This window comes from Medicago truncatula, chromosome 4 (assembly GCF_003473485.1).
Source record: "Medicago truncatula cultivar Jemalong A17 chromosome 4, MtrunA17r5.0-ANR, whole genome shotgun sequence".
Lineage (NCBI taxonomy): Eukaryota > Viridiplantae > Streptophyta > Magnoliopsida > Fabales > Fabaceae > Medicago > Medicago truncatula.
In genome coordinates, this window is record NC_053045.1 from 48,042,508 (window position 1) to 48,186,686 (window position 144,179).

The 144,179-nt window shown below is 32.4% G+C and overlaps 12 protein-coding genes, 1 long non-coding RNA gene and 1 pseudogene across 21 annotated transcripts in view; 9 read left to right on the forward strand and 5 right to left on the reverse strand.

Annotated features, from left to right (window-relative positions):
* Positions 1 to 2,409: 2,409 nt before the first annotated feature.
* On the reverse strand, positions 2,410 to 2,778 carry LOC120579982 (uncharacterized mitochondrial protein AtMg00820-like). The gene has a single exon (XM_039832791.1). The coding sequence runs from the start codon at positions 2,776 to 2,778 to the stop codon at positions 2,410 to 2,412; it is 369 nt and encodes a 122-aa protein (XP_039688725.1).
* Positions 2,779 to 9,764: 6,986 nt separating this feature from the next.
* Positions 9,765 to 10,632, forward strand: LOC11413406 (uncharacterized). Its single transcript, XM_003608500.4, has one exon. It carries the CDS (start codon positions 9,833 to 9,835, stop codon positions 10,406 to 10,408), a length of 576 nt encoding a protein of 191 aa, XP_003608548.1. The 5' UTR covers positions 9,765 to 9,832; the 3' UTR covers positions 10,409 to 10,632.
* A 2,774-nt stretch (positions 10,633 to 13,406) lies between these two features.
* Positions 13,407 to 14,290, forward strand: LOC11415449 (VQ motif-containing protein 29-like; annotated as a pseudogene).
* A 78-nt stretch (positions 14,291 to 14,368) lies between these two features.
* LOC11416468 (ACT domain-containing protein ACR1) lies at positions 14,369 to 17,746 on the reverse strand. 8 transcript variants are annotated; one of them, XM_039833710.1, is made up of 8 exons: positions 17,609 to 17,746; positions 17,028 to 17,159; positions 16,830 to 16,875; positions 16,612 to 16,726; positions 16,464 to 16,531; positions 15,650 to 16,297; positions 15,013 to 15,117; positions 14,369 to 14,852 (listed from the first exon to the last, which is right to left on the reverse strand). In XM_039833710.1, exons 1-8 carry the CDS (start codon positions 17,611 to 17,613, stop codon positions 14,490 to 14,492), a joined length of 1,482 nt encoding a protein of 493 aa, XP_039689644.1. In that variant the 5' UTR covers positions 17,614 to 17,746; the 3' UTR covers positions 14,369 to 14,489. The 8 variants fall into 8 exon arrangements, with proteins under 8 accessions (XP_039689644.1, XP_039689643.1, XP_039689642.1 ...); XM_039833709.1 differs by having other exon boundaries at positions 17,600 to 17,628; XM_039833708.1 differs by lacking the exon at positions 17,609 to 17,746 and adding an exon at positions 17,339 to 17,524.
* A 21,640-nt stretch (positions 17,747 to 39,386) lies between these two features.
* Positions 39,387 to 40,274, forward strand: LOC11407274 (basic leucine zipper 4). Its single transcript, XM_003608509.4, has one exon. The coding sequence runs from the start codon at positions 39,440 to 39,442 to the stop codon at positions 39,962 to 39,964; it is 525 nt and encodes a 174-aa protein (XP_003608557.1). The 5' UTR covers positions 39,387 to 39,439; the 3' UTR covers positions 39,965 to 40,274.
* An 11,369-nt stretch (positions 40,275 to 51,643) lies between these two features.
* On the forward strand, positions 51,644 to 52,990 carry LOC11405741 (uncharacterized). The gene is made up of 3 exons (XR_003011113.2): positions 51,644 to 51,968; positions 52,053 to 52,105; positions 52,633 to 52,990. It is a non-coding gene; the product is annotated as an uncharacterized lncRNA (long non-coding RNA).
* Positions 52,991 to 61,624: 8,634 nt separating this feature from the next.
* LOC11413408 (thioredoxin-like protein AAED1, chloroplastic) lies at positions 61,625 to 66,252 on the forward strand. The gene is made up of 7 exons (XM_003608514.3): positions 61,625 to 62,033; positions 62,609 to 62,655; positions 62,753 to 62,867; positions 65,360 to 65,404; positions 65,493 to 65,552; positions 65,690 to 65,785; positions 65,888 to 66,252. The coding sequence occupies exons 1-7, from the start codon at positions 61,761 to 61,763 to the stop codon at positions 66,005 to 66,007; spliced, it is 756 nt and encodes a 251-aa protein (XP_003608562.1). The 5' UTR covers positions 61,625 to 61,760; the 3' UTR covers positions 66,008 to 66,252.
* A 4,271-nt stretch (positions 66,253 to 70,523) lies between these two features.
* LOC11409323 (short-chain dehydrogenase PC-15) lies at positions 70,524 to 71,577 on the forward strand. The gene has a single exon (XM_003608515.4). It carries the CDS (start codon positions 70,548 to 70,550, stop codon positions 71,388 to 71,390), a length of 843 nt encoding a protein of 280 aa, XP_003608563.2. The 5' UTR covers positions 70,524 to 70,547; the 3' UTR covers positions 71,391 to 71,577.
* Positions 71,578 to 75,750: 4,173 nt separating this feature from the next.
* Positions 75,751 to 79,661, forward strand: LOC11411880 (AP2-like ethylene-responsive transcription factor ANT). The gene is made up of 9 exons (XM_024780324.2): positions 75,751 to 76,477; positions 76,580 to 77,210; positions 77,305 to 77,387; positions 77,678 to 77,686; positions 77,846 to 77,934; positions 78,034 to 78,107; positions 78,183 to 78,233; positions 78,346 to 78,422; positions 78,745 to 79,661. The coding sequence occupies exons 1-9, from the start codon at positions 76,153 to 76,155 to the stop codon at positions 79,380 to 79,382; spliced, it is 1,977 nt and encodes a 658-aa protein (XP_024636092.1). The 5' UTR covers positions 75,751 to 76,152; the 3' UTR covers positions 79,383 to 79,661.
* Positions 79,662 to 81,338: 1,677 nt separating this feature from the next.
* LOC25493537 (probable pectin methylesterase CGR2) lies at positions 81,339 to 84,279 on the forward strand. The gene is made up of 7 exons (XM_013602054.3): positions 81,339 to 81,667; positions 81,973 to 82,112; positions 82,216 to 82,255; positions 82,474 to 82,515; positions 83,226 to 83,597; positions 83,785 to 83,840; positions 84,006 to 84,279. The coding sequence occupies exons 2-7, from the start codon at positions 81,996 to 81,998 to the stop codon at positions 84,156 to 84,158; spliced, it is 780 nt and encodes a 259-aa protein (XP_013457508.1). The 5' UTR covers positions 81,339 to 81,667; positions 81,973 to 81,995; the 3' UTR covers positions 84,159 to 84,279.
* A 10,450-nt stretch (positions 84,280 to 94,729) lies between these two features.
* LOC25493538 (1-aminocyclopropane-1-carboxylate synthase CMA101) lies at positions 94,730 to 96,839 on the forward strand. The gene is made up of 3 exons (XM_013602055.3): positions 94,730 to 94,992; positions 95,104 to 95,396; positions 95,520 to 96,839. Exons 1-3 carry the CDS (start codon positions 94,846 to 94,848, stop codon positions 96,499 to 96,501), a joined length of 1,422 nt encoding a protein of 473 aa, XP_013457509.1. The 5' UTR covers positions 94,730 to 94,845; the 3' UTR covers positions 96,502 to 96,839.
* Positions 96,840 to 111,368: 14,529 nt separating this feature from the next.
* LOC25493539 (uncharacterized) lies at positions 111,369 to 113,784 on the reverse strand. The gene is made up of 3 exons (XM_013602056.3): positions 113,645 to 113,784; positions 111,887 to 111,994; positions 111,369 to 111,809 (listed from the first exon to the last, which is right to left on the reverse strand). The coding sequence occupies exons 2-3, from the start codon at positions 111,978 to 111,980 to the stop codon at positions 111,661 to 111,663; spliced, it is 243 nt and encodes an 80-aa protein (XP_013457510.1). The 5' UTR covers positions 111,981 to 111,994; positions 113,645 to 113,784; the 3' UTR covers positions 111,369 to 111,660.
* A 16,555-nt stretch (positions 113,785 to 130,339) lies between these two features.
* On the reverse strand, positions 130,340 to 131,791 carry LOC25493540 (transcription factor RAX3). Of its 2 annotated transcripts, none has more exons than XM_013602058.3 (3): positions 131,535 to 131,791; positions 131,270 to 131,402; positions 130,340 to 131,063 (listed from the first exon to the last, which is right to left on the reverse strand). In XM_013602058.3, exons 1-3 carry the CDS (start codon positions 131,668 to 131,670, stop codon positions 130,448 to 130,450), a joined length of 885 nt encoding a protein of 294 aa, XP_013457512.1. In that variant the 5' UTR covers positions 131,671 to 131,791; the 3' UTR covers positions 130,340 to 130,447. The 2 variants fall into 2 exon arrangements, with proteins under 2 accessions (XP_013457512.1, XP_013457511.1); XM_013602057.3 differs by having other exon boundaries at positions 131,270 to 131,399; positions 131,535 to 131,788.
* A 7,816-nt stretch (positions 131,792 to 139,607) lies between these two features.
* Positions 139,608 to 144,179, reverse strand: part of LOC25493541 (protein CROWDED NUCLEI 4) — a 6,590-nt gene continuing 2,018 nt past the window's right edge. Inside the window, exons 2-9 of the mRNA XM_013602059.3 lie at positions 144,017 to 144,179; positions 143,650 to 143,903; positions 143,230 to 143,500; positions 143,044 to 143,127; positions 141,095 to 142,950; positions 140,364 to 140,670; positions 140,170 to 140,232; positions 139,608 to 140,053 (exon numbers count right to left, since the gene is read on the reverse strand). The exon at positions 144,017 to 144,179 is cut by the window's right edge and continues 47 nt beyond it. Of these exons, the coding sequence (XP_013457513.1) occupies positions 140,364 to 140,670; positions 141,095 to 142,950; positions 143,044 to 143,127; positions 143,230 to 143,500; positions 143,650 to 143,903; positions 144,017 to 144,179 (2,935 nt within the window). The 3' untranslated portion in view covers positions 139,608 to 140,053; positions 140,170 to 140,232. The remainder of the gene's footprint in view (positions 140,054 to 140,169; positions 140,233 to 140,363; positions 140,671 to 141,094; positions 142,951 to 143,043; positions 143,128 to 143,229; positions 143,501 to 143,649; positions 143,904 to 144,016) is intronic.

Genomic DNA, 144,179 nt, shown 5'->3' on the forward strand with positions numbered 1-144,179 from the left:
GTTACTCGAATCCGAGCTTAGATTTTTTTAAAAAAAGTTTGAATCGGAGTAGATCTGAGTTTGAACTTCGATGAAACTTTGGAACAAAAACGGAAAAGGAAAGAGAGAAAGGAGTGAAGAGGATTACCTCTTTGTTGCTTTTGGCTCACGAACGTGATTCTTGGTTTTGGCTTGGCTTGTTGCGTTCGAATCCACTGCTTTCTTCTTCTCCTTGCTCACGACACGTTCGTGCTTGCTTCTGTTGCTTGCGTTGTTTTGCACTGGCTTCCGTTGCTTGCGTTGTTTCGCACTGGCTTCTGTTGCTTGCGTTGTTGCGCGTTTTTCCTCTTCTTCTCCGATTCGCGTTTTTCGTGATCGTGCTTGAGTCCGTTGCTAACAGCGATGGATTCGCACTGGAATTGCGAAAGGAACGGTTCGATGATGACGATTCAAGGACGAATCACTGAGAACTGCAGAGAAATCTGAGAAATCTGAGAAATCTTTGTTGAATTCTGGTGAATTTGTGATGAATCTGTGTGTTAGGGTTTGGGATTTTTCTGTGTTCTTGGTGATTTTCTGTTTTCTGATCTAACAGAATAGAGAGAGAAATTGAGAAATCTGTTTGTGATGTGGCATATGATGAATGGATCCCCCTAAAAAATCTGACACTGTTCCCCTTTTATATGCTGCCATGTGTACCTGAACCAATAAAAAAGTGACATCTGGACTGGACTAAAATTTGTGCGAAAAATTGGACCAAAATGCCCTTTGGGGCGCCCCTGCAAAAAAATGATAATAAAAGGACTGAAATGCAATTTTTAGAAACTTTTGGACTGAAATGCAATTTTTAGAAACTTTTGGACTGAAATGCAATTTTGGGACCTTAATTGAGGGACCAAAATGTAATAAAAATAAAATTTGAATAAAAAACGCAATTTGATCAAACGTAAAGTGAAACCAAAATAAAATTGACAAAACGGACTAAAACGAACCAATGGCCTAAATGAGGTACTTCAAAGTAACCTCCCTACGCCGAAATTTTGTGTGAAATGACCAAAATGCCCCTAGGGCTAAAAATGACCTAAACTGACTCAAACAGACTCTGACACTGACTCAGATGCAAGTTTGAAATGAATTTAAACAGGGTTTACTGATGAAATGTTAAAAATGAATTTGAAAAGACTCAGAGACAGTCACAAGGATGAAAATGGGTCCCACTGCAGGAAATGACCAAAATACCCTTCTGTATGACTTTTTGCAAATTTTGAAATAAACTGTAGAAAAAGCAATGTAATGATTCAGAGACACTTTTGAATGACTTACAAGACAAGTAAAGACATTTTGAAAGGTTTTATGCAAGAAAAACAGAGGTAAAAATGTGATTGAAAACACTGCGTAGCAGAGACAATTTGAACTGTGCAGTTGAAATTTGATAATTGACAAAGTTTGAAATGAAATTGGGCCCAGTATTTTTAGGTCCAAAAACAGGGTATAACAACGTTGTTTTCGTGATAGCCAAGAAATAGGATTACCTCCAAAAAAGATAAGATATGCTGATGTTGAGGTGCGGTCATCCATATTTCCTCCCCAGTCTGCATCTGTAAAGGCAAGAAGATTGAATGAGGATGGTTTCTTTAAGAGTATGCCAAAGTTAATGGTTCCCTTAATGTAGCGAAGTAGCCGCTTTAAATGTTGAAGATGAAGGGATATAGGTTTATGCATGAATTGGGAGAGCTTGTTGATTGCAAATGAGAGATCAGGCCGTGTCAGATTGAGATACTGAAGGGAGCCAAGAATTTTTCTGTAGTGTGTGGGGTTAGTGGCGGTGGTGCCATCATGAATGGTGAGGATAGCTGTTGGTGACAAAGGTGTGGGCGCTGGTTTTGCACCATCCATATCAAATTTCTCAAGAATTTCTCTAATAAATTTATGTTGAGATAAGAACAATCCTTTGCTTGTGGGAATTAACTCAATGCCTAAGAAGTAGTGAGGTGTCCCCATGTTCTTGAGAGAGAAAGTTTTAGATAAAGATTGAATGAAGTTGTGTAGGAATTCTGCATCATTACCTGTTAACAGCAAATCATCAACATATACCAAGAAGTAGGCAATGATAGCACCAGAAGCATATATGAACAAAGAGGGGTCACTTTTGCTTGTAGTAAAGCCATGAGATGTGATAAAGGCTTTTAGAGCATCATGCCATGCACGAGGTGCTTGCCGAAGACCATAGATAGCTTTATGAAGCTTGCAAACATGATTCGGATACTGTTTATCTTTTAGTCCTGGAGGTTGACTCATGTAAACATCTTCTTTGAGTAATCCTTGAAGGAACGCATTGTTAACATCAAGTTGGTGCAGACGCCACCCTTTCCCCAATGCTATGGTGAGAACTAGTTTTATTGTTTGAGGCCGAACCACCGGAGCAAAAGTCTATTTGAAGTCAACACCCGGACATTGAGTGAAACCCTTAGCCACAAGACGTGCTTTGTATCTAGAAATAGAGCCATCAGAGTTTCTTTTGATGCGAAATAACCATTTGCAATCAACAATGTTTTGATGTGATGGTGGTGGCACAAGTGTCCATGTGCCATTTCGAATTAAGGCATCAAACTCCTCAGAAATAGCTTGTCTCCAATGGGAATATTTTATGGCTTGTCGGATATTAGATGGTTCAAGGTTCTCAGGTAATGGATGAACAGATGCATGGTAAAGTTTCTTTGTTTTGAATATGTTGTTTTGGGATCTAGTGACCACATGATTGCGATCATTAGCACCTGCAATGGGGTTAGGTAGAATCATAGGTAGGTTTGAAGTAGAAGATGTAGTGGGCAGATTATTACCTGATGAAGAACTTGAGTGCAAGGTTGCCTCTTGAGGATTTGCAACAGATGTAGAGGTAGTGGTGGTCACAGTTTGTGAAGTATTAGTTGTAAGTGGTGGTTTAAGAGGTAGGATGATGTGTGGTGGATGTGGGTTGATGCTTGGTATTGGTTTGTAGATAGGTGTCAGTTGTATTAAGGATGGGTAGGGAAAATGGTTGTCATAGAAGACCACATGACGGGATGTGTATATTTTGTTTGTTATGGGATCCAGGCAGCGATAGGCATATTGAGATGGTGAGTAACCAACAAAGATACACGGTTGAGATTTAGGTTGGAGTTTGTTGCTATTGTAAGGTCGTAACCATGGAAAACATAAGCAACCAAAAGAGTGTAGGTGGGTGATATTATATGTTTGGTTATGAAGGGTATGATAGGGTGTTTTCATATTGAGTGTTGGTGTGGGCAACCTGTTGATTAGATATGCTGCTGTACTAAATGCAAGCGACCAAAATTGAGATGGTAGGTTGGCATGATGTAGTAATGCTCTAGCAGTTTCTACTATGTGTCTATGTCTTCGTTCGGCAGAGGAATTTAGTTCAGGTGTGTGAGGTGGTGTGATGTAGTGTGATATACCATTGGAGGACAAATAAGATTTTAGTTTTATGAATTCTCCTCCATTATCTGAGTAAAGGGAAGTAATAGAGAAGTTAAAATGTTTCTCAACAACATTTTTAAATTGAGGAAATATAGTGGAGACATCAGATTTATTTTTCATGGGAAAAAGCCAAATATATTTTGAGAAATGATCAACAAATATTAGATAGTATAAGAAACCATCTAAGGACCTAACAGGGGCTGGTCCCCATACATCAGAGTAAATAATCTCAAGAGGCCTAGAGCTGGTAATACTTGAAATAGTGAATGGCAGCTTATGACTTTTTGAGGTATTACAAGCGATGCATGGTGTGTTGAGACTATGTTTTATTTGCAGAAGGGAAAATAGATGTCTCATGGTGCGATTACACGGATGTCCTAAAATATGATGCCAAGGTGGAGTAGTGGCGAGTGAAGTTATGAAGCTGGTGGTGGGTGGCTTTGGAATGTGGTAGAGACCATCCTTATGCAATCCTTTTAGAAGAGGCTCCCTTGTCTTCAAATCCTTCACCAAAAAATAATCAGAAAAAAATTCAATGGATATAGGGTTAGTTTTGCATAAATGTGAGACAGACAATAACTTGCAAGTGATATTTGGAACATGAAGAACTTTATGAAGGTGGAGAGTGCTTCTTTTCAATGGTAAAATTATCTTACCAGTATGAGTAATGGGAAGTCCAGTACCATCACCTATGGTAATTTTGTCTGAGCCATGATAGGGAGCAGTAAGGTGCAGATCATCAAGAGTATTAGTGATGTGGTTTGTAGCGCCGGAATCAAGGATCCAATCTGGCTCACCCATAAAAGGAGTATGTGTAGCAGAATGGGCAGATGGACGTGGTTGATTTTTGGATGGATAACCATGAAGTTTGTAGCACGTTTTGGAAGTGTGTCCAGATTTGTCACAGAATTGACAAGTCGTTTTCTTAGACTGGCCTGGTGAAACAGATCTGTTGGGTGAAGAGTAATTTCCATGATTAGGTGCATAGCCCCGTTTGGAAGTAGCTTGTTTACCTCTGTATGCAGCATGTGCAGTAAGTACTGGAGCAGATTCATCTTCACGTTGCAGAACATTTTCATAGTCCATAAGTAGATCATGAAGCTCAACAAAGGCTATGGGATTCTCACGCGTACGAAGGGCAGCAGAAACTTCTTTGTACTCAGATCCAAGCCCATTGAGAGCATGAATAACCAAGTCATCATCATCAACAGGTTTGTTGATGACAGCAAGCTCATCAGAGATTGATTTAATACCTTGTAGGTATTCAGAAACTGATTTGGAGCCCTTTGTTGTACGAGACAGGCGCTCCTTAAGATGCATAATGCGTGATCTAGTCTTGCTAGCAAACATTTTCTTGAGGGTATCCCAAGCTTGTTGAGATGTTTTCACATTGCCAAGAGCAGTTATGATGCTCTGATCGACAGATGTGATGATAGCGTGCAAGATCAATTGATCTTGTCTTGTCCAGTAATTAAAATCTGGATCAGTTTGGGTAGGACACGGTTTTGTGCCATAGATGAACCCTTTAAGATCATATCCAATGAAAAGAGCATTCATTTGGACATTCCAAGCTGGGTAATTTGTACTTTTGAGTTTAAGTGAATGTTGGGTATTGAGGACAGTTACAGTGTTGGTTCCAACCATGAAACTGCAACCATTGTTGTTGTTATTTGTGGAAGAGCTATTGTTATTAGTATTTGCGGAAGACATGGTGAAAGGGGGGGAAAAAAAATGCACAGGTTAAGGATCGTATGGCTGTTAAGCTAAAAGGCCTCTGATACCATATAGAGAATAATAGAGAATATAATGAAATGTTTTTGAATTATTCTGATAAGTTTCATTAGCCTCTCTATTTATAGTTAGAGATGACCGAATACATTAAAGAGCAATTATATTCTTCATCTATACATGTACTGTACATAAGACAATGAATAAAATGTACATCAATGTAAATAACTATAGTCAAACACAAAACTGAAATCTTCAATAATTATAATCAATTGTAGTTATGTGCATGTTCTCATGGTTGACTCCATGATGATTACGTAATTACTCAATATACAATTCATCTTGGCTTTATTCAACGACAATCCGATTCAGTGCTCTTAACATTTATTCTAGGTCCTGTTTCGTTTCGTGTGAACTTTCGCAGTTGATCAAGGTGCATTGTATGTCTCTTGTTTTGTCCTCCCAATTCTCGAGTGTTTTTCGCAACTTCTCGATGAGACCATGATTCATGGCGAGTTCTTGATTGTTTCTCAATGTTGCTAGATCATGATTTTTGGTTTTTTTCGATCGTAATTCTAAGTTTATGTATGATTCAGATTCTCGTGACCAAGATTCATGCTCGTTCATGATTGTTTTGTTCTTGCTTGGAATTCATAACTTTTTATCTTATTTTGGTATTTAATGGTAAATTTGGCTAGTGCACCAAACCCTTCAAGTAATATTGTAGTAAGATTAACGTCTTCACATGAATTGTTGTTTTCGACTCGATAATTTACTAAAATTATAATGAAAAAAAGTAAACTGAAGGGAGTTTGCAAGATTTATTGACTTGTAATGAAAACTAAATAGATTTGTTGATTCAGAGTTTTAGCAGTGACTAGGATCCTCTCTACCTCTTTGTTGGACTAATGCATAGCTCTTACCAATTAAGACCTAAATACTATATAAACGATAGTTAACCTTGCGGAACGAATATCATTGTTCCTCCAGATGTCATAATATTCCATACCAAATATAACCTATAAAACCATGGACTTATCCTCCCATAGGTAATTGACTCTAGAATGTCATGTTGCTCTTCATGTCTATTTAAGGGACTTATGCTCACACAAATGGAGGAGGCGTTTGAATGTCAGATTGCTCCCAGGGTCGAGACTTACATTCGGACATGTGCCTTAGAACCTAACCATCATACTATAAGGATCCCTAAACTAGTTATAGACGCATGAGAAAATTTCATATATGTGACGATTTCAATTGGTTTGCGCCTCAACCTCTGTTAGGCTGGTTTATACGAAAGAAAGAACACATCCTCCTTCCTTTTCCTCTTGTTTAACAGGAATTCCATGAATTTGGCATAGAGAAGCTAATGTCGCATGTTTCCCTCGGTAAGATTTTGGAATGTGTGCTCTCCCTTCTTATAGAACCCTTAGACTCTTACTACAAAGGAATCTTCATTTGAATCTCAAATGTCACGAGTTTTGATGGAAATGATTGTTTTTCTACTTGCGCCATCACATCCTTCACTATTCCATATGTATGTTTAATTGATCTATCTACAAGTGTTAACAGGAACGCTTGATGGCTCCACTTGAACTCTTTCGATCTTTCTTAGCATTGAAGATTGATAACGACATCAAGTTAATGTTTGCACCTAGATCACAAAGATTTTCCTATGGATAGTTTCCTAATGAGAAATGCTTAATCTCAGCGACAAATCTTATCACGATGTTTCACGAATGTGGTACCTACAAGCACAGACTTGTAATTAATACAACCTTTCTTTTCAAAATGATGAGTTTTATCTCCATATTATTATTGTGAAGCTGCGTACCTTTTCTTAACATCTCTGTCTACCGCACTCACCTCCTCTCATGCCACTATGAATCTGCTGAGTGTATCAATACTTATGAAGCTGCATGCCTTTTCAAATATTTCAATAAGTGAGAATTTTTTGCCACCAAAAATAGAATTGCTCATAATATATTTGTTAATTATAAACTGGTGATATAGCTTCACTGATTCACATGCTAGCCATTTGAGTGAGCTACTTGGAATGATGGCCATTTAACATGATGGTGGGTTACCTTACAAGAAAAAACATGACGGTGTTTATTAAATTATTTTTTCATTTTGATAAAACACAGTCCTTTTTTCTTATTTAATACTAGCCATATAGTAGTAGTTATATATATTGGAAAGAAATGTAAAAAGATTGTTTCGTGAAAATTCGTGTGGAAAGTCTTCGCTACATATAGCATAGAGAGTTAAAAGTTCTTGAATTATTTTTCTTTGAAGGTAGCCGTCTTGAAAAGATGACATTATAACTTTTAGTTAGAGCAATAGGTTCTTCCTTATTTTATTTTGATATGTTGATTAGGATATGCAAATAGTATGTGGTTGTCTTGAGACGCCTCTCTAAATTTACCATGTTATGCCTTTTTACTCTGCTCATAGTCTTGGAATGAAAAAAGGCAAAGATAAACTAGGGTATAAGTTTCTCTTATATTATTCATTTTCTTCTAGCATCATTATTATGCAATACATAGGAAGGCAAATATGGTGGGCGAGGGGGACCATTTCCGGTCTGTTCCCGTTGCTTTGCCATTATTAGTCAATACACTCACTCATACTCATTCCCTCGTAATAAGACAGATAAAAAAATACACGTGGTATGGGACAGAGGCTGCTATTATCAAGTGCTCCAATAATCTCTCATTCACTTATCACTCAACTCATCTTGAATTTGAATCTTCATCTAGAGTCTAGACTCGTACCCTTCAATATCATGACATTAAATGCTGTGAGTGAACGTTTCACCAAAGACAAATTTGGAGGCATTATATTATTATTATAGCTAAATTACAGCAGAGGTCTTTTAAATTTGAAGTTTGTAACAGAAAAATTTTAAGTAATTTTGATTATACGTAAGTTCATTTAAGTTTATAAACGTTTTCAATTTAGTCCTTATGTTAACCAAATATTACAAAATCAATGATGTGACAATTAAGTGTATGATGTGGCAGTTAAGTTTGTAAGCGATGAACATTAGGATGTAAATTCTCATCAAAGAAAGAGTTCAAGGAAGTTGTTATCAATTATTTTGTGAATAATGGCTTCGATTTGAGGTTCATAAAGAATGACAAGACTTAGGCACTGTATGGTAAGGCGGCCACAAAACTAGCTTATAGCTTGTAGCGGATAGCTTATAAGCTCGTTTGACCAAAAAATTAAAGCTTTGTTTGGTAAGCTCTTTTCACCACGAGCTTATAAACTATTTTTCAGACGCTATTCCAAGTAGCATTTGAGCTTGTAGCCTATAGCTTATCATATTTTCTTCCACTTTTACCCTTACTATTTTATGGGAAATGTTAACCGGTGCCCCCGAAGCACTGTTTAAGGAAACAAATATAGTAATATCGCATTGTAACTTGTGCAATCAATTCATTAAAAGATTAAAAAGTATTACTTTTAATTTTAAACTTTTCTTTTAGGTTCCTTAACCAGTGCCCCAGAGACCCCGGTTAACAAGACCCTTATTTTATCTAAAATCCATTTTTACCCCTTTATTATAATTTAATTTAAACCTATAGTTCCGCAATAAATATGCATATCCATCGTTATTATTTATCTCTCTTGCCTTATGTTGCTGACAAAAAATATATATACCTCCGTTGACAAAAAAAGTATATATACCTCGTTATACTTAAATAAAATTTTAGTGAATAAAATTTTATTTACAATATAAAAGATATATTAAATTTATAAATTTCAATTACTTTTTAAAAAAAAATATTTGAATTAAGAATTCCTGAATATTTAAATGTCAAGTTTATTTTAGAGTTTTTTTTTTTAGAGTTAAATATCAACTTATATAAACTTTATTATGAATTAATAATATCCTTTTATGTCATTTTACATTTATCAGTTAGTTAAACCACTAATTTTATCAAACATTTCAATTAGCTTATAAGCTAACAATCATCAGTTATAAGCTATCAGTCATCAGTCATCAGCTATAAGCTATCAACTATCCGTTATTTTTACCAAACAGAGCCTTAGAGTTGGTTGGAAGGATGAATGTCTTTGGATTGTTTTATGTTCTAAGATGTCTAATGAGAAAGTATGTCACATCATACACTTAACTGTCACATCATCATTTTCGTAACGCTTGGTTAACAATTAAAATTTATTTATTATAAAACCTCAAACTTAAAGGATCACCGATGTAATTTAGCGTATTAATACTTATAGCTATGTTACTGCGTAAGAAAATTCTATTCCCACGTTTTTTATTTTGCAAGAATTCCCACATTTTGTTTGACAACCATATTATTTTGCCGTTACATGTATATATCGCGATTAGCAGACGGTCAAACACAAAAGAAAGGTTCCAATTTCTTCTCATTCCTCAGCTGCCTCACACACTTAGGTCGTTAGCCTTTGTTGAAATTCAATTCCACACTCATCAATTATTATTGTCCTCATATTTATTGCCCATACACTTACAACATTAATATTCGTCATATCTATATATACCTAAATGTATATCTCAACATAACATTAAGTATAAAAAATAAAAATAAAAATAAACACTATTATACATTCCACCGTCATTAGAAAACAAAAACATATATAAAACAGAAACATGGAGTCTTATTCTGGCTCATATTATTCTTCATCTAAATCTTCATACATATCCAAAAACACTAAGAAACCAAAGGGATCAATGAAAAATGAATACCCTTTTGAATCCAAATATTCTTGTCTTCACTCAGTAAGAAAGTCACCAACAAAGACATGGAATAAGAAGGCACCAATAGCACCAATGGCACCAACACCTATCAAAGTATACAAAGTGGATCCAATAAACTTCAAAGAACTTGTTCAGTCCCTCACTTGTGCACCTCAGTTCATGCCTCCACAGCCTCATCACAACCTTGACCTTCAAAGCACCACAGACCATACCACTGCTAAGAATATTGTTCCTTCTCTTCCAATGAAAAATCTATCAAGCAGAGACAATGTTGAAGTGTCCTCTCCATTAGTGCCGGTGAGCACTACTACTACCAGCTGGTATCAATACTTTCAAGCTGAATATTTTGGAAAGAATTATGAGGAAAAGGAGGTAATAACACCTAGTTTGTTGGAAATGAATTTGTTCTCACCAACTTCTTTTGGTAACTGGTGTTTTGTTCCTCCCATCATGAACCCAAGAGTTTGATCTGTTTGGAAGCTGTTCTTTAGCTAGGTTTTTAGAATGGATTCATTTGAATTGTACGGGACGTCGATTAGAATTTTCAGCTGCTGCGCGTAAACTGTTCTTCTATATACATGTAATTTTGAGTTCACCAAATGCCAAAAAGACTATACATTCATTAACTGATATTGCAGATTGCTGTTATCTTAAACTTATATCCAGCAGCTATGATACTTGGTTCATTTTGACATTGAATAATATGTCTTATCCAATTGTACTGAAGAGATGGTAGATAGGAAATTTGGTTGTTTATGAAAATGTGTTTAGTTGTTGTTGATACACATCGATAAGTTGTGGTGTCCCGTTAAATAAGTTGATGAATGTCTTGAGAATTATCGTATTAAATGTATGTCAAGTGAAAGGATTACCATGTGTTGTGAAATTGTGAAAAACCTGAGTGATGCTCATAATGGTGCTCATTATGGAGTGACATTTGTACCTTATGACGTACGGTCTAATGACCACAAGTTGTGTGCATATTATTCATGAAATAACATTTACTATGTAACGCTCGTGTTAATGTTGTAATATATTGTATTTTGGTAATTTAGAGGTGATATATAGTCTGAAAATCCAAAAAAAGTACTCTCTCCGTTTCATAATACTTGTCCATTTTAGAGAATAATTTTGTTTCACAATACTTGTCACTTTCAAGTTTCAATGCAACATTAATTATTGTCTTGTCAATAATACCCTTGCATATTTATTGTAGAGAGAAAAAAATAAAATGAAATAATAAATGGTTAAGGGTATTATAGAAAACACACACATATTTTCATCAAAAATAACAAAATTTATTTGGTTTTTTGGTTACTGCAATTTCTCCAAAATGGACATGTATTTTGAAACGGAGGGAGTATGAGGCTTATAAGCCTTAAGCCACCACCATGAATGAAATAATACCTGTTAACAATTTTGTGCACGACAATATTAGTCGTTTAAGCTTTGTGCACGATTATTAAGGAAATGATTAATTGCGTTGATTTTAATGTTAAAATTAGTAGCATTTACTAAAACACCCTTATTGATTGTAGTTAGTGGAGCAGTTAAGTTCGACGAAATTCAATAAATAAGGGTACAATGGTGGGAAAAAAATAATAAATGTTGCATTGGTATTGTAAAGTGATAATTATTTTAAGAAAAATAAAAAATGCTAAAGAGACAATAATTATGAGACGGATGAAGTATTTTATTTTTTACAAGTAGTTCAGTGGTTAGAGCCCACACATTTTAAATATGGAGAAGTTGCATATTTTCATACCTCAACCCCTACATATAATATACAATATCCATATCAAATGAGTTTAGTTCACGGACATTGCTTATATTTTCTCTAGTCTACTTCTGGTTTCATTATGCAATCGAAACGAGGGTCAATATGGTGGCTGTGGGGCAGCATTGCTGGTCTATCCTCATTGCGTTGCCATTCGTTCATGCTCGTAGTACTAATTATCTCTGAATAAGAACAAACAACACGTGGGAAGGATAGGGACAGAGGCTGCTATTATCAAGTGCTCCAATAATCTCTCACTCATTACTCAACTCATCTTGAAGTTTTGAATTTCCATACTCTCAACCTCCAACACAATGATTTAACAAGGACAAATTTGGTTCATTATACCCAAAAAAAATTAAAAAAGACAAATTTGGAATCAATGTTTTATTATTTTTAGCGAGGGACGAAACTAATAGGGGACCAAGTTGCCTCATTTACTTTGCTTCATTTATTTTTCTACAATTTGTGAATGATGTTAATTAAGAATTAGTTGAGATCGGTAAATTAAATTTACATCGATCGATTAAGAGAGTGATGCGACTTGTGTTGACTCTTGTGATATCAATGACAACAATGATAGTATAATATACTTTTCTTGGTAATTGTGTATTTTATATTTGAAAAGTTAAAAAAATTGTTCTTTTCAATGCAAATTATATTTTTCTTTCTACTTTTAACTTCTTAACCGATGCTCTAAAGACACAAGTTAACAAGACCCTAAAAACAATTTAGTCAATAAGATGGAAGGTGAGTTTCTCATAAACTACGTGATTTTTTATATTGAAGATGAGATTGTTGAAAAATTTACCTCAAAAATAATAATTGATGATTTTAACTCTAAAACAACAATGACCATAACTTCATAAGTAAAACTTAAGATTTTTTTTTGTTCTTCTGAGTTTAGCTTAATTAATAAAGACATTATATAATATATAGAGAGAGGCTATGGTTTAAAATTCGAACACCACACTTATTCATTTTAAAAAGTAAATTTGTAGTCATTGTGTACCTTACCAAAAAATAACTTAGTTCTTTTTATATTTGTTTGCCAATAGTAGAATATATCTTATCATTTTTTATTGTTCATTTGAAAATTTATTTTTTCTTTACTAAATTTTACTTTTAAACTTGATCCCCCTAAGCTTAACTTATCGCTTTGTCCCCACATTTAGATATTAAGATTTCGATCAGTTCATCTTATTGAAGTTTGTTTAGAATCTTACATTATTCAGATTTTCAAACTGTTAAATATATAAATGTATTTAAGCACCTTTACTCTTTGAGTTAGCTTTTGAAATAAGATTTCAAGTCCAATTAACATGATATTAAAATAAGGATAAGGATCCCAATGTGATAATTAGGATTATAACTAAATGTATTTTGGCACCGCCATCCTTCGAGTTAATTTTTATACTGAAATCCAAATTCATTTAACACATCTACTAAGTCACTGGCTAAGAAAATTCTATTCCCACATTTTTTTATATAACCACTTTATTCTGCCATTACATATATACCGATCCGCAGACGGTCAAGACAAAAAGAAAGGTTCCAATTTCTTCTAATTCCTCATATTCTATTTAGGTCGTTAGCCTTTGTTGAAATTCAACTCCACACTCTTGAATTATTTATTTCCTTCATATTTATTGCTCATACCATACACTCAAAACCAACAATCTATAAATACCTAAGTAGACATCACAACATAAGAGTAAGTAACTAGTTTCTTGAATCATAAATAATATTCTATTTTTATTACAAAACAGAAACTTCATGGAATATTCATATTCTTCATCTAAATCTTCATACATATCCAAAAACACTAAGAAACCAAATGGATCAATTAAACATGAATGCCCTTGTCAAACTCATTATTCTTGGCTTCACTCAGTAAGAAAATCACCTGTAAAGACATGGAATAAGAAGTTACCAATAGCACCAATGGCACCAACACCTGCCAAAGTATACAAAGTGGATCCAATAAACTTCAAAGAACTTGTTCAGTCCCTCACTTGTGCACCTCAGTTCATACCTTCACAGCCTCATCACAAACTTGATCTTCAAAGCACCACAAACCATACCATTGCCAATGACAGTGTTCCACCTTCCCTTCCAATGAAAAACTTCACAAACAAAGACACTGTTGAAGTGTCCCCTCCATTAGAGCCAGTGAGTACTACTAATAGCTGGTATCAGTACTTTCAAGCTGAATATTTTGGAAAGAATAATGATCAGGAAGAGGAGGTAATAACCCCTAGTTTGTTGGAATTGAATTTGCTCTCACCAACTTCTTTTGGTAACTGGTGTTTTGTTCCTCCCATCATCACCCCAAGAGTTTGATTTGTTTGGAAGCTGCTCTTTGGCTAAAATAAAGTAGTTGTATTTTTATCTTATTTTTGGTTAAGAAAAAGTAGATGTTTAAGTTGTGGATGTGAGGTCTATGACGAATACATACATAGTTTATGAATTTAATATACCAGAAAATCATAGGTAAATGATTTTTGTGATCCTAAATTGGCTATATGGCCACACATTGTAGAAATGCAGGTTTTTTAATTTTCTTTTTGAAATGCAGGTTTTTACTTAACAACCTCTCTTCATATTTCATGTGATTATTGTTTTCAGTTTTATGCATCCCCTTCAACAAATTAAAGAATTAACTCTCAGATCATAGAGGGAAGTCACCCTTCCCATATGCTGTACAACTAAGATTTGCAATTCAAACATTTCTCGAAGTTTAAATACAACGCTAGTAATTTGAGTATCTGATTAAGATCTAATTGGCCTGAAATTGTTGATGAGACGCTCGAGGTGAGACCGAATCATGCCTCCAAAAGAAAATGTTGGTATAACATCTCTACTATTGTTACTGGATGATGAGGATTGAGAGTCCCTGTATGGAGAACTTTGAGCCAAAACAATTGACCCACCAATTTCTCTTTTTATCAACTCTACTATATTTTCATTCACATCTTGACCTGAACAACCTGTAACATAGAGTGATCCTATTGCTGCTTCACCCTCTACTCCAAACTCAATTCTTGTTATGGATAATCCATTCTCATGAATTACTTGTGTCACCTTCGATAGTAGCCCCATTTTGTTTTGAGTGCGAATATCTACCTTTAATCCCTGCAACATTACAATGCAATAGTAACAAACTTTACTACTTTCATTGTCATAGTCATTTTTTTTTTTTTTTGTTAAGATTAATAATAGTATCGACCACGAACCATTGTAAATGCATAAAACAAAAAACAAAAGCCTTCAAGGTATGAATCATGGGACATACATGTGAAGCTCTGCACTCTATAGCGGCGATTAAACATAGGGTGAGCCTTTGCTTTTCGGTTTCATTGTCAAGATTCGAACTACCCTGGTTCCTGATAAAGTATTCCTGTGTAACATATGATACATTGACATCAATACTCCAATTAAAGACAGGGTAAACTTTAATACAAATGGTATTAATTGGTGCATTACATGTTTTCTATAAAATAATACATGAGATTCTCTGCTTGTGTTGTTCAGCAATAATATATAGTGTGCTGCTATGATGATGAATTAATTTTTTTGGTTAAATTCAATTTTAAAATAATTTTGTTAATATAATGTCATCATCTACCAAAGCCTAATTTAAATATGGTTGGGAGGGGAGGACTAAAGAAGACCGGGTCAGATTCCTCTGCAGAGATTAGTCATCGAAAATATTGGTGGATTACTTCGCACCAATAACATGGTTACCGTTCTTCTTTTTTTTTTTTAATAAGATAACCTTATCATTTTGTTTAACAGTCTATTCATGTTTATGGCCACACATTAATTGAATTGTGATTAGAAAACAGAGAGAAAAAAAAAAACACCACATAAATAATTGCACCTATATACCTTTTGGCCTTGCAGATAATTAATTGAAAAATCCGGTGTACCTGTTCTGCCATGGGGCTGTTCGAGGTAACAGCCGCATGAAACACCTCATATTGCATGTCCGTGAGCATGCACACAATATCAAACAGTAACTTAGGACGATCTCGGCTTCTCACATTCACCACCCAGTAATCTCTCCCCTGGTATCTATCCACCGAAACATGGGTCCCATCATACTGCCTTTTGTGCTCACTGTCATTATCCCCGTGGCAGGCATGACAACTCTCGTAGTCACTGGCTGCGTACATCATCTGGTGGAGCCTCCGTTCAGTATGACTGTGCCCGGTGGTGGAGCTTTTTAACACCACACTCCTCATATCTTTATCTCCCTTTCCTTCATTGGCCTCTATCACATTCCGGATCTGATCCACGACTTGGGCTAATCGCTCTCTCTCGTTGATTGGGCCAGGTCTGGATGCATCCTCCGGATAGATAATGCATACCACTTTGTCATTATGGGTCCAGGCTTTTGCAGATATGATGTTGAAGCCCAAGTCCATCAGTACCACCGATATCTCTGAAAACAAGCCTGGTCGATCCGTTCCTATCACCTCTATGGCAACATTTGCTTCTTGTGGTCCCTTGCAACAGTGTTGCACTGTTTCACTTGAAGTTTCTCCGTTGCTTTTTGCCGTGCACTCACATAGTATCTGCAAAATCTCAAATTTTGTTAGATTCTATCATATGAAAATGAAATTATGAATCGTGTATTTTTGTTTGTACATACAGATAACACAGAGAGACTTGGATCCTCTACAAACGCAGTATAGTGTTGCAGTATGTTTCTAGAGTCTCCAAACACGCAACAAAAAATACCTGCTCAATGTGATTCACGAGACTTTTGTCGGTGAGCTTGTTCCCAATCTGATCCTTCACATGGAACACTGTCATGTCCAAAAATAATCTTAGAATTGCATATTATGTACATATTGTTTATATTGAGATAGAACTGCATATTACTGACCATCCATTAACCATCCACCATCAGAAGAAATGTATGATTTGGAAATTATAAGGTCTAGATCTGTCAACGCCTGGACCATCTCCAATAGTATCCCATGCTTGTTTGCTCTATCAATCTGTTAACACAAATGAACTATGCAAATTAATATTTGATTTAAATGAAAAGTGCTATAATAATTAAGTAAAGTTAAATTAAGGCTATATATTTGCTTCTATAACCTTCACCACCGTGCAGTTTCTGCATGAATCATTGTCTATGCAAACCCTGCACATATGTATATGAAACAAAAAAACACTGGGATGATCAAATTTTTTAATCCATAGCATGAACTCCGTCTGAACTAACAATCAAATAGTGCGTATCTTTTTTGGTTAACAAAGAAGAAGTTGAACAAGGAAAGTAACATAGTACATTACCTAGGTGGATGGATTCTTTCTTTTAGTGACTCAATTTCTCTATCGATGTGAGGCTGCTGGTAAACAATCTCCATATCCTCTACGAAACAATGGTTCAACTTGAGCTTTGTTGGCTGATAAGCATGCATGTACCTTCAAAGATTCCATAGCCGCATAATTCAGAAACGTTTTCAAAACGCATTAAAGAAAATATGTACATATATGAAAACAATCAAATTATTTGTATATAGTGATTGCACATATATGAAGTGATTTGTATACACTGATTGCACATATATGAAGATTGAAAGATAACCATCAACAATTGAAACCTTACAGCAAAGAAATTGGTATAAAGAAGGAAGACCTTGCTCATAAATATTAGGCTTCAAAAGGAGAACTATTAGAAAAAGTTGAAGTAGCGATGAAAATTTTGAGGAAAAAAAAAGAAAAAATCTGTTTTTAATTTTGTCATTAAGTGTTACAGATTCTAAATTTAATGACCAATTTTATTTACTCTGTCACAAATCATCGTTTTTACTTCAACTTTATTCTTATTTATAGACGAACTGACAATCATCATTGAAATTCACACACATAACTGCATGGTTACGGATTCAAATCTGAGTGAATGTGTTCAGCCTAACAATATCGATAAGTGTAGTTAAGCTATAACTTTTTAGTAGTGACAAAATCTGTGAATAATACATGCACCAAATGACAAAATTCACATGTGTTACCGTACAGAGGGTGCCCAATTATTGTGATATTCTACGTTTGGTTACGTATATATTAAGAAATAATAGCTATGAGCTGTAGATGTACATATAACACTTAGAAGAGCCAAACATATGCGGTGAACCGATCATGTATAAGCAACGCACGCCCACATAAAAACAAAGTGTGCCAATCTTGAAAACCAATACTTGCACTGATGTACGGCTTTGGCTGCTGGCGTTTTTGAATTTATTTATTTGCACTCCAATATATGACGTTATAATTAAAAGAGATTATTCTTTTTTCTCATTGTCAAAATCTTAGCCATCACGGCTTTTTCTTCTTTTCTTTATATATATATATATATTAAAGAGGGGTGGTTTATGATTAATTTTGGCATAAAATCATCCCTCTAATTTTTTTCATTTCTTTTTAAGTTAGGCAAGGGATTTCCATATATTTTTAGTTTCTTTCATATGATTTTTTGAATTTGTCATCTGATTTCTCATCGTTGTGTGGTATTTTTTATTTTCCGTCTTTGTGCGGTTTATATTTAATTCACGTTGAAATATTATTAGTTTTGATCCATTGCAAATTAAATCAATAACTTTGACTGCGTCAACAATACATATCTATAAACATATTTGTAGACTTATATACTTTGTCCTTTTATTACTATTAATATGAATGTTGTGAGTTTGTTTAAAGATTTTGTTTTAACGAATTTGTATTGTATCGATATACTCTATTAATTTAAATATATCAATGTGGTTCTTAGAAGAAGAAAAATATATATAGAAATTTTTATCCTTCACTTTTCTATAATTATAGCAACAAACCAAAATGACAACTTGTATTGACATTGAGTATTCACAAGTTTAATCAAATAGGATCGAGAAAGTGTCCACACAATTACCAATATTATGCCACGTGACATTTGCTATGTACGTGGCAGTCCTAACATAGAAATTGTATTATGGAGATTAAGTATGAGAGTAAAGTTTATTAATTTAAACTTTTTTAGCAAAATTAATCACTTAAGTTGAATCATATGTTTACATATGTTTCTTATCTCGTTAAAACATCTATCATTTTTTACTAAGGATTAAGATTTCGCACTTCCTCGATGTCAATGGAGGGAATCTATTCTTGATTAAATATATGTTCAGTATTCATTTTTTTTTTTGTTCATATGTTCAGTATTCATATTTATAAGCGTAGTTTGTGAAAGAAAAATGTTTAGTATTCATATTTATAAGCGTAGTTTGTGAAAGAAAAAAATATGTTTTGATTATATATTTGGTAAAATATACTTTTGGGTACACAATTCCACAGATTGGGTAAAATAAAATTAAAAAACAATTTTAGGGATCAATCTCGTCCATCAAATATGTTTGTATATGTATCTGCCTGAAATTAAACCCTGAATCAAATGGTTAAATGGTTAAGAGCTTAAGTATTTATCGTTTGTGTACGGTGCATTGGTATTTAGTAAAATATTTTAGTCCGTTTATAAAAGTAATTTCATTCATGCTTATTAATTCTGGTTTTTTTTTTTTTTTGAGACTCCTTAACTCATAATTTGCGCTTTATATAATAGGTCTCTCCCTTAGTCATACCCATATCGGTGTAAAGATGTGGTTAGTATAATGTCACGCCATTTATGTAGCATCCAGTCTCTAGTCTTCTCGTAACAAAAGTAAGTTTTCTTTCTGTGGAGGCTTTTCTAATTTACCTAGTCAGTGATTGACTCAAAAATTATTTACTCAACCACATACCATAAACCCACACTATCGACTTGTGTCAAAAGGACAAATGATGATTGATGATGAGTAAATAGTCAATTTCTTCTTTGAAATTGTAAGTTTCATTAATTACCTCCTTGAAATTAACAAAATTTCAATTTTTCCCCTGAAATTTCACAATATTAGTCAATTTACCCCCTCCGTCAAATTTTTATGTTAGTGAACATGACGTTTTGCAAATACCCCCTGAAGTTTTGCACTTATGTGCAAAATGCCCCTCAAACTTAAAAATTTATATTATTTTTTTCTTAATATAAATTTAAATCTGATTATTAATTTGTTTATTAATTTTTTTCTTAAAATTTTTTTCTTAATAGTTAAATATTAAAGCTAACTATTAATTTTGAAGTTTGGAAAAACTACATACATATATACATCAAAATAGGTAAAAATGTGTATTTTTAAAGTGACAATAATGATTATTTCTAATAGACAAATTATTATTTTTAGAGGTTTATAAACAAATTAATAATCAGATTTAAATTTATATTTTCTCCTTCACCATCTTAGTCTTTTAACTCCTCCAACTACTTCAACAATTTGCTCAAACCATTTAAACTACACAACCCCCAATATTAATCCACAAATCATCCCATTATTGTCACTTTAAAAAAATACATATTTTCCCCCATTTTGGAGTCTATTTTGATGTATATATGCATGTAGTTTTCCCAAATTCCAAAATTAATAGTTAGTTTTAATATTTAACTATTAATTGTTGTTTTTAAGAAAAAAAATAATATAAATTTTTAAGTTTGGGGGGCATTTTGCACATAAGTGCAAAACTTCAGGGGGGTATTTGCCGTCATGTTCACTAACAGAAAAATTTGACGGAGGGGGTAAATTGACTAACGTTGTAAAATTTCAGGGGGGTAATTGAAGTTTTGTTAATTTCAAGGGGGTAATTGATGAAACTTACAATTTCATGGGGGAAATTGACTATTTACTCGATTGATAATATAGCTGTCATCTCCTCTCGTTAACTAAGCTTGAACTACAGCTCAGGCCAGACCATTTATTTGTGTTTGTAGCTCTCAATAGAAGGATTTGTCCTCGTGTAAGCCCATTTCAAATTAGATTAAAAACATACAGAACAAAGTTCCAAAAACTTGTGTTTACCTAAAAAGGAAAAAAGACAACTTGCACGGTTACATTTCTCTCTGTTGCTAGAGCCTTCCAGGACCAATCTACAAGCGAGCCCATAGAGATAAAGTTGAAGAGAAACAAAAAATTTCATGAGTTTATCTAAACATTCACATCCTCATGTTAAGAATAAATCTTTGCACGGATCTAACTCACATACTCAAATTGTGTTTGTAGACCATACCAATCACGTCATTAATTCAAAGATAGTTACTGAAGTTATTTAATGATTGATTACCTGATGTACCATAATTGATGATAATACTATGAGATTAATTTATATCATTGATATATTTGATTAATTGATGTGGCAATACATCATTGGATGTATGTGTAAAATTTTCTTACACTGACAATGTATATAATTAAACTCATATTAGATGTTTGGAACACATAACTTGGGTGCATTATGGTTCTTTCATCACCACTTCTCAACAACAAAAAAAGGTTCTTTCAACACCAAAACAAATTATAGTACTAATTATCCTTTTGCAAAAAATCAAAATTAGAGAAGACCTAAATGACCACACATGCTTATTGAATATCTGAGTGATGAATGTAAATTGAACATAGTGGATCAGGTTTGACCTAAATGGATGATGGTTGGCTATTGCATTCTATGATCTATTGAAGTATTGGTCACCAGAAAAGAAACTAAGTGTATGTTTAGACAAGCAATGACCGTGATTTTGTTGAAGCTCCAAATTGTAGCCTCGGACTAATTCACGGTGGCTCAACGTAATTCTTTCATTCTCACCTTGAATCCGTGCAATAAACTGTCTTTGCAACTGCATACACAAGCTGATATTTTTTAAAAATAGCATAAAATGAGGCTAACACGGTCCAACTGGCCGAACAGGGCAGGTCAAAATGACCCAAATTTTGGGATTTGTAATTCATGAGCCCAATTCACAGAATAAGGGAAGGCCATATTCACAGAACTAATGGAAACCAATGAGCATCAATGAATCAAGCTAGTTGAGGAGAAAAACCATAGATTATAATTGGTCATTTCCATGCAACTAACAGTGTGTTTACTTACATGTTCAGTTGACTCAAACAGTAGCAGTAGCTTCCCACATACATTGATGCACATCCATCCTGGTTCCAAACACATGTTAATTGATTTGAACTGTCTGCTAATGGGTTTGTTTGGTACGGAGCTTAAACGCACCTTCCATGGCTCCAACCAGGAAGCAGTTTCTCTTTCACATTTAACAACTCTTTAAAAAGCAATTTCTGACACAACTCGAAGTAAGATGAATCCACTGTTTATACCAAATATATAGTCTACCTTATTCTGCACAAAGATTGTGATTATGTTGTAATCTAATAAGTTTTTATATGGGTTTAAAGCAAACATTTCCAATAATGTCAGTTTAAGATTTGTCTGAAAGTTTAGCTTCCATAATTGTTGGAATCTTTGTTAAGTACCAGGTTCATGCTTTGTTAAGTACCAAGCAATGTATGTGTTGGACATGATGGCTGTGTAACTCATACCAAAAGATAGTTCTGTAAGTACCAAAAGATAGTTCTGTAAGCGAAATACTTACAGAACTATCTTTTGCCACAGATATTGCCAAAAGATAGTTCTGTAAGTACCAAGTAATGGTGTTTATACCACAGATATTGTGTGATTGTGTATAGACATCCATCGTCAATCCAGTAGTATCATTTCATTAAGGATGTAATCAAGTTGGGGACCCATATAGTAGCCGTGTCATAGTATACTGTTAAGTCCGTCATTTCTATTTGAGCATGTAAATGTAACCAACCTCACTTGAGTCTTAGGACGATGAAAAATGCTCCGTGATGAGACTGACTGTGGTTAAACTAGAGACTGCTAGAATCCTTGTACCTTAGTAGTTATAATCTAATTGACATGACAGCACAGAATTTAAACATAAAAAACAAATGAGAAAATGGAATGACTTTTATGAATTTTATTAGAGAACAAAGAAATATCAGCTCCCAATGTAACTAAATTACTTTGTGTTCAGACGTTCGCAGCAGTACAAATCAACCTGGCTCGATGTTGTCTAATTTACACAGCCCAGTGCCATGCATTATGACACAGCGGATTTTGTATTAGCCGCCATAAGCTGCAATGCAACACCTATTATTATATCTACCATGTTTTTTCCATAGGCCACAATGCCATATTTGTATAAAACTGGTGTGGAGACATCTGCTAATGAACAGTTTTTCCTTCAGAAATTCAAATTAACTCATGTGTGGCTGCTGCCAATTTCCAGTTTACCACATTGCAAACAACATGTTATCAACAATGCCATTAAATTTTGGCATTTGACAAATAAGATGAACTTATACGGTTGTACTGCAGTTGGGGGCTTAGTCTGTGTAACTATATTTTTTTTCAATGGCAAAAGATAGTTCTGTAAGTACCAAAAGATAATGAGTTACACAGTTGGGGGCTCAAACTCATTATCACTCCCCGCCTTACCTCTCACACCCCAACCACCAATCTAACCTTGTAACTATGCAACTTATATGATACTTCCATAAAATTTGATGTAACTATCTACATTCCATTAGTTCCCCAATATCCTTTGATGGTTACCAGAAGTGGAATGTTTCATCTCCGACATTAAAACTTGCAATGTTTGATATTCCAGATATATTTTCCCTTATATGTTATCCCCTTTTTTGATACTTAATGGGTAAACATCATACCAATGTCGCTATTATACAGGAAAATAAAAAGAAACAACTAGAACTAGAAGAACCCAGATCGTTAAATACAATAAGAAGCATGGAGATGGACAAACCTGGAGAAGCATAACGCGCCACTCCCCACTAGGTCCAAGCTTAATAACGGACGGAACCCCACACACGCCAAACTTTATATTCAACCAGTAGTACATATCAGTATGCATTTAAATCTGTTAAAATGTATTTGTCTGCTCAAACATACTATTTCATTGCAATATAACAAAATTTTACATTGATCCCAAGTGCAAAAGTTATGATACAGTTAATGTTGGATAAATCAAGTCCTAGATAAAATTCAATAATGTAGAGTATAACTGTAACCTCTAGAAGAGCACAAAATTTCAATAAGCAATATTGCATTTAAATTCTGATTTATGGTCCTAAGAATTAAGTTGAGGTAGAGTCATTTTCCTTAGCAATAGCACTAGCAGCGGCAGCAGCTTCTTCTTCGAGACGCTTCTTTTTCCAATAATCATCAAGTGGGGGTCCAAATATTGATTTACCAGAAACAACACCAATACTGCACAGTCCATACAAAATCTTAATTGATTATATGAAATGAAAAATAAATCGGTGGAAGTATTTATATAGAGAAGGGTAAAACTTACATGACTGCACCGATGACAAGTGGGAAGGAAAGAAACTTTCTTCGCCCGAATCCCCCGAACATTTTGATCACCACTTCAATTGCTGGTGACGGTGAGGTCTCTCTCTCTGTCAAGCTAGCTAGCTGAGGTCAAACAAACCCACAACAACTGTTGGACCCCAAGCCCATAGGACTCAAATCAGTTGATCCAACCCATTCATCACAATTCCCTCAGGCCCTTACAACTTTACTCTTCTCACTTCCCAAATTTCTCTTTTTTTTCAATTGTCATTGGACGAGAGACACTTAACTGCCGTTCTTAGAGGTAAATGAGTAATTTTAGGGTGGATGGGAGAAATTTTGGAAGTCTAAAGAGTAACTTTCTTTATTTTATTTGTCCCTACTTATAAGACTATTATGACTTATGACTGACTAACAAGGTAAAAAGTGTTTCACGGATGATGTATATCAATTACAATAACAGCCAAGTATTAACTATTTCATTAAGTGGATCAGTAACATTGATTTAATGTGGACACAATATGCTTTCGTATATCATATCCCTATCCAACTTATTAATTTCTAGATTTTTCTTAATAGTTTCTTACTGTTTTTTAAGTTTTTCTCCGCCTCTAATGATTTGATTGATCTTCATTTGATTTACTCTTTATTACAAAATCTACATGTCTAAGTTAAGTTTCCACCATCTTCTATGTCATTCTATATTATGTTCCCAAGATATTTAAATTGTGTAACTTGATCCATTGACATGATCTTCAACTTTCACTCCTAAGCTAGAAATACTTTTCTTTTTGTTAAAATTGTTTTCAATATACTTTGTCTTACTTCTACTCAAATGGAAGTCATACGCTTCTTCTGATGAGTATCTCAACTTTCCATTTAACTCCTCTCTTAACGGTGTATATGAATTAAATTCATAAAATTATGATATATTGAATGATGAATAAAATGTAAAACATAATCAACATTACTAATTTTTAGAAAGAAACAAAAAAAGACTATTAATTTTTCAAGTTTCTAAAAGTTTTTAGATATATAGTACTAGACTAGATACTACTACCAATACTTGGAAAAATCGCCGGAAACCATTCCATAAAATATAGAACTGGACTGGCATGGGTAGACCATCTCCATTTGATAGTTCAAGCTAGCCAGCTCGGCACGTCTTCAGTCAACACTGGATTGATTGTTCAAGTCAAGTCAGCCAGCTCAGCACGTCTTCAGTCAACACTGGGTTGATAGTTCAAATCAAGCCAGCCAGCTCAGCACGTCTTCAGTCGACACTGGATTGATTGTTCAAGTCAAGTCAGCCAGCTCAGTACGTCTTCAGTCAACACTGGGTTGATAGTTCAAATCAAGCCAGCCAGCTCAGTACGTCTTCAGTCAACACTGGGTTGATAGTTTAAATTAAGCCAGCCAGCTCATCTCATCTTAACTTAATACCACGTGTCCAGTACGGACGATCATCACATTTCAACTCCACGCACCCAGTACGGAGGAGTTGCTTCCTAGTCCACGCGCGGCCGTACTCAAAGCACACAACCAATAGGAGGCTCTGGATCACAACTTATTGGGCCTAGAATGATCGGAGAAAGGCCCATTAAGCCAACACTTTGAGGGCTATAAAAGGGGGAAGTTCATATGTGATGGGACAGATTCCAAAGAGTGAAAAACATTGTATTATTCATTTACTTCTGAAGAGTTCTCTTGAGACTCCACCTAGGATGTTTCACTAAGCAGCTCACCTGTTGTAATTAACTTGTTTACATACGTGAACAAGAACTATAGTTTGTTTTTTAGCTAGGTGCCATGAACAAAGACATAACCTCTCCACCTTATATAGTTATATATCATTAATTAATTATAGTTGGTCCTATCAACTTGTGCAGTACGTTTGCAACATTAATTGAAAATTTGATTATTAATAAAATGCATTTTGTTTTTGATATATAAAATAAAATTGTGCACCATAAGTTTCTTTTTGTCAAGTGATCTCAACCAATAAATGAGCATCTTTTCCGTGCCAAAACTAGAGACAAAGCAAGGAATTTTCTTTTTTTTCAAACCCCTTTAAACTCGCAGCTTAGATACCCTTTCCTAGTAAACTTGTGGGTTTAGGGAGCATATAAGTTTGCTAATACAACTAAAAATGATCATTAGATAATAATTATAAGTTTACAAACTCAGTGTTCAATCAACCTTTCTAAATAAATCAGTCAAAAGAGGTAAATTATTGGTCTACGATGAGCTGCACCAAGACATGCTTTTCCAAAGATAAAAAGGTCAAGAATTCATCATGCACATGCAAAAAGCATGATGGTGTTGGAGTGGCAGCGTGGCTATGTCAAAGTGTCGCAGCAACCTTTTTTGCTTCCTTAGAATTGTGTTGTTGTGTGTACATTGAAACAAGGGATGGTCCCGAAGATGATTCCATTGTTCAACTCAATCTTATTCCTTGTGCAGAAAAGGAAGATTATAGCGCCGAAATTTTGAAGTATAATTGAACTGCTGAAGAACTTTACAACTAATCAATGTTGAAAGTTGAAACGGCATATTACATATCTAAAAATATGGTTTGTTATCTTCTCTTATCAAGTTGAAAAATTGAACTTCTCTTATAAAAGTGCACGAAAATAATGTTACTGTATTTATAATTAATTATTGTAAATTTGAAAAAGTATACATCTAAGTTTGTTAAGAGATGTTAATAGTTAGTTAAGTTAGGTATCTTTGTTTGTTATCTTCTCCTTCTTCTAATATGAACTTATATATGTATAAAATATAAATAGAGTCTATTGTATTTATTGTAATTTCCATGGATCAAACCCTTAATAATACTTGCTAATCAGTTTTCTATATTTCTTTCCCAACTATGAATTCTATCAAGAACTGTAATATGATATCATCGGCTTGATTACGATCTCATCTATACCGTTTTTCCGGTGATCTTTGATTGACCAAGGTTTATCGTGGCCTACTGGCCTATGGCATTCTCCTCCATTTATGGAAAATTTCCAAATTGGAAAAGAAATTTTTGCCACTGCCGCCACTTTAAAAACTACCACACGAAAGCTTCAACTGATATTCAAGAACCTTTGAATACTTCAGTTTCAAACATTGACCAAGAATGCTATAACGTTTTAGTTAGACATAGGGGAAGAAGATAATGATTCATAAAGAAGGGAGGAAATTCCTTTTCATCGTTGTTTGTTCTTGAATATTCTTCTACAAACAACAAATACATCTATGGACGCAAAGGACGGGTTAGACCGAATTGTATGTAACCTGAACTCGACCATAACATTAGTTCGAGCCAATTTGTAACTCGAACCCAACCTTGAGGTTCGGATCTAATAAGGACAGGACAATCAAGACAAGACTAGGTTGGTCTCAAGACAAATTATTCATTAGGGGTTAAATCCATCACACCACTTAGAATAAGGGGCTAAATCCCAGAGAATAACGGCAAAGAAACTAAACAAGAAATGGAAACTCCCAAATTAATATTAATAATTAACCATGGTTTACATAGTCCTTAGGTCATAGTTTGTAGGAAACATGTATTGATCCAACAAATAGATAGAAGGGATTTGAAGAAAACAACAATATAAGTGGAGGCGATATATTTGCTACTATATCACTTTGAACGATTTGGTTCACTTGTCAAATTTTTCATCAAGTTTTTGGCGCGATGTCAAAGAATTTGGGAATATAATTGAGCATTGTAAATCTCTCTGTAGCAATTTCTATGAAAAATTACATGTCGAGTTTGTGCGGAGACAAGCAAACGAGGTTGCTTATAATTTAGCAAAAACGATCTTGTTATCAGTTAGTTTTCAAATATTGGTAGATATATTATATTGTATTGAACATATATTGATGAATGAAATGCAATAATTTTACTTCTCTTAAAAAAGATACAAAAAAAAAAAAAAAAAAAAAAAATAGATAGTAATGAGTCATACAAGTAAGTGAGTTACATAATTTTTTCGTACTTTTTTATGTTTTTATCTCTCTAAATAAAAGAAATTAAAAGATACTAAATAGAGAGATCCTAACTCGAATTTATAAAGCTCTTCCTCTCAAAAAGAAAATAACAATGCTTACTGTCAACGGTAATAACCATGTGCATCAAATCCAGCTACATTCACGTGTGCTACTAGCTAACTGATAAAAAGCAGTTCCTAACAATAGTGCATACATTTGATATGTTTCTCTAACGCAGACACTTCATACGGTCATACCTCTCCTACACCACAAATGCAATGCTTTTAGTTAGGGGTGGGCAAAATTAACCAAAAACCAATCCGAACCGGTTAACCGAACCGATTCATACTTTAATTAACCGAACCTTTATAGTGGATAATGAACTGAACCGCTATTTTGAAGACAGTTCATTAACTGAACCGAACCGTTATCAAAACTCAATTAACCGTATATACCGAACCGAACCGAAACATACCATTCAATTAATCTTATCACACAAAAATTCATTTGACTCAGGTCCTTTGTCACTCTAAACCCTAATTTCACACTTCACCTCTTCAATCGAAGGTCCACATGCATAAATCGAAGCTCACACTCCACCTCTTTAATCTCAATGGAAGCTTAATTCCTGCGATGTTGCCTGTTCTCTGATTTCACTACGATTCCACCTCTTCTTCTTCTGCGAATCTTCGTCTGAAGATTCATAAGGTACTATTAGTTTATGGGTATGCTTGATTTTGATTTTGGTTACTATGGGTATGATTTTTTTTAGTTTTGTTTATGGGTATGATTGATTTTGGTTCCTGTGTATGATTTTGTTTGATTTCTGTTTATAGGTATGATTTTCTTTAATTTTTGTTTCTGGGTATGATTGATTTTGGTTTTTGAGTATGATTGTTTCTGTTTGGTTTCTATTGCTAGTCTAGTTTGAATTTAGCAAGTTTGGTGCCACTTTTCTATGTTGTCAAGTGCAGGTTTAATGTTTTCTTTTCAATTATATTACAGAAATTGTCACATTGTAGGCTTATGATAAGTGATGAGAGGCGTGTTTTAGGAGTAGTGTAGGTTTGCACAAATATCATTGATGGATTGGAAATGGTTTGTTTAGGCTATGTTGTAGTAAACGGTGAATAACACATAATTATAAAAGCTGTAGTAAACGTATCAACAAGGCATAACTTCATATTAGATTTGTTGTAGTGGAACATAATATAAGCTGTCATCATAATGGAATGGTTGGGATAGGTAAGACTAAGATGGCAATCATGAATTTTTACGTTCATGAATCTCTTAGTATAGATTTTGTCTATTGAATAATTAAGTTGATTATATAGGCTCATTTTGTTGAGTTATATTTTACATCCAATAAAATTTGATAAAGTTATACAAATTGTTCATTTTTTTCATCTTGTGATGTAGTTTCTGAAATTTGTAGTTTGTAGTTTGTAGTCATGCACTTTGTAGTTTCTGAAATTTTAAAATGAACTTGACCAAGAAGAATGGTAACATCTTGTGATGTAATTGACTGTTAGTAGAGTAACATCTTGATTGAATGGTAAAGTTTGGAGGAGGTTAACTTGAAACTTGGCCCTTGGTGAGTTTGAGCTGCTACTCTATGATGTGTTGTTGTGTGTGGAGCAGAGAATTATTATGCAGTAGCTTGGTTTTGATATGATTTCATGTGATAAGCCATACTTTCCTCTTGGTAGTAAATTGATACCTATTTACTGATATGTGATCTGGTTGTAAGGTAAGTGAATTTTGTAGCTTCATGCTTTACTGCAGAAGGTAGTTGATCTCAGGGGATAATCCGTAGATATGAATTTTCTGAGTATCATATAGAAATTACATAGTAGCTGGCTTTATGTGACAACAACTTTTTGAGTTTCTAGCTTTATTTGTTCAACCTTAGATGATTTATAATTCCTGCAAATTTAACTCTGAGCTGATTGTATAACTTGTATGTATTATGTATAACAATCTGAAACTTGTAGTTTTGGTAAATGAGTTAATCAGCCTATGCTTGTCACACAAAGTACAAAACCTTCTTTGTGAATTTTTCTAGCTTGGCGTATTTTCTACATTTTGTTACTGCTACTACTGCACTATTGTTGCAATTCTTCATTATTTCTGTCACATTCTTATCTGTTGTCCATTTTCTTGTTACACAGATGTCAGATAATATCTTAGACTTCACAGTGCCACAAGATACAAACCTCAATGCGTCGAATGAACTATCAAATGAACTTGAATCTAATGCTGAACATGATGTTCAATCTACTGGTAAGTGGTAACACTAGTAACAAGCGGTCTAGTGTGTGGGAACATTTCAAAGAGGTACCTTGCATAGGGGAAAATGGAAAGAAAAAGGCTAAATGCAATTATTGCCCTCAGCTCATTGTGATTAGCGGGACAAGTGGTATGTGGAATCATCTAGGAAGATGCGCTAAGTATAACTCTAGTGACACCCAAGGGGCCCAATCAAGGAAAAGGAGAAAAATCGTTAAAAAGGGTCAAGTTGTTTCTTCTCCAAGCTATTCCAAATTTGATCAAGAGGCATGCCGAGCGCAATTAGTGAGAACTTTTGTGTGTGCCGAGCTCCCATTCCGATTTGTGGAAAATGAAGAATTATTGTGCATCTTTATACTTCAAACTGAAGTTGATTTTATTGTTACTTAAGGATTAAGCTCTTATGATTTATGTGCTCTTATGTTGATGTCAACTGTACAAAAGATATACTTCTATTGAATTTTTTGAAATTTAACAAAAGATGTGCTCTTGTGATTTATGTGCTCTTATGTTGATTTTTTTGACTTGGATCGGATCGGATCATTTTTTTCAAATCCGAAACAATCTAAACCGAACCGCGAAAGTAAATATTAATACATATATTTTTTACCGTGTTTAATCTTATACATTACATTAATTTAATCTATATTATTATTACTTCATATCTTTCAAAAATTAATCGATAATTTCATACTGTAATTTTTATTTCTTAATAATATTAATAAAAAAAATTATATTCTTAAAAAAAAAAAGTAAATAAAAAAATATTTTGCATTTTGGATAAAAAAAAAAAAAACACAATTAAATTCACAAAAGAAAAAAAAATACATTTGGTTCAAAATATTGGTTTTGGTTCGGTTCGGTTCATATGTAAGAAAACGGTTAACCGAACCATAACTTTGGTTCAGTTCGGTTAGTTGCATACCTGAAACGGTTCGGTTCGATTTTCGGAACCATTTTAAAATTTCAGTTCGGTTCGGTTCGGTTTTTTAGGTTAACCGAACCATGCCCACCCCTGCTTTTAGTGGCTTTTGTCCGTTCTTTTCCATAAGGTAAGGGGAATGTGATGGCTTTGCACCCCCAACGCATTTTTGGAGGAGCCGGCACCACCCCAGCCAAATATGTATAGCCGACTAAAACCTTTATTATTCCCATCTTATTTTAGATGTTTCATTTGAGTTTTGCATACTTCTTAATATAATTAGGCTCAATACATTATTTGGTCTCTTAACTTATTTTTAGTTTTCATTTTAGTCCCCTAACTATAAAGTGTCTCAATTTGCTCTCATAACTCTTCATCCGTTTACTAATGTGGTCCTTTCTATTAGGGGGGGTGTATTCAATTGAGATTTCAAAAGATTTTAAAAGACTTTTTTGTTTTAAAAAAGTCTTTAGGTATTCAATCAAGACTTTTAAGGAATCTAAAACATTCTTGTGGTATTCAATTAGGATTTTCATGATTTTTTAATAAGTCCAATAAAATTCAGAGGTATTCAATTGAGATTTTGCACAACTTAAAAATTGTCTATTGGTATTCAAAATTGTAAGAATTTTAATGGATTGTTGTGAGACTTTTTAGTGTAAAATGTACCTACTAACAATCTCACACTTAACCTTGAGACTTTTTTGTCTCCCACACATAGCCTTGAGATTTCTTGAGACTTTTTACTCCTTCTCCCACTTCAGTTTTTTGTTTCTCTCAGTGTTATTATTTCATTTATGTTTTCTTTTTCCAGGTTTTAATTTTTTTTATTCTCGTCATTTTTATTTTCTTCACGAATTGGTTGTTGTTGATCACATTATTTACTTCATGTTTTCTTTTTCGTGCTCTTACATGTTTATTTTATTATTATCAATAAGTTTTTTTTTTCAAGGAGTAAGTTTGATTTTATTAAGTAATTATTATTATAATATATTATTATTAGTAGTCAATCCCATAAAAATTGTATCGATTTTATTTTTTATCATGCAAACCTTTTTTTTTTTTTTTTGGTCTAGCAAACCTTTGATTTTTTATTTAGTCAACTCTTGTAATTTTGAATTTTTGCTAAAATTTGATAGTTATTTCAAATCTTATGAATTCTCATAAAATACTTTCAAATCTTTAAAAGTCTATGAGCTAAAATCCCTCAAAATCTTAAAAGTCATTTAAAATCCTTTGAAAGTTAATACATTCCTCCACAATCTTTTAAAATCTTCAAGACTCTTAATTTTTAACCTTAAATGTTTAAGGTGAACCAACTTTATAGATAGTCTACTATGGACTTTATTAAAATTTGTAATTTTAACCGTTTGATTTTTTTCTTTTTAAATGAAGATTGTTGGATTATAGAGAGATCTATTGTAGCTTATAATAAACCACAACCACTTAATTTTTGTCTTCATCTTCTTCCCCTACCAATCTTTCATATGCATCTTAAACAAAACTTCAGAAATTACAAAATTTCATAGCTTTTTTCCAGCAACTCCAACACAGCAAATTCCAGAAAATTACAAACACACACCAAACCTAATCAAAACAAAACAACAAAACCAACACAATAAGTGATGAATAAAATGAAAGAAATATAAGTAATGGATTTGAAGAGAAATTCAAGGAGAGGGAGTTAAAAGCTTGGATTACAACAGAGCCTAAAAAAACAGGCGTGACAGATAAAAAAAGAGGCGCAGGTCGCCACCCAAAACATAACTCAAATGCAAACAGCTGATGCCCATGGGAAGCAGAAAAGAAAAAACAAATTGACGGCCAAAAACAAAGGCTACAGCCGCACCTTCCCAGGCCAAAAACACACTGTGAATACAACCAATAAAAGCTTTCCCCAAATACCAAATTTCCAGAACTTGAGCAACAACAACACAACACATCAGCAACAACACAACACAATAAATTCGGTTCAAATCTGCTCCCCAACAACAACAAAATGGGTTAATGTTCATCAAAAAATGAGTTTAAATTGGAATTTGGAAGAGTTTAAATTAGATCCATAAATGGGTTTAGATTGGAATTTGAAAGGATTGATGCTGATGATGAAGGATTGGAATTCGAAAATGAGTTTATTTATGAAAGATTGGAAAAAGAAAACATGAACAAAGAGGGAGGAGAATGAACAAGAGAAGAGGAAGAAAGAAGAGGAAGAAGGGAACACGCAGAAGAGGAAGAGGAAGAAGGGAAATGAATTTTTTATTTTTATTTTTATTTAATGAGTAAATAGTCAATTACCCTGAAATTGTAAGTTTCATCAATTACCCCCCTAAAATTAACGAAATGTCAATTACCCCCATGAAATTGCACAACGTTAATCAATTTACCCCATCCGTCAAATTTTTCTGTTAGTAAACATGACGTTTTGCAAATACCCCCTGAAGTTTTACACTTATGTGCAAAATGTCCCCCGAACTTGAAAATTTATATATTATTTTCTTATCCTTAACTCAAAGATATTAAAGACAAACAATTAACTGTTAACTTTAATACTTTACATGGCTCTTTCATTTTTAAAGGGGTATGTTATTTTATTTTGATTATGTTATGCCATTTGGTTGTTCAATTCTCCATAAATTATGACTTATTTAAATAGAGACACGCCAATTCACAACAAAGTAAGCTATAGACACTCATTCCTCATAAATAATTAATTCTAACAGTTTCTTAAGATAAGTTTGAATAAAATTATTCTATCTTAAAAATTGAACTAAACATGCATTTTGTTAAAGTAATATGAAGTTATTAATTATGTGTTATTTTTAGAGGATATATTCTTATTTTAAGCTTAAATATTAAAGTTAACTGTTAATTGTTTGTCTTTAATATCTTTTGAATCAAGATAAGAAAAAAAACATATTAAGTTTCGGGGGCATTTTGCACATAAGTGAAAAACTTCAGGGGGGTATTTGCAAAATTTCATGTTCACTGACAGAAGAATTTGACGGAGGGGGTAAATTGATTAACGTTGTGCAATTTCAGGGGGGTAATTGACGTTTTGTTAATTTCAAGGGGGTAATTGACGAAACTTACAATTTCAGGGGGGGTAATTTACTATTTACTCTTTATTTAATTTTTAGGAAATTCAATAGAAATAATCATATGTTGTGCGTCCATTGTATATTTGTGCGCTTGCTAAATCCAGCCCTTGATCACTAAACTTAAATGACATGTGGACAAGGGGTCAAAAAAAACTAACGGAGATGACCACATTAGTAATCGGAAGAAGACTTATGGGACCAAATTGAGACACTTTATAGTTAAAGGACCAAAATAAAAACCAAAAATACGTTAAGGGACCAAATGATGTATTATGCGATATAATTATTAGACGTTGATTATAATGATAAAAGAAGTTTTATGTAAGAAAAACGATGTATATAGTCTCTAATATATAGAATAAATATATCTATTGAATGAATCTAAAAAGTAATTTTTCTCTTATTATAGATATGGAAGTGGTACTTAGTAGAGTAGTTACATAAGTTGAAATATAATATATAATAAACTAATTTACATCAGGGATCTTTTAAGTTTGAGGTTTGTGATAGATTTGTCATTTAAGTTATTTTGGTCACACATAAGTCCTTGAAGTTTGAGGTTTGTAATAGATTGATCCTTAGGTTATTTTGGTCACACATGAGTCCTTTAAGGTTGTAAATGTTTTCAGTTTATTCCTTATGTTAACCAAACATTACAAAAACGATGATGTGACAGAAGGACTAAATCGAAAATGTTTACAAATTTAAAGGACTTATATGTGAGAAAAATAACTTAAAGGGTCAATTTGTTACAAACCTCAAACTTAAAGAACTTATGTGTGACCAAAACGACTTAAATGACCAATTTATTATAAACCTCAAACTTAAAGGACTATCGGTGTAATTTAACCTAAATAATAATACACGGGTAGAAAAAAATTTAGGTTTAAATGTGTCATTGGTCCCTGCACTTTCATCAGATTTTGGCATTGGTCCCTGCACTTTTTTTGTTTGGCATTGGTCCCTGCACTTTGTAAAAATATTGGTATTGGTCTCTTTGTTAACTTTCTGTTAAAAAAAACACAAAACCAACAGAGTGCCACGTGGCCCAATCATTTCACGCCACGTGGCACCTATATCAATATTTTTACAAAGTGCAGGGACCAATACCAATATTTTTACAAAGTGCAGAGACCAATTCCAAACAAAAAAAGTGCAGGGACCAATGCCAAAATCTGATGAAAGTGCAAGGTCTAAAGACATATTTAAACCAAAAATTTATGATGTGATAGAGGAAGTAAGTATATTTTTCATATACATCTGAGAACATTTTTTGCATATAGCAAAATTTTTTTTAAGAAATTGCATATAGCAAATGTTAGTATGTTAATTATTATGTTAATTTTTCTTCACTATCAAGACTTGAACCCTACACGTCCAACTCCTTAACCCTTACTTCAACTAGTTGTAAGGCAATTATAGATAATTTATAAGTAAGTTGCAAGACAATTATAAGACCAATTTTTTTAAAGTAATTGAGATATATTTAAAGTGTTGGTAGCACACAGGCTTGTGATCGAACTTTCGACCAAATATTTAAGGAAGTATGCAAGAAATCGTCATTTTTTTTAATAACAAATGTTAGTATTAATTATTAAATTATAATATTTACTCATTCGTTCATATTTAAATCCTCAACCTCGAATTCCTTATCTCAGTTGAAACTAGTTGAGTCCAACCCCTCCGCAAGCAACCAACACTTGTACCATACTTAATTATTTTATATTTTGTTAACGAAAAGTTAATAAGTGAGTGGATCATTAAGAGAGATAAAAGTATTTTTGAAATTTGATTATTGATAACAATTACTTTCAAATTGTAATAAAACTACTTTAAAGAATGTCTATGTCCATAGAAAGAGAAGTATTTCTTTTCTTTTTTTTTTGGTCAAAGAAGAAGTATTTCTTTAATATAAATACTACATACTTATACACGAAATAGCATGTCATAGTTAGTGATGAAAACAATGATTTGCTCTCTATTTGTTCACTGAAAGTGAAGAACTAATTGCTTCGACCTTTCGTGCGCAACAAGGGGTAGATAAAATAGAGGTAGATCTGAAGTGAGAGGAATGTAGCTAAGCTACCAAAAGTAAAGATAGGATGAGGAAAGAAAACATTAACCTTTTTAAGTGTTTTTTATTAATTTATCAACCAGGTGGTGTGTACCATACATGAAAAATGAATAAATTAGCAAGTGAAGATTGATTCGGTCGATAAGGATTGACTCATACTATGTAATAGTGTGAGTTTAACTTATTGTCGATGTAAAACCTCTTTAATAAATGATTTAAAAATATTTCTATCATCACTCGAGATAATATCATGACGATTTCAGTCGCTTTAAATACCACAATTCTTTGAGAATATCATAACCCTTGTGAATTTCACATCCAATCCAATATATCTAAACTTTTCGTTGCCAAATGAAAGAAAAGGAACTAAATTTTGGAACCATATATGTTTGCATAAATGCTAACTCATTCTAAAGGAGAGTTCAAAAATGAAACTAAAAATAAAAAGGCAGTGTAAACAACTTTGTGGTTTTCTTCTTTCCTTAGCTTTATATTTCTTGAACAATCCTTTCCTTAGCTTTTAACGCAACCTTTATTATTCTTTCTCAATTTTCTTCCCCAAGACCCCAACTCCTATGACTATTCTAGTAACCTATAGATTCTCTAGCTACAACTATAAAGACTTTATTATTTTCACGATTATTGTATGCCTCAAATGCTTACCGTTAATGTCCAGTAAGCACCTATACTTACGTGTGTGCGTGATCACTGCCCACATGCGCATCTTAAAGATATGAGAAGAGTCTAGTTTTTTCTTTCTTTGACCGCAAGAATTTAGAAGAGTCTAGTTGGTAACACTAGTTTGCTACTTACGTGTTGCACTTAGGTGACATTGAAAATTGGTGGTATTTATGACATTGTGTATATTTCATTCGTAATCAATTATTTTCTCTCATCAAAATTAATTTATTTTAATTTTTCATAGAATGTTATCTCTTATCAAAATACATTAATGTCATTAATATTATCAAAATTTAATGTTAGCCAAGTATTTTCCATTACTATGAAGCCAAATACTTTAAATTGATGATGCCCTTGTAACTTATATATATCATGTATCAATACATGTCTAATACTTCCTAATATGTATTAGGAGTATCTTGTGATTAAATTTTATTTAAATAAAATAATTGTCTGATACATTTCAGATACTTCATAAATATACAAAGGATACAACGGTGTGAACCGATATATGTGGGATAAACAATCTTTTTAATTTTTTTCTTTAAAAAAAATTATTATAATGTATACATTAGATAATGATGTTCTTTTGAGATGTAGTATAGTAGTAATGATGCTCACCTTTCAGGATATATATGTAATTGATTAAATAATAATGATCTTTTTTTTTTTTGGATGTATGCAGTTGATTAATTGTCGTTTTCCTTTTATCAATATTTTTTTTATGTATAAATTATCCATTTAGATATTTAATTTTAATTTTTTTATTAAAATATATTGGCTGTATTTTTTTTAACAATAAAAAATAAAAAAAAATAATATATATATATATATATATATATATATATATATATATATATATATATAAACAAGTATCAATAGCACAAGACTTGCCAATGAAACTCCTAAAGACACAGGGTCAATCAGTTTAACAAAAAATAACAATCATTAGTCGATGCCCAAACATTGAAAAGGGTTCGACCACCACCTATTTGTGTCAAACATAAATGTGACTTTTTTGGCTTTCAGCCAACCTAGAGACAAGTATTTTACTTTATCCAGAAGCCTGAGAATAGGAGTAATAGCATTATTAAACAACCTATTGTTACGTTCAGTCCATAAAACCCGGGCACAAAGAAGTCAGATGAGTTTAAGGAAAGACCTCCTTGCTTTACACTAACATTATTAATGATATTTTTTCTATCATTCTCTTTATCCTTTATTAATGACATGAAAAAGAGGTCCCCGTGAGCATAGTTCAGTTGGCAGGAACAATGCATTATTATATACAGGGGTCGGGGTTCGAACCCCGGACACCTCACTTATTCACTTTAAAAGTGAATTTCTATCCATTAGACTACCTGACCAAAAAAAAAATTACATGAAAAAGAGAGATAAAAGAAATAAAAAGAGAGAGTATTAAATGATAAAAGTATGATAGAAAAAAATATCACTAATGATGTATTGGTAAGCAAATTGACTTATAATAAAACTAAATATTTTTCTTAAAATGACCTATAATAAAAAATGAAAAGCTATGTACATATTTTGAAAGATGTACATACGGAGGGAGAAATATTTTTGTAAAATTACAAAAGTTTAGTTTGAAGGTTATTTTTCAAGTTTTAGAATACAGATTCATTTATCAAAATTTCCGCTCTTTATATTTTAATGGTCAAGATGTTCTATATTATTTCGTAACATTTTTCTCTACCGGAAAGGGTCCTAATGTCAACTTCAATACATATTATATAGGTCCTCGTGAGTTTAACTCATTTAATAGCGACAATGCATGAAATATATAAAGTTTGGAGTTCAAACCCTGACAAAAAAAAATACATGCTATATAGAATCCACATCTATATGTTATATTGAACTATGTTTATCAATATATTTTCAACAGACACTCACAAATTTGTTAAAATTCAGATAAATCTCTAAAATTATGCATCATTTAGTGAAACTAATTTGAATTTCAAATTTTCAATTGATTAAAACGTGTTTTGAGAAGAATGGACCAGACAATATACTAATAGCACCATTGTTTTTATTTTTTGGGTACAAATAGCATCATTGATTTTAACTTTGTGACTAAACTTACTAATCAATCTTTAGAGGGACCCATTAATAGTCCCAATTTTTAAAAAGAGATGGTGACGTATTGACCCCACATGCCACAAGCCACCATAGTGCCAAATGACTCAAAAGCCATGCACTGTAAACACATTTCTGACAAAAATACCCTTGTTAACTCACAATAATTACACATTCTCACCAAAAAAATCCTTCATAAATAAGGGTACTCTCCACTACATTTCTTCCCTTTCTCCCTCCTCCCTTTCACCACTCTCTAATTACACAAAACTCTGCCACCATGCTCTCCACCCTCCCTCCCTCAGACCCTCTTCTCGACAACCCATTCTCCGCCTTCCACGGTGGTTTCCCGCAGTGGGATTTTCACGACCTATTTTCAGATGATATCAAACCCACAAGCCCTAAAACTATCACTTCAAGTTCCGGTTCAGATGAACCAAACCAACCCCATGACAAACGTAAACCGGACTCAGACGAACCGAACCACGGGGTGGTCGATGAGCGTAAGCGCCGACGCATGATATCGAACCGGGAATCAGCCCGAAGGTCACGGATGCGTAAGCAAAGACATGTTGAGAATCTAAGGAACCAGTTGAACAAGTGTAGAATGGAAAACCGGGAGATGAAAAACCGGTTACAATTCATTTTGTTTCACTTGAACCGGATACGAACCGAAAATGAATGGCTCCGGTCTGAGCGAACCGTGCTGAACCAAAGAATCAACAACTTTACTCAAATTTTGGTTTGCCAACAATTTCAACCTTTCTCCACTGCATGGACATGTAACACTACTATGGTGGAATAAATCACCTTGATTAATCAAGTGAATTAAGGATTAATCAAGTAAATTAATTATAATATAATCTTGGTTAAAATTCTAAGACAAAGTAGTAATTTGTCTGTGTAAATTATTAAAATTAGATAAAAATGCTAAAGAGTCTGGGGATTTTCCGTGGTATTTTTTGGGGATCCAAAAGCTAGAATAGGTTTTGGAAAATATTGTAAATTTTTTCAAAACCACAAGGGTAATATATACTTTCGATTATAATCAATATATGTATGTATATATTATCCTATTTTTGTTTAATCTATATATGGGTTGCTTTCCTTGTGTATTTGGTTGATTATCAAAATTGTTTCCCTTACATATTTAGTTTTGAAATGTATTTTTCAACACAGAATCTCGCCACAGACACGACATATTTATACGATTTTTTAGTTGTATTTTTTCTCTTTTCTTGGTTGCTTGATATATCATCACGTTAATAGTAAATGGTGTCGAGATATAATGTAAAAAATTGTGTATTCAAATAACACATATGAATTTAGATATATAATTATCCATGACTCATGACTAATACTGCAAGATCTGAACTCAAAGCAAATATCATATGTGAATCAAACTGCCTAATGATTTGATCCAATAACAATATGTAGTTAGGAAATCATGGATGAAAAAAAAAATGTAATTAGGCAATCATATGTTGTTGGCCGGGGAAATAGGAATGAAAGAAGAAACAATGATAACACTGGTGACAAAATATATGCAATTGCCAATAAAAAGAATTCTTGCATATAAAGAAAGGTAAAAAGTGGGCAGAGGAAAAGAGAGAAATTGAAAAAGAAAATGTGGTGGAATATTTGATGAAATGTAATAAGGGAGAGAAAAATATTAAAATAAAACCACATTGTTGCCATCTAAGTGGTGTGATGGTGCAAAATCCAAAGATCCAAATTTATTGACTTTAAGGTAGAAAATTGAGATTGGATTGTTAATTTTTATCATACCTTTCATTAAGATAAGGAATGTGCGGATTGACTTATTAAGTTTGGTGTTTTTTTTTTAATCATCTAAAGTCTTGAATTTTCTGGCCTCCTCAACTGTATCATTCCCTTTTGGATGATATTTTTGAAGTTGCTCGTTTGAGATTGTAGTTTTGGTTTTGCTTTGTCATTTCTTCTTAATAAAAAAAAACAGAAAATGCATGTAATTAATTTTGTTTAATTTTATTTTGAGAGAAATAGAAAGCGAGAGGGATAAATAAATAAATAATAGACGAGAAAGAGTCACGAGCCTTTTTGTCTCATAGTTATTGCATAATCTATATATTTAACCTATAATATCGACTAAATAAATCAATTATTTTTTCTTTAGTACAATATACATCAATTATTTAATAATTTTTTTTTTAAAAAAAAAACATGTTATATTTAAGACAGAAGAATATATAATCAACTCTACCCCTTTGTATCTTGTATAAGTCACTCAATGTCATTTTCGATGAGCATGAGAAGAGTTGTTTGTTGGTTAATGATTATGCACTTATTTTGCTATTGATTGTAAGATTTAATGAAAATAAAATCAAGTACTTATAGTATTTCTTATGAATGAGAATTGTATCGTGTGTGTATATATAAATTGGTGTAAAGTATTCATTGGTTTTTTTTTAAGAGGGTAAAATGCCACATCAAAAGGCCTTCCTAGCATAAAATGAATTTAGGAAGAAACACCAAAGTCTGTACAAATTACAAAAATTATAAGGCACTTGCCTGAACCAAGATAACTAAACTATAAAGCATATGAACTTAGCGTATGTCTAGAATAGTGAACGTATTAAGCCACCAACTATGATAGTTAAAGGGAAGATTAGCAAATTTCACCTTCAACCACCTGTAAGTTACCGACTTAATCTTGTCCACCATCTATACAATATTCTACTTAATCTTTTGCATTAAATATTCTACTGTTTCTTTCTTTCCATATATCCAACACAACTGCAAACCAAATAACCCGAGTTAACGAGCGCCTCGACTTAGCAGCAGTGGCGGAGCCAGAAATTTTAAGTTGTGGGGGGCAATATTCAACATAAATATACTAGAAAAGATATAATATTAATTGTTCATAAGAGTATATGTGTGTGTATATATTATACATATAGATCACAATATTCTCTGCTACTTTTTTAAATTATGAAAATATATTAATGTTTTTGAAAAGTGTTGAATAACCATTATTTCTTACATTATCATATCATATTATATTAATTTTTGAAATAAAATAAAGGTTAAATAAGTTTTTCATCCTAAAAAATATAATGAATTTTGATTTTTGTCCCTAAAACTAAAAATGAATGTTTTTATCCTCATAAAAAAAAATTATTTTCTTTTGGTCCTTGATGGACAACTTATGTATATATGAACGTCAAGATTATGACTCTTATTCAAGATGTATCCATCTTATGCCCAATTATATTTTCAACATTTGTATGTTCATAATAAGTTCAAAAAAATTCAAAAACATGTCAAAATTATATCCATTTTTCTGGGGATGAAAACATGTCATTTTATTTTTAGAGACTAAAATCAAATTTTGATATATTTATAGGGACGAAAAACTTATTTAATCTGTAAAATCAAATTGCAACTATAAAAACATTATGATGCAAAGTATGCATTCTAAATTTAATTATAATTGTGATCAAGTAATTATGAAATGTGAGGGGCAAATATTAAAGAGGTCAGATGATTTTTTATGTAAACAAATCCGTTAAAGTTTCAACTACACAATTGTTATTAGTATGTTATATACATATATATTATTGCATTTCAAATAAGTAGTGCAGGCAGAGCTCCCACAGTGTTGTGAGTGGCTCCGCCCCTGCTTAGAAGCACCACCCAAAAAGCTGAATTGGTTAAAATGATCTGCTACATCAAAAGGCAACACCGCACTAACACCAAACCACCGCAAAATGGGGATCCAAACAGAGCTAAAAAGATTACAATGTAAAAATAAATGGGCTGATGTTTCAATCATTCCGCAACCGCCAACACAAATTTGAGCATCATTTTCCAGGACTCTTTGGCGGTGAAGATTATCCTTGGTAGGAAGCCGGTCACAGAACAAGCGCCACACAAACAACACCACCTTCAAAGGAACATCCTTTTACCAAAGAGAAGACACCGCCACCATATGATCAAGAGGAGCCTGAACATTCAAGAAGTTGTATGCACTACAGACTGAATAAATGTTAGAAGGCTCCAACCTCCAATTCCATCTATCCTCTCGGAGAACCTGCAAAGTAACATTTTGAAGTAAAAGCCTAAGATCCCCTAACTCCTCCTCCTCCCAAGCGAACAACCTACACCTCCAACTCTACGCCGCCCCCAACCCCACACCCTAAGGTACTCATCTCAAACACCGATTCCTCCTTCAACACAGACAACTCGCACAACCTGGTAAATCTATCCCGTAACGACACTTCACCCACCCAAACATCCGTCCAAAAAAAACGTTTTAGTACCATCACCCAGAGAGCGGCTGACATGACTATGAAACCACCCAGCCTCGCGCAAAGCAGAGATGTCCCTCCACCATGCTGAGGCATTGCGCCCTCCAACACTCAACCGGCCACCATCCATACCATACCTCACCGACAACACCCTAAACCACAAACTATCCATATCCACCAACAACCGCCAACACTACTTCCCTAATAATGCTAAATTAAAATCTTTAATTCTCCTAACCCACAAACCTCCAACCTCCTGACTTTGAAAAGTCTCCCCCTTAGTAAAGTCTCCCCTTCCAATCACATTTTTTCTATCCTCATAGCTAAAATTCAATGGACAATTCAGTTCATGAATTATAAATTCGTAATACATAAAGGTGGTTAACTAGGTAACATTATTTTGGGGTAAATTTATTTACAACTATGTCATTGACCGATGAAGTATTTCTAATTCTGACGTCGCACAAGTTGTTTATGAAAACTAAATTGTTTAATATAAATATTTTATATATGAAAACTTATTCCCTCCATTTCTAATATATGTGATTTATAATATGGACCACATACATCATTAGTTGAATAAATTTAAAATGTAAAATTTATTTATATTTAAAAACGGAGAGTATCTATCACTTTTCATGAGAAACAAGCATTCCATTACTTAATAAAATAAAAATAATCATGAAAAACGAATACGTCACTTTCTTTAATTAAACAAAGTACGAACTTAATCCCTCTTCTTCTTAAAGAGAATCCAGCTGATTGGTTTTGGATTAAGTGCAATTAGGATGGGCACTTTAACGTATATCATAATATAAAGTGATTGATGACTTTATATATGTTCAAGATTTTTGATTAAATGAGGGGCCACATGTTATAATCAAATGCGTAACCTAATCAACGGATTACAAAGAGGGCATTCGTCACTTCAAATTCGATTATTTTATGTTGTGGTATCTAATTTAATTATGAGATTAACGGTGATGGATTGTCCGTTTAAAATAACTTTACATATACAGATAGTCAAAACATTTAAAAATGTCACATAAATTAAAAATATTAATTGATGTGGCAGTTTTAAATATTTTAATAAGTTGTGTATGCAAAATTATTTTGACACATCGACTCGTTATTATTAAACTCTTTAATTATATACATTGCACAAACATTGAACAAAATAGACCCCCTACCACCCTCACCTTTGCATTTTTAAAGTCTTATGTAACATGTCCCTTCAAGTAATTCAAATAATACAAATAAAATTTGATCAATTATTATTCAATTAATTACTTTTGCGTATGTAGAAAATTTGGATGGAAGGAGAAAATCCACAACGTGTGCATCACAAATTCTCGGGCAATCTTTAAAAAAAAAGTTCTACAACAAAAACTAATCAATGATAAAGGATGATGAAAATAGTGTATCAATAACGGCGGATGCTAGCGTGCGCAAGCTTATTAGGTCTCGCACGGTGCGAGAGTTTGATAGACAGCTAGATGGCAACGTCACATAAACCTTTATCATGTACTATCAGTATTTTAATTAACTTCTGCCTCCTCTCTTTTCATCTTCATTCCTTTCTCACATCTGGGTTCGAATAACATGATGTTATTTAAAAATTATAATACGAACAAAAATAGTGAACCACCTTCTTCAACATATGATTTTTCTCCTCGAGTAAAATTAATTAAACACACCACCCTACAAAAACTTAAACTCGGCAATAAGCATACAAAAAATTGAAATATGCAATTTTCATGAAAAAAATCAAAATCTATAATCATCAATCCACCTATAGTTTGATTGAAAGTCTGAAGAATGTTTGAGAGGGGTTGAAAATCAAAAATTTGAGTCTTTGACATGCTGGATTTCACAGTTGGTATGAATGGGGTTATCAAGATCTGTCATTTCAGTAAGAGATTCATCAAACTCCACCATTGTTTGCGATTGGCTAATCAGAGTAACACAAAGCTTTGAAATCAAATGAATAGATACAAATATCATTTTTTTTTATTATTTTTTTTTTTTTTATTTTTTTTTATGAAAACTTGATGCTATAAAATCGCATATATACTTCAATATACATTTAGCTGGTCACATCACTGGGGTTAGGTATTGGTCGCACCCATTTGAAATCATCAATCCACATCACTCTCAAAAGCAATAATGTATGTGATGTTCAACTACCAAAACCAATAATATTTTGAGAGTAGTCTTGGTTTTTATACGTTTTCACTTTCTTCGCATATAGGAAAAGCTATTATGTACATATTTTGAAAGAAAAAAAAATTCGACCCAAATTAACTACAATTGTTACAAATTACACGTTTTGTTTCTACAAATATATAGAAGTATCCATATGTAAATATTACCCCAATACTTTAAGCTGGAGGTTTAAAACACGAATATTTCCACAATTTTTTTGACGGGAATACATTTTTTATCAAGCAACTAAATCAGCTGCAACAAGAGAAGAAGTAATACAATGAAGACAACTCTCAATCTAAACTATATTTGACTAAAAAATGAGTAGCTACATCAGCACTACATTTAACACGACTAAAAAAAATGTAAACAAAAAACTAAGATGGTTACAATCAACAAACTTCATACTAAAGTAAGAAAGAATGGTCATTTGAAATGTTCTGAAAACTATAGACCACGTTAAGCGAATGTAGAATTTTCTTACCTTTTTTTCCTTTTTGCCAATTTTATTTTATCAAATAAGTTTATTGCAATCATATAAATTATAAGCTATGAACAATTCAGTATAAGGTGGATAATTGAAGAGTGCCTAAGTAAAAAAACTAGCTTAGTTATATGGTCTTGAAATAGTGCTTCACGGTAGGGCTGGACAAACGGTCGGTTCGGTCGGATTTTGGGTGAAAAACCTCAATCCGAAGGCAAACCGCGGGTGGGAATATATCACCCATTTCCGTCCGTTTAAGCTAACGGTTAACTTCGGTATCGGTTTTGTCGGTTGACGGTTTACTCGGACGGTTTTTTCGGATTCTTCAAAGCCTAAAAAACAAAGATGAGTTTTTTTCTTCTTCTGGGTGGTTGATTTTGCGACTGAGATGAAAAAAATAAACATGGAAAGAGAGAATGGAAGAACACTTCAAAGATGATGAATTTGTTGAACAATAAAAGAGTATAGATATATTGAGATGAAAAAGGGGAAGGAAGAACACATTAAATGATGTTGAATTTGTTGAACAATAAAATACAGAGACTCTGAGAAAGTGTCGCCTGTGTTTGTTGATATTTTAATAAATGAAGGTTTATTCTATAAGCCTTGAGCAAATTTGATACAATGTCCACTTGTATTTTTTTCTTTTCTTTTTGGAATATGATTTTTTTTCATTGTAATACAAAAGGTGCTTGTTTATGTGGAGGAGAAGAAGAAGCCAGAAGCTAGAAGGATTATGGGAAAGAGAGAAAAGAGATGGGAAAGTGTGGAAAGTTGAAAACGTGAGATTGGAGTGAGTGGACCTGTCAATGAAAGAATAATGAGAAAAAAAGAAAGAGTATTACTATTAGCATGTGAATGTGTCAGCATTGTGTGTCTCAAGGAGTGATATTCTATCTAATTTTAATAGGATTGTACTGGACATATAGAGTAGGCTAGAGTATATGCAGCATACACGGTTGGTAATGGGTTACCGTGGTTGAATTTTTACAATCCGAAACCGACCTTACGAATCCACACAGAACCGGATCTACAAGCCCGTTGAAACCGCTTTACCCATCTAAACCGACCCGCAAGTCAACGGGCCATTCGGATCGGACGGTTTGGGCCGGTCGACTGTTTTTTGTCCAGCCCTACTTCACGGGTTGGAAGCCGGTTATGAAATGAGATATTCTTCTATAATCATAAACATAAATGAATAGTTTTTGGTTATACATACATAAAAATGCATTTCTCAAAATACCAAATCATTCTATTATCAATTTTTTTTTAATTATTACAAAAAATCATTTCCATCTAAATACTATTTATTTATGTTTGTGATCACAGTAGAGTTTCTTTAAAATGAATCCGAATAGTGGTCTTATCCCTATCTAACAGTCAAGTGGGTTTTGGATTGCTCACTATTATGGAATTTTGCTCTAAATTAATCCGAAAGTTGGCAATTCACTTTGTCCTTACAAGTCAATCGCAATGAGTGGTTGATTAATAAACCGATAAATATCGCTTTCTATACTGATTGTGGCATGGAGTGTGCTACATTAGAGGCATAAATTACTTTGTAAAAGAAATAAAATAATAGATATATCAAACGAGCATGGAGTAGCACGACATATATGAAAGCATGTTTTTATTTATTTATTTTGGTAGAATGAAAGAAATAAAGCATATGAAAAAGCATGTGATTATGACCTAAATAATAGGTGGCGTTGGCTTACATAATAAATTTCACCACAATTTTTTATTTTTTTTGACAAATTCACCACAAATTTATTGAAACTAACTAAAAAACAAAAGGCTTAATTACATTTTTGATCCCCGCATTTTAACCAGCTCACGAAAATAGTCATGCCTCTTTTAAATCGAACAAAACCGTCCCTAAACTATATGTTTTTTGCAGTTTTAGTCCTACCTCCTATTTTCAACTCTATAAACATGGAGAAATGACAGTTTTAGACCTACCCCCTATGCTCAACTATGAAATAAACAACGAATACAACATGTGAGTACAAGGAATCCACTTTATTTAACACACTAACCAAAAAACCCTAATTTCTAAGATATGTTTCAAATTAAAGTTTTTTTGGTTAGTCAGCTGAATAGAGTAGATTTCTTGTACCCACATGTTTTATTCCTTGTTTATTTAATGGTTGAGCATAGGGGGTGAGTCTAAAACTGCCTAAAACTGCATTTTCTCTACGTTTCTGGAGTTGAAAATAGGAGGTAAGACTAAAACTGCAAAAAACATGATAGTTTAGGACGGTTTTGTTCAATTTGAAAGAGGCATGACTATTTTCGTGAGTTGGTCAAAATGCAAGGACCAAAAATGTAATTAAACCAAAACAAAATCGTATAACATCAAAATAAAAAGAAACAAAGATTGTTAATTTGAAAATTGTATTTATTTTTGTGATAAAATTCACAGACACACACACACATTGTTATTAAATATGGAAATCAGACTTTGTCAAAACAAAAAATATGGAAATCAGACGTCCTCGTGAGCTTAATTCAGTTGGTATAGACAACGCATAATATATGTAAGGTCCGAGTTCGAATCACGGCCACCACAACAAAAAAAAAGCATAATATATGCAAGGTTTGGAGTTCAAACTCCGACCACCACCAAAAAATAAACCAGACGAAAAGTTATATGGAACCATCCTTCAAAAAAAGTTATATGGAACTAGTGAAATACTTTGATTGTTCGTTTTAAGTATAATTTTATGGGCACTGGTTAAGGAATCTAAAAGTAAAAAAATTATCTTGAAAATATAAACCGTTATTTTTGACTGCCTAATTATTACACCACTTTTTAATAAAATCTTACCTCTTTTACCTGCTTAATCAATGTCCAGGGGCACCGGTTAACATTCTCCTAATTTTATAGGCTACATTTTTTAATATAGGGTGGCTACATATAATTTTATTTTTGAAGGGTCTTATATATAATTTTTATTCTAAAATAATGGAATTTCTAGCCATTGCATAATATAGACAGAATTTTTTGTATATTTATTTTTTAATTTTGAACTAATTTTAACATTTTGGGTATCAATGTATCATTAGATTTCATTGATTTTAGTCCCACCTTTTTATGAGGATTAGAGAACTCTATATTAAATGTATCAATGATTGGAATAGTTCATCATCAATAGAATCGTTTGTGTTTTTCTCTCTACTACTAAAACCGTCCAGTAGTCGGAAAAGATTTTGATCCCTAATTTGTGCATAGTTTATTGAGATCGAGTTTCAGTCTCACTTATAAAAATATGGTCAAGCGACGCCCCTACACATCAATAAATTATGAGTAATGATATTTATATAATTATTTTTTGACAATATTTTTTTTTTTTATTGATCAAAAATAATGAGATGGAGAAAAAAGAAGAGATAGATTAAGAACGCAATACGAGTATGAAAGATAAAATTATTTAAAAGTTATCACAAAATGGTTTACAAATATCATTTCTCATAAATTATATCATACTCCATTCCCTCTATTTTATAAGTATTCCTTTATAAATATATTTTGAAAACGTTTAATTAAAAAAAGCTAGTATACTACTATATAAATAAATAAAAAATCTAGTATAAACTTCACAAAAGAACACAATTTAATTAGTCTCTTTCTAGATAAGAATACCTTAATTAGTCTCTTTCTGCTTACCCTAAAGTTTTGAGATAATTTCCTTAATTTGAGGAACATGCTTATGATTCTAGCTTGTTTCACACTCTGGTCAAACTAGGTATATTTTTACTCTAAGCTAGGGAATACTAATCATGAATAGGACAAATTTGTATACTGAATGAAAAGCTTGATTACCTATTTCTTGTAGTTTTATGTAAAGCCCTTGCACTGTATTGTCCTAAATGCCAACCATTTTTTTGTTCCATTGGTTACCACTTACCACCATTGTCAATGGTGCGCCATAAAAGGATATTATTGGCCCCAAATTTGGGACAAGCCAAATTCATAGATTGCATATCTAAAATATTATAGATGCTAAAGTATTGCTAAGCCTCTAAAAATTAGTATCTACAATCGTTATTGTAATCAAACAATACAATTACGACAACATGAAAGGCACGTTCTATATTTTATTTAAAATTTGATATTGTGAAAATTGGTATTATTACATCCATAGATCATGGTGATATTAATTTCTGTTGAAACCAATTAGAAGCTACTAGATCCTGAATTACAAAATTTGTAGGTAGCTGTTAAACCCGCTAAGGTTGTATAGTTTAAAGGAGTTTTTTTTTTTTCTTTTCTTTTTTTCCATAGTTTGAGAACTCTTTTGTTTGGTTAGATAAAAAGAATGCGTGCCTCAGAAATCTTAGATTTATAACAACAAATTAAATATTGAAAAATGGCTCCCCTATGGTGCTGGGCTTTAGCTGTTGCACCACTGACCTATGCCTTGCGACGGCTCTGTTTATATGCATACCACTGTTCCACAAATCGAGTGTTAACTCGTAAACTCGTCCGAGTTTACGTTTTTAGGTGGCAAAAACGTGTAAATTCGGAGATAAACTCGGTTTTCGGTGAAATCGGAAAGTTTGACGAGTTTGACCGAGTTAACACGTGTAAACTCGGAGTAAACTAGTCCGAGTTTACCTTTGAATTTTTTTATTTTGGTTTTTTTTTTTGTCTCATTTTCTTTCAAAATCAAATTCTTTTTTCAATTCCAAAGTGCTGAAATGTTGCATTTACGATTAACATAACTCGTTTTTTCCATGCTTGTTATGTACAGAAGCTACGTCAATGTGTGACAATGACATACATTGAATTTTAGGGAATGCATTCAAAGCTTGTTATTATTGATTGATTTGAAATCATTCAAATATATTACTTGCTCAAGTATTGAAATGAGAAAATGGAATAATTGAAGTTAAAGTTACAACTGAAGATGAAACAGAGTTTAAATGTACTGATAAATTTTGTTTTTTATTGTTAGAGTTTATTATTTAAATGTGGTTAATATATATATATATATATAATATTTTATATAATTTAATTTTAGGTAAACTCCTACGAGTTTACGATTCGAGTTTACATAGCTAAAACGAGTTGAGGTAAACTCTCGAGTTGTAAAACCTTGATGCATACTTAAGAGGCAATTAGGCCTATCTTGTTTCATTTCAAAATGGTACGAAATTGAAAAATTACTTTTCTCCCTTTTAAAATTGATCATTCCTTTAACTCGGTTAAAGTTAACTCCCGCTCGACATTTTTCAGCTAGAGTTAACTCCTGCTGCCTCTTTGAGCAGAAGTTAACTCTAACTGAGTTAAGGAAATAATAAATATTAAAAGGGAGAAGAGCAATTTTCCTAAAAATTGAAGCATTACAATGACATAGATTACGGACCATCAAATTCTGATTGACTCAATGCTCTTTATTGCAAAAAAAAATACTTGTATAATGTATAGTAAATTATTAAAAATTGAAATATAATTTATATAAACAAAAAAAAATAATATTAAAGGGTGGGTTGGGGAGTAGAAAGATTGGGCTATTGATGAGGCCCTAGAAAGCAAATGGCGAGTGAAGCGCCATGGGGATGACAAAAGATATGCAACTCCTACGACGGTTTTTGCCTTCCTATGTATGACGTTTTGTTTCGAGAGTTACATGACAAACTTCCCTTAACTAGTTTTGAGGTTAGGTTCCCGAGTCATTTGCAGATGGCCCTTTCTCAATTTCATCCTCTAAGTTGGGCGCTGGTGACAACCTTTCAATATTTGTCTGAATACTAGAACAACGCTCCCGCTATTCGTTTATTTTTTGTCTTGACCCCAGAAGTTTTCGAGCGAAAGATCATTTTTGGTGAGGAGTGTTTTCTCTTTACATCTTCTGCATGATTCGTTTATATCCCTTGTTTTTTATCTTAAGCGTTGGTTTTCTTTGCAGACGTTATAAGTATCCTTGAGGGCTTGTTGAAGAGGAAATACAAGCTCAAAGTGGTAAGTACTACTCCCTCCCCTGCTGTCAATGCATGAGAATACTTCCGGAATTCATAAATGAAACAATTTAGTTTTTTTTAAGTTCTTCAAAAACAATATAAGATCCAAACAATTGTTAGTAGAATCCTTCGGGGATACATCATTGTCGAGTTATTCATGAACTTATAGAGAATAAAATTGAGTTTTTAACTTCTTGAAGAACTATACAACCGATCTATACAATTGAGTTTTTAACTTTTGAATTCTTCCAAAATTCATAAGAATAAATCAAGACTATAGCAATAATATGTATCTATAAGACTATGATTACAATTTATGGATTTTTAACACCATAGCCAATGATCATGAATACAAAATTAAAATTTACCTACATATTTAAGATAAGAAAAATCGATCTCTCCGAGTTCATTAATACTTTAGCCCAATAACTAGATTTTTTTTTTCTTCATATTTTTAGAAGTGTAAACATCACACAATTTCTAAAAATACACGTCCAAACTTTATTGATGAATATAATTTTTCTTCAGCTAGAATTTGCACAATTGCTCTTCTCACACAGTTAATTACTCAATGGCACGTGGAAAAGACATTAATAACTTCGACGACAGTTAACAACCGTCAGCCTACCAACAACACTTAACTGCCGCTCCTAGAAAATGGCTCTTATCAAGAAAGCCTACTTCCATTGAAAATAATAAGTTATGTTTTGGTGTAATTTTGTGGACTTTTAAGCCTTCTTATCTATTAGTGTGTAATATTTTATCAAAAACTCGTAATGTTGCACTTTTGTTGAATTTCAATTATCAATGTATTGTTAATTTAATGTCGAATTTGTGTTACATGATTGAACTATGAATGATTATGTTATGGTGTTGGTGATGTTAAGTATTGTTAGTGAATTGGTTGACACCTTTTGAAATTGTGGTTATGCTTTCCTCGTGTTGAGACATGCCCTGGTATGACATCAATAAATGATGTAAGTCTGCATACTAGAGCGCAGCACAGTTAATAGCGCTGACACTTAGTGATAGTTACTACCACTACAAAATAGCGACAATTAGATGCAGGTACGTGGCCAACGACGATTAACTGTAGCTAAGGATAAAAAGGTCATTTCATGGTGCGGGAGAACATTTCTCTAGATGAGAAAATCAATTTTCCGAATTTGACATTGAAACTAATCCCTAAACACCTACGGTCCCTATAATTATGCATCATTCTTTATATTATTGTATTTCTTTGCTTATTTATTTTTTTATATAAATGAAAATTAGAGTGAGATGGGGTGTCATTTTACTCAAGTTCAAATCTGAGAAGATTTGAAAGTAAAAAAAAAAACTTAGTTTTTATATTCGGCAGGCCATTTAGTAAAATTAACAATAAACAGACATATTTCCCCTCAAAAAGGGGAAAAAGCGAGAAATGTTTACTTTCTTTCACTGGGAAAGAAACTTTTAAAACTTTGGTGCCTCTTCCTTAAAAAAAAAAACTTTGGAGCCTTCAAAAATTGAAAACAAATATTGCTCTATAGAAGGAATTTAAATTTCCTGCAATGCGCAATCATGACATGCAATGCAATGATCATATATTATTCCTACCATTTAAATTTAAGTTTTTTAGTTTTAAACTTTTTGAAATGATCATATATCTACATTCCTACCCTTTTAAGCAATGCAATTCAATAATGTAGAAAATAAAACATATTGTAAATCCTCATGGAAAATATATTATTTTTGATATACAACATATCCTGGATATAATATCTCAGTCATATGCTCTATTCAATCAGGACACTAAATAAAGTTACATAAAATTTGAGAAGCATAAAGAAATGTTGAAGTTAAAGAAATTATAACCATGGTTCATAATTGAAGCGACGATGCTGCTCTTCTTCTAACATTCGCGAGCGATCTCTATGTGCAGGAAGACGAGGGAGCTTAGATAGCTTAATGTAACTATCATCCTTTACATCAATGGCACTTCTACATGAAAAAATGCTATAGCTTCTCAAACTTACAAAATTAAATCCAACACCTTTTTTGTTCTTGCTTTGCATCTTGCAATTTTTATCACTTTTAGTACACTCCTTGTAAGCCACAAGAAATGGATCTTCTTGCAATTTGAATCCCTTCCCGGAAGTGCTTCTTTGAGGAGGTTGTGTTTGACATGGAGGCAAAGGAATTGAAATCTTCTTGTCTTGAAATTCAAGAATGTTCTTCTTAGAGATATTATCAAAATGACTAGGTGATAATTTTGAAGAAGATTTCTTATTGATGGAATTCAAAGGACACTCATTGTTAGGAGTCTTGCAAATTCCTGGCTTGTCCTCCCATGAGAAGGGTATGCTTCCATAAGAATGAGATTTTCTATGACTCATTTTAGCATGACCAAAATAATCATCAATAAGAAATATGGTTCAATGTTATAGGAGGAGGTAGAGCATAGGGTTTTAAAGCTACTAGTATTTCAATTTTGTTTGTATTCTATAACGGTTAATGATATACATCTACAGGGAAAGCAAATAGAACGTAAAATGGGAGCTGATTATTATTGCTTATAAATGAATCAAATAAAGCACATGTAACCGAAGAAGAAAAATATCAATCAAAATTTGGTCCTAAAGGTTTTAATTTTCCATAAATGGAGCGAATTAGGACTCTAGGAGTTAAATTGATATGTATAATTTTTGCAAGTGGCTGTGACATTTCAATTGTTGATTTGTTGGTAGGTGGAGTGGGTGGTGTATTTAGTAACTGATGTATCAATAGTGATGTTTCTACCATTTGCATCTTGGTTTTTTGGTGTAGTTTAAAGATCAAATGGTACCATATCATTAAATTTGAACAAGATAAGTAAATCCATACCTCCTCCACTCTTAGGTCCCTTTCTTAGAAATTAGTTCTAAAATCCGCGTGTAAGGTCATTTTCCGTTAATTTTTCTTGTCAAGTAACTTAGTAATCGGAAATTCACCTTTTTATGATGAATGAATGGATTATTCAAAATTTGAACCCTGACCTCTGCATATATAATGTGATGTCTTTATCAATTGAGATAATCTCACGAGTATATCATATTAAGTTTTTAATTACTTTAATTTATTTCTTAATGTGTTCTTAAGATATCCATGAATTAAATAGGTTTATGTTTCGATGACTCTCTTATCTACGAAGAACAAGTTCCTATGAAAGATATTTTTATAATTGTTTGCAGACATTTTTAGTCGTTGTCACTATTGGTGGCAGCTGCATAATTATTCAACATTGAAATCAAGTTTTTAATTGTAATCATGGCCGGATGATGCATGTAACGTTAGTTTTAGCCCAAATAGTTGTTTGCAGACATTTGAAGTCGTTGTCACTATTGGTGGCAGCTACATAATCATGCAACATTGAAATCAAATGTAACATCATTAAGAACAAAATGCACAACGATATTTAGATCCAAAGTTGATTCCCACAAGTTGGTTTTGTCAAAAAGAACACATTGCGTAAACAATGAAAAGGATTATTCTAAAGTTTCCAAGCATCATCCAAATTAAAAGTATGAGTTAGGAATCTATTTTTCCTAGGCAGGGGGACGAGAACAACTTATCACCTAATTAGTGAAAATGATATATTGAAATGATAGACTATATTTCAGAGTCAAGTGCAAGGAAAGGCAATGTCAATAGCTAGAGATGGATAGTAAAGTCTAGAGGTGAGGGACACATCTTTTCAACACTTAAATATTCAATTTATGTTTTATTTTACCTTTTTTTTTTCACTCTTCTTTTTAATGCAAGAAATCGATGTAAATTGACTCTCGTATCACATAAGATAATCCTTCCCTTAGAGGTATCAAAGAAGTTAAAGTTTTTTTTTTTTTTGGATACACACATAAAATTATACATTATATAATTATTTTAAAAACACACATTATTTAATTTCTTCTTTTTTTTTCTTTTTATGTGAGTATGCTAAAAAGTTTTGACTATTGGAGACCTTCTTGTTAAAGTATTATCATAAAAAAAGTCTTACTTGGTCACAAATATTTGGACACATTATTTAGAGTAGTTCAATGAAATGATTAATCAATTAACGATTGCCATAATTAATTATTATAAAATTATTAAAGCTTAATTATATATTAGGTTCTCTTATTTTCACTCGTTCAAGGAATTAGCACCCTCATTTTAAATCACCTAGTATTGGTCTCTTCTGCATATGGTTTAAAAATGTATTTTAAATGACGTGACATACAATTGTAGAATGATCAACACCTATGAAATTACAATAAAATTACTTAAAAAATTAAATTTAAATATGATATATTACCTTTTTTAAGTTAAAAAAAAAAACTGAAATAGGGACCAAAGCAGAGTAAAATATAGGCTAAACTGCAGTTTTGACCCCCTAACTTTTACAATGGTGCGATTTTGGCCCCCTATTAAAAAAAATGAAAATTTAAACCCCTATGTTTTAGCCCCTTTGCAAAAGTGACCTTTTGGCCAATTTTGACCTGGTCAACGCCTAGGTGTCATGCCACATGTGTAATTACAAATTTAAAAAAAATAAAAAAAATCCACATAATCATTTTCTAAATTAAAAAAGAAAATGAAAAATAAAAAAAATAGAAAAGGAAGGATGAATGGGTCATTTCACGTGTGTTTCAAAAGAGCAACATTGGAAATGGAAGCACCACCGTGACAGCCACCACAAGTGGTGCAAAACAGACCAAAATAGCCTCAAACTCAGCCAACAACAACAACATGAGTCTCTGTCCAGAACCAAGTTCACCTTCTTCCGTTTATCTTCCACCTCTTCTTGATTCATCTCCTTACACCGCTGCTAGCATCGCCACATTCAACGGCGACCAAATGTGTAACTCCAACAACACCGATCTAAAGGAGCACGTGTCCTGTTTCTCCACAACATCAAATGTTGTCGCTGCCCACAACAACTTCAGTAACAACAACAATGGAAGCTTTGATCTTGTTTCTCCTTCTATGAATGCTACAATTGATCCTTTTGCAAGCTTAATCCCAACAGAAGCAAAACTCGCCTCAAATTATTCTGTTTTTGTGAGTGGTGATTTTGTGAGAGGATGAAGAAGAGGGTTTGGGGCGGTGGTCGTGGGGTTTGGAGGAGTGTGAACAAGGGGTTTCGTTATCAGCGTTGATTTCGTTGTCGGCGAAGCTGAGAAGTTTGGGTTTTTTATTTCAGGTTTAGCGGCGGAGGGTTTGGAAGGGACGGTGGTGGGAGTGTCGTTGTCAGAGTTTGTGTCAGTGCGGCGACGGAAATTGCGAAGTTTGGCGGAGGACATGGCGGTGGTTTGAATGATGATGATGAAGATATATTTTCTTTTTTGTTTTTTTTTATTCAAGTATTACACAAGTGGCTTTTTGAATAAAAATAAATGGGAAAATACACATGTGGCATGACACCTCCGCGTTGACCCGGTCAAAATTGACCAAAAGGTCTCTTTTGCAAAGGGGCTAAACCATAGGGGTTTAAATTTTCATTTTTTTTAATAGGGGGCCAAAATCGCACCATTGTGAAAGTTAGGGGGTCAAAACTGCAGTTTAGCATAAAATATAAGAACCATTTCCGTGAATGAATGAAAGAAGTAAGGAGACAAAAACCGTTATTAAACCAATTATTAATGATATATATAAATTATGATCAATTGTTGATGAATAATTTAATTAGATGATTGTTTTTAAATAAACCGTGATGAGTTGAACCATTTAGTTAATCTCAATGAAAGGTCACAACCCTAAGCCGTTTAGTTATTTTAAACTTATCACATCAAACAATTATGGGTTAATTATGTTTTAGGTCCTTACAAATAGGCTTGTTTCCAACATTAGTCCATATTTAAATTTTATTATATTTTCAGTCCCCAACGTTTTCGCCGTTATCAAAATTGGTCCTTCCTATCAAATTTTTGCTGACTGGACAAACAGATAAAACCACTTAGACGCCACATAAAAAAACAATTTAATTTTTAATATTTATTTTATTTTAATTATTAATTAAAACATTAAAGCAAACAAAATTAACAAAAAAACGCTAATCCCCTTTTACCCCCTTCTCTCTCATGTTCAACCACCAATCACCCTTTCATCTATCTCCTCCCACTCCTCTAGGTTTCAATTTCATTTTCTAGTTTCGACAATCAACTTCTCTCCAAATTTGTAAACTCAGACTCTCACTAAATCTCCTTCTCTTCATCACCTCTTCTCCATCTCAAACACCATCATCACCTCTTCTCCTTCTCTGGATCTAATCATTTATGGTTCTAGTTCATTCATGAACAGATCTAGGATGAAGGGTTTTTGAAATACATTGAGTTGAGGCTTGAGGCAGAATTTGAGTTTCATGGATTTGATTTTTGTGAAATTTTACAGAGATGGAAAGTTTGATTTTGAGAAAGGGAGAGGTTGATCCACAAAGAACTGGGAGAAAGGGGGTGAGAGGGCATATGAGAATTTGAGGGAAGGGTTAGAATTTGAGTAGTATGTTTGTTGAGAGAAATTATAGGTTTGTCTGAACCAGAGGAAGGGGAATCAAGGGAAATGTGGTTGGTGGTGGTTTTTAAAATGGAGGTCGATGGGGTTCATGTGGTGTTGTGGTTGATGGGTGTCTTGTGTTTGATTAGGTTCAAATTTTGTTATTGAGTCTGATTTTGTTATTATGTTCAAATCTTGTGATGTTTAGGCGATGGTGTCCATGAGAATTTGTAGATCTGATTTTTACTTTCTCTTTTGAGTGTTGTTGTTATTGAGTCTGTTTTTTGTTTTTCTGTTTGTTTTGTTTTTGGTGTTGTTAGTGAGTTGACTGGTGTTGGTAGTGAGGAGATGGAAGAAGGATAATGATATGGTGGTGTTGGATGAAGAGATGATGAACAAGAAGATGAGGGGAAAAAACTTCATGGTGGTGTAGTGTTTACAACATATTTTAATTTTTGATTAATAAGTAAAATAAATATTAATTTTTTAAATTAAATAATATTAGTTTAAAAAAAAAAATCACATGTGCCATGCCATGTCATTACAACGAGTCTAAGTGGCATCCAAGTGGCGTCCACGTATTCATCATCGTTAGTCCAATCAGTAAAAATTGACGACAGGAACCAAATACACTAACAGACAAAAATATTGGGGACAAAAAATTTAATAAAATTTAAGTAGAGATTAATGTTGGAAACGCACCTATTTATAGAGACCTTAAACATAATTAACCCAACAATTAAATAGATGAAAGCTTAATTAACACGTGAATCTAAAGGACGATGAGGTAATTCAACCTCTCATAGTTTTGTCATTGATTATCTCTACCATCTATAAGGTACATAAATTCTTTTTGATCTATCTCAATGTAATGCAAATATACCATAATTTATATCTATGATTCATGGCTAACGAAAATTCTAACATGCTTAAATGAATATATAGGCACTTTATCATTAAGCCCTACCTTGCTTTTGTCCATTCTTTTTTGGTCGATTGTATTTTGAGTTTTTTTTTTATTTTTATTTTTATTTTTTATACTAAATATATATTGTACTCCTGTTTATATTTAATGTGTTTTTTTACTTGATCGTGAGTGGTTGAAATGTCAACCTAGTTGGATATACCTACCTTCCATTCTTGGGATACTTTTGCACCTTATTGATTTTATAAAAAAAAGTGTCTTTTTCTTCCATTAAAAAAAGAAATATAAGAAATTGATTATTTATACATATAATTGTTTATCCTCATTTATTCTTATTATTAATCTACTTTAAAAACTTTAACATTATCGTAAATATATGTCCTCGTGAGCTTAACTCAGTTGGTTGGAAAATGCATCAAATATGTAAGGTCCATGGTTTAAACCCTAACCACTACGAAATAAAAAATATATATGAATATGAACTCGCACAAAAAAAAATGTTAACATGTGTTATAAGGGTATATGTTCCTATCTTTAAAACTCAAAATTCGACCCATAAATCGATTAATCTAAAGAGTATATGTTAACAAACTTAATAGATAAATATTGATCTTAGATGTCATGCATTCAACTTTTTATACGTTGAATTATTATTATTTTTTCAATTCAAAATCACTATTTTTAAGTACTTTAACACGTATCCTTAGAACATAAGTTTTTTCAGCAACTTAGGTAAAAGTTAACAAGATCCTTTTAGTATATTATCATTAAATAGGATGAAAGTAGTCGTTTTTTATTTAGATTTTGTTACAAATTAGATAGATGCATGAAATCTTGTTTGTTTTTTGTCAAAAACAAAAAAAGACGGAATACAACTAAGAAAAGAGACGGAATACTATTTGATATACAATCTCTCTAACAATGTGATGAACAACTCTATTAGTTTGGCCAAGAATAAAAGCTGGATTACACTATCATTAGACAAATGAAAAAAATCTACAACTCGACGTCAAGGTTCCAAATTAATTTTCATAGTTACGGTCATTAAGAATTGCATTAACCTCGTGTTGGCAATATATTTACGATAAGGTTGGCTTCTATAAAACCACTTATAGGAAAATATTTTGCTTTGAGGACACGAGTGAGGAGGGAAGGAGGAGTTAGTTAGTACTGAGATTCAATGATTGCTTATCCAACAAATGTCAAGGTTAAGACTTCAAGGTCTTGAAAATTTAAACAATCACAACAAATTCATGATACGACCTATATTTTTCTCTGTTCCTCAATAAAACGAGTTCAACACGTATACTATTTCTTCTTCAAAATGTAAGGAAAAACGCCCAAACCATTAGAAGGAATGGCTTGAGTTGAGTAACACCTTAGAACTTCCTGCTTGCTCCTAAAAAAAAATAGTATGCGTGTTGAACTCAACATCTCATTTACATTTCAACAAAAGATATTTCTTTGGTTTTTTTTTCGGCTTTGTCCTCTTTATATACCAAAAAAATCAAATATTTTCAACACAACATATTTTTTTTTTTACTAAATTGATCTCCTCAAAACTCTAAATTATTACATTTCAACAAAAAATTATTTTAATGCAATTTATTTGTTTGAATCTACAATAAAGTGAAGAGAGAACACTTCCATAACAATCATTCTCTCTAAAACATCCAATATCTATTTAACTTGTGCTAAGTAGACAAAACATCCATCATTGTTCATGCTCTTAACATGCATGTTCTTAAGAGCTAGAATTTTGATTATATGCCTTCTCTCTCACCCGTGCCCTCTCTATAGTCTGAAATGTTAACTAGTGCTATAGGATATTAGTTACATTGAAAATTAAAAACTTTAACATTTTTAATGAATGATTACTTAATTTAGAATGTTTAAAGAGTGTTCGAAACACTCGTTAACGAGACTCATATATTTATATCACTTTTATCATTTCATCCTTTCTTTCATTTTAATCTATTTATTTTTTATTTTTAATTTCAGCTATCAACTATAAGTTATAAACTAGTTTGTAATTTTTTTTTCTAAAGAAAATTTGTAACTTATTTCCATGATTATTTATTTATTTTCTAAAATGAAAAAGAAATTCTGAAACCACATTCAGTTAGTTACTGGCGTGGAGAAAAGAAAACCTCTCCCGCCACTGAAAATATCTGTGGCTTTCTCTTCACACTCTCATCTATTCTAGGGTTCATTTTTATTTCAAAATCGGAACAAGTCAATGGCAACAACACTACAATCTCTTCGATTTCCTTTTCATCCATCTATCACACCCCCAAATTCACACACTTACCCCTCCTCTACCGTTCACTACACCCCAAAATCTAATACCTTCAACTCTTCATTCATCGCCACCCGAAACAAACGACTTCTTTCTTCTAGAGCTTTGAATTCGGAGTATAGTCCCACTGTTGCAGAAAATCTCGGCGATGTTAGTATTTTCACTGCTGCTGGGGAATCTGTCCTGTTCAAAGATCTTTGGGATCAGGAACAGGTGAGAATGGTTATGTTCGTATAAAAAAGTTTTGATTTTTACTCTTTTATGTTTTGGGCACATCCAAGTTTTTTTTATTTTTTTATTTTTTATTTTTTACTTAAGATTATGGATTTTACTTAATGGAATACTAGATTAATGACCCCTCGTGTTTGTTAATGTTGGGTTTGATTTGAAGTGGTATGAATTAATTAGTTGGAATTGATTTTAAGTTGATATATTAGTTGAAATTAATTCAAAGTAGTATTAGATCAGGGTCTTACTTGGATAAATTACTTATCTGCAGCTTATCACGATATGCACTTATGTATAAGCTATTTATAGCAAAAAATAAATTAAAGTTAAATTGTTTTCATAAAAGCTATAAGCTGTTTTCATAAGCTACATTGGAGAACTTGTGATAATAAGTTGAAAACAGTTTATGGACAATGTCTGTTTTCATAAGTTATCCCAAACAGTCTCACAAAACTTATGTTAGTAGATAAACTCAAATAAATCAATCAAAATAGATACTAGTTAGTTGAATTAATAGGTTGATGTTAATCTGTGTTGGTGATTAGAGTTAATTCTTGCAGGGAATAGCTGTGGTGGCACTTTTAAGGCACTTTGGATGCCCATGCTGGTAACTAACGATCTTTGCCTTTGTGATTTTGGTTATTAATCGGGATTTGTTTGAATGATAGATATTCTTACTGTGGGTTGTTTTTTGTTGTTCTTAGCTGGGAACTGGCTTCAACATTGAAAGAATCCAAATCAAGGTTTGATGCAGCTGGTGTCAAACTAATTGCAGTGGGCGTTGGTGCCCCCAATAAAGCTCGCATTCTTGCTGAACGAGTAATGTTTCCTTGTCCTCCTTTGTTATTTCAGTGTTTGACTGTTTTCCTAGGAAATTATGAGGCTTTAAAAGAGTAACATCATTTAACAAGTTTGTTTTTGAGTAGTTTAGTTTTTTTTTACCTCTTTAGAGTAGTTTCGGATGGAAATTACCAATCTAGTATCATCATTTAACAAGTCTGTCTGAGTAGTTTAGTTTTTTTTTTTTTTTTTTACCTCTTTACAGTAGTTTCGGACGGAAATTACCGATCTAGTATAGTCAATAAAATATTACCAAAACAGGGTAAATCGGACCTGGTATGTTTGACTTCAGCGGAAGTTGTACTTTCCATTCAAATTTAGGTACACTAAGGAAGTCAAATGTGGGGAGCACGACTTTCCTCCATTAAGCCGTACCTATCATGTACTAATTCCATGAAATCAAAACCAAATCTGTACTTCTCATGTACAGCTTCAGTCTCAATTATTATGGGTTCAAGAAAGTCGTACATAAATGGCAATCAAGCGATTTTTTTTTTCCTCTTATAATTGAAAAGTTCAAGGTTCTTCAATGCACAAACGGCTAGTATCTACATCATATAATGTTTAATTTTTATTTGTACAATTTTCATGCAAATACAATCATCGAGAATCTCATTTTGGCATCATGAATTTGCATCATTGAAAATCCAATCCAAGTAAACCTTTTCTAATCTGTGGACATACGCTGTTAGGGAAGAGATAGGATATAGAGAAGAAAAAAAAAGAAACCATCAAATTAAGTTAAACTTAGCATTTGACACATATCTAACAAACATCAAATAATAGTGAACCTTCACAGCTGTAGCATGAAAACTTATTCTCATGAAAGATTTGATATATTGAGAAATATTATTGTAAGAAAAGACATGGAGAAAATCTAGATGAACATTTGACTCACGAGAGCCTTGGCAAGAGCCTTTGCAAGAAATCCACAGATGATGAGCCAAAGTTGTTAAAAGGCTCTTGAGCTAGATAATTGAATGTAACCACATTGCATTTTAAAATATATTAATAGAAAAAGACTGAATTAGCAATATCAAACAATACAATGCCCATATCAGACACTTGTGTAATCATAACCAATTTCACACTGATTCTCTTTGATATATTTGTTCTTTTGGTTCACAAATCTTTATAGTAGCTTCAGTATAACCTTAATAAAGAAAACAGTTACATGAGTATATGTAATAGATCCATGTTGTGTCAGTGATATCGATACTGTGCCAATATACAAATTAAGCTCACAACACAAGGAAAGAATAAGGGATGAAATCCATTTCAATGACTTTAGGTAAATAACACTTTTTCACATAAACAAAATATAAGTATGCCAATAGTGGTTCAAAGAATAAGAAATTGACCTGCCATGACAATGATTAGAAAATATTTGTGAAAGATGGAATGATTCTGACTTAGGTTTACCTTGTCAGCTCCAGCAGCCAGTAACCATCAAGCTCTTTAGTGTTATAAAAAACTCTATAGATAAAGAAAATATTAATAGATCTATCTCATGATAAATTTTGAGTGTGACCAAAAAAATAAAGGAATGAAAAGTTAAAGACCTTATTGTTACTAGTATAGTTTGTGATGGATCTGCTAAGTGTGCAACCAAGTGAGGTATCATGGGTTCAGTAAGTGGGATGTAGGTTGGACAGGGAAAGACCGTGGAAAATTGTATTCACAAGCCTGCTTGGAGGAGTCATTGCGGTTGAGATCAGTGTGCCATCGATGAACAAATCCTCACTGACAAAGAAAGAAGAATGTGGTTGATATTTATGAAGTATCAGCATGATCCTCGTCAGCAAGAGAGAGGACATGGGAATGATTTAAAAAAAAAATTGAAATGCTGATCAGATGAAAAATATGCACAGATGACAGATCCATATGGTGTGTGAAATGTGTTGAGGAAGTGTTTGCTTTAGTGAGGGAGGTGGCCAAAAGGAAGTTTCTGTGAGTTGAAGAGATGCAGGGTAGGTTTTACCAATTTGGAACAATCGGTGGCTTGACACCTGTTGTTTTTGCCATTTGTGAGTTTTAATTATTGGTTACGAAATAGAAATAGAAATAGAAATAGAAAAAGAGATAGAGAATTAGAGATACATTTATACCATGTACGACTTACCTCTTTTTGGTGAAAGGTAGGAATCCATGGCCAATAATTTTATGTTTTTTAGACCAATTGTTATGTTTGTGTTTAAAGTCATCTTGGGTTACTAGTCTCAAGTATATTCTGGCTCAATGGTTTGTAGTTCAATTTTAAATCCACTTCATTGAAGGGTCACTATTTGTGTTGCAAATTTGCCAAAGATAGCAGTATGGATGATCATTTTAATGGATATGGTTCTCTACACTTTAGCATATCTGAATTTTGAAGAATATTCATCTAATTTACACAATTATATGGTATGAACATGTATTTGATGTCAAGACTCAACTGATATTTTCTTTTTCTACTGATATTGTATGTTCAGTTACCATTTCCAATGGATTGTCTTTATGCAGACCCTGACCGTAAGGTAATGCACGGATATCATGTTGAATATTTATCTACTAGAACTTATCTTCTTGTAAATGTTTATTTTAACCAATTTCGCCTTCTTTCAGGCATACAATTTTTTTGACCTCTACTATGGATTTGGCCGAACCTTTTTCAACCCAGCCAGTGTAAGCTTTACCTTGTACTTTTCTGAAATACAAATGTGTGCGTGCGCACGCGCATACATACATATATTATATATACATTGTTAGACATTTTCCATTTTTCATGCTGGTAAATATGTGGTTTGACTTCAAAATGACAGGCAAGTGTGTTATCGAGATTTGATGCTTTGCAAAAAGCGGTCAAGAACTATACAATAGAAGCCACTCCAGATGATAGAAGTGGTGTTTTGCAGCAGGTTTGATACATTAATCTGGTGGCAAAAGAATGAAAACAAACTTAATATTTTACTTTACAACTTGGGTTTCCTAAATTGATAAAATTCTTTACATTTTGTCAGGGAGGGATGTTTGTGTTTAGAGGGAAAGAGCTATTATATGCAAGGAAAGACGAAGGGACAGGTGATCATGCCCCCTTAGATGATGTTTTTGATGTTTGCTGCAAAGTGCCTGTTACTTAACTGCACTGTATAAAATTGTAAATTCGCATAGCATTAGGAATGTTCAGTTTAAGAAGATTTGTATTATTAGAATAGCATTCACTGTGAATCATACAAGATGCAACATATAAGATGCTGTGGATATATGGCTAAAAATCATATTTATATAATTCAATCTATAAATCTTTTGTAATTTATACAGTTTATTGGGAACATAATTATATTGTAACAACAAAACTTGAGTTAGAAATGACAATTATCACATATGTAAGCTGTTCTTGTTTTAACCACTACAATGAAATTGTAAATAGTTGTATATACCTAAAGACTGAAATTCTGAAAGTAACATACTAACAATAATGGTAATATAATTGTAAGTTGTAACTAAAGAATAAAACTCTCTTTTCTGTTGAGGCATATAGGGCTTGGTCATGGTGGTACTTGTGTTGGGCCTTTATCATGCCCTTATCCCCAAGCTGGACTATTTGGGCCCAATTTCATCTACCACCCATGTTTCTAAAAACCAAGACGGTTGCTCAATAGGCCCCTCAAAATTGCTCACATTTCTGAAAAAAGTCGATCTGGAGTTACGTTCCGATCGGGAGTGAAATTGAGAAGCCTATTGAGCAACCATAAAAAAAACAAAGCATAATTTTGGAATTATACTTGTGGACCGGACAAAAAAATTGCGTTTTCTTGTTTAGAAGGATATTTCTGGAATCTGGACAGCAAAAAACTGTTATTTTGGACCATCACATACAAGTGCTGTTTATATGTCATTCCCAGTGATAGAAATAGTTAGAAGATGTAATGCTAATTTGAGCTTTTCAATTGTTTTTAGTTTAAAAATTCTAAGTAACTAGTTTGAAGTAGCTGTAGCAGTTGGAGTGGACTATACACCACTAATCGGGTAAGGATTGTTCATTCTTTTATGACATTCTTACATAAATGAAGTCCATTCTATTTAAAAAAAATAAAATTAGGAACACACTTTCAAACACATTTTCTAAAGTTATTTGGTTAACTGTTGAAAAACTGGAATTACATTTGAGCCTAAATATACGTTGTGACTGCAAAGTGCAAACCAAACATATCCTTAACCTATCACATCATTCTTTGGTAGAAAAAAAAAGGTAAAAATGCACAAGTAAAGAAAGAATATCCAATGCCTTTTCCCATCCTAAATCGAACAGGACAATTATTATTAGTAAATGAAATGGTGTTAATGAAACAAGTGTTAATCAAAATAGTTATATTGGACATGACAAGACGAAAAAGTCGTAGTGATAAGAAATTCATATATGACTTGTAACTTTTTAATTACCATACAGAGTCATGCATTTTGAATATGCAGCATTTTCCATTTATGTACTAACTTCAGAATTTTGTTATTTAGACCGTTTAACTAATGTCATGTATTTACTATCAAGCACGAATAATTCTCGGATTAGGCGTGTCATGGTGTCGAACATGTGTCGTGTCCGACACCGACGCATATAATTACACTGAATTATGTGATTTTTTCAAACTATTAATGGTGTCAACGTGTCAGTGTCCGTGTCATGTTCGGTGTCTGAGTCCGTATGCGTGCTTTTAATAAAGAAAATGGCTATTTGTAATTTCAAATTCTGTTTTAAATCTGTCAAGTTTTAGAAACTAACCAACTTTTTGAAAGACTAATTTGGCGATTTCCTATAAAAGACACCATGCTGGTTTCTTGTTGTGTAGAGTTGTAGCAGATATATGATAGCAACCTGTGAGTGAGTCCAATGGGGACAAAAGCTTTGGCTTTTTCCTGTTTTTAACTGAAAGAAATCCGTAGCATTTCAATTTTCAACCATCCCACCAATTGTACATCGAATTTCCAAGGTCATTCCACCCTGTTTTACACTTCTTTGGTCTCTTTCATTGTCCTATGAATGTGAATAGTTTGGTTTGGATAGCCTTTAATAAATTAGGACTGAGCTATTTATTTATTTTTTCCACATTTTTCACCAAGTACTACTTATGGCCTCTTTTTCCTTGTGTTAAAGAAAATCTAGTATGTCTTCGCTGCAGGCCTGAAATTAATCTAGACTAGGTTGTCGTTTTGCCTATATCAAAACTAAAGTAGAAATGTGTTGGATCTTTGAATAGATTTATACCATAATTGTCACGCGGTAGAAGAATACTCCCATTTTTTCAAAAGAAATCAAGAGTTCCCATAGATGTTACCAAGATTTTTTCAATTTAGAAAACGACTTGATCGATGTTGATTTAACAAAATTAAGAAAACCCGACATTACTTAGATTTTGAGGTAATAATATTCAATTACCTTATTTTTTTACTAACCAACACCAAGTGTGTCATAGTCTCAAACGTGAGGATATATAATACTATGAACTTCAATTTACGAGAAACAACATCAATTATTTTTAGAGTTTCAAAAGATTTTCAAATATTGGTCGAGTGTAAGCCATATAAGATCATTTTCCTATCATAATAGTCATCTAAGATAGTAGAGACTTTTTGTCTAATGTGCATAAGTAAAATAATCTTGCAAAAACGAATAAGTCTGTTTCACATGATTAGCTTAACATGTCTTTTTATATTTAATTTGACCTAATGGTAAAATTTACCAATCCGATGATGAAAACTCTTTATACACGATGCAAGACTTATATCACTTGTAAAATTTACCATAGAACCGATCGATATTTAGTTGGATATTCGGAAGTAAGATGAGGCCATGAGGGTAAAAAGGAAAAGAGAATACTGAATGTTGTGGTCAGCAAAGTAGTCATAAAAGAGATTCTCATCCAAGAGTACGACATGTAACATTAATGCTAGAGAGAGAGGAAATGGACCGGGCGTGGGGTAAAGTCAAGTAATGGGGCTAAGAGGTACAGAGGAAAATGGCATTCCATTGGGTTGAATGAAAGCTTTACTTAAATACTCAGAAAGAGAAAGTGCACAAAACAACTTTTTCTTCCCATGCATACACTGTAATATTAACAGGTTTGGATGGTAATCAGATTAGTTGCTATCAAATTTCACTTTTTTCTGTTGACTCTGTATGCTTGTTTGGGCAATTCTATTAATTTCCATTTCTTTTCATTTCATTTTCCCATGGGATATTAGCAGGGTTCGTTTTCTCTATCAAGTTAACTTGACAATTTTTCTGTCTTCTGTTCACATTATTAATGTAGAACTTTTTACACTTGTGACTAACCAGTTCATACATCATTCATGTTTATGTAGTCATGTACTAATCAATTTCTTACTAGAAATGGTTTATTTGACAAATTAAGTCATTTTTACATATTTAGGTTGTGTGAACACACCAATCACAATTTTGTGACAGCACAAAGTCAAGTACATTGGTGGTCATTCGATTATGATCATACGATATAAATTTCAAGTACATATCTTAATCAAATGATCAGCGATATAATTGTCTACGTAAAAACACAACAATGTGACTGCACACAATTTAAATCTATATGTTTAAAGAATATTGTGTCCCACATTATTATAGCCTAATAGTTGATTGTAAGGACGTTTTATGTAGGTGTCTGAGTTCGATTTTAGATTTCCACCCTTCTCCTTCCATTTGTGAGTGTGGCCACCAGGCCACTAATCTATAGAAAGAAATAATGACTACATGATATGTTTGGTCCTTTTTAGGTTTTGCTTTAGTTCTTTTAAGTTATTTTTTGTTTGTTTGATCCTTTAAGTTACAAACGTTAAACACTTTAGACTCTTCAATTTTTTTGGTTTCACACATTTTAGTTTCTTAAGTTACAAACGTTAGTCCGCCCAAACCCGTAAGTTACAAACATGACAGCTGTATCTTAAGGGATCGAAATTACCAAACTTTTGTCAGGAAGGGAACAAAGTAAGTAATATTTCTTACTTAATGAACCAAAAAATATTTGAAGGATTAAAATGTCCAACATTTGCAACTTAAAGGTTTGAAATGAAAAAAAAAAAAAAAAAAAAAAACTTAAAAGGCCAAAAAGTAAATGATACAATTTTCATCGCTTAAAAATTAATTATATATTTACCATTTATTTGACTTCATGTAATATTTCTCACATAAATTTGGAATAAGGCTTGTTATGATAACCTCCCAAGCAATTTGTATAAGTTAAAAATAAGTTGAGCACAAGGAAAAAAATTACAGCAATTTGGATTTAGTTTATTTTGCAAAACATTGAGAATAAAATAAAATTTGTACAATTAGAGCTTCTCATCACATTGTCAAATTCCTCCCAGTGGCTGTCATTAAAAGCTGAAAATGTCTTGTACCTATGGAGCCATATTTTGTAGCAAAATTGTCCAGCAGATAGTGACAGGAATATAACATCCCCATCACACTGCAACCATAACAAAACAATTCCAACATATAACCGGCCAGACGGCCAATCCAACAACAAAGAAGCATATGTTATAAAGAATATTCTGTTTTACATTCTAATGTGACAAAAAACACACAAATTAATAATTAGCAACATTAGTATAAGATAGTTAATTTGATGTTTTTAGATTAGTATAGAGAAATTTAACACAAGAAAAAAAATGAGTGAACAAAAAATTGTTCTAGTGACCGGTTGTGCCAAAGGTGGCATTGGCTATGAGTATTGCAAAGCATTTGCCGAGAAAAATTGTCGCGTCATAGCCTCTGACATCTCAAGTCGGATAAAAGACATGTCAGATTTTGAGTCAGATAACAACATAGAGACACTCGAACTTGACGTTTCATCTGATCAAAGCGCTACTTCAGCCGTGGACACTATTATATCAAAATACGGACGTATCGACATTCTAGTTAATAACGCCGGAATAGGTAGCACAGGTCCATTAGCCGAATTACCACTAGACACTATTAGAAAAACATTGGAAATTAACACGTTGGGACAACTAAGAATGGTGCAACAAGTTGTGCCTCACATGGCTCTGAAAAAAAGTGGAACCATAGTTAATGTTGGAAGTGTAGTTGGGAATATTTCAACACCATGGGCAGGGTCATATTGTGCTAGTAAAAGTGCTATTCATGCAATGTCAAATAGTTTGCGGTTAGAATTGAAGCCATTTGGGATCAATGTTGTTTTGGTTATGCCTGGATCCATTAGATCAAATTTAGGGAAAGCTAATTTGGAGAAATTAAGTGATTATGATTGGAAGCTTTATAAGGATTTTAAGGAAGCTATATCGGAGAGAGCAAGAGCTTCTCAAGGTGGAAAAGCAACGGATGGTAGAGTTTTTGCTAGACATGTTGTTAATAAAATTTTGGCAAATAAACCACCTAAGCAAATTATTTTTGGTCACTTGACTGGTTTGTTTGCCTTGCTTTCTTGGTCTCCTCTTTGGGTTAGAGACATGTTTTTCTCATCACGTTTTGGCCTTGATAGAAAGGTTTGATTTGAGGATTTGTATGATCATTTTCTTTATGATCAAAATTCATGTTTATTCACTGTTTACTGTTTGAGTCAATGAAATAATTTATATACTGTTTTGTAATATGTGACTTGACAATATCTTGTTGCTATAGCTACTTATTGTGTTAGTATAAAAAATGGGGGTAAAATAGCATCATGCTAATGTTATAGTGAAGTTTTTATAATCCTACCAATGTAGATTACATATGATTTGATGAATAATATGTTGGATTTTAAGCTTAACATCACAAATCGATACTCATAGTTATTAATATTAGGAAGGTGATGATTGTTCAATTGCCTTAGCTTGAGATTTATTTACATGTTTTGTCAAAAAAAAAGAAACAAAGATTTATTTAGACATTTTCCTATCTTTAATCTTTGAACTTTATAAGGTAAGACCTCTTTTGGTCCTGAAAAGAAAAAGAAAGAACTATTTAGACTTATGAACCGTATTTAGGCCATATTTCTAGTTAAAGTGAAACATACATTTTTCGCTATAGAAAACCTAATAGTAATAGATTGCTAGCTCCAAATTGTGTTTTGTTTTTATTGTGTTAACTCTCCGGTTCTGAGGGAAAGGGATCTTGATAATTTGAAGTTCAATCGGGAGGTGAGTAAAGTTTGAACAAGAATTGCTCTACATAGGAATTGAATCAGGTTTTTTTGAACAAATCCTTTTTGAGGAGTTCATTAACCACTTGAGTTCAATTCTTTGATTAACAAAGAATCAGTGTCCGCCCCCGGGGCAGTGGTTAAGGAAGTCAAAAGAAGAAATATTTAATGCAATGATTACACAACTTTGAATACATATATTATCCTTTTTAAGTTATTATTTAAGCATTTAATGTAAATATTACCATATTTGAGTTCTTACTTCTTAATCAATGTTCCGAGGGCACCAGGTAGCATGACCCTTATATTAATTAGCTAGTCCGCTATTGTTTACAAGAACATAATCACAAGGGAAAAAGCATGGTGAATGGAAAGAAAGCAAATTTGACCAAGGCAATGTATAAGAGCTCTTTATTTATCTTTAACAAAATGCTTCAATCTTGGGGCAAAATGTTAATTGGTCTCTACTCTCTAGTGCTTGTTGGGTGGATGTAGTCATGATTACCACAATCAAAAAGAGAGTATTTTTTCTATTTCTCAACATTCCTCCTTGTCTGGTCCTGCGCTGTATCTTTTCTTTCACTGCTAAAAACTCCGTTTTCGATCTCTTTTATCATGCAAAATCATGCACTATAGAATTCCTGTCTCCACGAAACTGGTCACGCAAATTTGCATGTAAATTAATCAATCATTGTAATGATCAAATGGAATCTATATATCTATATATATTTAAAGTATCAATAGGGTTAAGTCTAACCATGCACAAGTGTTCAGAGAAATTTTGCGGGGGAATTTCGGGCATCCGATTTTGATAACTTTTTTTAATATATTTGCTATATTGTTAAATTTGCATTGTCCGATTTCAATTAAAGAGTCTAAAATGCATGACTGCGTGATTGCGTCGTTTTCAGAATGTAGGGAAACCGGGTTGCAAACATAGCCAGTACTGCATTGTAGTGGGATTAATAATTAACCAATTTGCTAAACGTATAGCAAGGACTGTACCAAAAATCCCTTCACATAAAGTAAGGTTGCTGAGGGTGAATTTTGGTTAACTGTCCCACATTCCCACTACATAGAAGAATGATAGAATAAATTAAAATTCACCTATCTTTATTAAGGGAACATCTATACTTGATCCAAAGTGTATACTTTATTTCATATTTTCTTCTTGCTCCATCAAAAAGTGGTTGGTCGTTACTTATTTGCATCACCAAAATGCTTATGATAAATTACATTAGCACATATACTTTTGATTATATTATTGTATCTTCAATTTTTACTTGGATAATTGGAACATGTTCTCTTTAGACCTCTGGTAAAATTTGTTCTCTATATTTCTATGGGAAACCAACCAAAAATCCCATGTTGGGATCAGTAAAATATGTCAAAGTGCTTTATTTATTATACAAGTTGAAGATGAGTCATGACAATTATAAACATTAGAAGAAATGAATAATTATAGAAAAAAAATGAAATGAAAGATTTAGTGATTATTTATCCACTTGTTAATTTCCCTATTGAAGAATGTTGATGACTTCACATATATATTACACTTTTTGTCTTGATGCAAATATTGACATCAATAAGGACCATCTCAAAAACTCATGTAATGTATTTTGCACCCAAATTTTTGAATTATTATTCTTTTATCCAAAACCTTCCTATTCTAGGTGCCTTGTGAATGGTATAGTCACCGAGTAGGATTGGGCCAGGTCAGATCATGTCACATTTCAGAATTTTTATTTTATAGTGTTTTTGTTCTGTATCCTACCCCCACACCACACTTTGACTCCAAAAAAGCACCCTTGACACTAAAGTCATGTGGGTACATTCCTTTAACCTCCTCAAACATGATCATTAACCTTATTTTGTGATTTAAAAAAAGAGTTAAATATGTTTTTGGTTCCTATAAATATACTAATTTTTCGTTTTAGTTCCTCTAAAATTTTCCTTCAACTTTTAGTTCCTATAAAATTTTCAGTCACTACTTTTAGTCCCTATTTTTAAGTTATTTTTCATATTTTTTAATGAAATTGTGCAGAAATGTGTAGAATATTGTAAAAAAAAAATTCACAAAAAAAGTTAGAATTTTTTAACAAAACACAAATTTAATATGAATTTTTAACCGTAAAAAATGTAAAAATTCATATTAAATTCATGTTATGTTAAAAAAATCTACTTTTTTTAGGGAGAGATTATTATAATATTATGAATTTTTCTGCAAAATTTTATTCAAAAATATGAATTCTACATATGAGTTTACTTTAAAAGAGGGATCACAAGTAGTGATTGAAAATTTTATAGGGATTAAAAGTTGAAGGAAAATTTTAGAGGGACTAAAACGAAAAGTTAGTATATTTATAGGGACCAAAAACATATTTAGCCCTTAAAAAAATTAACCTTGTTTTGTTTTTTAATAAAAAAATATGATTTTCAATTATACTTGATGAAGACATTGGTAAATTTGTAATTTGAAATCTTAACAATCGTTATGTTTCTATGGAAACATTCTTTCTCGTGATATTTTAACTTAAAGGTGTTAATTGAAACTCCTCAACTTTCGATTTTCTTCTGATCTTTGCGCGAATGCAGTAGAAATAAACGAGTGATTGAGATTCTACCCTAATATATTTTTTTTTACGGGACACACTAATAGTACTCGAACTTTATGTGTCACGTAATACACATGAACTACAATGTGCTAAGTGAGGGTTTAAAAGTTAAAACTGTGGACTTCAAATAAACTGATGCAATATTACATAACATTATTGAAATTTAGCCTCAAAAACATACTGTTAGTTAACAGAATTGTGGTGACCCCATCTCTAAGAAAGTGACAAAAGTACAAAACAAAGACAATGCTTTAAAGATGGAGTACCATAGTTATACCTAATGGTAATTGTGTGTGTTCCTAATGAATATCCAAAAGGAGATACAAGCCCACACCGCATTAGCAGTGGAGAATGGTGTAGTACAAAGTTGGAATTACAGCCCCTATTATTATAACAGTGGGGTACTGGTGGCAGATACATGTCCTCTAGTTAGGAAGTATTGTAGGGGTCCAGAGCAGTATCTACGAACTGTTTTTGAAGTGACTGAAGGGAGCTAGATGGATGAAGGATTTTGTCTATGCCCCGTGAATATTTACAAGTGAAAAATCTCAGTAATTTTTGTTAAAATTACTTTGACAAGTCAACCATTGTTTTAAATTGCGGTCACAGATGCGGTTGCCATTGCAGATACTGCTGCCGCTGCGACACGTATGATAATGTGTTTATAAATGGTCGATGGTCTGGTTGCCCGACAGTCTAGCACATGCATCGTGTCTCTAGTTGGGGTATTTAGAACTCTCGTACTTGTAATTGTAAATTGTCTGGTTGTTTAACACATGATAGTATAGACGCATTTGCAACCTTTCGTAGAAGATGTGATATTGTTTCGAACACTTATTTATTAATAAAATTCCTTTACCTTACCTTACAAGTGTAGTGATTGTGTTATCACCACACAAATTGTAAGAAAAGCAACCAATCAAACAAAATAGAATAGCAAGTTTCACTACAATAAATGAATTTTATGTTACATTTTTGTGCTTTGCAATGTGCACACCTAGCATGACCAATAAATATTGAGAGGGACTTGTTGCATCCACTATACAAGAATGTGGTCTCTGCCTTCTCCATTTTTTGGTGAAACACACAGGTCTTTTTTTGGATGACAACAACTATTTTCCAATAGGGTTTTCAATTATTTATTATCATACAAAAGAGTGTGATAAGTGAGAACACACTCTTAACACAAAAGCAAAAAAAAGGGAATGAAAGGAGCGTAGAATAAAGCAAAAGTGAAGGTCTTTCTCATACACGGATCCCCATAGAATGAAGGCCTAGCATTGCTTGCTGGAATACATTCTTTTTGTTTAGTTTAAAGGAACTTGCTTTGTTCCCTTTAGATATACATATACCCTTATATACTAACTAAGGCACACAAAAACCAAAGAGAGTTTATAGATATATTTCATTACATTGTTTGTTAGATACTTAGATATGGTATGATTAGTATATGATTGAGTTGCATTGCTTCTAGACATATTTTCCTTGTTATTTTGTTATCTTGTGAGAGAAAATATGAAGAGAATGGAAAACAATGATGATAGTGTTGACATTAACAATGAAAATAACTGGTTAGGTTTTTCACTCTCTCCTCAAATGAATAATATTGGTGTTTCTTCACACACTCATCATCATTCACTACCTTCTGCTACTGCTACTGCTTCTGAAGTAGTTCCACTTCAAGCAAGCTTTTACCATTCTTCACCTCTTAGTAACTTTTGTTACTCTTATGGACTTGAACATGAAAATGCTGGCTTGTATTCATTACTTCCCATTATGCCTCTCAAATCTGATGGATCTCTTTTTGAAATGGAAGCTCTTAGCAGGTCACAAACACAAGGTTAGTTCAAAGTTTTTTGTTGTATTATGTGTGTGTTAGTGTATGCTAATTGTTAAAATTCTTGAATTTTGATCCCACTTATTTTTATCTATATTTGTGAAGCAATGAGTACTACTTCAGCACCAAAACTAGAGAATTTTTTAGGTAATGAAGCTATGGGGACCCCTCATTATGCATGTAGTAGTACTGTGACAGAAACAATGCCTTTGAGTTTAGACAGCATGTTCCAAAATCAAATTCAACAAAACATGAACATGAACAACCAACAACATTTGTCATATTATAACTCAACTTTGAGAAACCATGAGTTGATGTTAGAAGGGTCAAAGCAAAGTCAAACATCAAGTGGAAATTTCCATCAATCAAACATGGGTGAAGATCATGGACTTAGTGGTTTAAAGAACTGGGTTTTAAGGAATTTTCCAGCTAGTCATGGACATGATCAGTCAAAGATGATTGTTCCCGTTGTAGAGGAAAATGAAGGTGAATGTGGATCCAATATTGGATCAATGGCTTATGGAGATTTGCATTCTTTGAGCTTGTCAATGAGTCCTAGCTCTCAGTCTAGCTGTGTTACAACCTCTCAGAATATGTCATCTGCTGTTGTTGAAAATTCTGTTGCTATGGATACAAAGAAAAGAGGAAGTGAAAAATTTGAGCAGAAGCAAATTGTTCATAGGAAATCTATTGATACTTTTGGTCAAAGAACCTCTCAATATAGAGGTGTAACAAGGTACTTATGTTGTTTGAAGTTTTTATGTTTTTTATTTCTCTTGTTATTTATTTATTATTTTATAATATAAAGTGTGTTTTGATTTGTTTATTAGGCATAGGTGGACTGGGAGATATGAAGCTCATTTATGGGACAACAGTTGCAAGAAAGAAGGCCAAAGCAGAAAAGGAAGACAAGGTAAGAATGATACTATGTGAACATTTGGATTCACACGATGATTTTGCGGACGGTCCAAAATATAGTTTTTGTCAAAATTACGGTGTCATTGTGATTTCGTTAAATTCGCTCTGAATCTAAAGATCTTGTCACTTTTAGATTTTGTTTTTTCCTAGTGTATTTTTTTGTGACACATTTATTCTGAAAGATTTACATTTTTTTATTTGTCATTTCTCATTCATGTTTTTGTTTTTTGTTTTCTTTTCTTGGCGGGGAATGCTTATGCTACTCAAATATTTGATGTGACACAGTTTATCTTGGTAAGATTTCCAAAGTCATACTAGAAGTATCTTTTTGTTATTAGATTCTGTCTGAAATTCTCTGAACCTAGATTAACCAAATCATTTAATAATTTGCTTATGTTTTTAACATGAGGAAAATTAATATTTATTCAAGTCATTCCAAAATTTTGATTTTAGGTGGTTATGATATGGAAGAAAAAGCTGCTAGAGCTTATGATCAAGCAGCACTCAAGTATTGGGGACCATCTACTCACATAAACTTCCCTGTTAGTAATAACAATCATTAGTTTGAATGTCTGTCTTTTGTTTCAATTCCATTTAAAAGGTAATATTTTTTTTTTTTAATTACATTCTCTTATAAACAGTTGGAAAATTATCAAAATCAACTTGAGGAAATGAAGAATATGACAAGACAGGAATATGTTGCTCATTTAAGAAGGTAAAAAATCTTTGCTAGTTTTTTCTATCATATCATGTTACTTGTTCATAACATCTTTAACTTTGACCTTATCAGAAAAAGCAGTGGATTCTCAAGAGGGGCATCCATGTACAGAGGAGTAACAAGGTCTCACAGGCTATATCAATTACTTAGTATTAACCATTAAAATTCAATTAATAATATTTATTATTTTTCTAAAGTATTTTTTTTTTTCAAACTCTTGTTCACTTGCTAGCAGACATCACCAACATGGAAGATGGCAAGCTAGAATTGGTAGAGTGGCTGGTAATAAAGATCTATATCTTGGAACTTTCAGTGAGTTCTTTCATACTCTTTGTTTAACTATTTTTCCATTGATCATGTGCCAATTTAATATTGTAATGTCCTAGACACATGTGGATATGTTTAATCACTTACATTTTCTTAAACTATTACATCGTGTCAGTGTCATGTCTAACGTTCATGTCTGTGTGAACGCTAGATGTCACTTACATAAATGTGCCGCTAGTAGCTGTGCTCATTTAAAAATATGTTGTAATTTTCTCAAAATTATGTTCCAATGTTTGTGAGATCGAAATTCCAATGTTAGCATAGAAGTTAAAGCTAATTACTATTCTCATTGAAATGAAATTTTTAGGTACTCAAGAGGAAGCAGCTGAAGCCTATGACATTGCAGCTATAAAATTCAGAGGAGCTAATGCAGTGACCAACTTTGATATAATAAAATATGATGTTGAAAAAATCATGGCTAGTAGTAACCTTCTTAACATTGAACAAGCTAGAAGGAACAAAGAGGTGGTAGATATTAGTTCAACTCAATACATTGATCAGAACAAGCCTTCTTCTGCATATGACAACAACAGCACTCAAGAAGCCATTTCAATGCAGAAGAGTATGGTTCTGTATCAATCCTCCCAACATCAACAACTTCAACAGAATCAACCAAGATTTGAGAATGAAAGAACTCATCAAACTTTTTCCTCAGTGTCTTTGGATAACATGTTTCATCAAGAAGTAGTTGAGGAAGCAAGTAAGATGAGAACACATGTGTCAAATGCTTCTTCATTGGCTACAAGTTTGAGTAGTTCAAGAGAAGGTACTCCAGATAGAACAAGCTTGCAAAATCTCTCTGGAATAATGCCTTCAACAGCTTCAAAACTATTGGTTACTTCTGCTCCAAATAGTAATTTGAATTCTTGGGACCCTTCACAACATCTTAGGCCTTCCCTTTCTTTGCCTCAGATGCCAGTTTTTGCTGCATGGACTGATGCATAGTCCCTTTCTTTTTCTCTCTATCACACTCTCAAGTAAAATTTCAATTTTTTTTTTTTTTTTTTTACTTTTTGCATGGAGGGACAATATGTAAGAAATGGTGATGGGAGCTAGTAAAATTGAGGGTTTACTTCATTATTGAACTTTTTTTTTTATATAAAAAAGTTTAGATAAGTTAAATCTCACATGATCACTTGTGTCAAGGCATGTTTCGAGGCTCGAAATACTGCTTGAACCTTTTAAGTAACTACATTTGAATAGTTAAGACAAGAATTGCCTAAAGATTTTGCAATCCTTTAAGGCATGAACATTTATATTACAACAAAATGCGAGAAAATGTGACCGGTGCAGTTGAAATTACCGACACACCATGCCGTTGCAGAGACCTCAAAATCCTTTATATTGGACTATAAAAAGATGCGAAGGCTATAAAAAGGTGATGATTGAGAGAATGAAATGATTAAGGCAATATGGTAATGTGGTAGACAACATTCATCATTATTTTCAACATTTGCAGGTCCCAAATTATACCAAGTTGGGCCTGAAATATCTATTTAAGTTTATCCTTTGACCATAATAATCCTAATGTTGACGTCATTGGTACTGATTTTTCAAGTCCTGGGTCATTATTGCTTAATACCTTTTCTTGTTAACTTTGTCTAAAGGTAGAAGATATTCTCTTACTATACCTACTTGAAACAAAAAAGCAGCAGTGGGGTGCAAAATTAGATTCCTGCAGAATGAATGACTTTATGTGTGATCTGATTGATGACTTAATTATAATTATCCTATTGCATTTTGTCTTGTTAAAACTTTACAAACCTTTCTTAAATTATTATAAACACTGCTAATGATAATTGACTCTAAAATGCAATCTTGCCTAGGTTCATTGTGGAATAATAAGTTAATAACTACCTTAGTGTGACCAACTTAGCAACACATGAGCTATGATTTGTTCTTCTTTTTCTGCTCTCTTGTGCATATATATGATCTGAATTTGTGTTAAAAATGGAAACTCCGTTGTTATTTAGAGAGATAAATTATTCAATGTTTTAAGAATATGATTTGTTCTTCTTTTTTGTGTTAACCCCTCCGATTCTCTGAAGAATGAGGTCTTGGTAATCCGGAGTTCGATCGTGATGTAAGTATAGTCTGATCAATAATTCTTCACTCAAAAATAAAACTAGGGTTCTCCCGAACTAGGAAACTCCATTGTTAGTTAGAGAGATACTTTTATTTGTATTAAAAATAAAATAAAAATTATTCAACATTTCAAGAATATGAAAAATCATAAATATTATGCCTAGAAAATTAACTGTTACATATGTATACATATATATATTTAATGCAAGAAATTTATATATGATGCTCCCATAAATCAAAATTTATGAATCCGTCCCTAAACCAAATTAAAGGTTTATTCAAATTTACATTGACAATAGGAAACAAAATAACATATAAATTTTCCTCAGCAGCAGCATTCTCCAAGATTGATTATCCAAGTCTCAATATGCTGCTAAACACATGCAAAAAATAAGTTCTCAACAGGAAAAAATGTATTTGGTCACGCGTACCAAATGTGAAGACTACAACACTAGCTCATTTCTAGTGGAAAAAATAGTATATCCAGCAAGGATCCTCTTTATTTTATTTTTTTCTCTTTTACCTTTAATTTAGTGGGCATGCCCTCCCTAAAATTTGAAAAGATAAAGTGTGTAGCATATGGCAACCAAATAGATCCTTACAAGGCAAAAGCAACAAAGGAAACATACATGTAAAAGGTAGCATGCCGACGGAAAGATTTACGTCGACAAATATAAAAAAACATTGTTGTCTTGCGGTCAAAAAATATCAGCCATGAATAAGAAGAATTTACAAGCTTCGTGGGGAAGGGGTTTGGAAAAAGTTGAATAATTCATGCAGAAATTATTATGCAAAAGTTGATAACATCTTTTTTTAGGAAATAAATCTTGTACATCTTAGTGCTGATGAATCATTGGATGTGATTATTCACCGAAAATGTGTATGATATGATAGAGATAAGAGAAGATAAAGAGAAGGATAAAAATATGATATGATGGCGACATGATAGACTAAATTTATTTACTTTGTCAAAAAAAAAAAAAAATTATTTACATTGATGTACTTCATCTTAGATCTATTGTCAAAGCTTGCGATGTAATACCTATGTTTTAGATCTCTCTCATTCATCACCTCATTTTTCTTCCGCTTAGATCTAACAACTCTATATTCCATTTTTTAAGTGGTTATGAATGTCATCATCTAAGGTGCTTCACTTTCCATTCTCTCTTTCTTCATATCTTTTTCCTTTTCATCTTCCATGTTTTCAATTCAATTATCATTTATCTATCCTATGTATTTATATTAAATTCATTATTATATTCATATCCTCCTTCTATGTTGAATGCTTATACATTTACAATAAAATGCATAAATTTGTTTTATGATTTGCTTATATTTATACGTAACACTCTCTTTTGAAGATTACACGCTTCTTCAATATAATTTCGATATCATGTGTAAAAATTCTTATCATTATTTTCAATTCATTATTTTTCTATGTTTGTCATAGGCATCACATTTTCATAAGAAGTAATGACAAGGAGACAAGCAAGTTCCACGAGACGCAATGGTGGAAGCTTTTCATTTTCAGGAGTCTTGAATTCCAAATTAAATTGTTCTCCCTTATTGTTCATCACCCTTGTCCTTTTGGTAATTTCATATATACATATTTTAATTTTTAATTTCGCTGGTTTTGTTTTTAATAGTACAATTATGACAATGAATCCTTTTTAATTTTGGTTTAAAATCTCAGGGAGCTTTCCTTCTCATTGTTTATGCTTATGGTGGGTCAGGTAACATGATTTAAAGACCTTTCTCATCAATTTTTTTTGATGAGGTGTACTAAATTTATCTCATATGTGTGTAATTTAATATGTTCAATTTTACCAACATATATACTTCCACACTAGATTGATAATTTAATATGTTTCTATGTACATATTTATGGACTGACTAGCTCTAAAAAAAAAATATTTATGGACTGACTAATTTTATATTTTCAATTAAACAGGTCTATTTAAAGTAAGGAAGGATGTTGTTAGCAGAGTTGAAGGTAACTATGTGACCATGTTTATTTAATATGATTGACACTACTACATGTAATAATTATTGGTTACATTGTGTCTATTTTGTTTTGAGAAGCCATTTGCATGAAATTATTAGTGATTAAATGCTAGTAAAAATTTGAACAAGTTGTGTACATAAAGAAAAATAATATTACAATGATTGTTCATACTTTTGAGTCTTAAAATCTAGATTGATCAAGTGAACATTCGAATTCTTCACAAAAAAAAATAAAAATATGAACCCTATGAGTTAAGGGCTTGAATTACGTGAAAAATTTGTCATCATGTTTGCTTAAAATAAACTCATTGTCTAGAGATTTTTTATGAAAATATGATGTTCAATACACCATGTGCGGATGTTTTTATACCAATGTAGTGATCCTCAATTTTTAGACTTCCATATGCTACAATACAATTTCATGAATTCAATACAATTTCATCTAAGTTTAACCAAAAGAGGTTTAAGAGGGTTCATTTATTTTGAATTCAATGATACAACTTCCTCTAAGTTTAATTCAAGGATACAACTTCATCAAGTTTAACCTTTTGGATGCGTTTGATATAACTAGAGACCGATTAGTAAAAGTGGCTAAATTATTAGTCGCTAATATTACCGACCCATTTAGGGACCAAACTGACATTTTTGGCCTCTAAATTGGTGACTATATGTAACATCTTGTTTTGTTATATCTTGTAGGTGATTTTTCATGCACATTTGAAGTTCAAAGTGTAATTCCTATTTTGAAGAATGTATATGGTGAAAATATGAAAAATATCTTGCATGTTGGCCCTGAGAGTTGTTCAGTGGTATCCAAATTGTTAAAAGGGGAAGTTGAAGCATGGGGTGTGGAGCCATATGACATAGAAGATGTTGATAAGAATTGCAAGGCTTTAGTCCATAAAGGCATTATACGTGTTGCTGATATTAAATTTCCTCTACCATATAGACCAAAGTCTTTTTCACATGTTATAGTATCAGATGCTTTGGATTACATGTCTCCAAAATATTTAAACAAAACTCTTCCTGAGCTTGTAAGAGTATCTGCAGATGGTGTTATTATTTTTACAGGTATTTCATTTTGAAAATAAAATGTGTTCTCTCTTTCACAAACATACTTGATTTTTTATCTTTCATGTGCTAGATCTTTCAATGATAAATTATGTCAAAATGTATCCTCAATTTACAATCTGAATCTTAATAACAGTTTTCTTACTCATGTCATTTTAGTTTTACTTTTTCTTGTTGTAATTTTAAGGTTATCCTGGACAACGGAGAGCTAAACCAGCACAATTATCTAAATTTGGTCGCCCGGTGAGTGGCTTTCTCTTGATGGCTAATGCCTAATAGTTTTATTTAATCAAATGTTAAATATGTTTCTTATCCTTGTAAATATTCATATTTTTCATTTGAATTGTTTTAGATTTCTTTTTCTTATCATTGTTGCTGACCAAAAACAATTATGCTTTTATTGTGAAGGCGAAAATGCGGAGTTCGTCTTGGTGGAAAGAATTTTTCAGTGAAACAAACTTAGAAGAAAATGAAGTTGTTGTCAAGAAGTTTGAACAAGATGCATCTAGGATGTCTTACAATCCAACTTGTCAAATTTTCCACATCAAATCATACAACTGAAATATCTTGAAATTTGAGTATAATATCATCAATCAAACAATTTTGTTTTTACCACTTATGGACAAGCATTAAAATGTCTGCTGCTAAAAGAATAGGCAAAGTTAGAATTAGTTTATATGAATATTATTCTTATGTGTCTTTAAATTTTCTTTATGAGTTCTTAGAGGGTTGTTTGATAAAATTATATGATTCAAAACAAAAAAGTACACATTAAAAATGAGAATCACGTATGCCTCCTTTTGCAAGCTTGATGAGCTAATATAATGAATTTATAAGAGATAATTTGAATGATTTTAGCCTCATAAAATATTTGAAGTGTCGTTGTATAAGACTTCAATTGCCTTCTGCTTATTGAAACCATAGCATCACATCACCATTCAACATCATTTGAGAAGGCATTGGATGAAGGAGTACAAACCAAGAAGAAGGAAGCTGAGTAGAGAATGTTGGCAGTCGAGAGTGGGGGAAAAGAATGTTAGGTGGAATGAAAAACAAGGGGATTGATATAATGAATTTTAGCATGGAAACATGCTTAATTGAGTCTATATGGACCTATGCACCTTATACAAGTGATATATTACTTGCCAGTTTTAAAGGTGAAGGTTCGTAATGAAAAGGTATGCAACTCAATAAAATACTATATATAAGTCAAAATTATATTTCCATAATTATAGGGGCTTGTAATAAATATAAACCTTGATAGATAATACACTTATAAGATCATTTATAAAGAAAAGACACTCCTTACTTTAGGAGCTGGTTTGTAAGGATAAGTTAGACTCCAAATTTCAACATGGTATTAGAGTTTGTCGAATTCAAGGGCCACCTACCTATCAACGCAGCAAGCTCAAAAAGAGTGTTGGGCATGAGGGGTTGTTTTGGGAAAAACTGAAGTCTCACATGAATAGATGAGACTCTTGATAAGAGTTTATAAAGAGGAGACAAAATCCTTACATTAGAAGCCGATTTTGTAAGGATGAGTTAGGCCCTAAATTTCCAAGGTTATGATCTTCTTACCCTCGCATATTTTCAAAATTTCAGTAGTACTAACCATGTTATGAATCCTATGAGTGAATGAAAAATGAAAGAATAGAATGAATAAAAGGAAAAAGAGGTTAGAGAGAAAGAAGAGTTTATTGTAATCTAGTTATTCATTGATTGATGAAAGAAGCATTACAACTAGTTATATACACTTGACTTGTGATGCAAGTTATTAGTAACTAACTCACCAAAATAAAAAAAAATGGTTATGTAACTAACTATCCTATGATAATGGATTAATTATTCTAATAAAACCCACATTTTCTCCATTTTATGTAGAAGAATTTATCTTTGAAATTTGGGGGGTGGGGGTGGGGTAAGAGGACCTAGTGTCAAAAGTACTATCTATGTTCTCATAGTTAGACATAGCCCAATTAAGACCCAAATGAGTTGCCCAATTGGTATAAAGGCTAGGCATTGAGTTTAGTCCTTCAATTTCTTGCTCAACTTGTAATCCAATGAGAAAATTGTTGTTCCCACATCAAAGGTTGCTCATAAAAACCATGAAATTATCAATATAACTTCATCGGCAGTTAACTGCCGATGGATTTTGGGGTTAAATTTATCATTTTATAGTGTTTCTTAGCATTGTGTGAAGTGGAAAAAGGAATTTTCATCCGATGAATCATAATCTCCAACCGTTTCTTTTTCCACCCTACTGATTTCTTGTGTGTCCTATGAATTTTGGATTATATAATCTGATAAGCGTAAAACACCCCCTCATACCCTCCAAAACAAGTTAAAACACCCTCCAAAACACACCATTTTTCCATACTATAATTTGAAAAGAGTGATCGAAGGTTGGAGGATGGTATAAGAAATTATCTAATTTACATTTTTTTGACAAAAATAAATGATATTCTTTCATTCAAAATGATAGAGTACATCAATACAAATTCAAAGTCGTTAAAAACAAAAATGATGAGTCTACGAACAAACTCACAACATTCCTGTTAATAACATAAAACATAGGAGTGCATATGCCATTATGCCTACAAATATGACTATATTCAAGTTTTCATAATACTCATATCTCCAGATTTGCAACGTTGACGACCTCAAAGTGATTGATCGGACATACATTTGTTCAAAGATAATCTTTCAACCTGAATCAAATAAACACCACACTAAGACGAGAAATCAAAATGACAACGCACAAAGATGGGAAATCAAAACAAACAGAATCGTGCAAAGACGACGAAATAAAAAAAGGCTAAAATATGCTTTTCCCTGCAAATATAGCGAGTTTGGGTTTTGGTCCCTGGTAATTTTTTTTTTAATTCTTCCTTGTAAATTTTTTTGTTTTTTAAAATAGTCCCTGTGTCCACTTTTTTGCTAATTTGTCATTTTTCTGCCTACGTGTCAGTTGCTGACTGTGTTAAGCTTCCCACATGTCCTCCACGTGGCAATTATGTCATTTAACATATTTTAAAAATTCAAATAACATATTTTTGAAATTTAAAAAAAAACCAATTAATTTTAATTAAAAAAACAGCAAAAAAGGGGTAATTTTAATTTCAAACAACATTCATCTTCATCAACAAATTAATTCACCTTCAACCTACAAACCCAGAATTTCTTCACCCTTCAAGTTCATTTTCTCCTTGGCCTCAACCCTTCAGCAAATATTCTTCAACCAACCAACAACAGAAGCAATTAATCATTGAATTTGACCCTTCCAAACCCTAATTCCCAAAACTCTAATTCCCCCAATTCAAAACCAACAATATCCCCACAAAAAAAGAATGAAGAATCTCGACCTACCCTTCACCCACTCTGATGTTGGTGACTGTTCTATGATGTTGCTGATGTTTTGTTCAAATTTTAAGATGTTTGTGCATACAAGATCTAGTGTTGTTGTTTGTAAGTTGCAAGAAGTGTTGTTGTAGTTGTGGCAGTTTTTATGTTAATGGAAGGTGAAACACTGAGAAATGGTGTGAGTGTGAGTGTGAGTGGATGGATGAGGATGAAGGAAATAATGGTGATGATGGTGAAATATGTGGTTGTTGCAGAAGAAGAAGAAGAAGAAGAAAAGGGTCGGAGAAGAAGAGAGGAAGAGAATGTTGACTCTCTAATTTTTTTTAATTAAACCTTTTTATTATTTTGAAAACTAAATTTCATTTAATTAAAATATTTAAAAATCATTTTAATTAAAACAAGTGCCACTTGTGTGTTATGTGTACATTTTTGAACAGTCAGCAAGGGTCGCATAAGCAAAAATGTGACAAATCAGTGGACCGAAGTACTATTTTAAAAAATAAAAAAATTGTAGGGACTGATTTAAAAGAAGATTGGAAATATGTGGAAATCACTTATTTAACTTAAAAAAAGAAGGAAAAACAATTTAGAAAACTAATTTTAGGTTAAAATTGACCTTAAATCACCAATCTTCGATAGATAGGAAGAATAAAGACTGCGACGGTTAAGGTTTAAGAAGGAGAGAAGAGAGAGGGGGGAAAGAGAAAGTTATGTGTTCCATTTTCTAATTTACATGCCAACTTTTTTTTAAAAGGAATTTACATGCCCACTTGGTTAACACTTATCTATATACCCCGCACCCACAAATTGAATAACTAACAACAATCCAAAGAAATAAGTATGTTTCTTTTGCTTGAAAAATTAGCTTCAATTTTTATTTTTACTTACAGAAAAGTCTATTTTTTTTCTCTATGCAATTTTTTAAAAACAGTTAACGGAGTAAACATATGAGCCATATCGGTGCAACTTCAAAGTAGGAATTTCTTTGTTGTTTGCCGAAGCAGTACTATCGCAGGACAATTTAGCACTATAATAATTTCATAAAAATGTTTTTCTCAACTATATATTCTTTCCATTTCTTAAAAGAGATGGACAGGGTAGACATGTATAATTGTCTATTACTACGTTTTTTTTAGGGATCTCTAAGAAAGTGTGCTTGTATATTACTTACTTACGGAGCAAGGAAAAAAAACTATTTAATGACTAATCAAGGTCTCCATTCTTTTTAGAAATGGAAAGGATCCAAATCCTTACTATTACTTTTAAGAATTTTCAATTATCGCCATAAATTCAAGTCTGCAAGTCAAATTTATTACAATTAATCAGTACTAAAGTCAGAAATCAACAAGTCAAAATATGATGTGGGCTTCTATTGTTTGATTTGGACTGGTTCTGCAAACAATTCTCCCGAAGAGGTTGGTTTGTATTTGCAAGTGACATAACCCTATGATTTATGATAGGCCAACTCTACATGAAATTGTCGTGTTGATATGATAGTTACCATGATCCATGTTGTTGGACAACATAAACAAGAATGAGACAACATAAATAACTGAAATGAGGTGTGTTTTGTTTTATTTGTTTTAGTGATGTTGGAAGCGTGTTTTTCTTTTAGGTAATCTAGTGGTTAGATTTTACCTTATAAGATGAATAAGTGGAATGTTCGGAGTTCGAACCCCGGATCATGCATATAATAATGCATTGTCCTACCAACTGAGCAATGTTCACGGGACACATTGGAGGCTTGTTATATATAGAGTAAATGTGAAATTATAATTACTTAATAAAAAGATTTAATAAAGATTAAAAAAAACATATAAATCGTAAACATTTAATAAAGTATGATTTTTATTTTAATAAAATAGTCATTTTTTCGTTCTTTAAAGTGTGTAACGAATAGTACAATAGTCTTCAATATAGTAAAATTAAAACATAGTTTATGATTTTACGCTTTGTTAGATGACCAATGATACTCAACATTTTTTTATTTTATTTTTTGAGGAAAATGATGCCGAGCTAGATGAATTTCAATAAATTGATTTACATATTAATATCATAAATAAACGCTTTCATTAAAAGATAAAACATAAAACAACCATAACATCATGTTGAATTTCAATGTGCTATTACATTTTTCAAGTCACTATCCACGGGTTTGAGACTTGAGAGCCAAGCTCTATATCTTTGTCATTCAAAATAAATGTTGAATCCATTTTGATAGAGATATGTAAGTTATAGCACATTGACAAATCGACCATTTTAACCTCTTATGCATTTTATCCACCATTAGGAAAATATAGAAAAGGAAAGAAAACATGGTGGGACCATTGTGGGACATACAATTTTAATGAAGGGAGGGACAAATATGATCCAATGGGACATTGCATTGTCTCTTCATTGTTGTGAGTGTGAACTAAAAACTAACTAACGTGAGCTTCATGTTGGTTGTCATGGTCCCTATGACCTATATGTATATGTTATGCTTAAGGGGTGTTATGGGGGCATTTAAATGAGGGTTTCACATGCTCTAATAACACTCTATAACTACAATCCACATGCTCTTTTGTTTTATTTGCCTCCCTTTCTTCAAAACACTTCCGAATTTAACTCAATATGTGATTCAGGTCACACATTCACACTAACTCACTTTATTTGCTTAAAGCAGGTCTCTAAATTCAGTTATTGATGCATTAATTTTTTTAGATAAATAAAAAATATCAAGAAATAAAGTACCATTTTTGTTGCTACCTTTCTTCATTATTTTAATTGTCGCATTAAATATATTTACATATGCAAAAATATAAATAATTTTTATTATTTTTCATGAAATTATTTATCTTTTTTCATGTAATATCTTTATATATTTATTATTTATTTTTACTATAGTTAATTCGACTTTAAACTTTAAAACGAATATTATTTTTTATTTTTTTTAGAAAATGACATTTAAAAAGAAAAAGATGGAGAAAATGCATTATCTTAACATTTTGTTCATTTTCTCCTTCAATTTGGAACAAAATACATGAAAGAGAGAGGGAAAAATGTGCTCCAATCTCAACGTCAAAATACATTCACAAAAATACTTGGATGTCTTTGACCTTTGGTGTCATTGGTGTTCTTAGTTCATTTCAGAGGTGAGATAATGATGAATGAATTATTAAAATAAATTATTTAGATGAAAGAGAATGAGTGGTTAAAAGAGACATATGAACAAAGAAAACAATTACACCAAAAGCCAATGACACCGAAGTGCAATCCATGCATTTGTCGCTTGTCGTGCTTAGTTTTTTTTTTTTTTTTTATAAGGCAAGAGTAAAATGACCTCAAACAAACAATGAGGCTTCTAACTAAGTTGGTATCCTACTCTAATCTTTTGTCAAATGCTCATAGGGGGGAAGGATTACATAGGGGACATAAATCTAACCAGTAAAACCACACAAGAGTGTAAGTCGACCCTAAACGGATGATACAAAAATTAAAACAACACCCAAGTGTATCAACCTCTAATTAATCATAAAATTATTCTACTCTACATTTATGATAATAGAAAATGCATCAATATTTATCAAAACACTTAAATTATTTCTCTATCTTTCATTTATATATTTTTTGTTAATATGTATGAAATGAAGAAAAAAAATCACTTATAATGAGACATATAGTATTTTTTTTTTAATAACCTTTATCAACCGAAAATCATTTGTTGTTGGACAAACCTACTAAAAGAATATATTGCTTACTTGTGAAAATCACACATTTTGATCGACTTCCAATGTGATATTGGTAGAGTGATGATGTGGATGCTTTCTTTTTTTTTTTTTTTTTTTTTTTTTAAGAAAATAGATGATTTCCTATTTAACATCCTACTATAAATAATATCATAGTGATATTCAAAATATTCTAAACAAGTGTCATTTTACATTTTATGTGATATTATGCAAAAATATTATGCTTTTAGGTGCAAGACAAGATTAGGACAACTTCACAGTAGTTTTTCCACAGACGACCCACCTCAACCTCCAAACGCCAGGTAGGTAAATGCATCATTAGCTGTCATTCATAGTGTTCTTTGCAACAATGTTAAACACAAAACCATCAAAACAACAAAAACAAATTCAAAAGAAAATGAAAAGTAGCAATGCAAATCAATGAGCGTGGGATTAGTTCTTGGAATGGATTCTTCAAATAAAAGGCGCAGTCACAGTCAACTAGCTTTCAACATTTTATTACTCATAAACACTTTTATAACAGTTGCTAATAGGGATGTCACTAAAATTATATTATTTTATTTTTGGCTTATGTGACTCTCTGACATGATATTAACGTCATTATTAATCGGATCGAATTGAATACTAAAGAAATCAGGTAGCTAAAAAACTAAGGGCGGGTGACAGTTTGTAAGAATAATTTGCAATAATTGCTTCATTGGCTATGGCTTTTTCTTTATTCAAAGATTCTCCTTCCCTAGAATGATGAATTTCACATTTGCAAAATTCATTTATTTCAAAAGAAATGTAACTTTTAATGTAAAATTAGATAGTTGGGCTCGGGAGGTTCATTAGGTTAGGGCAGGTCTCAATATTTGATGAATGTGTATATAGGTATTAATATATCAAAGTGGTTCTTACTTCTTACATCAACAAGAGAGAGTTGAACACAACTTTACAGCTGACTCAACTATTTTAAATAGGGAATGTTAAATGGTAATTTTTACGGTATACTCAATTATTTTTTTTGTAGGATTTTTTTTAAGGAATTAAATACTCAACTATTGTTTGCTACAATGAAAGTGAAATATGTCCCTAAGACTATATACAACTTTATCATCTCTGATCCCCGAGAGATAATTTCACAACTGTATCCATAAGATGTTTGGCTAAGATAAAATGAATCAATATTTTAAAAGATACTATTAATATTCTCTTCAACTATTAAACTATATCTGTCTCTTGAGCCAACAAAAACCTTCGCCAAAACCACATTTAGAACTACAGATTTCTTTGTTTCATTTATTTTATAAACGAAACCAAAACTGAATAAAATGAGAACTAGATTATTAATTATCTTTTTTTATTCACAACGTATAAAAAACAGATTATTTCAATCAAAACAAGCTTTAATATAAACGAAAATCCACCCTACTTTTGGTGACAGTCTATTTCAATCAAAATAAGCTTTATTAAAGAACAAGATAAAGAATCAACAAGGTCTATATCTAACGAATGAGCTAATATTTTACAACATGACAAATTAACATTTGAAATTGGTGAAAGAAGTGTTCATATTTAAAGATTGCATTTATTGAAGAAAATTTATGTATGAGATACAAGAAAGAACAACAACAAGAAGAAAAGTAAATTGAAACACACAAAAGGTAGACATCCACACATGGCAAACTTGCTCTCATAATTTTCTTTTTAAGCTTGTTATAATCGTATCTAATTATATCACGATTATATATATATATAGAATGAGATTTGTTAGAACATATAAAAAAAAATTGTTAGAATACATCCATTAGTTTTTATGAAGAGGTATATTAGAAAGTTATAATTAAAAAGTGGATAAATACACCTTGAAGTGTATTTTGCACAAATACACCTTCTAAAAAAAGTGAGTGTATTCTTTAAAAAGAAAAAAATTGGGGGTATATTAGCAACTTCTATAGACATTTGTTAAATTGCATCCATTTATTTTTTAGAAGGAGCATGTTAGCAGGTGATAACTAAATGGTTAAATACACCGTAAAATGTATGTTGCTAAAATATATATATATATATATATATATATATATATATATATATAAGTTTGTCAAATCAATTTGATATTCCGTAATCTACATGCTTACATCATGCAATCGCTTGGTGCAAGATTATACAACCAAAAAGTATATATGCAGCGAAAAGTATATCCACAATATGTCATAATATACCCAATAGAGAGATCCTAAGGTCTTCTTGACTCCAAACCAACAAATTTGGTTTGTATTTTAAGACGAGGAGCAAGAAAGAAAAAAATAGAAAAACATTAAGAGACATGTTTGGAGAGGTTAAAAGTTGATTGGAGAAAGTGGCAGACATAAATTAGACAGGGTTAATACAAGAAGGGAGCTTATGGACCATACCATATTCATAAGCTATAAAGGACCAATATAAATCCTCATGGACCTTGTAGGTCAGGCTGACTGAGCCATATTCTATGAGATTTGCTGTCGGTATGGCGTTCTATGCGCCCAAACAACTTAGTCTGCATGCCATATGACCTTCCTCCCTAAGTTATATGCTTTATGTTTCTTCATGTTTTTCACTGCGCATTATGTGCATCTATAGGAATTAATGTATTCAATATAGACATAATTAATTGCTACTAAAAAATGTATTAAATTTGTTGTCTAACAAGTGTGAATTAAAGTCTCGATGCTTTAAAATTTTAGGTCAAGATACGGTGTCAAACTCACTTATGTAGTTGCTCTTGATCTAATGTGGATGATCTTGGAGGCCCTCGTGATGACAAAAAAAAAAAATTAAAGGAAAGTTAGAAAAGAATCAATGCTCAAGAACTAAAATCAATTTTGATGTGAAATTGGGTCTTTAGCCCTTCCTCAACAACTAAAAAAATAGATGTAAAATTTTTTATCCAATGAAAGCAGTGCACAAAGGTAAAATAATTAATAAATAGTTATTTACGCACTAAAACAAATGAGTCGTTGATATTATAGTATTTGAATGTATCAAAATTATAAAAATATGCTTGAATGTGTATTATGTTAGTCACTTTGAATATTATAAATGTCTTCATTTGTTTAATTAGCTGCTGATATAGGATGATTTCCATTGTAATTTAATTAGTATTTTATTATTTCAACCTAGTTTTATTATTTGTTTGTTTTTATTTCAGTTTGTTATTTTCGGCCCAGTAAAGTTTTGTTATTTTCCTATTTAAGTTTAATAGTTGTAGTCTAAGAGATAATTTTTATTCATTCAATAATATTTTAGAGAATTTTTCTCAATTTCTGGTGAATTCCGAAACACTATTTTCACAAGTTTGTCGCTTGCGAACTTGTCTCTTTCAATTTAGATTTAGCGCTTGCTAGCCTACGCTTCCGTAGTGCGTCAGACACTCAAATGTTAATTTTGTTAATCGTTTTAGTTCATAATATTTCTAACATAATTTGCATTCAAGTTTTAGGATACTGTCTTACAAATAACTTTTAAATAGTTACACTTTAATCTAAATTCCATGTTTGATAAGCAATTTTAGGTTCTTCCTAGTAAATCCAAACAAACATACACCAAAACTTCACAAGGCCAAGATTCATTAACACGGGAAGAAGAATATGCTTTGTTTCCTTGTTGCCCAAGAATCCACCTGAATTCCCACGCGAGATTAAACCCTGTTGGAGACACTTTCCACAAATTGGTCTTACAATTATAAAAAATCATATAGTAAAATTAAATAAATAAATAAATATACTCTTCATTATTGAGTGATACTAGGAGCGTGGACTTCTCGTGATATGGTTGGGACGGTGGACATATATCACTATTTTTCTTAAGCAACATAGCACTATTATATTATCACATTTTTTAATACAAAAATGATTCTATTATATGGTTGGTTATGTCTCTTTCTATCTCTAGAAGAAAAAGGTTACATATTTTAGTCAAAAGAGTTTCTGCAAAACCACGTGGCCCTCTATCTCACTACCACTTCTTTTGCCTCTATAAATATATACACCCACCTCACTACTCCTCACAACAATTCATCTTCAAAACAATTCATTCATCTAAAAAACCAAACATCTTTCTCTCCCTCAAACATTCTTTCTTATTCTCCTTTTTACACTTGTTCATATTCCTTCTCAACCACCTCAAAAAACACAACAAAAATGAAGCTCTTGTCTACAAAAGCAACTTGTAATAGTCATGGCCAAGACTCCTCATACTTCTTAGGATGGGAAGAATACGAGAAAAATCCATATGATAATGTTCACAATCCTAAAGGAATTATTCAAATGGGTTTAGCTGAGAATCAAGTAATTAACTAGTCTTAAACTCTTAATTAATTTTTCTATAACAACAATAACAACCTTAAAAAAAATATTTTCTACTTAGCTTACCATTATTTTTTTTTTCTTCTTTTGCAGCTCTCTTTTGATCTCTTGGAATCATGGCTAGCTAAGAATCCAGATGCATCTGGATTCAAAAGAGATGGAAAATCCATATTCCGTGAACTTGCTCTCTTCCAAGACTACCATGGCATGCCTGCATTCAAACAAGCATTGGTAGATTTCATGGCTGAAATTAGAGGAAACAAAGTTACTTTTGATCCCAACCACATAGTTCTCACCGCAGGTTCTACTTCAGCAAATGAAACTCTTATGTTTTGTCTTGCTGAAAAAGGAGAAGCATTCCTCCTTCCTACTCCTTATTATCCAGGGTAAGTAACATATTTTTTTTCTTCATTATTATTTGAAAACGAATGAAAGTGACAAGAGCTGAATATGTGACATTATTCGCGACAAAGTTGTTGATATGTTTTTTTTTTTTTGGATTTGTGCAGATTTGATAGAGATCTTAAGTGGAGAACTGGTGTTGAGATTGTTCCAATACATTGCACAAGCTCCAACAACTTTCAAGTAACCGAACAAGCATTGCAACAAGCATACCAAGAGGCACAAAAACGCAACCTTAAAGTCAAAGGAGTAATGGTTACAAACCCATCAAACCCGCTAGGCACCACAATGTCAAGGAGTGAATTAAACCTTCTCGTTGACTTTATCAAAGAAAACAAAGACATGCATTTGATAAGCGACGAGATTTACTCCGGCACTGTTTTTTCCTCTCCAAATTTCATCAGCGTCATGGAAATTCTTAAAGACAGAAATGACTTTAACAACTCCAAAGACGCTGATAATATTTTTGAGAGAGTTCATGTTGTCTATAGTCTTTCCAAAGACTTGGGTTTGCCAGGTTTCCGCGTTGGCGCCATCTACTCTGAAAATGATACGGTTGTTGCTGCTGCCACGAAGATGTCAAGCTTCGGCTTAATCTCGTCGCAAACACAATACCTTCTTTCCGCCATGCTTGGTGACAAAAAATTCACCAAAAACTACCTAGCTGAAAACTTAAAGAGACTTAAGAAACGTCAGAACAAGCTTGTTTCGGGGTTACAAAAAGCCGGAATAAGCTGCTTGGAAAGCAATGCAGGATTATTTTGTTGGGTTGATATGAGGCATCTTCTCCATTCCAACACATTTGAAGCTGAAATGGAACTATGGAAGAAAATAGTGTACCAAGTTGGTTTAAACATTTCACCTGGTTCATCTTGTCATTGTACAGAACCAGGTTGGTTTCGTGTGTGTTTCGCAAACATGTCAGAAGAGACTTTGAAACTAGCAATGAAAAGGTTGAAAGCTTTCGTTGTTGAGTCCACTGGCAATGTTAATGGTGTTACAACAAAAAGCACAAAGAGAAATTTACTCACTAAGTGGGTTTTTCGGTTATCGTCTCGTGATCAACGTGATCAACAAGAGGAACGGTAACTTGGTGGTGATTGGTGATGATCGTAGTGTGTGTGTGTGTGAAGTGCTGAAGTTTGAAGAAACTAGCCATGCACAATATTACACTTTTATTTTTATTTTTTTCTTTTTGCACTCCCCAGTTATTTCTTGGAGGAGTAGTTCAAAAAATGTTATTTACTATATATTTTTTTCGTGATTAAATTGTAGAGAGAGAGAGAGAGAGAAAGCACTCTGCCCATGTGGATGTGAAGTGTGAGAATATTTAGTTAGTCTGGTCTGTATGAGTTTGATTTAATTAGCATGAAAATTATATCCTTATATATTTATTAATCAATAAAAAGTTTGATTTATTTATGATATATATTTGTGTTACTATGATTTGATGATTCCCCGACCATCAAAATCTTCTCTATTTTTTTGTACAAACCCGACCATGAAAATCTTATTGGTATCAACAATGAGAAGTCTTGATAGTTTAATAATTTTTTATAAAAAAAATGAAGACACTAATGAGTAATGGCCATTTCATAATTACGTAAAAGTTAATTAGATATGAAAATATTATATCATGTCCTACCTTATGGTGATGGATTTGCTTGTATTAATTAGAAAGATTAGTACAAGTGCCATGTGTTGAACAAGTGGATTAATTTCTTTTGCGAGATAAGTGGTGTAGAAGATGGATTGGGCTATGGTCATATTATACAAACCGTCCTTCATACCTTTTTTTTTGTTTTCAACCATGCAACATCTTCCCAGGCGTATAACAAGGAAAATTTGCATTGTGTGTGGTTAAGAGGCCAAAAAGTCAATAAGGTTAATTTCCCATTTTGAGATTATTTTAAGCTAATTAGGTTTAGGGAGCTCCTCCACTTTTTTTTCCTTCAATTGTAAGAAAAGGATGTGGTAAACAGTAAACTAAGTTAAATCTGTGGGGAGCGATGTTGAAGTTAACATTTATTTAATCATGTAACCGTAACCAACAACTTAATCAAAAAGTGCTCAAGTTAATTGCAAGAGAATCATTTTATAAGCTATTTAGGACACTTTGCTTTGGAGAACTTTCTGGAATTAATCATAGTCATCATCACTGCTTAAAAAGTTGTTGTCTCATACAAACTACGCGGTCTGTACTACGTATGCGGTATGCTGACTGGTTGCCTACGAAGTGCACAATGCTGTCCAAGAAACTTATTATTTTAAGGTTTTTTCTAGGTTACTTTGATGAGTTGTGAGTTATTAATTCATCAACTAATCAAATTTTGTCACATAGATATATTTACAAGTGTAACAAAATTTATTATATAGGTATCACATGCAAAGATGATTATGTGTCTATTTTTATCGATTGATTGTTGGTACATTATCCATCATTCTTTAAAAGTAGTTTTGGATGGTTAAATAGAACATCCATGCCGCTCATTTTATAATTGTATGCATATCTAATTTCTCACTTTATAACTTATATTAAAATAAATGAAACTTATATGATTAATTGTAATTTCAATTTTAAACATAATTATAAAATATTAATAACTAACTTTAAGACTAATCATTTGAGAGTGTCTAACAATTTTAAAACGAATGAAAGCCAAATAATGTTCAGAGCAAAACGAGATTGTTTTAAAAAATCACCTAAACAACCAAAATGTAAAAGTTGATCGAAAAAGGATCCCGTAGTAGCGACCGTAACAAAACCGAATCAATGAAATCAAGTATCGAATTCTTCTAAAAAAAAAAACTCACACGATAAATAAGTGATCCACATCTTCATTCATACCGCAACCACTTGATCATAAATTTAAACAATTTAAATTAGTCATTACTCATTAAAATAGTCTTATCGATACAATTCAACTCATGTACACATGACACGTTAACTAAATTGACGAATGCATTTATCACCTTAGCACGCTAGCTCATGTTCAACATTTTTTGTTTTGTTTTGAAAGAGCTCATGTTCAACATATAGTCTCGTTAAATTGTGTGGCATAAATTCTACAAGATGGGGGACAACAACAAATATTTACTACTCCTTGTCAAAAATACAAATATATTACTATACTTTATAAATTCTTCTTTTGTAGTAAAGTTTTTAATATCCTCGAGCACCGAAGATCCTACATTATAGTAAGTTATAACTTAAAAACGATTTGGTCATGCGTTCACACTTACATCCACAATATAATATTGATTACTTATTTTCTACGATTCGTACATGTTCTTAAAGCACCAACCAATCACAAGCCTGATCAATAGCAGTTGAGAATAATATGCTTGGACCACAAATTTTGAGAATTATATGCTTATAAAATTTGTGGAAAAAAATAATAGTTAGATGATTCCATATACCAAATCAAACTTACATTAGTCTAATAATAAAAGTGTATAAAGTTAGATGATACTGTTCTCATGATTCCGTCTCTTATATAGATCATGATAATTTTTTTATAGTGAATCACATGGATCGATATAACTAACCATATATTTTTGTTTTTATTTGCTATTATAGATTATAATCATGTTATACCAAAATTATAGGATAATTATATTGCTATATATATAAAGTGATCGAGAGAATTTGGTGCAAGTCAATGGTCATTCTCAATTGAAATGTGATATGATAATTATTGATATATGGTTGAAGATTTTTTAACAACAAATTTTTGATACCTATTCTACTTTAGCAGCCATAAACACATGAAAAGGATTGGATTTCGAACCGAGTTCTTGAGGAGAATCACACTCTTCGATCTTAAGTTAATATCACCACGCCAACTTAAACGAGTTTTCGTGTTGTTAATCATAAAAACTAATTTTACTTCTATACTCAAATTAAATTTGTTTGATCTCTGGGAAGATGTCTCTTTGATCAAGCATCTTAAAATGGAATGGAATAGATCTTGTACTCTTTTATATAAATTTCATTTCACATTAATAGAATAATAAATCCATGTTACAACTTAGTGGTTGGTTGTGAAGACATTTTAGGTGTAGTCATGGATTTAAACTTGGGTTACCATATTCACACTCGTGTGTGTGCGTTTATTTGAGCATGAGTTGGTCACTAGACCAATACTAAAAAGTTCAAGAAAAATATCAACTCTAATGCGATTTAAACGATTCAATGTCTCTGGTTTTTAGCGCTTCAAAGGGGTTATCTGTTTTTAGGTGTGAGTGTGGAAACTATCTTGAGGTTCCTCCTATTGCTTTTATCATTTTAGCTTCAAGTGCTATGTTCGTCTAGGAGTTTATCATAATTTTTGTTCCTTTTGATCGTTAGTTTCACAATAGTCTATGAAAATATTTAATCTTCGTTTCTTAAAACTACAAAATCAAACTCTTATCACTAATCTGATATGTCGCAGATTATGTATTAAGTTGTTTACCTTCAAAATATAACAATAATAAATATTATACAAATCACCCATCAGTTGCGTGCTAAGAGAAGCTTTGCAAATCTTATGGCTTCATTAATTCCTAATCAAAGACACAATAAAGAAATTTGGATCATTGAGTTTATTCAACGATTAGGTGTAGGAATTTCGGTCGATTTCCAAATTCTTGTCAACAACATATGCATGTGACATAGAAGCTAATACTTTGGGGTACTACTAACTAACATATCATGAACTTCGTTTCTGGTAGTTTAAGCATTAATATTATAAAGTATAAACTATAAAATAATATGTATCTTATAAAATATTAATTCACTTCCCTTAGAACTCAAAACAGAAAACATGTCAACACGGTTTTCTGTTGGGATTTCTTTAACGCGGTTCAGATTTTGGACGGCAACGTAAAATACAGAAATACTTATTGCATTTTGCAAATCCTAATACTAATATATACAATGTCATGTATAAGACAAAAAATAAATCAATAGAAGCTTTTGTTGAACGATAATTTAGTTGTACGCACATCCAAGAGGGGTCAAATTATAGAGATTTTGTTTTCTTACTATGGTTTGATTATAATTTTAGCTACTTAAAATAATTGCATTAATCATTAGAACTGTAAACAATCCAAACTAATTAATAATCTAAAGATCTTTTGTCAGAAAGGAGAGGAAAATGATAGTAACGACTAACAAATTGTTGATAATTGACTTCTTTTTTTTATTGTTGAATAATTAATTGAAATGATCTTGTAGACACATGAAAAAATTATTTAATAGAGATTCCTAAAGACATTTAAGCACCAAGACCGTATGATTAGTCTCTAGTTGAGTGAATAGGTAATTTTGTCCTCAAAATTGTTAACATCTGCCAAGACAGTGCATGAATTTTTCTAATAGTGCGAATTATAAGTAAATTTGAATTTTTATGTTCATTCAATTATAATGTGTTAGTAAAAAAAATCTATTTATTTATATTTAAAAAAATAAAAATAAAAAATCTACCTATTTCCTAAAAAAAAAAATATTTACCTATCTACTTTAATCTTTATGAATTATGAGGAGACAAATATACAACTTCGTTGCAAAAAGACTGACCAGACCAGGTAACCAATAACACATAATTATGGTGCAAAATTTGTGAAAAAGACTAAATATTTTTTGTGTTAATCCTCCGGTAATCAAGAGAAGGGTCGCGGAGTGATTCAGAGTTTGATAGAGGTAGGTAAAGTATGGTCGAGAATTGTTTCTTAGAGAAATTTAACTCAGGTTCTCTTAAATGATTTGTCTTTAGGACAACTTATTAATTACTTGAGCCCCAATCATTTGGTTAGGAAATGACTAATTTGATTGATATATTTCAATTTAAGAGACTAAATTACAATTTTGCAAATTTAAATAACTAAATTGATCGATCTTTATATTATTTCAAAGACTGAATTCCTATATTTCAAATTTGAAGGCAAAATAGACGTAGTCATATTTGATGCAATGTCGATCTGAATGCATAAACACATATGCAATTAAGATACATATCTTATTTCGCCACGTTGTAAGAGTCTAGCTAACACTTGTGCTATCTCAATCAATTGATAATGCCTATTTACTCCTTAATTGAGATATTTGGGGCAGGATTATTGATAACATGGTATGGGTAACATGTGGGTTTCACATGATGTAGAACATGTTAGGGAACACATAACACCTGCTCAAATTTTTGAATAATGCTGATTGTAGGTGACGAGAGAGAGAGAGTTTTTTTGTTCCTCAAATGGTATAGAAGCTATGCAATCTACAAGTAAAGACCTCCTTTGTTGATTGCGACATGAAGGGTCAAATGAACATGGCCTTTTTGCTTCTCATAATAATGCACTTTCACCTATTAGCCATACATGAATTTTAGTATTCTAATTTTTGGGTCCCATGGTCTTCTCCGAATGATTCATGCCAAGTGTTTTCTCAGCTAAATGATTGATCAATTACAGAATTGTCTATTATACGATGTGATTTTGAGGTACCCACACCCATTGGCTTGTGATTATCACATTAATTACCTTGTCGTGTTCCATGCTAGGAATATTATTTGAGGTAGATAGAGGATATTTTTTCCATCTGTCAAAAAAAATAGAGGATATATTTTCTTAGTAGATTTTTTTATATTTATTTTCTTATTAACTAATATTATTTTAAGTTTAAATATATTCTTAGTACTATGAAATTACAGATTTTTTTTTCTTCTAATTCCTATAAAAAAAAATTGCCAAATTTTATTTAGGTCTCAATTTGGTTTGGTTGGTTGTTTAGAGTTAATTACTTTGAACAATTGGATTTTATTAGAGATATCTATATTTTCATAGAGATTATTAAATAAACTTCTTCCAACTAAAATTAATTAAATTCACACATAGGTGCAAAACTTATTATTACCTTTGTGTGTGAAAAAATGTAATTAAAATGAAACAACCAAATATTTTTTTTTTATTGTTTTGTTCTTGACATATTACTGATGATACGAGATTCACATACAATCTATATAATACAAAGGAAGTTAAAATAATTGGATATGTTGGAGTGGAGGTGGATGGGCCTTATCCTAGAGGTAATACGTTCTACATTGATCCCATGAATGAATATAGTTATCAATCGCTTCGTAATATTGTTAGGTTTCAGCTTAAGGAGGGTCTTAAAGCGCGCCTACCCCTTTGTTCACAAGAAACGGTTCTAGGAACCTCTAGCAGATCCATTTCCTCACTTTGCTATTAAATTAGAAAATCTCTTTAGGGCCTCACAAGCTATAATTCAGGGGTTGAAAGATAGGGTTTTGAGTTGACTAGGCTGGTGGCTATGAATGATCAGACTATTCTCGACCCCAAAAAAATATGTATGATATTATCTAAATGTTTAAGTGTATCTTCCTACAAGAATGACAACCCTAAACACTAAAATCCGTAGAAACTCTTATGTAATGGTTGTAACTGACTAAAGGAGGGCAATGAACCCATAATTTTGAGAGAGTAAGATCCCACACATACTTACTTGTGTGATCAGCAGTTGCAACTTGACATCTGGTAGGTATTAAAATCCCACGAACTCATCACATATATAGAAAATGCTAAAAGCTGAATGAGACTTGACTATTAATTAATTCCAACAAATAAATAGAGAGCATTCACCGCCGCTAACATTCTGCAATTAAAACAGGTATACCTTGCTCTGTTGCAAACAGATCAAATTGCAAAATTCTTTAACTCTTTATCTTTTATTTTAACTGTTCCCAAATAAGTAATGTGAATTGCCTAGTTGGAACATCTATCTTTGTGGATACGATAATCTACTTAAACTTTATTATTTGGTAAACAATCTGGTACACTTATCTGAATCCGACCATCAATGGAAGATGTCGTTTAAAAATAGATACACATAAAAATTAGATTATGGATCCTACCACTTAGTGAGTCCCACCATCATTAATTTTTTTTTTTAATTTTATAAAAACTTTTCACAAAAATGATTCTTATTCTAAAGGGTGTATAACCACATATGCTCACACTAACCCCTCAATTTTAGATCCAATTGAGGATTTTATTCAGTAGGGATTGGGAAGGAATTGGAATGTAATCATATTGATTCATAGAGATCTAGAAGCAAAAGAGTAATCTTTCTACTTTAAGAATAATAAAAATAAACAAAAAAGTGTTCAATTAGAACGTCTTTTTTTTTTTTTTTAAGGAAATTGGAACGTCTTTTTAAATTGAAGAAATTGATAACGTTATAAATTGAGAGATCTTAACTTTTTTTTTTACAAGAATTGAGACTCTACATCATTATTATTTTTTTGTTGATATGTATATAATCGATTAATTTCATCTAAATAAATTTTTCTCATGCGCATGAAGTTTTCGTTGAATTTGGTTTCCAAGTTTCTTACAACGATAGATTCTGTCCTTTACCAACCAGAACGATCGATCCCATCAATGCAATGCAAAGTACAGTCTTATCCAACACGAACTAACACAATTCACATGAGGAATAGGTTTATTATGGATTTTTCTTGTCTAGTTGCGGAATTCATTTTGGTCTTCTCTTCTCATCTTAACTTGTTGAGCTTTATTTATTTGATGTTTTCAATTTGAATGGGAGGTATAGTCAAAACCATGGAGTATATATTTCAACGTCATTATTGTTTTTTCCTTCCAAATGCACAATGAAAAAGGAAATTTCTGGGGTACTAGACCATTGGTGATGTGTTTCTTTTCCACTTCCATATATATATAGTATTAATTGGTTCATTGACAAAAAAAATAATATATATATATATATATATATATATATATATATAATAGTATTAATTGGTTCGCTCAATTTATATCAATATCAATCTTCTAAATATGGATAAGAATTAATTTCCAAGAAACAGGTACTAGTACTGTTTTGACTTTTGACAATCTTTGATTCTTTTTTGCCTTTTTGTTTGTTTTTGTTTTGAATTTTGGTAGAACCTTTTTTGCCTTTTATGGAACAAAACTTTTCTCATGACTACCAACGTGGTGAAGCTATCCCCAATATTCCGGTCTATATTCTCCAATTGTCATTTCAGTCATATGTGACGGTGCCCAAAATCCAAAAGCTAAATCAAAGAGTTCATAAAATTCTTCCATGCAAGATTTTTGTCGGAGTTAATGTTTTCAAACTTTAATTAGAGTTGGTAAAAAAAAACAAGTTATACTTATCATACCACACTATGAAGTCCGGATACTCCAAAACAGAAACATACCCGTATCGGATATGTATCGGATATCGATACCCCACAGCAGGGCCGGACATTGGGGTGTGCAAAGAGATCAATGGAATCGGGCCTCCTCAAGATATGGGTCTCAAAAAAAAAAAAAATATATATATATATATATATATATATATATATATATATATATATATATATATATATATATATATATATATATAGCTTAGTAGTACTACTAAATACTACCCCACTAAAAACAAAAATTTCTTATTCTCTTTCTCTCTAATATCACATGTGTTCCATCACCATCACTCCATCAGACTTTCCTTTTCTTCTTCCCCGATTTGATTTCTTTTTCCTCTTTTGTTGTCTTGTTTTAGGCCTATTAGAATTGGGTCATTTTGCTTTTGGTGTTAGGTGAGTATATTTTTTTGGAAGGGTGGTTTGAGGTTACTCATGTATATGCTAATGATTTTCATCTTTGGATGTATCGCATATATACGACACCTTATATTTATCTTTTAAAAAATTTAAATAGTAATGTTCTTTAAAAAAAAAAACGTTTTTATTTTATTACGAGCCTCTTTTCACTTACAAAACCGAGCCTCTGAATTCGTAGGAATGGCCCTGCTCCACGGATACGACGATACGTACCCATGAAGTATCAGAATTAATTATTTAAATTTTTAAAAAAATATTTTTATCGGATACTTATATGATACTCCATAAATACAAAGATACTTATATGATACTTCACATATACATATCCTAGAAAAAGATGAAGGGTAAAAAAGTGAGACAATGTTATAAAAATTCAGTAAAGATGTATATGATTCAATTTTATGTATGCGTCGGTAGAATTGTTTCTTGATAAACACTTAAAAATATTTTTATTTTTTTTGGATGAAGGTAACGAGAGAAATGTGATTCAGTTAAACAACATTAGATAAAATTTGTGTTGAGTTTTATAATGATGTTTCTCGCGATATCCCAACATATGAAAATATAATATGGTTTATAAGAAAATTTAACATTTTTTTATTTTAATCATATATATTATTTTTAAAAAAATTGTGACTTTTATAATAATATAATCTTGAAGAGTAATCAATGTTTATTTTCTTCAAGTATTTTATATACATATAAGTTTTAGTATAAATATTTTGTTAACGTATCTTAGCCGTATCGTATCCTAAATTTCAAAAAATTCGCATATTTATATACCCGTATTATATCGTACTTGCACCGTATCTATATGAGAGCTTCATAGTACCACAATCTCTATAATATAAATAGTCAACACACAGTTATGTTTATAGTCACGGTAATAATATACGTACTCTATGTAATATACGTATCATTTAAGATTACTTTGTACAAATAGTTTTGATCAATAAATTTTTGTATGTGTCCATATGTACTTCTATAGCTAGTTTATGCATGCGCACGTAGACTTTAGCATTGCTTCTTCCGTGTGAAAATTTGAAATGTAAACAATGAAGTCATATAAGAGAGACATCCTTATGCTTCAAAAAAAAAATTATCAAGGACACTTGTTAGCATAATGTTAAGAAAAATGAAAGAATGGAAAAAAAGTTTCAAAACAAAACTAAGAAGAAGGAATTTTGTTTTTTTTTTAGGATGAAGAAGGAATTTTGTTGACGGCTTTGACAAATTCGAGTGATGTGTTTTAATTAGATCGGGGAATTAAATGTCAGTTTGAAATGGTTAATTTATTCAAGAGCGGTCATTGTTGTAAAGGGAATTCCTACTTGTGAATTTCTTGCTAGTTTGGTCACATCCATGTTTATATTTTGATAAATGATATTTGTACAGCTAAATTGTGACAATTTGAGACAATTTTATCTATTATACTCATATTATATTTTTTTTTTCTCTCTTTTGCTTTGATTTTTATATAAATGCCTCATTTTCTTTGTAAATTATCTTTCAAATGATTGTTCAAATGACACAACTCCTATATTTTTATTTCTCTCTATATTGCACTCTAATTAGTCAAACTACATTCTCCTCCATTTCTTTTAGCACTGAAGGTTCTGCACACCCTCATTATAGTGAACCAGCTGCATTGGTGAGCTGACCTAACATCAGGCCCTTAATAAATTTATAGGCTCGGTTTTAATTTTATAAGGGATGCAAAAAAAAAAAAATCTGGACCTCAAAAAAATAAATAAGTTATTTAAAAAAATTAAAAATTACACTTTGGTGGGTCTAGAACACATGACCACACATTCAACAAAAATTGGCCATGCCACTAAAGCAAGCTGTACAGATTAAATAAATTTACTTTTAATAGATATATAATCATTATTTTCGTATCTTACATATTAAAAAAAAAATATTTTGGACCCCAAAAAATTGGAGGCCCGGTGTCGTCGCCCAGCCTCGACGGGCTATGGGCCGGCCCTGCCTAACATCTAATCTATAGCTGATTTTGTTAGCTATGTCTTCCAAGCATTCAACAACTAAAGTTTTTCACATGTTTTGTTATTTGTAGTGTAGTTTCTTCATTTTAATGGGGTTGGAGTTGAACTTATTACTACAAACAATATGAATTACACCATGAGCAATGCTAGGAGCAGTTGCTCTAACAGTCGCGGTCTGTCACTCTCCCTTGCATAGGTGACACGTCATTTACTTTTCAATCTCTTGAACCGGTTACCGGCTGAACAAGTAATGAATTTTCTAACGTTTTATTTTTTAATTATGATATTCTCAAAACTGTGTTGCACACAGATTCAAAAACACCTTTAATCCAACCTCTTCGATCTCCATGGTTGCAGCAGAAGGAATAACTGGAGAAGAAGATCCATAACAACATGAGAAGAAGCTCATCTTAACGATTTTTTTTTTCAAATAAAAAATCTCTTTTGTATGCTGAACCCATTGAATTTCTCACATCTAATTCTGGGTAACAGAGAGAAAGGGAATACAACCATTTAAAAATAAATAAATAAAATACTTGAGTTTCTCATTTTTCTTTTTTGGTATTTGGAGTGTTAATAATTTTTTATTATGTTTTTGAATTTACTAGATGCAAAGCAAGGTTATTGGCACGAGAATATGAACTTTTGCGAGATAGACAATTTATTTGAAAAATTTGGCCTGGCCTCTTGTGAAATTTGGGGAAAGATTTATTTTTTGGTTGATATGTAGTTGAAGGTTGGTTCCCTGGTTGTTGTGGTTATGTGAAGGTGATGCCGGTTCATATTCCTACTGAGGTTGCAGGAACTACGGAGTACTTGTGAACAGTAGCGAAAAGCCATAGTTACGTTTATCAGAACTTGGAGTTTTTTTTTCTTGTACATAAAAAAAAAAAAAAAAAAAAAAAAAAAAAAAAGAGCTAAACTTGGGGACTCGGTATACAAGTAACTGCCTTTAAAAAAATTGTGACGTGGTCCAATATGCAAGCGAGTGCCTAACCGAGAGTGTCAAAGTGACTGACGGTAGCATCCCTCATTACACCATTTATCTCAACTCAGGTGAAATAGTCAAATTCTCCAACATTTACTGATGCTAAACAGAGATGCCTTATTTAACATACATCTATTCAAGGCACTAAACTTTTTTACTCCTATCCTGACTAGAATGAGAGCATTTGAATGAGCAAACCACTCTCAACCTTTTTAGCAGCTTCTTGAACTTCATTAGAGTCCTCTCCAGTCTCCACTACCAAATAAATCAACCTTAAGAGCAGATAATTCCTTTTGATGATCATTAAGAAGTTGGAGCAGCTCCCTGTAGCCTTTGCTCCATATCATTTTCCCAATAAAATAGGCACCTTTGGTAAAGGCATTCTCTCCATTTTGTTGTTGCACCCTTTTTTTCTTGCTAATCTCAAGGAACTTTGGATTAAGGCCCGATGGAATGCATCTAGTAACATGTAATTGTTAATTGTTTGCCTTTAATATCTTTTGAGTCAAGTATAAGAAAAAAATATAAATTTTCAAGTTCGGGGGACATTTTGTACGTAAGTGCAAAACTTCAGGGGTATTTGCAAACGTTATGTTGACTAACAGAAGAATTTGACGGAGGGGGCGAAACATACAATTTTGGGGGTAATTGCCTATTTACTCAAAAAGAAATACGAGTTTGATTAGAATTTGCTCTTCTCCCAACAGAAAACGCTCGTGCCCAGCTGAATTTCCAATTATATCCCATGCGTGAGTTAAGTCACGCTGGTGCGCAAGTTAACTCACGCAAGTTGGCCGGTTGGTCAGAGCTCAAGAACACACTTTTTTTTTTTTTACTTTGGGCAGCTTTTCAACCTTCAATCTACACGTTTTTTTTACTACATTTATGGTATTTATAACCTATGTTACCATTCCCACCTGTAAATGCCCCTCCAAACTTCCTCATTTCCTCACACCATCTCACATTCTCAGTTCTCACTCTCCTCCTCACTCTCTACCCCTATTTCTCTTCTTCTTCAATAGTCTCTAGTCTCTTTTTACCACTTTGAGGTATAAAGTGATCTCCTTCTTAGGGCAAATAGTGACTAGCCCGACTTGGGGAAAAAGAGATCAACATTTTGGGTAAAATTAAATTTGCTTCTTTTTATCCAAAAACTTTTTACCGTGGGTAAAAAGAATCTTCTTGGGGTATAAAAAGAACCAGATTTAGATTTATCCCAATGTTAATGATTTCTTTTCCCTAAGAAGGTTGTTCACTATTTGCTCCAAGAAGGCTTGTCACTTTTTACCCCAAGAGGGTAAAATGAAAATAAGTAGATTTAGTGAATTCTAATAAAATGTATCAATTCTCTCATTCCAAGGGGTCATGTATTTGATAGTTTTCATGTAACATCGCTGTGGAGAGCACTTGCTCTCATTCCAGCACCAAACAGAAACCAAAATCAAACATTGAAATATAGTGCCAACCAGTATTTATTTGAACTGTTGTCAATATCTTTTCTTCAAGATTTTGTTGACTGCGGCATTGGATTTGCGTTTAAAGTACATGATTTGGTGCATAATCTTGCTAGGTATGTTTCAGGAGGATCCAGCAGTGAAGCATACCGGATTTTTTTCAGGCCTTTGAATTCCCAGCATCTGTCTTTCCCTGAAAAAATAAGGCCTGAACACTTTCCTTTCCAAAAATTACGGCGTGTGAAGAGCATACTATTTCCTACTGCTGGAGTTGGATCATACAGTAAGTCTTTCTTGAATTCATGCATATTAAGGTGTAAACACTTGCGATTTTTGGATTTAAGCGATTCTACGTATGAGAGCTTGCCTTGGTCCATTGGCCACCTAAAACATTTAAGATATCTTAGTCTGGAGAATAATAAAAAGATTAAAAGACTTCCAGGTTCTATTTACAACCTTCTGAGATTAGAGATGTACAAAACTTGAGAGATTGCCTAAAGGTTTAAAAAATTTGATCAGTCTCCAAGATTTGGAGATAACAACAAAGCAGTCTTTTTTACCTGAAAATGATATTGCGAACTTGAGTTCTCTTCAGACTCTCAGAATCGAGTTTTGCAACAGTCTTGAGGCATTGTTTGGAATTGGAGGGATAAAACTCCCTGCTCTCAAAGTATTTTGTGTTGCTAATTGCAAGATCTTTGCCACTGGATATTGAACATTTTCCTGCATTAGAAACTTTGTTAGTTGACAACTGTAACATATTTGAATTTTCAGAGGGTGGCGAGGACCAAAACTCAAACATGAAGTTGAAGGTTCTAACTATTGTTTCTCTACCTCAGTTGGTAACATTGCCTCATTGGCTTCAAGGGTCTGTGAATACATTACAATACCTGTCAATTTCAAGCTGCAATAATCTCGTGCCATTTCCAGAGTGGTTGTCAAGTATGAACTATCTTAAAACAATATGTATCACAGGATCCTAATATAATTAATGTCTCTCCCTGATGAACCAGATGAAATAGAAGAATTGGAATAATTATTGCATTAGGCAAGGGTAAGAAAAGCTTTATCATGAAATATAAACATTGAAGTTTTTCTTTTAACCTTTCTTTTTTTTTTTTTAACAAATTCTTTTTTCTTTTAACCGTGATTAATAAGGTCATTGCTTGAGTTTGCAAAACCATTTTGTATAATGATCATAAATAAATCAAGGGTGGAATTATAATAACTGTCCGTGAGGTTTGTGTGAGTGTAGCAAATAACACCTCTATTTATTCAAGCATAAGTAAACTCCCCTGCCGTTACATACTAGAAAAGTGGAGATTAGAGAAGTGATCAAGAAGATTTCTCATCAATATATATATATATATATATGAAGAGCTAATCAACCTAGATTCCTAGACGGTTATTTGATAATTAAACTAAGTATGCAAAGAAACAAGTTAAAATCATGGTCAAATTAAAAACAAACATGTTTTAGGTACACAATATAGAAATGTTAGACCGGAGATATTGTAATGTACGTGGTGAAATAAAACTCAAACTCAGAACGTGATGGATGAACGCTTCAGCCCTCTGAATCAATGCATCATCTCTAACAAGCCTTTTGCATTTCGGAACTCCAAATGCTACGACTAAACTATCTTAAATATGGTTTGAAGCCAGTTTTTCTTCATTTACTTTGGTTCTTTCTTTCTCCTACTAGAATGTGGGAGAATCCAATTTATAAATGATGTTTGTCTTAAAAATAAAAACAGTACGGTAGCAGGGAAAATCACTAAAGGAGGAATCAAACCATAAACAACTCTGCTAATCTTAGCACAGAAATTCAAAGTAACATTGGTAGCTGATACAATGACCGTAAAGGAAGAATCGTACCACAAACAATTCGTGCTACTCTTAGCATATAAAATTTTAAAATAATATATGCATCAATCAATCCAAGATTGCTTCAAAATTTTATTGACAAAAAAAACATTCACATTGTAAAACCCCCCAAACAGTAATTGAACTGCAAGAGTATCATCTCAAGTTTAACTCTCATTCATGGTGACATATTCCATGACCAAGATGAACCAATTAATTCAAAACCAATAAACAACCAAATTAAGACTCAAGGCGAGACTTCACAATGAAACCAATAAACAACCAAATTAAGACTCAAGGCGAGACTTCACAATGAAATTCTGGTGACTAATAGGATTCATGACGACTGGAGGACCAGCAGTGCGAGGCCATGCATTAAACTTCTTGTCAGTCTCTTCTTGCCATGCCGGGTTTGAAGCTGTGGCACACACAGTACCTGAAGAAAGAATATGAAGTTACGCACAGCTGAAACAACAAAATGCAAATCAATCCCTATAGAGAAGCATAACTTACCTCCAAATATCTTTTTGTCTGAAACATAATAATCACAGACCCATGCAATTCCAAACGATCCAACTAAGGAAGCTATGATATACTTGCCCGACATGATGAAAACTTAAACTGTATACAAACAAAAAATGAATAACTAATTCTAATAAATAAAGAAATTGACAAAAGGAAGGAAATATCCATCTCTATACAGAAAACAAATGATTAAACTGACAAAAATTTGTGACATCAACAATCAGGGCTCATTTCCGACAAAATCCCACACAAGCTAAAAGCATAATCCATAACCCATTACCCAACCAGTGTGGCAGGAAAACAAGATTCCTCTAATCTTATTAACTCCTGATCCTAACAACTAAAAACACAACAATATTAGATTCCAACCTATGAAGCACACATACTCCTCGGATTAGACGTGTCCCAATGTCGGAAACATATCATGTCCAACACCGACACATATGATTACATTAAATTATGTCATTTTCTCACATATTATTACATTGACTTATATCATTTTCTCAAATTATTATGGGTGTCGATGTGTCCATGCTAAATAGATTCCAACACACACATGCAGAAATATAAAGAAGAGTTAAATGGTTATGTCCTATCGTCCAATTAAATCCCATCGTTTCTATGCATCTTAATTTCAACTAAATCAGTTTTAAATTTAACATGTTAATATGAACAAACCATGGAATTTGAATGAATGAAAATGTAAAAGGGGTTTGCACTCTCATTGTATATATCCATTTAACTAGGGATGTCAATGGGGCGGATTGGGGGTGGGGATACTTACTCGTTCCCCACCCCACCGTTGAATCCGTTCCCCGATCCCTGTCACGGGGGAATATTTTCCCTGATCCCCGTCCCCGCGGATCCCCACGAAGCCCCACGGTTTTTTTTCTTTCTTTTTCTCCTTCCAAATTTAAGCTCTGTCCAGTTCCTTTCTTGGTAAGATAATGAAAGATTATAGTTTGGCATTTCATCAAACATATAGTGAACAATAAAAAAATAATAAAAACAGAACTTAATACCCTTTTTTATACAATAAGTACATCACTGCAAGATTGACAAAAAATTAGCAGAAAAATTCATAAAATATTCAACATAACTGCATAAATTAACTATAAGTTATAAGATTCAAAACACATCATTATAATCTTAGCAGAAAAATTCACAAAAAACTAACAGAACAGGAGCAGAACTGCATCACTATATGTTATAAGATTCACAACACATGTAATGATTCTACTTAATTGGAATAAAAATGTAAATGAAATTTCATTGATTCACTCAATTAAGCATTACAACTTAGTGATTGGAATCTCTCATAGAGAGTAATAGGTAACAAAGGAATGTAATAAGAATAAGAAAAATAGAAGTGAGGGACTAAGAATCAGAGAGAAGAAGAAGAAGTTACATCAATCATTTCATACTTATTTCCTTGGCTTTTCTCATATTTATTAGGGTCCATATTCCTATTTCCCATAATGCCCCTTCTAACTCTAAGACTCATTACAACACATCACTATAATTTTAACAGAAAACGGAAATTGGAACCCATGAACAATAGATGAAATTGAATCAGAAAACGAACAATGAAACCAAATTCGTAAACCCTGATTTCATAAATTGAAGAAAAAAATGGAAACGCAAGCTAAGAACAATTCAAATTGATACGAAAAACAAAGCTCAAAACGAAATAAGCTGTAAACCCTAATTTCCTAAAAAATTTGAAGAAGAGAAACGAAAACGAACCTGGAAATTTTTGCTTTGTTCTTCTTCTCTTGAGGAAACTTGTTAGCTGAAACTTTCTAAACTTTGAAAGTGGTTTAAGTTGACAGTGGTTTAAGTTTCGACTTTCTTATAGGTAATTTCATCATTTACCTGAAACAAACTTAAAATTTAAAGGACTTTAGAAATTTCAACAATTATCTGAAACAAACTTGAAACTTAAACTTAAAGAGTTATCTGAAATCTTGGAAATTTGTGAAATTTAAAGGATCCGGAGAAGTATTTAGCCTAAAATATATAATGTATAATTAGACATTTTAATTTTTTTAAAGACATTTTATCAAAATCATTTTTTATAATTCATCAAATTTCATTTCGTCATTTTCGTTGCTACCGTCTAATGGGTTTTGTGTCACCGAAATATTATGTACTTGAATAATAAAAATTTGTTCATTATTTCCCTAAAATAAAAATAAAAATTGTTCATTATTAGCATCACCTCCAACGTTTAAAGTACGGTTGAAACATTCTCCACTTGTTTTCCTTCAATCTCGATCGGCGCATCCGTTGAGAGACTTATTGAATGTAACTGTCAAAACGGGGTGTCTCGACCCGTTTAGGATCGGCCTTAACGGGCTTCAGATTTTATCGGATCAGACCAAAAAGCCCAGTTAAAAAATGGTCTTGAAATATATTACCCGAGTCCGGTCCTACACGGGCTGGCCCGTATTAAAAATTATATTTTTTTTTAAAAAAAACTATAAAATACTCCTATAAATTTTTTATAAATAATATTTTTAATATGTTTAAATAATGTCTAGCACAAAAATAAATTGTAATCATTTTTGTACACATGTCGTAAACTAAAGCGGTGAGGAAAACAATTTTAAATAAATTAGATACGTTATGGTTATAGATATTTATAAATTCGATCTTTAAAATTATAAATAACGAAACAAATAAATATAATTTTATATTACATTTATATTTGTGTTAATTCATTGAATTTTCACTTTTATTTTTTACTTTGATAATCAACTAAGTAAAGAATTATTTGAAAAATATATATAATTTATAGGATTTTATTTTTATATGGGCTAACCATAATGGGTACCGGGCTAAAAAGCTCTATTAAAATTCGACCTCAATATTTAAGGCCCAAACCCTATAATTAATCAGGCTAAACGGGTCGGCCCGTACGGCCCAGTCCGTTTTGACATCTCTACCCATGAGATCGTGTTTATGTTTCTGTGTTTCTCCGATAACCAAAAGCTTTTTATATTTTACACGTTATTTTATGAAACCATGTGAAAATTCCAAAACACCAAGGTTAAATATTAAGGTTTTTTAAAAATGTTAGGACATTAAAGTATTTTCACATGGATCGAGGAATCTGTGGGACGGGGATACTTCTTGATTCCCATCCCCGCCCCACGAGGGAGAGAATTCCTCGAATATGGATCCTCGAACAGGGAATCCTCACGGGAACCCGCTCTGAAAATCCCTGTTGACACCTCTACGTTTAACACACATTGAAAATCCCCGTTAAAATAATAATAATAATAATAATAATAATAATAATATAATGACAAAGAAAGTTAATGCAATAAATTAAAGTACAACAAACAATTCAATTGATTAATATTTATTGAAATAATAATAACAATACAATGGCAAAGAAAGCTAATGCAATAAATTAAAATATAACAAACAAGTCAATTGATTAATATCTTATTTGACTTATATTTATTAAAAGGGTCATTTTAACTTGTGCCCTAAAGGCATATCGTAACTCAAAAGTAGAAACATTCTCTTGAATTTTGTGCATTCAATTAATCAAAAGTAAAAAATTAAATTTATGCCTTTATTACAACAAATTATTTCCACTTTTGCCTCATTAACTTGTGCTTTAAAGGCACAAGTTAACATTTCTCTTATTAAAATAATAATAACAAGGAAAGTTAATGCAATTGATGTGAGGATTAGGCAAGTGTACCAAATCGTTACCAAGTAATAAAGTGATAAGTTAATATTGTATCCATAGGAATTGTAGTTTCATCCAAACAATTCGCGTTACTTATTTTTAGTTTGACGATAATATAAAAGAGTAAAGGGCTAGAGGTTTACAATTTTTATCTGTTTGCAACGGAGTAAGTTTACCTATTTTTTGTTGCCGAAAAATAAGCAGCGGTTAGGATTCTTGAATCCCCCTATTTATATTATTGGATATTAAATAACAGTAATATCGCGTTCATTTATCTTAGGTAGACTATACAATTGATGAGGCCGTTAGGACGTTACTAACCTAGTCAGTCGTCAAGTTGCACCTACTGGTCACATGATGATCCTTACGTGTGGGGTCTATACTTATCTGTTGGATACGCCTATCCCTCCAATGTTTGGTTACACCTGCTGGCAGAGGCGGAGCCAGAAAAAAATATTAGGGTGGACCACTAAAATTAACTATTGAAAAATTGTTTAAATACTCGCAAATTAGACCTATAATTGAATTATTTAAATTTTTCGGGTGGGCCACTACAACAATTTGCGAGAATTTGGATCAACCGAAACCTAAAACTGACATAAAATCGTATAAAATCTCGCCAAATAGACCTACAATTGAATTATTTAAATTTTCGAGTGGGCCACTACAACACTTTGCAGGAATTTGGATCAACCAAAGCATAAAACCGACACAAAATTGCATAAAATCTCGCAAAATAGACCTATAATCGTTGATTTTTTAAATTTTTCCGGGTGGGCCGTGGCCCACCCCAGCCCATGAAGGGCTCCGCCACTGCCTGCTGGTCACACGGTGATCCTTACGTGTGGGGTCTTACCACCTCAAATGTAAGTGCAAGCATATACTTTATATTGGCTTTCAAAGATTACCCAAGGCAATGAAGACCAAAGTACCTGTAGATTTACCCATATGAATATTGCAGCGGAAATTATTTCAACTTTAAAACAACCTTGGCATAAAGATCTCAATGTAAAATCTCATAAAATTATTCCAACTCATAAAACTTCAAAAAATAATACGTAAGGAACAGAAAGCAACAACAAAATTCTCATCCCGTTACGTATCAGAGCGACCCTAAGACGACAACAGTCGACTCACTTCACAGCTAATCTTGATTACCAGCAAGTTACCCAATTGTGAGGGCAACATTTCCAAGCAGAAGGGGTGAGATTTCACATTCAATAATAATAGGCATATAATTCTTCAAAAGCATTTAACAACTTAAACTTCATCAATTAATAACATTAACTCTTCTTATAATACATCATTAATAACTCAATCAACTTCTAATCATTATTAACTTCATATTCATCACATTATATACAACTTCATATAGCACATAATAATCAAATCATAAACATCATCATATAACAACATAATCATCGCATCATAAACATCATCTTATAACATCATATACTTCACATCATCATATAACAACATAAACAACAACGATTAATAAATATTAATACTTCACATAGTTCTTCATTAACAACTCATTGATAAATGACAACTTAACGACAACGACAATGCGACACCGACGACTTCGACTCGACAATGCAACTTCAACTTCTTAATCATGCATATGGTACCAAACAGAGCATCAAGCCCTCAACATATAGAGTATAATTATACTCACAGAGCATCAAGCCCTCAACTTAAAGAGTAAAAGCTCACAGGGCATCAAGCCCTCAACTTCAAATGAGTATGCATGGACTCAACAACGTACAACTTAGACAACTTGCAACTTAAACAACTTAAAACTTAGACAACTTCAACAACTTAGACAACTTGCATCATAATATTATAATTCATCGATCGTAAACAACATCATATAACATCATATTCATTAACATATACATTCATATAATAATTCATCAATCATGAACAACATCATATAACATCATAACATAGGTTAAATACTCTTAAAAACCTTAATTGAACTCATAGTACACAAGCTTTGAAGTTTGGAGACAATCCATAAGTTTTGGGTTGACCTAGAAATAATTATGCAGAATTTTCATAAAATTTCACTTAAGACCTCCTTGGAGTATTTTCATTATAACTCAAAAACCAAAAATCATTTTCAAGTCAAACCAAAGCCACTGGAAAGCTAACACAATTATCTACAACTTTCATGTTTACACCAAAGGCCAATTTCAAAATAGAAACATGTGAAAAAGACACAAGAACATGAAACAGGAGATGCTGTCACTGTGCAGCTCTTCAGGAAAAACTCATTTTTCATCCCAAAATCCCAATTTTGACTTCCCAATGCCCAAATTTGATTCCAAAACTTGTGTAATCATTTCTATATATGATAAGGCACTCAAAACCATATAAAACTTGACCAAAAACATTATTTTAGAAAATCACCAATTATCAACCTAATTCATCGGATTATCTACTCTTTCTACGATCAATTTTAGTTTCAAACCCTAATTCTACAACATCAAAACCTATTAACAACTACAATGTTAAACCCTTTTTCAAGATTACATACTTATGATTAAAGAAAGTTAGTCCCACCCTTACCTTAGATTAGATGATTGAACTCTACAAGATTGCTCCTCTTCTCACAAGATTCTTCTCTTCTCTGACTTCTCTCTTCTCTTGGTTTTCTCCCTTTTTCTCCAAAAACAGGTTTCACGAAATCCTTATTTTCTAATTCTAACTCTCCCCTTTTATATAAATTCTTAACCTACTTATTTTCTCTTATTTCCAAATCTGCCATCCAAGTCTCAATATTCTATTCTAATATATATATATATATATATATATATATATATATATATATATATATAATATATATAATATTTCTATAACAAATATATCTCTATAACAAATATATTTCTATAACATATATATTTCTACATCAAATAAGAAATATATTTCTACACCAGATAACATATATATTTCTACACCAAATAACAAATATATTTCTACACCAGATAACATATATATTTCTACACCAAATAACGTAATATTTCCACACCAAATAACAAATATATTTCTACACCACATAACATATATATTATACTAATAAATACCAACATATAACATAATAAAATATCACTCATCAAAATAAACCGACTAAATTATAAAAAGACACTTAAACTCAATAAAATAAATAAATAATAAAATAGGGCGTTACAGGCTACGACTTATTTCCTTCAAGCAGACACTTGTTTCCTTAATTATTAACTAGCTAGTTATTACCTCTTAAGTTCATCAAATTTTTTATTCAATATTAATAATATCATATCATAAGTACTTACTATTAAGGTCAACTCACTTTCTGTATTTTTGATTAGTTATAATAATTACTTCCTAAGTAGTAAATAATGTACTTACATTATCAAATTCAACTGATATGTGAGAGTGTTCACCCATAAACCGAACCTACAGAGCAAAGTAATTGATTTAATCATAGAGGATATGTATACTGATTATACTACACTCGATATGTGTAGATATGAGTCATAAGGAGTTATGAACAATGTTGGGATCATAAAATAAATACCATTGATGAAAGAGCTTTCACTTCTTATTACTCATATCTACACACATCATGTATGATATTTTTTATACACTTCCATTGTTTGTTTGTACTCTCATCATCATTTTTATAAAATATCAACGACACTTTTTTTTTCTTTCACTTTTAACTATAACTTACTTTTATTAGAGATTTGCTGTTGACACATTGTATAAGGCTGTGTCACACTAGTAATTTATCGAAATGCCCCTCGATAGTTAACTGCCAAATTATGAAACCGGCTGCAGTTAACTACCGAGGAAAACTGAAAACTTTGGCAGTTAACTGCCGAGGAAACCTCAAACCTGTTTTTTTTTTTTTGACAAAAACCATAAATTGTCATTAAAAATATTTATTGATCTTTTTTTAAGGAATAATATTTATTGATTTTGAATGTTTCGATCATTATTTTGGTACGTTTTAAACAATTGCAGTATTATACTTATGTGTATATATTTTAATAAGAATAACATTTAAATTAGTGTAAAAATTAAGCATTTGAATATTGTTTTGCACATTACTTTAATGCAAATAATAATAAAAAATTGTTAAAATAATTGTGCACAACGATTTTTTTTAAGGTATAATATGTTGTTAACTTTTCTACATTAAAATTATTGTGCACAAAGATTTTTTTTAGTTAAGTAATTTGCAAAACAATATTCAAATGCTTAATTTTACACTTATTGAAATGTTTTTTGAGGACTTAAATGCTCTTTATTTTTTTGTCAAGATTTAAATAATATTCTTATTAATATATATATATATATATATATATATATATATATATATGCATAAGTATAATACTGCAATTGATTGAAACATACAAAATAATGATTGAAACATTCAAAATCAATAAATATTATTAACGACAATTTATGGTTTTTGTCAACAAAAAAAAAAAAAACAGGTTTGAGGTTTCCTCGGCAGTTAACTGGCGAAGTTTTCAGTTTTCCTCGGTAGTTTACTGCCGAAGTTTTCCTCAGTAGTTAACTGCAGCCGGTTCCACAATTCGGCAGTTAACTGCCAAGGGGCATTTCAGTAAATTACTAGTGTGACACAACTCTCTATTATATCATTAAAAAAATAGTTGAGATGATTCGTGAAACTAGGTATTTTCTCTTATTTTATAGAATAGAAGTGCTTCTTAGATTTATGAAATATCTCTTTATTATATTACATTCAAAATCAATAAATATTATTAACGACAATTTATGGTTTTTGTCAAAAAAAAAAAAAAAAAAAAGGTTTGAGGTTTCCTCGGCAGTTAACTGACGAAGTTTTCAGTTTTTCTCGGTAGTTTACTGTCGAAGTTTTCCTCAGTAGTTAACTGCAGCCGGTTCCATAATTCGGCAGTTAACTGCCAAGGGGCATTTCAGTAAATTGTGACACAACTCTCTCTTTATTATATCATTAAAAAAATAGTTGAGATGGTTCGTGAAACTAGGTATTTTCTCTTATTTTATAGAATAGAAGTGCTTCATAGATTTATGAAATATATTACATTCCAGAAAGTGTAGATTTAATTTTAGAGAAGTTAGTAAGTAAAAATTATTTGTAAAATAAAAATAAAAAGGTTCGTTGTGTTGTGTGTGGATGAATTTTATAGGAGTCTTTTTATCCATTTGTTATAATATAAGGATAAGAGACCAAGTGTAGAGTTGTTAAAATAGTAAATAGTCAATTTTCTTCTGAAATTGTAGGTTTTGTCAATTACCTCCTTAAAATTAACAAAACTTCAATTACCCCTTTGAAATTGCATAACGTTAATCAATTTTCCCTCTCCGTCAAATTTTTATGTTAACTGTTTACGATTATGATCAAATACCCCCCCCCCCCCGAAATTTTGCACTTATGTGCAAAATGCCCCCTAAACTTGAAAATTTGTATTTTTTTTTTATCCTTGACTCAAAAGATATTAAAGGCAAACAATTAACAATTATTGATCATATAAATCTTTATGAATGTATGTTTATGCAGCTATTGGTCATATGAATCTTTATGGAATGTATGTTACTCTCATGTGTTTTAAATATATACATATATAGAAGACTTTTTTTTTACACAAGTTGGTAATTATGTAAGAGTATGCAGTCATAAAGTACACAAGACTTTGTAAAAAATTTATCTTGCTCCTTGTTGATAAATATGAAATATGAATGAAAATGCTGCACATGACAAAATCATGATTTCTTTGGCATATATTCATTCATTTTCTTGTGAATAGAATTTTTATGACAATATGTACAATATACTACTTGAAGAACTAAATGTATGATTTTTGGTAAGAAAAAAATCTAAATTTTTAAGTTTAGGGGGCATTTTGCACATAAGTGCAAAATTTCAGGGGGGGTATTTGATCATAACCGTAAACAGTTAACTGAAAAATTTGACGGAGGGGTAAATTGACTAACGTTATGCAATTTCATGAGGGTAATTGAAGTTTTGTTAATTTCAAGGAAAAATTGACTATTTACTCGTTGTTAAAAATATCACATGCATGTGATAGAAGAGGTGCTAACAATGAGACTACTGAAGTTGTGGGCCTTGATTATGGGCTAAATCATAAGACTTGGAAAGTATACACAAGGAAAAGAAAGAAGCATGACGTGGCTACAAGAGGTGCATGAGAATGTGCCTACTTAAGTGGAAGGTGTCAGAGAGAATAATTATCCTATCATTTTCTGTTATTTGTGTGGGGTCACTTCTTAGTGATTTCTTGGGGAGCACTGCGTGCTTGGGACTGATAGCTAACACTATCAGTTTGTTATTTTGTCTTATCCATATTACAGCAATTGTAATTGTTCTTCCAGTAATACAATTACAGTTTATTTCTCATATCAATTGTCACTGTGTTATTCATCAATTCACACACATACCTATCAATTGGTCCGACCTACCGGATCAAAATCACCACCGTACCAGAATTGTAGATGCCACCAAAGCCTAAGATGGGAGAAAGAGTTGACGCCCTAGAAGCAGAGATGGGTGAGATGAAGTCAGCGTTGTTGGTACTCTCGCAACAGATGCAACAACAGAGCGCTGTGTTGAGTGAATTAAGCAAACAGCTAGAGAAGCGACCATCACCGGAGTTTACTCAGACGAGTGAATCTTCCGCCAACCAATTTCAGGAATCGCAACTTTCCGGAAAGAAGGTTAAGTTGCCGGTGTTTGAAGGAGACGATCCTGTAGGATGGATTACTAGAGCTGAGATCTACTTTGACGTACAGAAGACGTCGGAGGAGATGCGCGTAAAACTCGCACGCCTTAGCATGGAAGGAACAACAATTCATTGGTTTAATCTGTTGATGGAAACAGAGGATGAATTATCTTGGGAGAAATTGAAGAAAGCGCTGATCGCTCGTTATGGTGGTCGTCGATTAGAGAATCCGTTCGAAGAATTGTCCACCTTACGTCAGAAAAGAGGCGTGGAAGAGTATGTGGAAGCGTTTGAGTTACTCTCTTCTCAGGTGGGGAAGCTTCCTGAAGAACAGTATTTGGGATACTTCATGAGTGGGTTACAACCCCAGATCCGGAGAAGGGTGCGTACATTAAATCCTCAGAGCAGGATGCAAATGATGCGTATGGTGAAGGACGTTGAAGATGAGTTGAAGGAGGAAGACGACGATGACAAATCCTATGGAAGGAAAGGAGCGAATGAGAGAGTGGGCCGTAATGATTGGGCTGGGTCACAAATGAGGGATCGGAGCGGGTCAAGTTACCAGAACACGACCCGATCTGGAAATGGGAGTCGGGCCAACCTGGTTCAGAAAACGGGTTTGACGGGATCTAACTCAAATTCAACGGCCTCTGTGTTTTCTACTGCAAAGAAGGGTGAAAATTCTGGATCTACAGAGAAATGGAAGGGAATTTGAAGCATCCACAACAAAGAGATGGCTGAGAGGCGAGAAAAAGGGTTGTGCTTCAGATGTGGGGGTAAGTATCATCCCACCCTCCATAAGTGTCTTGAACGTGCGATGCGAGTGTTGATCTTGGGAGAGGGAGAAACCTTGAACGAAGAAGGAGAGATTGTAGCGCTGGAAGTGGAAGGAGCTGAAAGCGATGAAGAAATAGAGGTTGAATGCAACTCCATGGGGGTGCTGGGTACCACGGGGGAATACAGAACAATGAAAATTGAAGGCATGGTAAAAAATGTGGGGGTATTGGCTCTGATTGACAGCGGGGCTAGCCATAACTTTATTTCTATGGAGATTACTACTACTTTGGGTCTTACAGTGACTCCCATAGCAGCTAGAAAAATAAAGTTAGGTGATGGACACAAAGTCACGACAAAAGGAGCATGCAAAGGAATTCAAATGAGGTTGGGATCGATTGAAGTATCGGTGGATGCGTTGGTATTTGAATTGGGAGGAATTGATGTAGTGTTAGGGGTGTCCTGGTTGAGTACATTGGGGGAAGTTGTAATGGATTGGAAGCTGCTGACTATGCAATTTTGGTTTGAAGGTCAAATGGTGAAACTGCAAGGTCAAGGGGCGAAGCAGGAACAACAAAGCTTTCTCAATACCTTCTTAGAAGATAAACAACATAGAGGAGGATTGGATTGGTGGTGTCCACTGGGAGGAAAAGCTAAGAAGAATAAAGATGTAGCTCAGGAAGATTTAAGTTCAATCATAGAACAATTTCCAAAAGTTTTTGTTGATCAAATTCAACTTCCACCAGAGAGAACACAAGTTCACCAAATTAAACTATTTCCAGGCCAAGGACCGATCAATGTGAGACCTTACAAGTATCCTCACCACCAAAAAGAAGAAATTGAAAAGCAGGTTGCTGAACTCTTAGCAGCAGGGGTTATTCGTCCTAGTATGAGTGCTTACTCAAGCCCGGTTATTTTGGTCAAGAAGAAGGACAAAAGCTGGAGGATGTGTGTTGACTACAGAGCTCTAAATAAGGCTAGAATTCCAGATAAGTATCCTATACCTGTTGTTGATGAATTGCTTGATGAGTTGTATGGGGCTACAATATTTTCTAAAATTGACCTAAAATCTGGATACCATCAGATTCGAGTCCATGAAAATGATATACACAAAACTGCTTTTAGAACCCACAATGGACATTATGAGTATCTTGTTATGCCTTTTGGATTAATGAATGCACCAGCCACTTTTCAATCAACCATGAATGATATTTTTAGACCCTTCCTAAGGAAATTTGTTCTAGTATTTTTTGATGACATCTTAATCTATAGCAAAGATTTAGCTGAACACCAAAGTCATCTGAATCAAGTGTTAACTATACTGTTTTCCAATTGTTTTGTTGCAAATCTGTCCAAGTGTAAGTTTGGATGTGTTGAAGTTGATTACTTGGGGCATGTCATTTCAGGGAAGGGAGTTGCAGTAGACCCCGAAAAAATACGGTGTATTCTTGAATGGCCTGAGCCTAAGAATGTGAAAGGGGTTCGAGGTTTCCTAGGCCTTACAGGGTATTATAGAAAATTTGTAAAAGATTATGGAAAGATAGCCAAACCTCTTACGGAATTGACAAAAAAAGATGGTTTTTCTTGGAGTCCTACTGCTGCCGAAGCTTTTAACAGACTAAAACACATCATGACCTCACCCCTAGTGTTGGTGCTACCAAATTTTTCCTTACCATTTGAAATTGAGTGTGATGCAGCTGGTAGGGGTATTGGAGCAGTGCTTATGCAAAACAAACAGCCGGTGGCTTATTTTAGCAAGGCTTTGTCTGCTGGGAACCTGTCAAAATCTGTGTATGAGAAAGAGTTGATGGCTCTTGTTCTTTGTATCCAACACTGGAGGCATTATCTGTTGGGAAAAGCTTTTACGGTGCATACTGATCACAAAAGTCTCAAGCATTTTCTGCAACAAAGGGTGACATCACCTGACCAGCAATGTTGGCTAGCTAAACTTTTGGGATATCAATTTGAGGTAAAGTATAAACCTGGGTTAGAGAATAAAGCTGCAGATGCCTTATCTAGATGTCATGGTGATGTGGATTTAAAATCCTTAATCTCATATCCTACGTGGTTGGGTGGGAAACAATTGTTGGAAGAAGTGGCTAAAGATCCTGATATTCAGAAAATAATGATAGAGGTGCAGAATCAGCAGGAAATTAAAGCTGGATATGAAGTAAAGCAAGGTGTCTTATTTTATCAAGGGAGATTGGTTATTTCACCTACTTCACCTTCCATTCCTTTACTGCTCGAAGAATTTCACAGCACACCATCCGGTGGTCACTCTGGCTTCTTAAGAACATACAGGAGGCTAGCAGAGAACATTTATTGGATAGGAATGCAGAAGAGGGTCAGGGATTTTGTGAGAGCTTGTGAGGTATGTCAGAGACAAAAGTATGCAGCAACTACTCCTGGAGGCTTCTTACAACCTTTACCATTCCAAATACTGTTTGGGAAGATGTGTCCTTGGACTTCATTATTGGTTTGCCTAAATCTAAAGGATTTGATGCTGTGTTGGTAGTAGTGGACAGGTTGTCCAAATATGGCCATTTCATCTTATTAAAACACCCTTATACTGCCAAGTCAGTTGCAGAAGTATTCATCAAAGAGATTGTGAGGTTGCATGGAATTCCACAATCTATCATCAGTGATAGAGATCCTATTTTTATCAGCCATTTTTGGAGAGAGTTGTTCAAGCTACAAGGTACTAAGCTGAATATGAGCTCTTCTTATCATCCGGAGTCAGATGGACAAACTGAGGTCCTCAATCAGTGTTTAGAGAGCTATTTGAGGTGCTTTGCTTCTGAACAGCCAAAGTCTTGGTCACATTGGATACCCTGGGCAGAATTCTGGTATAATACCACCTATCACATCTCCATTGGAAGAACTCCTTTTGAGGTGGTCTATGGGCGACAAGCTCCTAATATGCTGAGGTTTTTGAGCAATGAAACTAAAGTAGCAGCTGTTGCTTTATAACTAAATGAAAGAGACGAAGCTTTGTCACAACTGAAAGAGCATTTGTTAAGAGCTCAACAACAGATGAAGAAATATGCTGACATGAAGAGAAGGGATGTTAAGTTTGAAGTTGGAGAATGGGTTTTCCTCAAGTTGAGACCACATAGACAACATTCTGTGATTAAGAGAATCAACCAGAAGCTTGCTGCTCGCTTCTATGGTCCTTTTCAGATAATTGCAAAAGTAGGAGAGGTGGCCTACAAATTGAAGTTGCCTGATCAATCAAAGATACACCCAGTTTTTCACGTATCTTTGCTCAAGAAGGCTGTGGGAGATTTTGATGTGCAGGGAGATCTTCCTAAGGAATTAGAGTTGGCTGCAGAAGATGATCACTATCCTGAAAGAGTGCTGGGTTCTAGAGTAACTGTGAGGGAAGGGGTAACAGTTCCACAAAGTTTGATTCAGTGGAAGCATAAGTCTGTAGATGATGTGACTTGGGAAGATGATGATGTCTTGCGTGGCCAGTTTCAAGAATTTATCCTTGAGGACAAGGATGTTTTGAAGGAAGGAGGTATTGATAGAAGAGGTGCTAACAATGAGACTACTGAAGTTGTGGGCCTTGATTATGGGCTAAATCATAAGACTTGGAAAGTATACACAAGGAAAAGAAAGAAGCATGACGTGGCTACAAGAGGTGCATGAGAATGTGCCTACTTAAGTGGAAGGTGTCAGAGAGAATAATTATCCTATCATTTTCTGTTATTTGTGTGGGGTCACTTCTTAGTGATTTCTTGGGGAGCACTGCGTGCTTGGGACTGATAGCTAACACTATCAGTTTGTTATTTTGTCTTATCCATATTACAGCAATTGTAATTGTTCTTCCAGTAATACAATTACAGTTTATTTCTCATATCAATTGTCACTGTGTTATTCATCAATTCACACACACACCTATCAGCATGCATAGCCTTCTATTGTTGGTGCATTATTCGATTCTCCCTCTATCCCAATGGCGTAGCCAGAAACTTTAAATAGTGAAGGCACTATATATGTAAATTTGTAATTGTGGTAGAGTCACCATCTTAAATAATTTGAAAACCCTGTTTTAATTTTGTAGCAGGATCGATACCGATTTAAAGAAGTCATTTGGCGCTCTAAATATGTAATGTGTTATTATTAAAATATTTGAATTTTATCCAAGCTATGAGCACATCTTCAAATGTTTCTTTTGATATTAATTGTATAGATCAAATTGATTAATGACAAATATATATATAAGGATTAATAAAACATAGTTTTATTCTTAAACATAACACCAAAAAAAAAAATGTTGCATAAAAGTTTGAAGCAATTCACAGTTTTTTTTTTTTTTTTTTTAAGAAAATTCATAGTTTTATCAATTTATAGATATAAATAAATTATATAGCAAATACCAGTTTGAACCAGTGTGTTCTAAAATCTACACTGCAAGAAGCATAACTTACGCTTTGGTCACTATATAAGAATTGGGATCCAAAATTTAGTGGGGGCTATTAAGTGATACAGTTGACTCTATCACACATATCCATGTATATGTTTTATCTTTAATTATTTATTAAAAAAATTATGAAAATTTCACATTTTGAAAGTATTCATTGAGACGAATCCAACACCATCTTATATAATATTATTTATATTTGTATATTAGTATAAAAATAAGGTCAAACTATGTCAAGTCAATAATGTATATTGTCAACTATGTCATCTATTATGGGACGGAAGGAGTATGATTTTTCTAGGGCTCATTATTTTCCAACGTCTTACCAGATAGATTTTTAAAAAGAAGAAAACTATTCTTTGGATTGTCTTTATTCTAATTCTTCTGCCCACTAAGACAATAATTATTGGACAAAAAACTATTTTAAAGTTGATTTTGGTTGAAAAAAAATTGTATACTCAAAAATGGAAACTTTAGTAATGAAAATGAATATATATTAGATTAAACACGTATAGATTCTCATGGTAGTGAGTGTCAATTTCATCAAATAAACAAACTTTGGGGATTATATATGTCTTGTAATCTAGTCAAAAAAATATATTTTCAATACTTTTTAATTTCTTCCATACATAAAAGGACAGAATGCTTGCATAAGAAGGTCGTCGGTATTTACTTGTCGTGGCTTAGGCAGACTTGAACCCTTCAATCAAGTCTCATATTTGTATTTATTTAATCCCTTTGGCATTGTCATAATATTGTGAGAGTTATATTAAAAAATATATTTTCAAAAAGAGAAAACCAAATTCTTTGTTGGTATGCGTTGAATCTGTTTCTGAAATGGTTGCTCTTGTCAATGAATTATTCTTACAAAACAACTTTACAGAAGTTTTCTTTATATTACAATATATTTTCATAGAAGACTTTGTGTGGGTTGATGGGTACTACTTTGGCATATGTTTGATGTTCAGTCTACACCGCTTTTTTTCTCCTTGGTCGTCAGATTTTGAGTGTGTTCTGAATCAATCGAAACATTAGTATATATGCTATTGTATAAAGGAATACACTAAATTTGTGGGCTAAATTTTTTCTTCTCAATTTTATATATAAACTATTTTATCATTTTTATTTTAATAATTAGCTGAAAAACAAGGATATGATAAGATATGATAGAGACATGAGAAGATAAAAAAACTGATTAAGGATATGATAAGATAGTAACATGATAAACATGTCACTTTTGTTTCAATTCAATTACATAAACTTGTTATAAAACATTAAATCAACAAAAAAAAAAAGATCGAAAGATGAAGAAATAAAGAATATCACTAGAGACTTGGTAAATACTAGGAATCAGGGAACGAATTCATCATATTGTTGCCATTTTTGTCAACACATAGTTGCAGATGTATTCGATGAAAAAAAGTATATGAAGTTTGAAGCTCCGAGAAGAGAATTGGTGTGCATATCATTTAAATACTTTTTAAGGAATTATGAATCAATGGTATGTTATGAGTATTTAGTCTTAGAATTTAACTTTAACTTATGTTTTTGATTATTTGTGTGTTCCCTCTATTAAATGCAATCATATTTGAGACGTATGAAACACAAAATATGGATTTCTCTCTTAAGTGTATAACTATTTCACCCTAGAAGTGCATTGATATCCGGGGTTAGAAGTATTACAAATAAATTGATAGATTTTAGATATTTTAGGGATGTTGTCCCATAATAAGTTGGCAATTTATCCATTTGGGGTTGGTCTAGTAGTTGACTTGGAATCTTGGAGTGTGCTTCTCTCAAGGTCTCAAGTTCGATTCTCAATTTTCGTGGGCAAGTTCATACAGAGCACAACTCTGGCTTTAAATGGGTCACCCGCAAGTGGGCGGTGAGATTGGTCTCCTCAAATTAGTCGGTTTTTAGATCGAATATTGAGTTTTAAAAAAAATGTCAATTTTTTATTTTTCAAATATCATTACTCTTTAGGGACTACATACTATATTCACCTAATTCAGAGATAAAGTAAAATGAAAGTAAACTAATTGGTGGTTTATTCGAGGTAGTAAACTAGGTATTATTATAAGGGTCTTGAGTGTCTTCGGGACACTCTTTAAACATATTAAATTAAGTAATTGTTATTTAAAAATGTTAAAGTTTTCAATTTTCAATACATTGATTACACAACTTTCATAAAAATTTACTATTTAAAGTCCTTAACCAGTGCCCCGGAGACACTCGTTAACATTTTCCTTATTATAAATATAAGATTTTAATAAGGTTTATAAATAGTGATGACTCATATCTTGCAAGTTGGTTTTGTAATGGATTGATACTCCAAAATTTTGAGTTGGGTTTAACTTATTATTACAAAGTCAAATTGTAAAGTGAGAGATACATATCAGTTTAAACTTGTTTTCATCTCATATTTCATTCAATGTGAGATTTTTGACACACATTACTAATATTCATGATGAAACATCTTAAGTGTGATCAAAGTGATAAGTTGATGATGAGTGATCCAACGTATATCTTGTATTGACTCTAATTCTGGTATCATTTTTTTTTTTTATTTTTATATTTAGTCTAATTGTTCCTTACAAATTATTTTTTGTAAGATTGATTAGTTAGGCTCAACTCAATATATTTCCACACGTATATATCAAGCCCAATAATGACGAGCATCAAATGATATATTGGAAAAAACACATGTTATATGTTGAAAAAATATAAGGTCTGAACCCTAACCTTATAGGTTAGTTTTGAAAAGATAAATATTAGTACTTCTAATCTAAAACTCAAGACTAGCAAAGAAATTCATAACCAAAAAATTAGTACTTAATAATTAATTTATGTCTAAGTAAATGAAAAAAGGTACAACAATTTCTAACAAAACATGTAAAGTAAAATATATGCTATTGCGTTTGGATCATTCCATAGAACATAGACTCGTCAAAAGTAAAATCTTCTTGAATCATTGTTTGTTGGTGGCCACCTTCATAATCAGAAGCCAAAGGTGAGTGAATCAAAGAACTCATATCTCCCCAACTACTGCTTTCTGTCGAAGTCGAGATCGATCCATCTAGTTGTTGCTGGTTCACATAGGTCAACCCTGCAGAGTTTATGCTGTTCATTGTAGAAGGACAATACAATTGGTCTTGTTGGAAGTAAATGTCACATGGATATTGACAATTATTGTTTGCATTTACTGGCTGCAGTTGATGATCATCATAGAATTCAACTTCCTTGAGGTTATAGTTTTGGATGGAAGAAGGATTTGTTACTGGAATATTGGGAAAGGAATTGTGCTGTGTTGGCCAATAATTTGGAGTTTGACCGATAAATCCAATAGGCCATACCGAATTTCCACTCTCTCTTTTGATCTCTTGGTTTTGGTTGAAAACTCGGCGAGCTTGAGATTGTTGCTCCTTCCTTTGCTTTGTTAAAAGTTTCTTCTTCAACTTTGTGTTCCAATAGTTCTTTATATCATTATCCGTTCGTCCTGGTAATTGCGCTGCTATAATGGACCACCTGCACGTATGAGAATGTAATGATCCTTAAATGAACTATCGTACGTCAAGGTAAAAATTAACCATTTATGTTAAATCCGTTGGTTTTATGAGTTAAGCTCACGAACCAAGAGTCTAACCAAAAAGACTCATATAAGCTGGCAAGGGAGACATATGAGACTATTTGCTAATCAATAATGAATTTAATTAATCAGTAATAGTAATTACCTGCTTCCAATATTGACATAGAGGCTGCAAATAATGTTATCTTCTTCTTCGGAGAAACTCCCATGTTTAAGGTTGGGACGAAGATAATTTAGCCATCTAAGACGACAACTTTTTCCACACCTTTTGAGACCTACTGCACCATACCAAAAATGAAATTAATTCTTCAAAAACTTAAAGAACCTAGATTAAAATAAAGAAAAATAACATAACCTAAGGAACAAATGTGAGAATATAATTGTGTTAATTTTTTTTATAACAACAGTACCTATTTTCTTTGGCAGGGCTATCCAGTTACCACCTGTACCATGTTGTTGAATATAAGCTTTGAGTTTGGAGTCTTCTTCAGGTGACCATGGACCTCTCTTGACATTGGCTTTGTCACAACAAGGAGCTCTCCCCATGTTGTTTTAGTTTCTTCCTATATGCTTTGTTTGTGTTAATTGGTATATATGAGTAATTTCAAGTTAAGCCAAAGTTTACTATAAATAAGTTGATAATAATGATTATTGGAGAGCAGGATATATTTATAAACAAATGGCGTAAGGTATTGCCTGGAGAAAGAAGAAAAAGTGGAAAACACTATATGGGGTGGATTTGATAAAGGAATTCCAACTTTTCCACATATTTTATGTTTTGTTTTTAACTCTTTCCTCGTTCTAATAAAGTATTGCATGTATTTATTTTTGGTTAACATGTATTTCATGATGAATAGTAAGTAGTGCTATGATTGCATGAAATTATACAATTTGTTTCGCAGTCTATTATGAATTGAATTTTTAAATATCTATCTATAGTTTGACTTTATAGTAAAGCTTAGTCAAAAGTAGCCAGTAACAAATTGAAATTAATTTGATATTGAACATCAGATTTCATAAAGAAAAACATATTTCTTATACATAAAATTGTTGTTCATTTTGGAGTAGGGTTTTGCAAACCAATATGCCCTAAAATACAAATTTTTATTTTTGTTTTAGCAATAATTACATCATTTTTTTATGATAAACTTGTTTATTTTAATCAATTTATCAAAGACACTTGTTAGTATTTTTTTGTACAATAACCCTTGTTCTTTTAGTAAATAAAAATATTTATAATTTTTAATCAATGTAGTGTTGGTCAAGTGGAAGCAACTTCTTCCATAACCGAGATATAATTAAATTAAAATCATACTAACTTTTTATGAAAGACTACCGAGTGAGAAACCAATATAAAAAAGAACGAGAAACGGAGCTGTAGATTTTTTTAAAATATTTTTTGGACTAAAAAAGAGAACCGAAGACTTGAGTCCTTTAAAAGTGAATAAAAAACCTGAATCGTATGCTGAATAGGTATGTTTTCCTGATTGTCTTTTTTTGACTCTAACTATAATATATCAATTTCATTTGTGGATGCTCTACATTTTCTTCTTAGGTTTCCTTCGTATATACTTTATTTTTTGTTGATAAAAATTCTCTTTATAATATTCCTTATCAAAATACTCTAGCACCTTCTTCTTAAAGATTTGGTTGTTAGTTTACGACAGTTCTGTGTGAGAGTAACATTGTAATCGATTTTTTGGTTAAAAATAATGCAATGAGTGATAGTAGTTTTATTATTTTGTATGAAGTCCTCGTGATATGACCTCTGTCTTATTAGCGGTACCTCTGTCTTATTAGCGGTGTCGTGGGCGTTGAGTTTGTTCGACCCAGGATTTGATCTTTTTATGTTATTTGTTTTTTCCTTTTTGTAACAAAAAAATACTCATGGTATTGTGATGTAAATATGTGTACGGAGTAGTTCTTGTTCTTGTAATGGTCAATGTTAATTAATATTAAAAAGGCTTAAATGATCTTTTGGTCCCTTAAGTATTTAATTGGTATTGCTTTGGTCCCTTAACTAAAAAAAAGATTGTTTAAATACTTTAAGTTTTTTTTAGTCTCGTTTTGGTCCCTTCTGTTAGGTTTCCGTTAGGTTTAATAAAAAACGTTAAGTGTGGACACGTGTCACCTTATCATTGGCTCTGAGAATCTTTTTTACAAAAAAAATAATATTTTTTAATATATATATTTTATTTTTTTGTAAAATAATTCGCAGAACCAATGACAAGGTGACACGTGTTAACTCTGGACACGTGTCACGTTGTCATTGGCTGTGGTTTTTTTTTAAATATATATATTTATAAAAAGAAAATATTATTTTTTTTGTAAAAAAAAAAATCTCAGAGCCAATGACAAGATGACACATGTCCAAGAGTTAACTTTTTTTTTAAACCTTAACGGTAACCTAGCAGAAGGGACCAAAACGAGACTAAAAAACACTTAAAGTACTCAAACAATCTTTTTTTAATTAATGGACCAAAGCGATACCAATTAAATACTTAAGGCACCAAAAAGAGATTTAAGTCTATTAAAAAATTGTCAAAATTGTTTAATCTATCTATCCTTATATAATTTCGTTATGGTTGGTAACCTAATATGATCACTAGCTAATACGTTCCCCAACTTGAAACATGCACGGGATTAGTAATTTTTTCTTGCGAAAAAAAAAACATTTATATTTTTAAATCTAACTCTGAAGTATTTTATATAAAAACCGTTAAGAATTATTTTTTAAAAAATCTCAATTGTCATGGTGGCCAATGAGATGGCTCAAGATAGAGGTTGGAGGTTTCTTTAGTTGGAATGAGATTCTACGTTGATTGTTCAAGCTTTTTTCAATCATTTAATTGTTCATTTGGAAGCTGTAATAGATGGGTTAATATTTTACTTATCATTAGAAGTTTTTATTTCTGGATATCTCATTCGCGCGCACAAAGGTAACAATTGTGCGTAGCTAACATGGGCTTTCATTTTAATGAGGTTATTTGGTGAGATTTTTTTGCCAATTGTATTGTGTTATTTAAATTAGGTTTTTTAATATCAACCATCTATTTTAATCTAAAGGTTGGTAATTGTTTCTCTCATTCTCATATAAAAAAGGCATTTTCACTAGATAAAAAAAAGCATTCTTATATTATTCTTTACGGTTATAAGGTTAAGAATTATTGTCGGTGTCAAACACACACATACATATTAGGTGTGAGCATGGGTATTAAAGTTTGTTGAAGTTTCACATTGCTAGTGTTCTCGAACTGTTGAATTTATAAATGTGTTTGAACACCGTTGTTCTTTTAGTTAGCATTTGAGATGAAATTCAAGTTTATTTATCATGGTATCATAATCGGGTTATAGAATACAATGTGAGAATTGGAACCAAACTAGTCATGAAAGTGAGTATTAAAACCACGTTTAGTTCCACATTACTCGTGAACCTTATCTATTTAATGTATAAATATGTTTGCACGCTCATTTATTTGAGCTCATTTCTTATAGAATAAATACATAACGACTATATAAAACTCCTTTACATGATATCTAATAATATTTTATCTTTTCGACGCATCATTTTAAAACGAAAACTTGAAGAAAAAATAATATATTTCCCTATTTTTTCCTTTGTTGTTTGCTTCCGTTTTGCGGTGAATTGTTTCTTCTCTCTTTGTCGATTCTTTCTACACTTCCAAAGCCTACTTATGACGACACTACATATTTTTATTTGACAACGAAAATTGGTGATTCAGTACAGGAAAACTTACGAAAGCATGTTAAGCAACACAATATTGCTAACAAAAATCACACATGCAGATAAAGCAAAGCATCATCTAATAATGGGTAGTCACTATAATATCTAGGTTTGCAACACACAAGTGTTTTTGAATTGGGAAAAAAAACATTGTGCATGCTTTAAAAGATAGATGACTAAGGTGTTACACAAAAATAAGATAAAAAAACAACTAGAGGGCTTTCCTTCATTGTTAAAGTGTGGGTAACATGTATAGTTACAAACTTAGATACTCATAGAGTACAGATATTGAAGTTGCTACTAACATGATACATATCTCGATGAGAAATGATATTTATACAACCATTTTATGATAATTTTTGAATAACTTTCTCTCTCATACTTATATGATGTTGTTATCTTCTCTCTTACATTTTCTCTCTTGTATTTAACCAATAAAAAGAGAGAAAAACAAGATTGTCACCAAAGTTGTCATTAAAAATATTATTGCTCTATCTCGATGAGTTTTTTTTTTTTTTTTTTTTTTTCAAATTGTGGGTATGAAAACCGTACCATAGCACCCTACTTATTGTCATTCCTACCTATTAAGATAATGTTTTGCACACATGTGCATTAGATCTACTTGATTTGCTCAACATTTTCACCTATTTATAAAAAAAAAAAATTGTCCCAAAATGAATGATCATTTTAATTTTTTATTTGTTTTAATTACTTTCTAAATTATATCCTCTAATTCATATTACTTGCATTATTCCTAAGTCAATATATTTCATTTTAGGGGTGTTAGATACAGCGGCGAAGCTGGCGTAATTTTTATGAGGGGTCAAATACAAAGAATTTTTTTAAGCAAAGAAAAATTAACTTTTTTTTTTAAATTTTATATATTATATTTAAGGGTTAAATATGTTTAATCTCTATAAATTTAAGCTTTAAGGAGTCAAATATATATTCATATGAATATTTTTAAATAGACTAACAAATTCTTTTTCAATGTAAACAAAGAAGCTATTTCCATTAAACTATCGTCCATTTTGTTTGACTATTGATAATTTTTATTATTAAAAATGTTTTCTCTATAGTTGTTGTAGAGACCGAAATGTCAATATATGACAAATAAGTTTATTAATCAAGTAATAGTTTGTTAACCATTTTATTTATGCTATTTTTTTTTTTGCAAATAAATTTGTTTGAGGTAGCTAAAAATATATTATTGGGGTAGCTAACTATATTAATATACCTAGCCATTAATTAAAAATAAACTACCTCTCCATTACACAAGCAATCACCCCTGGTTAGATGGTTCAATCAATTTAAACTAAGGGTTAAAGCCTTAAAGGAGTTGGAGCCTGGAGGTCTCAGGTTCAAACTCAGCAAAAGAAAAAATAGTGATCTAACAACCAATTACTAATATATGTCGCATGAACTTCAATTTACATTTATGTAAATGAGTTATACATCAATACTTAATAAGGATGTAAAATTCAAAGCAAGGACCGATGAACCCAAAAGACAAATTAAATTAGTTCTTTTTTTTTTCTTTCAGGAACGATTAGTTCTTTTTTCCATGTTCAATTTAGACCGAACTAATCAAACTCGGCCACTATTAATTTAAGTATCGGTTTTACGTCATTTAAAACTAATTACCAGATAATTGAACCAGAACATTATATATTATGATTATGGCTTAAATGCACTTTTGGCCTCCTATGTTTGTCACTGTAGTAATTTTGACCCCCTAACAAAAATAATGCAATTTTGACCCTCTAATTTTCCCAACTATCATGATAAGCCGCCACGTGTCCCAAAAAAGAGGTCATAAGCACAACTTTTTTGTAAAGATAAGGGGGCAAAAATGCATATTTCGCTAAACATGGCAATATTAGGGGGTCAAAATTGTATTTTTTTTTTTGTTAGGGAGTCAAAATTACTACGATGGCAAACATAGGGGGCCAAAAGTGCATTTAAGCCTATGATTATTTGATAAAAGATTATTTCTTTTACGTCATTTATGATTTTTAAATTATTTTTTTTGAAGAAGCGGGTTTTCTAAATTATTATTTATTTTCTTCATCAATTTGGTTTTGGTTTGGATGTCATGAGAAAAGATTTAAAAATCAAACCAAACTGTTTTTTTTTTGCTTGGTTCTAATTTATTGTCCGTCAAAAACTAAATCAAATCAATTCATTACACCTTTGATTTTTTTTTTAGGGGACGTTACACCTCTACTTTAATTATACATTGTTAAACAGATCAATTATTGGAGGCAAAGCGAAATTTATTATTTCCTTAGATCCGAAAGAGTGGTTTGATCAAAAAAAGATAGAAAGAGTGAAAGTCAAACAAAGCATTTTGTTAACAAAAAATAAAATAAATCATTTATATAATCCAGTTTGAATTTTCACTATGTTTGATTATACAAACTATTACTCCATCTTAAACAAGGGTCACAAAAATTTGGGTAAGTGTAAGACAAATTGAAGTTCACTAACAAGGAATGAAATTGTCTTTGTGGTAGGTCACCATCCCTCCTTTGTTTACCCGTTGTCTTCCCATATACCAAATTTACCATGGTTAATTTATGTTTGTCAAAAAGAAGGAAAAAAAATGGAGTGAACGATTTTTCTTCCTATTTTTTATGTGCCTAATCGTGGACCTAACTAATCGGTTTGAAAGAGTCCTTTGGTAGACGTTTTAGCATGGGGCAATTGTGAAATTGCCCCATCTTAGATCAATTTTGTTTTATTTACTATTAGTTGTCCACCCTACATTTTTATATTCCAATTTATAGCCATATTTATTTATAATATATCAATTTTAATTTTAATTTAATGGGGACTAAAATATTTTGAAAGGACAAAAACATGTCACTTTTTATAAGAATTAAAAACAAAATTTGTTACATTTATAGGAAGAACAAAAAATTTTAATCCCATTAAATTAAAATTAAAGCTACATGTTAAAAAAATTTAGAGGGACAAAAACATGTCACTTTTTTATAAGAACTAAAAACAAAATTCGTTATATTTATAAGGATCAAAAATATATTTAACCCTAATTAATATTAAAAAGTTTTTTGGAAGGGATTAATATTACAAAGTTAGATAGAAACTAAATTTACGTTATATTTAACCCTAATTTATTTCTTTATAAATAATGTAGTAAATATATATTTACGTCATATTTTTTTTTAGCCCAGATTTAAATATGTTTACGTTTTCAAATTAAAAAAATTATTGAGAATGAGCTGGACCTATTAGATTTTTAAACAGGAGATTAAAAAATAATGTATCTACAGTTCCCGTGAGCATAGCTCAGTTAGCAGGGACATGCATTATTATGTAGGGGCCAAGGTTCAAACCCTAGACTTCTCACTTATTCACCTTAAAAAATCTAAATTATAGTCAGTAGCCAATCTAAAATGGGGCAATTTCACAATTGTCCCATACTAAATCTCGCCTTGCTAGACCCTATCTAACAATCTATAATGGAGTATATTCAAACCACTTAGACAGATCAAGGCAATTTGGTTTGGTTAGGATAAGAAGACAGCATAAAAGAATAATAAGAACACAGTATAAAATATCATATATATATTTGGTGAGCCAGGAAGATGCAATAAGTTAATTTGAATGAATAGATGAATTGGTCTTTGAAATTGTAAGCACCCATCAATATAATCTCATATTTTTACAAACTGTCAAAATACCTTTGGATTAGATATGGAGAACACCAATTAATCCTAATATACCTTTGAATTGAATATGAAAAAGACAAGTCAAAAAGTTAATTATAGGGGTCGACAAAGATTCGGATTTCACATTTTTTGAAGTATACAAAAAGTAATGAAATTTAATTCTATTCAAACTAATGGTGGAATTCTGCATATAATGTCAATGCCCGAAAACTATATGTAGCCTTTTCTTTAATCTTCTTAATTGAGAAGCTTCTTCGCACTCTTTTTCTTTCTCATTTAACTCTCCCCGTTGCCTCAAATCATAAAAATCCTTGTAACAAACAAAAAATCATGAAAATCCTAACATTTCTAAGGCAGTTTGGTTTTTTTTTTTTTTTTTTATCAAAATACAATGCACATACTCATCAATGCAGCTTAAACAAAATCAAAAGTAGATTTTGCCCTTTAACACACCATAATCAGCAATGACTATGCTGGACGTCTACAACCTCACAATTGTTAGTTTGGTGGTAGTGTCTTTGCCACTTCATTTATAGATGCAAAACAAAATATAAAGTTATTAAATTTTGTACATAAGTATATCTAAAATATATGATTTACTTTGCGAAATTACCTTCATTAGGTGGTATGCAAAAAAAAAATACAAGAATTGAAAAAGAAAGAAAAAAAGTAATATATGATGTAGAAAAAGAAACTTCAATGCTATATTGACATTGTAAAACAACATTCAAATGAAACGACTTATTTTGACTAGATTGACATTTTGAATAAGATAATAGGAATGATATGTTAACATCTTATATTTGTACAACCTACAAACTATTTGCTATTTTTTTAATATTTTTTGACTGATTTCAATTTGCATGCTCCTCAAGATGTAAAATGGTGTTGCATTAGTTGTCCAATTTTAGATGTACAAATAACACAACTCTATAATTAAACTCGTTTTCTGCATTTTGCATTTCCTCGAGGCTTAAATATACAAACTCTTGAATAGTAGTTGTCAGACAAGATAGAAAAATCCAACCTAGCCCAGTACAGCATCAACATAATACAAACGCATAGTAAGAACCAGCAAAATATAAACAAGAGCTCTAGATACTTGTGATTCTTTGACCAAAAACAATCAAATCAAACACTTGTCATTACAATCACAAAATCATCAAGTGCTTGGAGAAGCAAAATTACTATAATTGTCTACACAATGCCACCTAGCATTGTTCCAAAAGCAAATCTGGATTTGAAAGCAACAATCAAAACCATGGAAAAAGTACTCATAAAATCAGAAAACCAATATGTTGTCTCTAACTATCTCTATACGTTCTTTTTTAAGTACTAAGCGTCTTGATTTCATGAAACATTATATCAGCACTCTACCCTCATCCTAATTGCAATTTGCAATTGCATCGATGAGGTGTATATACAAAAGCAGGCATCACCAATTATCTATACACAAATAACTAGCTCCAACACACCAACAAATGACATCCTGCATTGCAAGAAAAGAACACGTTATATTTCAAAATGCAACATTATCGAAGTAAAATTGACTGGGAGATAAAGTTATAGAAATTTATGGCTAGACATGATTTAGTATTGACACACCTTACACACTCCTAATATATATGTAATATCTAAACCAACTACCAATGCCCACATCCAAAGTCCCTGTACAAAGCCAGCATTAAGTTATGAGCGGAGCTACTCAGAAAAAGAAACAGAAGAAAACAGTTTAAATTGAGAATACCTAGCCTAGAAAAGAAGTTACAATAAGTAGAAGCAAAACTAATTGTGAATACCTAACAGTAATCGGAAACAGGTTCAGTGTTTTCTTGGCGTATTCCTTCTGTGTTCTCCAATACACTAGAACCACAAGGCAAAATTTCTTCGGATCTAGTTTTGGAGTTTGACTGATCGTTTGTTTCTCTGTGAAGATTATCTTGATTGGGAATGATGAGAGTATCAACTTTCTCAGAAGTCACTTCTGAAACATGAATAACCTTATCAACCATTACTACACGAGCTTCTTCGGTGTTCCCTTTTTTATGATTTGAAGCACCTGACACCTGCTGAATCTCTGATATATCTGACTGGGTTGAATGCACACTGAAAGAAAATCAATAAATAACTTTGTGAGTCAATACTACACCTAGACTACTTATGAATAATATATTACTCGGTAAAACTACCTATATTCTTGAAAATAAATTTGTAGATCTTTGAGGTCAAATGTAGCACCACTTGTGCTTTCATTGGCTTATATAAATGAAGTTTGTCTTTTCAATAAATTTTGAAAAATATAATTATTTTGATGTATTGTCAGTGTAAAATTATTTAAACTGCAAACCGATCACAATCCATCATTTGTAAGACTTTTTAATTAGATATGATGAAAGTCAAACTTTTTAGTGATCGAACAGTTATGATTGACTGACAGTGTAAAAAATATTTACACTGCCTGTGCATATGAATTATCCTTGTAAAAAAAATATGCTAACAAATAGTGTGTTTCAGTAGGGCAAATTTGTACCAGTAGGTAGTGGCCTGATCTAAAGGATTTTTGGCCATTCGTTCTTCTGCTCTTGGTTTCTTATTCTGCGCCAGATCTACAAGTGGATCAGCAACTTTAGTAATCAAGTTCTCCCTGCCTCTTTTCCCTCTGCCTACTTGGAGTTCTTCTGAAAAGGCAGGTTTCCCATTAACATCTTTAGTCACAGATTTGAGCTCGCTTGTTCTGCTAGCATTTCCAACTAGAGAGGGTACTTCAACAATTACTTTTGGTTCTCCAAAAGAATACCCCATTTGCCGTCCATTACTAAAATTACCAAGTGGATTGTCATTTTCCAAGTGCTTTTGCCCATTGCTACCATTATTTGTATCAGAAGCCACAGCCAAATTTCCTTTTTTCGTTAGCGTATCAGGAGAATTTCGGAATATTAGCTCCGTGCATCGTTTTATCCAGGAGAATCGAGCAGCACTAGCAGGAGAAACACCTGATGACTTCTGCACAAATGGAGTATCAAACCCATTGTCAATATTATCAACATCCACATCTTTGCAGGAACTCAAGCGGACACCTTGTGTAAGAGTCTGATGCTTCAAATTTTTCCTTGAAGATATTTTCTGTTGGTTATACTCCATATCAGATTTAAGCATTTCAACAATAGCAAGGTCATCAGAGACAACTTTTGAATCTTCCAATTTCTTCAATTCTTCAGTCTTAGAATAAATGTTGATTCTATCAGCATGCAACAGTTCTCTCTGTTTTTGTAGTTTATCCCTTTGAACCTCAAGTTCTTTAATACAATTAGTTAGTTCAGCCCATTCTTTATTTCTTAGGTCACGATCCAAATTTATCTCAGTCCGCTCAGTTTGAAGCCTTTTCATCTCCAAGGAAACCTGTTCCAATTCTTTTGCTGCTTTCTCCTTAAGAGCATCAATATGCTGGAGCTCCCTATTCTTCTCTTCCTCAAAAGTTGTTTCTCTTTCCTTCAAATAACTTTCTACTTCTTCCCGCCTCTTCTCGATAAGGTTATTTAGCTCCCTTTTTTGCATCTCAATATCCCGCTGAAAATCCGCTCGCTCCTGCTGCATCTTGCCAAACCACTCAGCATGTTCATGTGCCATCTTCTTCATGAAATTTTCCCGTTCACTAGCAAGTAACCCCAAGTCATGGGTGTACTGCTTACGCAAATTTTCCTTTTCTTCTCTTAGCTTGTCGCGCTCATTCTTAACAAAAGTGGAAACTGCCTTCCTTTCATTTTCTATAAATTCTGCTTCTTTCCGCAACTCTTCTTTTTTTTCATCAAGAAGCTCCCACTCAACTTCAAACTTGGCCTTCTCAGCTTTCAACTTATCAGCCTGGGCCAATAGCTCCAAATTCTGAGATCTTACAAGATCAATCTCTTCCTTTAGTTTCACTTCAAAAATTGACAAGTCGCCTGTTTCACTTTGGATGACCTCCAATCTCTGCTTTGCATTATCAACTTGTCTTTTTTCATTTTCCAAAGATGCCAAAGACACCTGCAGATCTTTCTTGGCTTGTTCAATATCATCTTTCTCCTTTTGCAAAAGGGTTGTGTTTAATTCAAACTCCTTCTCAGACGCTTTGAGGCTTTGATCTTTATCTTTAAGAGCAGTTGACTGTTCCGCTAGGTCTTTCTCCTTCTCGCTCAGTGATCTTGATATAACTTCCAACTCGTGTTCCCTTTCCAGGATTTGGTCCTCCCGTTGTTTAAGATCAACCTCCTTCAATTCCCAAGCTCGTCTTTTAGTCTCAATTTCATTTTCAACCGATTTGCGCTGCATTTGTAGCTCAACTTCTAAATCATGTTTTTTTGCTCTCATTGTGGCTTCCCGATCTGCTATAGCCTTATGAGTCTCATCCTACATTTTCCATCCAACAAAATTAAAATAATAACAATACAGAGGAAGTCTGAGAAATATAAAAGAACCATTGACCATAGGAAGAGAACATACAGATTCTCTATTAGAAAGTTTCACTTCAAATTCAAGCAACTCTTGCTCTTTCTTGTTAAGCTCAGTTTTCGATTTAGTGAGTGCCTGTTATCACACAACACATATCCACGGGTGAACAAGACAGAAATTAAATACTACTTAACATCAGTTTCATCTAGACCCAACTTAGAATTTTTAAATACGAACCTCTTCTCGTTGTGTAAGGGTGGCCTCCAGTAATTGTAGGCTGGTTTTCTTGTCATGGAGGGCTTCATGTTCCTTTTCAACTTTAAACTTTGTGTCCTCCAACTCTTTTTGAAGACGATCTAGTTCCTGGGATCTACTAAAAAGATGATCCTCTCTTTGGTTGAGCGAGGATTGTGATTGAAGTAACCTTTCCTGTTCTTGTTGTAAAACCTTTTGCCTTTCAGAAAGGGATTGCCTCTCAAGATTCATCTCCTTATCTTTTTCATCACAGCTGTGAGAGACGGGAAAGAGAGAAAAATCAACATACTTTCTAAACAAATCAATCTATCAAAATTTATATCATTACAGGTGGATAAAGATCACTCGCTTGCTCAGGATTACATGAATTCACATATTAATTGTATTAGAAGAATAACTTACTCTGACTTGAAAGATATAATTTGCCGCCTGAGGATATCTTCACGCGCTTCAACATCACGAAGCTTCCTTTCTGCAACACTTTTATATCGATTAGCATCTGCTTGCAAAGATTCTGCAGCACGCACTTTAGCTTCAGCCTCCGTAAATTTCTTTTCTGCTTCATCTGTCAATTGATGTGCTTCAGCTAATTTACTTTCAGCTGCAACCTTTGTTTCAGCACATTCCGTACGCATCTCATGCAAGGCCTTCTCAAGCTTCAAAAAGCAATAAAAGATACTACTATCTCATTTTGAGAAAGAAAGAAAGAAAAAATTGGAATGGAGAAAATAGAGAATATATATATGGTTTTGCAAATTAAGAAGCTTACACTTCCTATGCATGCATCTTTGACGCCTATTGTCTTCTTCAAAGATTCTTCCCGTTTTCTTGATTCAGCTAACGCAGATTTATTCGTGGACAAATCACGGTTATGCACTAACTCAGATGACTCGACCATGGTTTTAACTTGTTCATACTTGGAAACCAATTCC

Bases quoted from the DNA above. Each gene is read 5' to 3' on its own strand.
- LOC120579982 (XM_039832791.1), bottom strand. From the start codon at position 2,778: ATGATTCTACCTAACCCCATTGCAGGTGCTAATGATCGCAATCATGTG.
- LOC11413406 (XM_003608500.4), top strand. From the start codon at position 9,833: ATGGAGTCTTATTCTGGCTCATATTATTCTTCATCTAAATCTTCATAC.
- LOC11409323 (XM_003608515.4), top strand. From the start codon at position 70,548: ATGAGTGAACAAAAAATTGTTCTAGTGACCGGTTGTGCCAAAGGTGGC.
- LOC25493540 (XM_013602058.3), bottom strand. From the start codon at position 131,670: ATGGGGAGAGCTCCTTGTTGTGACAAAGCCAATGTCAAGAGAGGTCCA. The intron at 131,403-131,534 runs GTACTGTTGTTA...GGTATGGTGCAG, and splicing joins AGCCCTGCCAAAGAAAATAG to TAGGTCTCAAAAGGTGTGGA. The intron at 131,064-131,269 runs GTAATTACTATT...TCATACGTGCAG, and splicing joins TATGTCAATATTGGAAGCAG to GTGGTCCATTATAGCAGCGC.
- LOC25493537 (XM_013602054.3), top strand. From the start codon at position 81,996: ATGACAAGGAGACAAGCAAGTTCCACGAGACGCAATGGTGGAAGCTTT. The intron at 82,256-82,473 runs GTAACATGATTT...TCAATTAAACAG, and splicing joins TTATGCTTATGGTGGGTCAG to GTCTATTTAAAGTAAGGAAG. The intron at 83,841-84,005 runs GTGAGTGGCTTT...TTTATTGTGAAG, and splicing joins TATCTAAATTTGGTCGCCCG to GCGAAAATGCGGAGTTCGTC.
- LOC11407274 (XM_003608509.4), top strand. From the start codon at position 39,440: ATGCTCTCCACCCTCCCTCCCTCAGACCCTCTTCTCGACAACCCATTC.
- LOC25493539 (XM_013602056.3), bottom strand. From the start codon at position 111,980: ATGTCGGGCAAGTATATCATAGCTTCCTTAGTTGGATCGTTTGGAATT. The intron at 111,810-111,886 runs GTAAGTTATGCT...TTCTTTCTTCAG, and splicing joins AGACAAAAAGATATTTGGAG to GTACTGTGTGTGCCACAGCT.
- LOC25493538 (XM_013602055.3), top strand. From the start codon at position 94,846: ATGAAGCTCTTGTCTACAAAAGCAACTTGTAATAGTCATGGCCAAGAC. The intron at 94,993-95,103 runs GTAATTAACTAG...CTTCTTTTGCAG, and splicing joins TGGGTTTAGCTGAGAATCAA to CTCTCTTTTGATCTCTTGGA. The intron at 95,397-95,519 runs GTAAGTAACATA...GGATTTGTGCAG, and splicing joins CCTACTCCTTATTATCCAGG to ATTTGATAGAGATCTTAAGT.
- LOC11416468 (XM_039833708.1), bottom strand. From the start codon at position 17,382: ATGAGCAAGGTCTTCCTTCTTTATACCAATTTCTTTGCTGTAAG. The intron at 16,298-16,463 runs GTATTTTTTGTT...GAGATTTTGCAG, and splicing joins TCGTGAATCACATTGAGCAG to ATACTATGTGAGTGCACGGC. The intron at 15,118-15,649 runs GTACACCGGATT...TATGTTACACAG, and splicing joins ACAGCCCCATGGCAGAACAG to GAATACTTTATCAGGAACCA.
- LOC11411880 (XM_024780324.2), top strand. From the start codon at position 76,153: ATGAAGAGAATGGAAAACAATGATGATAGTGTTGACATTAACAATGAA. The intron at 77,211-77,304 runs GTACTTATGTTG...TTTGTTTATTAG, and splicing joins CAATATAGAGGTGTAACAAG to GCATAGGTGGACTGGGAGAT. The intron at 78,234-78,345 runs GTCTCACAGGCT...ACTTGCTAGCAG, and splicing joins ATGTACAGAGGAGTAACAAG to ACATCACCAACATGGAAGAT.
- LOC11413408 (XM_003608514.3), top strand. From the start codon at position 61,761: ATGGCAACAACACTACAATCTCTTCGATTTCCTTTTCATCCATCTATC. The intron at 65,405-65,492 runs GTAATGCACGGA...GCCTTCTTTCAG, and splicing joins ATGCAGACCCTGACCGTAAG to GCATACAATTTTTTTGACCT. The intron at 65,553-65,689 runs GTAAGCTTTACC...TCAAAATGACAG, and splicing joins CCTTTTTCAACCCAGCCAGT to GCAAGTGTGTTATCGAGATT.